The sequence below is a fragment of the Stomoxys calcitrans genome, chromosome 3 (assembly GCF_963082655.1).
Source record: "Stomoxys calcitrans chromosome 3, idStoCalc2.1, whole genome shotgun sequence".
Taxonomy (NCBI): domain Eukaryota; kingdom Metazoa; phylum Arthropoda; class Insecta; order Diptera; family Muscidae; genus Stomoxys; species Stomoxys calcitrans.
This window is the reverse complement of record NC_081554.1, coordinates 159666228-159803780: the sequence shown is the minus strand read 5'-3', so window position 1 is coordinate 159803780 and position 137553 is coordinate 159666228. Positions and strand designations below refer to the sequence as shown.

Below are 137553 nucleotides of genomic sequence, written 5' to 3'. Positions count from 1 at the left end.
TACTTTGTGATTTCAACCACACATATTTTTCTCTAAGTGTGCGTTCCAGTCGATTCTAAAACGTACATACCTATAGGTTGCCCAAAAAGTAATTACGGATTTTTCATATAGTCGACGTTGACAAATTTGTTCACAGCTTGTGACTCTGTAATTGCATTCTTTCTGTCAGTTATCAGCTGTTACTTTTAGCTTGCTTTAGAAAAAACGTGTAAAAAAGTATATTTGATTAAAGTTCATTCTAAGTTTTATTAAAAATGCACCTACTTTCTTTTCAAAAATCCGCAATTACTTTTTGGGCAACCCAATATAAAATTTTGCTCATATACCTTAAACGAACTTTTATCCAAGCAGGCAGTGGTTTCCCGAACAAGTGAGTGGCCTTCATGCTTGTTTACAACTTGTAAACAACAAATATCACAGCCAATGGCAATGATATACACAACAGCCAGACTCACCGACTTCACGCTGGCAGGCTGGTCACTGGCTGTTTTGGACTAGCGCTGCGGTGGTGAATTGGATGTATGTTGCAATGAGTATTAACATATAAAAGGAAAGCAAGGACTGGGGATCAGAAGTCAATCGTCGGAGTACAGGCAGACGTCGGGAAGCCTCCGCTTAACAGTGTACTTTCGTGGTCACTGCAATGTAGAAGCTTCGTAAGCCCGCATCGTTTGTGTCCCGTCAACAGTGTACTTTCGTGGTTACTGCACCGTAGAAGCTCCGTAAGCCCGCATCGTTTGTGTCCCGTCAACATTGTACTTTCGAGGTCACTGCATCATTGTTTCGCCGCTGTATATGCGCCAAACAGTGTACTTTCGTGGTCACTGCACCGTCAAAGCTTAGTTAATCCGCATCGTTTGTCTCCCGTCAACAGTGTACTTTCGAGGTCACTGCGCCATCATTCCGCCGGTGTGTCTTTGCGAAATAGTGTACTTTTGTGGTCACTGCATCGTAAAAGCTACGCTAACTTTTGCCGATTGTCAGCGTTAACAGTGTACTTTCGATGTCACTGCACCATAGTTCCGCCGTTGTGTCTCGCTAAACAGTGTATTTTCGTGGTCACTTCACCGGAATAGCTTCGTAAGATCCGCGTCGTTTGAACCCCGGTCAACAGTGTACATTCGTGGTCACTGCATCGTACAAGCTACGTAGAACCTTATTCTCGCCTATGTGCCATCGTAAATAGTAAACATAGTGCAGTATAACCCTCGCTGCGTATTTTACTGCGTACTTTCGAGGTCGCTGAACCGTACTATTGCCGATTTACCTTCGCAAACCAGTATACTTTCGTGGTCACTGCATCGCAAACCCCCGCCGAGATAACCCCAGCCCGGTATACTTATATCATCACCGCCTATTTCATCCCTTCCAGAACAGTGTACTTCTGTGGTCTCTGCACCGTAACAACCCGAGGCATATCCCGTGCGATCGCACTCTGACTCGACGACCTACGTAACCTGACATTGACTACCGGATGACCCCGACGTTCCCCGCAGCGCCACCGCCTCGCTGGGGAGTGCTGTTCCAGGCCTCCCCGCAGCCAAATACTTTTCGTTGAGCTCAGCCTAGTCTTATCTCTAGCACCCGTGTGTGAAGGTGGAAGTACCGTACGAGGTCTTCAACATCGTCAGCTGTCGCCGCCCGGCCATTAAGTATTCGCTTGTAGTCACTAATACCTACACTCAAATAAACAAGAAATAAACAAACTCCGTGTTCTCTACTCTAGTCTTGGCAGATATAAATTTCTATAGGGGAAACCTGTCATTACAACATTTCTGTGTGGAGGTGGCGATCCTCGTCAAGCTACTGTAGTTGAGCAAGCTCGTTCCGGTCTAATGGACCGATCGCCGCGGAAACACGGTAGCCATTGTTAATTTAAGGGCGCCAATAATTCGCCTTGTTATATCGAACATCCTAGGCATTCAGTACTTATGCAAGACCCGGTGCCACCCGGCCTCTCACTAAGACTTCGCTCGATACCGCTGATTGTTCGCGACTGTCAATGCAGCTACTCCCTATGAAGCACTCCACTATCCGCAATCTGTGGACGCGCCCGGTAGCTCACAGCTAAGCTTCTCGTGATAGCAATGAACATCACACTGATTGGACCTCAATGTTCCAGCCTGTGCGGTGCTCACAACTATCCCGTGCCGGGTCTGAGTCCTTGTCATCGAACTATATAACCCCCTAACCTCTTCCGTGCGGCAATATACGAAAAGTCGCTTCTCAACCCCAATATTGCCATGCCAGTGCCGGGAAATGTATCATTTTTTCAATTGAATTGCAACGGTCTCCGAGGCAAGATCGACGATATGGTGGATTTTATGAGTCGGAAGAACATATTGGTTGCAGCGATCCAGGAGACAAAGCTGACCAACACCTGTAACTTGCACAGTTGTCACGGATACTGCGCTACGTAAGGATCGCTTAAGAAATGGAGGTGGGGACTGGCCTTCGTTATACACCATTCTATAGACTCATCTTGCCTGCGCTAGTGACCCCTACATGAAGTTCATGGGGATATCAGTCAGGTCCTGTACCGCCGAGATAGAGCTATACAATCTGTACATACCCCCAGTTGATGGCTGTGTCCCAATTAATGGCCAGGCTTACAAGCCCGACATAAGTGGGCTACTATCTCGCCATAATCGTCTGGTTCTAGGAGATTTTAATGCGCATCACATTTCATGGCAGGCCAGGTAACGACCAGCGGGGCATAGCTTTGGCAGAGCAGATTGAAGGCTCCACGTTTTGCACGGTGAATGAGGATGCTCCCACTTGGATTACGAGGAGGTGCAGCAGCTCGTCAGAAATTTCCATTGCATCCCGTGATCTCCTGAGTGACGTATTCTGGCAAACCGTCATTTCTTTGGAATCAGACTAACTCCGCCCACCCGACTTCGGAGTGTCTGAGCCCAGGACGTTTATCTATCAGAAAAGGTCGATTAGGCTTGCTCCAGAGAGTACACTAAACGCCGCTTCAGTGAACTGAGACCCCCCTCGAATGTGCTAGTTGCCGAGAGGAAATTCCGAGACATCATTAACGCAGCAGCCCCTCGCATTATACCAGCTGGTCGAATACCTCAAGTGCAGTCCAATTTCCTGGCGCAGGCAGTGGTACTGACAGAGGAGCGTGATGGGATTCGTTGTATGTACCCCACTTACCCCAGAATCAGCAAGTTGAATCTGGAAATAAACATGTTAGAGAACCAAGCGATAAGGGGATTTGTGTCTAGCTGTGGTCTACTGTTAAGTCACTCTCGAACCTCGATAGACGGGATGACAGGGCCTCCGTCACTTTTGGCGAGGTAACGCCATTCGTCGTATCACAATTTACCGTGAGTGAAGTTGCAAATGTTATCCGTGGCGCCAAATCGTCCAAGGCGTTGGGCCCCGATGGAATCTCTACACTGATGTTGAAGAATCTAGATTTACCTAGAGTTGAATGCCTTTCTACTGTCCTCAACCTGTCTTTGAACTCTCTTATAGTTCCAGATATTTGAAAGATGGGCAGTATGATCCCGCTACTGAAGCCAGAAAATGACCTGAGTTTGGGGGAATCTTACGGACCAATTTCCCTTCTCTCATCAGTAGCCAAGACGCTTGAGGGACTAGTCCTTCCGAGCCTCGTAGGAGAATTTCCATTTGCCGAGCATCAACATGGATTTCGAAGACTGCACAGCACAACAACAGCTTTGTATGCCATCACTGCACACATTTGCCGTGGCTTCAATCAGCCCAGGTCATGTGATAGTACGGTCCTCGTGGAGCGGGACCTATTGATGGCATTCGACATGGTCCTCTACCTATTCCTAGATCTATTAGAATGCCGCCCTCCGAACTGCGACGGGCTGTCTCCTCAGTTCTCATGTGGGCCACCTCCATCAGGAGACAAAGATCCTACCAGTGTAGTTAAGTCTCTACATGCTGTCTAAGCAATATCTTTTGGGCTGTTATCGCAGAGATTGATGCCGACGTACAAGATGTATGTCCCGATTATAACCAGGATCCGCACGATACACATCACCTGTTCAACTGCCCAGCCAGACCCAGATCCCTGTGGACGCCCCTCACCTTAGTCGCAGAGTTCCTGGGTCTTGACACTCAACAGAATCAAGCAGAAGAAAGATAGAACACAACAAACTGCTACAACAACTATGGAACTCGTTACGTCAACGACCATATTAGGTGAGGAGCCTTCAAGGGCCATACATTGGTTGGTCGTACTTATATCGCACACACCGCGAAAACGGGCCCACGATGTAAATATGTGGTATACGTAAGACAAATTAAACGATTTTGACGAATTTTTTTCTCAATTTTGACTATTTTTTACGAAAATAACCTGGCAGATATCACTTATCCCCTAAGGGATGCTTATAATTCAAGCAGAAGTAGGACAAGGAAAAGACAAATAGATTGGGAATTCTCACTTCTTTTGAGATTCAAGCCCCCCGTTGTTAAAAGACCTGGTTTTGTAAGATTTCATGTGGGCCATTGATAGCAAGATACTCACCTATATTAAACAGTGACTCAAGTCAAATGGGTTGGAAATTCGCACTTCTTTTGAGATTCAAGCCCCCCGTTGTTAAAAGACCTGGTTCTGTAAGATTTCATGTGGGCCTATTGATAGCAAGATACTCACCTGTATTAAACAGTTACTCAAGTCAAATGGGTTGGGTATTGTCACTTCTTTTGAGATTCAAGCTCCCTGTTGTTAAAAGACCTGGTTGTGTAAGATTTCTTGTGGGCCTATTGAAAGCAAGATACTCACCTGTATTAAGCAGTGGCTCAAGTCACTGTTTTTGTAATTCTACACATTTCAAAATGGTGGTAGTGTCGTCGCCCCTTTACGACGTCTGCGGCGTACAGAAAACACCGAATCACATCATTTTTGAGTGCAATTTATTTTCATAGACAAGATCGTTTTTCCCCAAGGCACAAATTTGAGGCATTTTATTGCTCAGCATAGTTTTTATGCACTCTCCGAATTTATAAGAATCTCCAAAATCGACATTAAGCACAATCATCGATGGCTCAAAGTTTTTTCCTTCCCCGGGGTTAAGGAAATTAATTTAAAAACCCCAAAATGTTCCAATAGTCTTTTTTATTATTTTTTAAACCCTCCACCATAGGGTGGGGGTATACAAATTTCGTCATTCTGTTTGTAACTCCTCGAAATATTCATCTAAGACCCCATAAAGTATATATATTCTTGATCGTCATATATTCATGACATTATAAGTCGGTCTAGCCATGTCCGCCAGTCTGTCAGTCCGTCCGTCTGTCTGTCGAAATCATGCTAACTTTTGAAGAAGTAAGGCTAGACGCTTGAAATTTTGCACAAATACTTCTTATAAGTATAGGTCAATTGGTCGAAAATTTGCATGAAGTGTTGTGGTATGATTTCCAAAAACTGAGTAAAGTATAGTCTAAATCAGTCCATAACCTGATATAGCCGCCATATAAATCGATCCCCCGATTAGACTTCTTGAGCCTCTAGAGGGCGCAATTCTTGTCCAATATGGCTGAAATTTTGCATATGTCGTTTTGGTATGACTTTTTTGCGCCTTGATGTCGCTAAAAGTGCCATCTAGCGGACAATGACCGAACGTAGTCAGCTGCTTAGTCATGAACCACGACCCCTGTCTGAATGACAGTAGGACAGTTGGTTGTGTGTTGTCATTTGGCCATCAGAGGAAATTCTGGCTGGGAGGAGCGCCATGGTGGGAAAATGACAACGCAAGCCACTGGAACAGGAGGAAAAATCTTTCTTATCCAACAACAACAAAACGCATAGAAGAACGTTTAGAAAATAATCTTACCCATTGGTCAACAATTTTTTTTAATTGTTGATGCTTGCCGTTTGCTATTGGGTTGCCCATAAAGTAATTGCGGATTTTTTAAAAGAAAGTAAATGCATTTTTAATAAGACTTAGAATGAACTTTAATCAATTATACTTTTTTTACACTTTTTTTCTAAAGCAAGCTAAAAGTAACAGCTGATAACAGACAGAAGAAAGAATGCAATTACAGAGTCACAAGCTGTGAAAAAATTTGTCAACGCCGACTATATGAAAAATCCGCAATTACTTTTTGGGCAACCTAATAAATAGCAACATAGTATTCCAAGCTGTGGAATTGCAAATTATTCGACAGCAATGTGACTTATTGGTAATTGCTAGGGCAGGAAGGTAAACGAATTAACTGAACTGAAATTAAATTCCAGCCCTGAACATATAAGAAAGAAAAAAAACTTGAGTGGAAAGAATTAAACTTTATTAAATTTTAAAGAAAAATTATATGTACAATATAATACATAGAAGATATAACAAAAAAAAAGCAAAAATCAAAACCCATAAACACTTGCTACAATAAATGAACAAAATTGAATTAACAAATTTGAACAAACAAAATTGAATAAACAGAATTGAACCAACGACCCCGTCACTGTAGCTCTTCAGAAGACACTTGCAACCCGCAGTGTCCCAGGTGATTGTTTACGACCCAATACGTTACACAGGACACAAACTTTGGACGGACGGGCTATATATATATATATATAAATAAATATATATATATATATATATATATATATATATATATATATATATATATATATATATATATATATATATATATATATATATATACAGCGGTCAAAAAAAGTATTCATCATTCAATGTTTTTTTTTTAATAAGTCTACAAAAGACAATTGGAATAAAAACATATTAAACTAATGATGCAGTAGTGCTTGTGTGATATATATGTACACAATTTCATTGTTTTTAAAGAAAAAAATAGTATTTATTGGAACAAAAAGGGCCATTTTACAGCTGAACACAAAAAATTAAACAAAAAAAGTATTCATCATTGCAAAAAAACAAAAAAATTAATAACATAATTTAAAAAAATTAATACTTTGTTATTCGACCACCGCGTCTTATAACTTCTTTTAAACGGTTTGACATCGATTGGACTAATTTAGCGGTTATATTTTGGTCTATATTAGTCCATTCCTCCATTATCACCTGTTGCATTTGACTCTTGCTCGAAAAATTGCGCGTTCTCAATTTGCGTTCGAGATGTTCCCAAAGATGTTCAATTGGGTTCAAGTCGGGACTTTGAGGAGGAGTTTTAATGACTTTGCGGCAGTTATACAGCATCCACATCTTGGTATTTAAAGCAGAATGTTTGGGGTCATTATCTTGATAATATTGAAAGTTATTACCAAGCCCAAGTTTTACAGCACTATCTTTTAAATTCCTCTTTAAAATGTCAATGTAATACTTATGATCCATTACTCCATTAATAATTTCAAGATTTCCCGCTCCTGAAGCCGCCATACACCCCCAAACCATTAAACCACCTCCACCATGTTTTACAGTAGCAACTGTGTTTCGTTCTTCAAGCTCTGTATTTGGTTTTCTGTACACTATGACCTTTCCATCGCACCCAAAAAGATTAAACTTGCTCTCGTCTGCAAAAATGACTGTTTTCCAAAATGATTCGGGCTGTTTTACATACATTTTTGCGAAGTTTAGCCTTTCACTCGGTTTATTTTATTTATAAAGGGCTTCTTACGTGCAGTTCTTCCTCTGTAACTATGCCTTTTGAGTGTATTTCGAATTGTTTGTGTAGTAACTTCCTTCCCTAAATATTCCATAGTGTTTTTACGAAGAATGGTGGCATTTGTCTTCGGAGTTTTCTGAACTTGCCGCACTAGCCAACGCACATCTCCAACTGAAAGTGCTTTTGGTCGACCAGATCTTGGTTTATTGTCAACAGTTTTCGTTTCTGTCCACTTTTTGATGATGGATTGTATAGTAGATCGTGGTCTATTTAATATTTCACTGATAGTTTTTTGAGTTAAACCATTCCTGTGGTGTTTTATTATCAAAACTTTTACCTCATCAGAAACCTCGTTTTGCTTACGACCCATTTTGACAAAAACTATATTTTCAATGAAATTAAATATTTGCTGTCAAGGGCAAAGCCTCCTTTACTAAATAAAACAGAAAAGGGGGATTCCCAAATAATATTTGAATTTGACTTTGATGATAGCACATCAATGATGAATACTTTTTTTGTTCTGTTTTTGGTGTTATTATATAAAATTTCATTTTTTGCGCTAATTAAATTTATTTTTTGAATTTATTTTAAAACATATTACGAAAAATAAACTATTGCATAAAACTGCATTATTTGTTTACTTTAAATTTTCTTCAATTACCCAAAATAAGTGAATTTATTATCAATTTTGCTAATGATGAATACTTTTTTTGACCGCTGTATATATATATATATATATATATATATATATATATATATATATATATATATATATATATATATATATATATATATATATATATATATATATATATATATATATATATATATATATATATATATATATATATATATATATATATAAATATATCCGTCCAAAGTTTGTGTTTGTTTGGTCCGCTTTCAACTCTTTTACGGTCCTTGCCCTTCCCCAATAGAAAGAGCTCGATCTAGGCAGGTAGGAAAGTTTATTAGCGACACATACCTGTAACATTACGATCTTTGGACGGACATAGAAGGACAGACAGAAAGTAAGCGTCCAGGATGGACGAGACACCATTGGCGGTAAATTCCCTAGCAGAAGAGAAGCCTAGGTGCAATCAGCTTTACCCCACAGATGTACATGTTATTAAATGCATTTCGTTTTGTAACATTTTATTTAATTTTAAGTTTTTATTAGTAGTCAATGAATTTGTTTTTTTTTTATGAAGGGATTTAAAATTAGCTTTGAGAAACTCACTTTGTTTAACTGAATTTTTGATTTGTTTCCCATATTGATTAATGATTAATGAGTCCATCTTATAAGAAATAAATAAAAACTGTCTTGTTTATAACGTTTAATGAAGATGTTGTCTTTGATTAAGATCATGTAAATCTTGCAATAGAAGGGGATAAGATGAAGAGGTAGGTACGGGTTGCTATGGTGGAGCTCTCGTTCCAGAGGGAGGACTATTCCTCGCCATAACACCAGGCGATAAGGCATTCCAACAGGTAGGTGTGGTGCTTTCTCTTTTTTAGTAAGACATTAGAAATTTCGTTTCTTTTTCGGGCCTAACATGTGATACGCTTGCGCAAGTACCACCCCCATATGGCGAGCACATGCCAGTACAGCGACAAGTGGAAATCATTGGACCAGGACAGGACAACTTCCAACTGTTCCAAGTACGATCTAAATTGGTGTAAAACCTGATATAGCTTTCATATAAACCGATCTCTCAGTTTGACTTTTTGAGCCTCTGGAGGGCGGAATTATTACTCGATTTGCCTGAAATTTTGGAGGTGGTTTTTTCTTTGACTGGTATGTTTCTATTTGAAAAGGTCATTCAAAGAACTTGACAAATGCGATCCATGGTGGGGGTATATAAGATTCGGCCCGGCCGAACTTAGCCTGCTTTTACTTGTTTTCTTTAAAGTAAATATTACTTTTATTTTTGTTTGTAGATATTTCTACAATACTATGCAATAATAAATAGATTTCCATTTTGTTTTATTTTTATATGCATTTTTTTATTTAATATAATTAATATTCTGTTTTTTTTTTTTAATAAACTACATGTAAATGAACATAAGAATTAAGCCAAAAAAAATATACAATTTCTTTTCATAAATTCTAAATGTTAGATTTTCAAAATAGATTCTTGCAAGAGGTTATGCTTATTTCAAATGGTAAATATTTTCATTCTTTGAATAGATATATAATAAATACATTTAGTAAAATATATAAATATTTTTTCCTTTGATTTCGGGTTTCTTTATAATGAATTTACACAACAACATTTTCGTTCGTTCAATAATGATTTTGTTCTTTTTTTTTACAATTATTATTTCTTTTGATTTTTTTCTTATAAATATAATTATTTTAAGAGTAAAGATATTTTAAATATAAATATATAATTTGATTTGATCTGTTCTGGCATATGTATTATATGTTGTATTGTATGTTGCTTTTTTGTTTGTAAATAAATGAATCTATGTATATGTATGTATTTGAATTTGGCGCTTTCATGGATGTCTGTCTGTATGTTAATAAATGCTCTTGTACTATTCTTGTTCCTTTTCTACTCCTCAACTGCTAACGTACAAATTTAAAATGTGGTATGTATGTTATAAGTTCAAAGCTCGTGACGGATTGCTGTTTGTAACACCTTTAATAAGACTCCTTCAATGTAAACCAGAGAACTGCAATCGGTGTGTTTTTTAGTATCCGGTGTTACTCACAAAATGCCGGCGGGAGCTGATAGTAATCGTAAAGCACTATGCTGCCTTTTACTTAAATACAAATGCAACAACAGCACATACTACTAGAATTGGTTGCGATGATTTGCCGTCTTAAATCACACATCAACGCATGATCGCACTGTCCCATATATTGCTATAATCGGTAAAAATGTATTTTGGGGCTGAGCCGACCCCCTCTGATGCTAAGGACCAAAGTTACTCAGCTTTCACATACTTTTCATTCTTCATTCTACTTTTCATATTGCCCTAATCGGTAAAAATGGGATTAGACAAGTATTTTTGGGGGTGGGGCCACCCCCCTGATACTTGGAACCAAACTTTACTCGGCTTTCATATACTTTTCATTCGATACCCATATTGCCATAATCGGTAAAAATGTATTTTGGGGGGTGGGGCGACCCACCTGATATTAGGGGCCAACGTTGGATATCAACATCTTACTCTACTTTCACATCCCTTTCATTCGATACCCATATCGCCCTAATCGGAAAAAGTGTATTTTGGGGGGTATTTTTGGGAGGTGGGGCGACCCACCTGATACTAGGGGCCAAAGTTGGATATCAACATCTTACTTTACTTTCACATCCCTTTCATTCGATACCCATATCGTGCTAATCGGAAAAATGTATTTTGGGGGGTGAGCGACCCCCCTGACACTTGGAACCAAACTTTTGCTACACAATCTTACTCTACATTCACATACCTCTAATTCGTTACCCATATTGCCCTAAATCGGTAAAAATGGGATTAGGGGAGTATTTTTAGGAGTAGACGACCCCAAACTTTGGCACCCTTTATATCACCCTTACGCGCATGAGTATACACAAATTTGAGTGGGCGGATCGTGCTCAAATTCATGTGCAGAGATGGGTTTCTACCGGTTAAATACCCAACGCCAAATACCCAATACCCAACATCCGATTTGGATGTTCGGGAGTTCGGTATATCGAGAGATCATCTATATCCAAATATGGTCCGATCCGTACCATATTTGACAGGAATGGGTAAGGGTCTACCAGAACACAATGTGCCAAATTTAATCGAATTCTGGTAACAAATGGATCTTTTATGGCCTCAATACCCTATATCGGGTGGCCAGTCTATAGGGCAGCTATATCAAAATATAGTCCGATCTGAACCCCAGAAATGAATATGGGTCTACCAGAACTCACTGTGACAAAATTCATCGAAATCGGATGAAAAATTACTAATTTAATGCCTCTAGACTTTAAGTCTGGAGATCGGTCTATGTAGCGGCTAAACTAAAATCCGATTTTATGAGATCAGAATGTCAGGTTTATATACAAAGGTTTATATCAAAAATTTTTTTGAAAACTGTTTTTATACTCAAGATATCAGCAAAATTATAAATACCCAGCGTTTGGGTATAAATGGGTAAATACCCGGGTGTTTACACAATTTACCGGGTATATACCTACCGAAATTAGGGAAAAAACCTACCCAATGTTTTACAAGTCAAAACTGCGGTATGCCATTCCATTTGGAACACATTAAATTATACATTTTCAAAGCTGCAAAGTATTAGATCGCCGTTATTCATGTAGGATCTAGACATGTCCGTCAGTCTGTTTGTTGAAATCATTCTACAGCCCTAGATTCAAACATCGCTTATATCTTGATATAGCACCCTTTTTACCGATCTCCCAATAAGAAATCCTGAGTTCATAAAGTTGGGATTTACCACGATTTCAATGTACAACCGTGCCGAATTTGGATAAAGCGATCCCCCTGATTTAAGTGTTTAAATCCAGAAGTGCGCTTTTACTATTGATTTTCGACGAAAGTTAAGCCTTCTACTGACTTCGACTTTTCGTCCTAACAACTTTCAAAACGCATTATAAAAAAATGGTCACGAAGAAAATGCGAACACAATCTGTTAAGATATTCATATACAGGTAGTGGCAGTTGCCCAACAACAAAATATTGAGTGCACTATTTATCAAAATCAATGATTAGTGCAACTCTGATTTTGAGTAGGTTACTGGTTGTGTGGGTCAGTGTTTTTTGTCAACACGCATGAATTTTAGCTATGCAAATTCTAGACGTCACGATATGACTGCAATCTATGCAAAAGCTAGTCACTCAAAAATTGCAATGTCGATCTATGCAAATTCTGGAAGTCATGACATGATTGCAATACCCAATCTATTGGGTTGCCCAAAAAGTAATTGCGGATTTTTTTAAAAGAAAGTAAATGCATTTTTAATAAAGCTTAGAATGAACTTTAATCAAATATACTTTTTTACACTTTTTTCTAAAGCAAGCTAAAAGTAACAGCTGATAACTGACAGAAGAAAGAATGCAATTACAGAGTTACAAGCTGTGAAAAAATTTGTCAACGCCGACTATATGAAAAATCCGCAATTAGTTTTTGGGCAACCCAATAGATATATTCATTTACAGGTAGTGGCAGTTGCAATAGCGATCTTAGTATTGCGGACAGTATTAAGCAATTTTATTAAACAAAACGCTATGAATGATGAGATTTACTTAACAGATTTTATGGACACAACAACTATTTGCAATTCAATGAAATTTATCTAGACTTATACGCCAAAGTGGTTATTGCGAAAACAACGCTTTATAAATCCGACTTAAATAGTATTATAAACTCTTGCATCCATTTTTATACAGAATGCGCAAATCAGCGTTTTGATTTTAATAACATGTCGTTCAAATCTTTAAAACTGATTGATCCTTATGTTATATTTGATAAAAACTTATGTCGATATATTGAAAGAATTCCCACAATTTATAAGTCAAGACGAGAAACAATTAATAGATTCAGAGTTCTATCACTCTGAATTTCACACATTTTAAAGAAATGTTTAAAGATTGCGCAATGAATTTAAAAAGCTTTTGGAAGAAAATTTCATAAATTAAGCTTTTCCAACATTGTGTAAATTTGTCCAATCAACAATGATTCTTCCTCATTCCACAGTAAATGTAGAGCGAATTTTTAGTCAAGTAAATTTCAACAAAACAAAAATAAGATCGTCTCTGGACAACAGCTCTCTGGAAGGAATTCTTTATTCAAAAGATTTTTTAAAATATAATAGCTCTAATTATTTTGATGTATAAATAAGAACTGACTTGTTACAAATGAGCAAATCGGATATGTATTGAAATCAAACATATTTCAACATGTTTATGTTGATCTTCAGAAATATTGCTTGTTTTGCAATATGAATGAGTTTGAAATATAATCAAAAAAAAAGACTGATTTAAAATGTAAGAAAATTAGTCTTACGTTACCCCAAATGAAACTTAAAGTTATTTTTGTTATTGTTTTTCTTTTTATACTCAAGACAGTATAAATTTAAATGTTTTTTATAATATTGGTTGCCCAAAAAGTAATTGCGGATTTTTCTTATAGTCGGCGTTGACAAATTTTTTCAACGGGTTGTGACTCTGTAATTGCACTCTTTCTTCTGTCAGTTATCAGCTGTTACTTTTAGCTTGCTTTAGAAAAAAAGTGCGCGAAATTTTGTTTACATTTGTTTGTTTGGCGTCAATTTTAATATGGAGCCCACAAAGGAGCATTTTCGTCATATTTTACTTTATTATTTCCGTAAAGGAAAAAACGCGGAGCAGGTTGCTAAAAAGTTACGAGATGTGTATGGTGTCAAAATTGGTTTCGCAAATTCCGTTCTGGAGATTTTTCACTTAAAGATGAGCCACGTTCAGGTCGGCCAAATGAACTTGATGATGACCAAATCAAAGCATTAATCGAATTGGATCGTCATGTAACTGAGCGTGATATAGGAGAGAAGTTAAATATACCAAAATCAACCTTCATTATCACATAAAAAGTCTTGGACTGGTGAAAAAGCTTGATATTTGGGTACCACATGTATTGAAAGAAATTCATTTAACAAACCGAATCAACGCTTGTGATATGCACCTTAAACGCAATGAATTCGATCCGTTTTTTAAACGAATCATAACTGGAGATGAAAAATGGATTGTTTACAACAACTTTAGTCGAAAACGATCATGGTCCAAGCATGGTGAACCAGCTCAAACCACTTCAAAGGCTGATATCCACCAAAAGAAGGTTATGCTGTCTCTTTGGTGGGATTGGAAGGGTGTGGTATATTTTGAGCTGCTTCCAAGGAACCAAACGATTAATTCGTATGTTTACTGTCAACAATTGGACAAATTGAATATAGCCATCAAGGAGAAGCGACCAGAATTGGTCAATCGTTAAGGTGTCATATTCCACCAGGACAACGCTAGACCGCACACATTTTTTGGTCACTCGCCAAAAACTGAGTGAGCTTGGCTGGGAACTTTTGAAGCATCCACCATATAGCCCTGACCTTGCACCATCAGACTACCATTTATTTCGATATTTGCAGAACTCTTTAAATGGTAAAACTTTAGGCAATGATGAGGCTATAAAATCGCACTTGGTTCAGTTTTTTGCAGATAAAGGCCAGAAGTTCTATGAGCGTGGAATACTAAATTTGCCAGGAAGATGGCAAAAGGTTATCGAACAAAATGGAAATTATGTATTTGATTAAAGTTCATTCTAAGTTTTATTAAAAATGCATTTACTTTCTTTTAAAAAATCCCCAATAACTTTTTGTGCAACCATTCATTCACAACACCTTCTTTGTTCTATTGCTTAAACAAAAGACCCGATTTTTTGCAGATTTTTAAAAATGGGTTGCCGGAAATGCCGATTTTATTTTTCCGAAGTTCTGATTTTCTACCAAATTAATCTGGCAGCTCTGCAATTGCCGCTAGCTGTTTATGAATATATCTTGGTTGATACAAGCAGAGTATAGGTCTGTTCACGTACTTATCCTGTAACAATTTGCAGGGGAGTGTATGGCTTTTTACGGCTTCGTAAAACAGCTGTTAGACTCCACAAATTTCTGCAGGGAAACAGTAGAAAATTGTAAGCTCTCATTTACCAAACTCTCAAAATGTAGGTTGCTCTTATGCACTCTCCCTCTCTTTTCTGCTGGCAAATAAAGTACGCCAACGACTTCCAGTAACAATTTGTGCACATTTTTGAGTACACGAACACAGATTTTCAAATCGAAAAATTTGGCAAATATTTCAATATCAATATCAATTCAATACCAGACAAAGGAGGCTATTAAGAATTGACGGCGTCATATTGGTATTCTTGTCATCGCGCCTGAAGTGCTGTTGAGCTATGTACCTAAAATATTGGCGTCATTATAAATTATTTGGTAAACAATATGGGCTTATCGGCTCGAATATTTACTCAAAAGATAGAGCTAGTTGGATATGTATTTCCTTTCAACAGCTCTATAATTATTTCCAAGATGAATGCTGTCATAGACATAAACATTTTTTTTTTTTGAATAAAAAAATAAATAAAATCCTATGGCAGCCGGTTGTACATACCGGATTAGCCCGATGGAGTCTTTCATCGGCAAAGGCTGCCGCCCAGTGTACAACACCCTGCTCCAAAAAAAACTGTGCATCTTTGATTTTATGATAAAACCTCCCACTGCGAGTAGAATGGGGAATACAACAGCATCACAATCGAAAACACGATACTAAAGAACGAATTTTTCACTAAGGTCAAGAATTTCCGAGGCAATCTAAACAAAAAAATCTACAAAATTGGTTAAATTGTGACTAATCATCTTTTTTATTCATTCACAACACCTTCTTTGTCCATTCACAATTATCCTGTTGCTCAAATTTTCTCGTTTATTTCCATTCGTTGCATCTGGTAGTTTTGCAAAGAGTCGGACTGTATATGAGGTTTATGGGCTGGCGGCATCAACAAACCGTTTTTATACCCTACACCCACGTCATCAATATCGGTTCAGGTTTGGATATAGCTTCCATATATATTTATCGCCAGATTTGCATTTAAATGGCCATAGTAACTAAAGTTTTCAACCGATCTGCACAAAATTTTCCACGAGTTATTTTGTTACTGATCTTAACATACCTGCAAGATTTCATCAATATCGGTTCAGATTTGGATACAGCTTCCATATATATTTATCGCCCGATTTCCACTTAAATGGCCATAGTAACTAAAGTTTTCAATCGATCTGCACAAAATTTGGCACGGATTGTTTTGTTATTCATCTTAACATATCTACAAGATTTCATGAATATCGGTTCAGATTTGGATATAGCTCCCATATATATGTATCGCCCGATTTGCACTTAAATGGCCATAGTAATTAAAGTTTTCAGTCAATCTGCACACAATTTGGCACGGATTGTTTTGTTACTCATCTAAACATATATGCAAAATTGCATTATAATCGGTTAAGATTTTAATATATAGGTCCTCTTTATATTTTACCCGATTTACATTTATAAGGCCACAATAAATATCCAATAACCAATCTGCACATAATTTTGCACCGATTGTTTCGTTACTGATCCTAACATATCTGCAAGATTTCAACAAAATCAGTTCAGATTTGGATATGGCACCAGTGCAGATGTAGATATAGCTCTCCTTTGCATATATATATATATATATATATATATATATATAAAATATATATATATATATATATAATATATATATATATATATATATATATATATATATATATATATATATATATATATATATATATATATATATATATACATATATATATATATATATATATATATATATATATATATATATATATACATATATATATATCTATATATTATATATATTGCACGAGTTTATAATTGTAGGTAAGGTAGGTGTAGGGTATTCTATAGTCGGCTCTGCCCGACTTTAGCCTTTCCTTACTGGTTTTTAAACGAGTCCGGCCAGGGAGTTCCTTTGAATGATGTTTGCTATAGTGGTATAATCTTTTTATCGCTCGAATTGGAAGACATGGATCTATATATATTCACTTATAGGTAGTGGCAGTTGCCCAACAACAAAATATTGAGTGCTCTGATTTTGTGTATGTTACCAGTTCGCGACATTTTTCGTTGTTTGTGTGTGTTATGGTTCTTAATTATAATAGACACACACAGCCAAAAATCGTCGATAGGTAGTGCACTTCGCGAAAAAAAATTTTTCTCAGTTGTTTACGGTACACTACTTGGTAATTATGTCATGACATGGAAGTGGACGATATGTGGTTTTAACAGGACGGTGCCATTTGCCACACATCTAACAAAACAATGACTCTTCTTGCAACAAATTCTATGACTGCGTTATCTCATGTGATGGCGATGTCATTTGGCGCTCAAGATCATGTGATTTGACACCGATTGATTTCTTTCATTATTGGTGTTATTTAAAAAAAATATGTACCTCGATAAGCCAGCAAAAATTCAAGAGCTAAAGGATGACAGATTTTAGGACCAACTCTATAGGGTCTATAAACCAGTATGACAAACTGGTAATGACATACAAAGCTAATTCGGCAGTACGCCAAATGATGAGGAAGGAAAAAAGTGGAGAGGGACTCATAGTCAATCAACAAACACTTTTTCGTATAATAAGTATTTCATTATACTAAGTCTTGAGTGGTCAGCTTTGCCAGTCAGTGGTGAAAGACGTCTCGAAACTAATTGTACGAAATTGAAGAATGCGGTAATTCCAGGGGCTAAATTACCGCATATGTGAACGAGCAAAACCGTTCGAAATCTCTCTATTGTGAATTATACATTTCTTTACTCAAAACGAACTTTTGACATTTAGGAACGCAAATGTTTAAGATCATGATTAAAAAAACATTTTTTGCAATAAAATGTTTATAATAGTAGTATTATAACCATTAATACAAAATAAAATTTCATTCGATTCGAAAGCGCACTTGATCACGTATGCGGTAATTCGGCCCCAGGCTTATGGAAATATGCGTGAAGATAAATTCCGAATTTAACTAGCAGAGACACAAACCGCTTTTTTAATAGTGCGCGAGAGAAACGGAAGTATTAACAGAGATACACCGAGGGTTTAGCAGAGTTCTGTAAATACTTAACAGAACCAAAAAACAAGAAAATTTAATTTAAATTCTTAATTTTAATCAATTTTTGCAAATATTTGTAAGAAACAAAAAACCATACCGAAATTTGGAGTTTAATAACAATTCATTGAATCAAAACCGCCAAATGAAAAATCTATTACCGTGGTACTGAGAAAAATGACAAATTAATAAAAAAAAAATCTGGACAGGATTATGGCCAATGCTCCTGGAGGACATCTAAGAATTCTACAAGGTATTACCATACATCGTTGGAAAGGTCACGATGTGTGCTTTCCAAAACATTTTTATTCGGAAATCGAACAGATGGTTTTTTCAAATTGCTGTCTTTTTTAAAAAAATTCTCGAAAAAATACAGAAAGAATACTTAGGGCGAAATGCACAACCTCCAAGAAAAAAAAAGCGTGACCGGAATACATCTAGCCCAATCTGCCTCGACATATCCTGTATGTGGTTGATCTATAGGTGGTTGCCTGTATCGCAGTTTGAAGTCTTTAGTGGCAGAAAAATACCGAAGTATGAGCTTCCCTGCTTGTTCATGTTCTTTGTGGGGATCTTTATTTCTATGGGCCAATTTAGTGACAGAATGCAATATATCTGGTCGAGTACTTATGGCCAAATACGTCAATGTACATATAAGCGACTGGTACCGTTGATTATCAACATTTTCACATTCACACATTCACAGTGCAGTCCGATTCAAGTTTAAGCTCAATGATAAGGGGCCTCCTTTTTATAGCCGAGTCCGAACGGCGTGCCACAGTGCGACACCTCTTTGGAGAGAAGTTTTACATGGCATACTACCTCACAAATGTTGTCAGCATTAGGAGGGGAAAACCACTGCTGAAAAATTTTTTTCTTTTTTTTTTCATATCATATAATCGATACGCCTTGGCCGTTAAGGAATATCCCACAAATATATATTCCTTACCTTTTGCTGAAAAATTTTTCGTTTACTTCTTTTCTAGGGCTACGACTGGAGATCCAAAGATTCGAAAGTGTCCGACATAGGTTTCTTTCCACACCATACCTCATGTGGTGTTTTCTCCCCAATCGCCTTTGTAAGAGATCTGTTGCGTATATACACGGAAGTGTTCACAGCTTCCGCCTTAAGTGACACACTTACTTTTGAATGGACAATCATGCTGCGAGCCATTTCAACGATTGTCCTATTGGCACACTCTGCGACTCCATTCTGTTGTGGTGTATGGGGTACAGTGAGTTGGTGGTAAATTCCATTCTCTTCCAAAAGTTTATTGAATGTAGTGCTGATATACTCCTCTCCATTGTCACTTCGTAAGGCCCTGATTTTTTCTTCCAGCCTTGACATTTTTCGATGAAATCGTTCTTATTTTTTAATGAAATAAACGAAAATCATTCTCGAGTGGTCCTCAATAAAAGTTACAAAATAACGCGAGCCACCAATAGACGTCCTATTAATCGGCCCACACACATCTGTGTGAACTAAATCATGTAAGCCTTCGGATCTGGTCTGGCTTTGAGGAAAAGGCTGTGCTGTTCTCTTTGCCTTATTACAAGTAATACAGTTTATTTCTTTGGTAATTTTCCCCAAATGAAGACCCCCAACAGCATTCTTATTCGCCGGCTCCGTTAAGCTTTGAAAGTTGAGATACCTATTGTGCCACTGGAATGCCTTATCAATTGCCATTCTTATTAGTGTTTTCTGAAAAGATGAACAAATTCAAATGTTTCTTTGCTAGTAAGATGCACTGGCCTGCGGCATCCTTTATTTTTGCACATTCCGCATCAAAATGTACAGAACAGCCATTCTCTGTTGCTTTGCTCCAGCACATGTGCACAGTTGCGCCGCTGTCGACCCACCAAGCGTTTTTGTCGAAGCTGTTGCTGCAACTTGCAACTAGCATTGAGAAAGCATGCTGTTGTTCGCTCTTAACGGTTGATGGACATCTACATTCCTTAGCAAAATGCCCTGTCTTTCCACAGTTGAAGCATTTTCCCTTCTTTTTGTTAACGTTCTTGCTGTTGTTGTTGTCATGCTTACTCTTTTCGTAATTCTTTGTGCGTGCGACGAACGCTTGTCTCGTTGAAACGCAGGCCTCTTGATCATTTTGTTGATTTTTGCGGTCGCCCTCCTCCAGCAATTTTACCTTCAGCACTTCGAAAGATGGCAAAGAGTCTCTGGTCTCCATCGCAATCACAAAATTCTCATATTCTTTTGGAAAACTTGAAAGTAAAATTATAACCAGAAGCTCGTCGCCAAGCTGAATGCCAACCTCTGACAATTTGTCGATGATTTCCATGAATTCATTAATATACTGCGTCATAGAATTTTCAGACATCCGCAAATTGAGTAATTTGTTGTACAAGGTTAGGTTGAAAATAGGGTGCAGATATTAATCCGCCCCATGCCACTATGGACATACACCAAGCCAGTAATCGGCCTGTTGTCTAAAAACTATAAAGTAACTTCTAAAAAGAAAATTTTAAATTAAGAATCCCATGCTACTTATAAAATCCTTAATTGATTTCAATACCACTCCCTTACGCCGGTTCATGTCTGGTATTGTGTCTCCACCTAAATGCGTCTGTTAGACGCGAAAGCCGGGTAATGATATATGAAGGAAATGCTCCAACGTCTCATCATCTTCCCCACATGCCATCACTTGCCGCACCGATTTTACATAAGTGAACTCGTAGTCCTATGTCTCCCGTTATGATACCAATAGCTATAATAACCTCCTTCTTGCTTCCTTTCACGATCTGGATCCCCCCATAGGATTTTCGCCGCCCTACCAACCGCTTCGCTGTTCCTCAATGTTGCATGCGCATTCGTCGCCCACTCCCTTAACTCGGACTGCGTTGACCCGAAAGGCTTCGGGTTAACCAAGTTTATTGACGGAAGTCCTCTGGCATTCACCGCCACATCGTCTGCCCTTTCATTTCCCCTTATTCCGTTATGGCCCGCCACTCAAACGATGCGGATTTTCTCATCCTCAGAGAAGGCGTTAATCTCCTTCTTACACTTTAAGACTGTTTGTGACCTTACCGCCCTGGTTGTCATTGCCCTTATGGCAATTTTACTGTCGGTAAAGATATTCACACTCAACTTCCTCGCGTTAGCACCACACCACTTCATGCATTCCGCGATCTCCCGGATCTCCGCCTGCAGGACCGTATTATGGTCAGGCAGTCTAAAACAGATCTCAGTCCTTGGGTTCTCAATATAAACCCCCAGGCCCACTCTGTCCTCTAGCTTTGATCCATTCGTGTAACATGATCTTCCAGATTTCAATACTAGGGTTCCGTCGATCCAAAACTGTGCCGATGGCAGCAGTGCCTCGCACTCGACTTCAAGATTCATCTCAGGTATCCGATCGGAAACCTCTTCCCTTCCTTTCAGGTTTCCTATCGTCGCTTCGATTATACCGTGATGGTATGAGTTGCTCCCATCCTCAATCCATTCTCCCTTCGCCTTAAGTCTCATAGCCTCACACTTAATCTGTATGTCAAAGGTCGGATATCTAGCATAGTATCCAGTGCCCTAGTGGGGGTGGTTCTCATTGCTCCGCCTATGCCAAGAAAACATGTTCTCTGAACCTGTGGTATGGTCCTTATGTTGGACTTTTCTCCATAGTAGTCCACCAAACTACTGAGGCCAAAGTAAGTATTGGTCTAATCGCGCTCCCATAGAGCCAGTGGACTATCCTTGCATTCAGGCCCCATTTCGAGCCTACGGCCCGTCTACATAGTGGCCAACATCTGTGAGCCTTCTCAGTACGCTCCTGAATGTAACACTTCCAATTCAGTTTCTTGTCCAAGATCACACCTAAGTATTTGACCTTGTCAAATATCGAAATCGTCTTATTGAGGAAACGTGGTGCGTTAAATTTGCCCACCTTCGTCTTCCTCGTGAACAGGCATATTTCAGTCTTCTCTGGGTTAACATTGAGACCTCTGGGTCTAGCCCAGTCATATGCCATATGCAAGACCCTTTCGGCCCTTCTGCATAGCTCGTTCGGATCCTTACCCCTTAGAAGTATCATAACATCGTCGAAGACGGGTTCACATCCCTCCTCAGTCAGCATCCGTATTAGGTCATTTATGGTGGTCACCCATAGGAGTGGCGATAAAATGCCGCCCTGTGCCACTTTCTCCCTTATATTTATACCTTGGGACACACAATTTATCCGTCTGTTTCTTAGCATATGGTTTATCCAGTCTCTAAGGTCCGGGTCCAGCCGGTATTGGTCTAATGATTGGATCAGTGTGTCGGTATGCACATTGTTAAAAGCCCCCTTGATGTCAATGCATACCGCCAGTGTGTACGTTTTGGCATCGAAGGATTCTTCTATTTTATGCACAACCTCGTGCAGGGAAGTCTCCACCGACCTTCCCATGACATAGGCATGCTATTTGTATTGGAGCAGTAAAATAAAGTAAAGTATGTATGAATAAGAATATGTTGAAAAAGGAATAGAAGGACAACTATCTTATATATAAAAATGAATTTGTGTTTGTGTGTTCCTTATAGACTCAGAAACGGCTGAACATAATGACCCCGTGGTGAAAATAGGGTACTACATATTTTGATAACTGAAGGGGGGACGGACCCTTCCCCTTACCCCAATTTTCAGAAACGCAGGATCTCGGAGATAGGTGGTGCGATTTAATCGAAATTTTGTGTGCTCTCATAGAGTACCCTAAAAATAAAAATTTGGTATCCAAATTTCGGATGGGGTACCTATGGGGGGCCTGCCCCACCATAAAACCTACCAAACATATATTTAGACCAATCACGGCAATATGGGACTCAAATGAAAGGTATTTCGGATAAGAAAACGTATCTGATATCCAAATGTCGGACCTTGTGTTAGGGGGACCACCCCAACCCCCAAAACATCCCGAAATCGGACATATTTACCGACCATGGCAATATGGGACTCAAATGAAAGGTATTTGCGAGTAGAATACGAATCTGATATCCAAATGTGGAACCACGTTTCTGGGGTCCACCCCTTACCAAAAACACCCCCCAAACAGGACTTATTTACTGACCATGGCAATATGGGGCTTAAATAAAAGGTATTTAAGTATAGAATTCGAATCTGATATCCAAATATGGAACCAAGTATTTTAGGGGTCGTCTCTCCCCAAAAACATCCCCAAAGGTACAAATTTACGACCATAGCAATATGGGGCCCAAATGAAATATATTTGGGAGTAGAGCACGAATCTGATATCAATATTCGGGAAAAGTGTTTATGGGGCCACCCATCCCCACAACAACACCCAAATAGGAAATATTTGCTGACTATTGCAATATGAGGCTCAAATAAGAGGGTTTTTAGAGTAGAACACGGATCCGATATATATTTTCAAGGCCAACTCACTGAGTAGCCGCCCATCCCCCAAAACACCCTCAAACCGGTCATTTTTGCCGACTATGGAAATATGGGGCTCAAATTGAAGGTATTTGGGAGTAGACCACGTATCTGATATCAACATTAGGGACCCACTGTATAGGGGACGTTCCACCACCATAACAACCCCCAAATAGGACGCATTTGCTCACCAAGACAATTTGAGTCTTAAAAAGAGTGGAACTAAATATTTATAGTTTTTAGGACCAATACCCCAAACCGGACATATATGCTGACTTTTGGGGGGTAGAGCAAGAATTGATAGCCATTTTCGGAACCAATTTTCTGGGGGTCTACCCCTTTCCCAAAATACCCCACAAACAGCAATTTTTTACTAACCATCGCAATATGGGCCTCAAATAAAGGTATTTGGGAGTAGAATACGAATTTGATATGCAAATGTACGACCATGTATTTAGGGCATCACCTCTTCCCCAAAACACCCCCCAAAGGGAAAAATTTTTCGACCATGGCAATATGTGGCTCAAATGAAAGATATTTAAGATTAGAAAACGAATTTGATAACCTATTTTTGGGCGACGCCTCATCGTGTATACTCCCCTAAACCAATGGCAATATGGGGTTTAAATAAATGGTATTTGAAAGAAGACCACGATGCTGATATTATTTCAGGGCCAAATGCCTGGGGGACGACCTCATCCCCGAAAACAGCCCTAAATCAAATATCATGAGAATATCGGACTGAAATGAAGTATTTTAAGAATTTAAGTTTGGATGTAAGGTGTACACATCAAAACTAAAATTCGTAGACCAATAAAGATCATATGGGATGCAGATAAAGATTATATGGGATTCAGATAAAAAGCACATATATTGTTAAACTGTTAGTCAAGCGATATACTATATTCGTAGCATGGTATTTCACTAAAAGCTCTTTAATTGTCGAAAAGAAATATTCCAAGGAAATTTTTGTTCCAGCGGAGCGGGACCGGGTCAGCTAGTAAGCTATAAATACAAGAAGATAAATATGTTAGGGTTGCCATATATTCATAATGACACAATAGATTCGAAAGCGCACTCCATCACATATGCGGTAATTCGGCCCCAGGCTTTTGAAAATCGATTCCGAGTACGGCAAATGTACCTAACGGTCTGTAAGATCAAACTACGTAGGAAAGTGCATTAATTTTCATTCAAGGTGTTACAAACACTTACTGCAGTGTAGGGTCTAGACAAATAAAGGAAATGTAGAAGATTCTTTTGTCACACAGCTTACTTTGTCGTACTCGTAGTTTGTAAAGAAATTGAAAAACTTTTTTTGTACGTTATATTCCACCATTTTTTTTTTTGTTTTATTGAAAACGAGGTCACCTCGAGCTTATATTAATCAACAAAAAAGAAATCGAAAATCATACTTAAGTTAAATAATTCTTTTTTTTTTTCTTAAAAAAAATTTTTGTTGGACCGCTGAGGAGTATTAAAACTAATACGATGATGATAGTTGAGGAATTTGAAAAAACAAAATACATATTTTTTTTCTTTTTTTCTTAAAACTTGTTGTTGTTATGTCATGATGTATGAGGTCGGTCTACAACATAGGTTTTGGTTTGTTTTTGTTTTTTTTTTGTTTTTGTATATATGTATGTATGAATATGAAAAATGATGATAGATACCCATCTTATAGGGGGCAGGGGATGGAAGCGGATAGTCTTCTTAAATTTACACTTATCTTATAATTTATTTATATGTCGACATATGTATTCAAGCCTGATTCGAGTGGTTTTTGTTACTACTTTTCTTCTTCTTCTTCTTCTTATTTTCCTTATAAAAATAATTATCAAAATATAAATATTTTTATGTAAGAAAAGGTTTACTTTCGAGTTGCTAGTTTCAATTTTAGACTGGGGGGGAGGATTAATAAGAGCAAAATCTTTTGTTTAATCACGAAAAAGTAATCAATCGAAAAAATTATATAGTTGTACATTGGTAAGTAAGTCTTTTTAAAGTTTTCTTTGTTTTGTGTTTGTGAGAGTTCTTTTGTTTTTGTTTCTTAATTTTTAACTTTTGTATAGTTGTTCATGTTAAATTTTCTATAGTTTCAGCAGTATTCTCGTTTAGTGTAAATTTGGCGGAATTGTAGTTAATGTTTTTTTTGCTTTTTTTGTAAAACTTAGTACTAAATTTAAAAATAAAAAAAAGAACTACATATATTCTACATAATACCAAAATATATATATATATGAGCTATAAATACAAAAATTAAAAAAAAAATACATCATCATTAAAGAAGAGCTTAAGTAGTTCTTTTGTTTTTGATTTTTCTATATATAAATATTATATCTGATCTGAAGTGTCTGTCTGTCTGTCTGAGGAGAGGAGTCCTTTATGCCATAGAAGGAGTTTGGTCCGCCTGCAGACTTTGGGTATCTCGGGGGATGGGGCGACTTTTGAATATTCTTTTTTTAACATTCAAAACAACAAATAAACTGCACGTCTTCTCCTTTTTCTTCGTCCATATAAATATGTGTTTTGTGTGTTTGTGTGTGTATCTGTTGTGTCTGTGCTCGTAGTGTCTGGCATCTTGTTGTATTTTTACGGAAAATCATCAATTTGGCATATATACTTTTGAGTGAAAAAAAAAACAATAAATAAAAAAGATTAAACTAATTAACTACAATTCAAGGTATAGGAAAAGCAAAACAAATGACTTACCTGTTTTTGTAAATAAATTATTTTTATTGGCTTGGAGGCATGGGACACATAGGACAGGCAGCACCTTTAAAGAAATTCAAAAGAAAAATTCTAGTAAATGTAAAAAAGAAGCATTAATAAAATTATGAAGAACAAAAAACCAACAAACAAAAACAAGTGAAAAGGCATTAAGTTCGGCCGGGCCGAATTTTGTTTTTCAAATTTCAACAAAATCGAATAAAAAATAAAGTTTTATGGGCTTCAGACCCTTTTTCGGCAGATCCGTCTATATGGCAGCTATATCTTATTGTAATCCGACTTCAACCATATTAAGGTCGGTTATCAAGAGGCTCAAATAAACTCAATGTTTTAAATTTCAGCGAAATCGGGTGATAAATAAAGCGTTTATGGGCTTCAGACACTTAATCGGCATATCGGTCTATATGGCAGCTATATCTAAATAAAGTCCGACCTCAACCATATTTGGGTCCTGAGTTGGGAGGCCTTAAACTACGCACTGTTTCAAATTTCAGCGAAATCGATTAAAAAATAAAGCTTTTATGGGTTTCCGACCCGTTATAGGCAGATCGGTCTATATGACTGCTATATCTAAATATAGTCTGATCTGAATCATATTTGAGTCCTATATTGAAAGGCCTAAATTAACTTACTGTTTAAAATTTCAGCGAAATCGATAAAAAAATAAAGTTTTTATGGGCTTCAGATCCTTTATCGGCAGGTCGATGTATAAGGCAGCTATATCTAAATATGATCCGATTAAGCCCGTTCAAGTACTTAAACACCGTGCATCAAAAAGACGTATCTGTACCAAATTTCGGCTCAATATCTCAATTTTTGAAGGCTGTAGAGTGATTACAACAGACGGACGGACGACACACACAATTAAATTAAACAAGTAAAAGCCTGCTATGTTCGGGCGAGGCGAATCTTTTATATCTTGGACCATGGATCGCATTTATTAAGTTCTTTGCCCGGTATATTTTTATAGGCAAGAAAAGAATAATGGATTAGAATTGAAAGTCATAGAAGTCGTTGTGCCAAATTTCCGTCAAATCAGATAACAACTGCGCCCTCTAGGGGCTTAAGAAGCATAATCGAAAGAATGGTTTATATGGAAGCTATTGGGTTGCCCAAAAAGTAATTGCGGATTTTTCATATAGTCGGAGTTTACAAATTTTTTCACAGCTTGTGACTCTGTAATTGCATTCCTTCTTCTGTCAGTTATCAGCTGTTACTTTTAGCTTGCTTTAGAAAAAAAGTGTAAAAAAAGTATATTTGATTAAAGTACATTCTAAGTTTTATTAAAAATGCATTTACTTTCTTTAAAAAATCCGCAATTACTTTTTGGGCAACCCAATATATCGTGTTCTGCACCGATTCAGACAATAGATTGAAATCATTGTGCAAATTTTAACCAACTCAGATAAGAACTCTCTCTCTATAGCCTCAAGAAGTATAATCGGGAGATCGGTTTATATGGGAGCTACATCAGGTTAAAGATCGATTTGGACCATACACGATACAGTTGTTGGAAGTCAAACCAGAACACCACGTGTCCAATCGTATAAGAATAACAACTTCTAGTGACTCAAGATGATTATCGACCGATTGAAACTATACTTAGCACAGTTGTTGCAAGTCATCACAAAACACCACGTGTAAAATTTCAGTCAAATCGCATAGAAATTGCGCCCTCTAGAACCTCAAGAAGTCAAGATCCGAGATGGGCTTATATGGCAGCTATATCAAAACATGGACCGATATGGCCCATTAACAATCCCAATCAACCTACACTAATAGGAAATATTTTGTGCAAAATTTCCAAGGCCTAGCTTTACTCTTTCGAAAGTAAGCGTGTTTTCGACAGACATATTGACTACATTGATAAATCGACTTAGAATGTCGAGAAGATCAAGAACATAAAGGGTGATTTTTTAAGAGCTATATTAAAGTTTTCAAAGAAAAATAAACATAAAATTCTGAAAAATTTAGAAAATCTTTATTTGAATCGATAGTACGGTCCATATAATTTAATGTTTGAAGCTTATTTCATGCAAATGTCGATGGTGACTGCGCCTCAAATGGTCCACCGGCTTAGTCCAATTTTTGCATACTCTTTCCAACATTTCTTCTGGTATCTCAGGAATAAATGCTTTAATGTTGTCTTCTAATGCGTCAATTGAAACGGGCTTGTCTGTATAGACATGAGCTCTTACAACTTAAATTGGAAGATCAAGGCGGCGGTCCCGAACGTGAACCGAATTCGCCATTGTTACGCGTGCTGTGTGGCTTATGGCACCGTCTGGTTGAAACCACATGTCATGCAAGTCAAGCTCTTGCATTTTAGGCAAAAAAAAAGTTGGATATCATCTCACAGTAGCCCCCACCATTCACAGTTACGTTACGATTCACATCGTCTTTGAAAAATAAGCGCGTGACGAACTTTCTGAACAAATCACGCATTTCGATAATAAAATTCAATAATTTACTTCTCCCCCTTTCCCTTATTTTCAGAAAATCCACATGTCGGAGATGGGTAGTGCGATTAAGCGAAATTTTGTGTGCTCGGATGGTGTACCTAGGGGGGACGCCCCACCTCAAAACCTACCAAATATATATATATAGACCAAACACGATAATATGGGACTCAAATAAAAGGTATTTAAGAGTACAATGCGAATCTGATACCCAAATTTCGGACCAAGTGTTTGGGGGACCTCCCCAATCCCAAAATACGCCTAAATCAGACATATTTACCAACCATGACAATATGGGAATCAACTGAAAAGTATTTACGAGTAAAATACGAATCTGATATCAAGATGTGCGACCAAGTGTTGGGGGGGCCGCCCTCCCCCTTGCCCTTATTTTCAGAAAATCCAGATCTCTCAGATGGGTGGTGCGATTAAGCGAAATTTTGTGTGCTCTCTTATAGTTACCTAAAAACAAAAATTTGGTAACCAAATTTCGGATGGTGTACCTAGTGGGGACGCTCCACCTCAAAACCTACCAAATATATATATAGACCAATCACGACAATATGGGACTCTAATGAAAGGTATTTAAGAGTACAATACGAATCTGATACCCAAATTTGGGACCAAGTGTTGGGGGGACCTTCCCAATCCCAAAACACCCCCTAAATCAGACATATTTACCGACCATGACAATTTGGGACTCAACTAAAAAGTATTAACGAGTAAAATACGAATCTGACATCAAGGTGTGCGACCAAGTGTTGGGGGGGCCGCCCATCCCTAAAAACCCCCCCAAATAGGACTTATTTACTGACCATCGCAATATGGGACTCAAATAGAAGGTATTTGAGTGTGGAATACGAATATGATATCCAAATGTGGAACCAATTGTCTAGAAGACGTCCACCCCCATAATAACCCCCAAATAGGACGTATTTGCTCACCATAGCAATTTGGGTCTTAAAGAGAGAGGAGCTCTCCACAAAGCGAACATGTTTGCTGACTTTTGCAATAAGGGGTTTAAATGAAAGGTATTTGAGATTAGAAAACGAATTTGATATCCAACTTTGAGTACAATGGCAATTTGGGGTTCAAATAAATGATATTGAGAGTAGAGCACGATGCTGATTTATTTTCAGGGCTAATAAAAACCTCAAACCCACTCCCCAAAGCACACCTAAATCGGACATATTTACCGACCAGGTCATTGTGGGACTCAAATGAAAAGTATTGGGGAGTAGAGCACAAAATTGATACGCATTTTCGGGACAAATTTTCTGGGAGTCTACCCAAAAACATTCCACAAACAGCAATTATTTATTGATCATCGTAATATGGTGGTGCTTAAATAATGATATTTGGAAGTTGAATACGAATCTGATATCCAAATGTGAGACTATGTATTTGGGGCACCGCCCCTTCCCCAAAAGTACAAATTTACCGACCAAATGAAAGGTATTTGAGATTAAAAAACGGATATTATAACCCATATTGGGGAAGTAGATCACGAAATTCATACCCACTTTCGGGACCACTTTTCTGTGGGTCCACACCACCCCCTAAACCCACCAACTGCCATCCTGGGAGACTTCTTACTCCCATAATCCCCATGAGAATATCGGGCTCGAATAAAGTCTCTTAAGAATGGAGTACATCTAACATCCAAACTCAAATGACCCTAAACCCGTTGAGCGAATTCATAATTCAGTAAAGGGATTCAGAAAAAGGCATTTAAATTGGTTAACTGTTAGCCAAGCGATATACATACAAATACTATTTTCGTAGCATGATATTTCATTTAAAGATCTTTGATTGTCGAACATAAATATTTAAAGGATAATTTTGTTCCATATAAGTAAAAGAAGGCGCAGAGGAGCAGACTCGGTTCAGCTAGTAAAAAATATATAAAAAATTGTTGATAACTGTTTTCTTAAAAAAAATTATCATTTAAAAAAATGTGCTGAGGTGGTGCTTAGGTGATTAACTCAATCAATTCAATCTCCGAATATCCAATTTTTATTTAAAACAATATCACCTTAAATTTTTTTTCCTGAAAATTTATTTAAATTTATTGTGTTTTCTGCCATTGTAATTGTTTTGTGGAAATATTTTCCCACAAATTAAACGTTTTTGTTATCTATCATAGCTTTCTCTTGTTTATTTCCTGCCCATCATTAAAATCCGCACAACAACACTTACCATGCATATTGGAATGTCTATGATTATGATGGAGCATAGCTGCAGCTGTTGCATAAGGTGGTGGCATACTCTGTTGTAGCGCTGCTGCCACTGCCACCGCCGGTGACAATGGCCTATTCAAATGCTGCGGTGGCAATGGTGGTGCAGTATGTGGTGAAAGGTTACCGCTAACACCAACACAACCAGCACCACCACCGCCATTCGGGTACATGGGCATATTTTGGCCTCTCATTAAGTATGGAGGTGGTGTTGGGGTTAATGGCGGTGGTTGATGTTGTTGCTGCTGCAGTAGTTGTGTTGTAGGTGGTGGCGTTGGTGCATTCATAGTGGGTGTAGTCGGTGGTGGTGTCGGTTGTGGTGTCCCGGGTAATGGGTGTTGTTGCAGTGTATGGAGTTGTGGCGATAATGCACGCGTATTGCACTGAGAAGTATTTATGTTACGTGGTGTCGTCGTTGCTGTTGCTGTATTCGAAATCTGCTGCAACAGACGACAATCGGCCGCTGTGTAAACAGACGAAGAAGAGCTTGTGTCATGTTGAGCATAAGAACCATGCCCACTATCGTTTGAGGATACCGATCCTAGACATAAAATGGGGAGTTAGGACGAAATAGTCAAATAACATGTGAAATATTGGCAACTACGATTGTTGTTACGTTGTTAGCATTTTGCTAGCAATTATTTCTTACGCGTTTGGTTTAGTGTTTAGTAGAAGCTTACATGTATGTAGGTTTAAGAAAGTGTGCAAATGGGTGGAGTTTTGTTTTTGTAAGAGGAAATCTAGTGCAGTTACTCGTACTAATTTGGAGGGGAAAAAGATTTTTTGATAAATTAAAAAAAAATCTTACAAGGGCAAACTATCAGTTCCTTAGTTAAAAAAACGCTAAAGCAAAAACTCGCTTAAGCAAAACTTGGCTTAAGAAAAATTTCGCTTATGAAAGAAAAAATTTGTTACAGGAAAAATTCCTTTAAAATTACAGTTCCTTAGTTAAAAACGCTTTAGAAAAAATTCGCTTAGGCAAAAATTGGCTTAAGAAAAATTTCGCTTATAAGAGAAAAAAATCGCTCAAGGAAAAATTTGCCCAAGGAAAATTTACCTTAGTTAAAAAACGCTTTAGAAAATATTCGCTTAAGAAAAAATTGGCCTAACAAAAATTTCGCTTATGAAAGAAAAAAATCGCTTAAGGAAACATTTGCCCAAGGAAAATTTGCCTTAAAAAAAATTCGCTTTAGGAAAATTTTGTTTTTAGAAAAAAATATCTCAAGTGAAAAAACTATACCAAAAAAAATTTTTTAAGAACAAGTAAAAAGGCATTAAGTTCGGCTGGGCCGAACTTTGGATACCCACCACCTCGGGTATATATGTAGACCACCTCTCAAAATCCGGTGAAAAATGCATACCGTATGCCCCATAGCAGCTATATCCAAATATGTTCCGATTTGGACCAAATACTAATAAGTGCAAGTCATTTTTCAATTGTGTATAATACAATATTGGTCTTTTTAGTAGCTATATCTAAAAATAAACCGATCTCAACCATATACGACGCGGATATCGAAAAGCCTAACATAAGTCACCGTGTCAAATTTCAGTGAAATCGGATTATAAACGAGACTTTTATGCGGCCAAGAATTTAAATCGAGATATCGGTCTATATGGCGGCAATATCCAAATCTGGACCGATCTATGCCATATTGCAGAAGTATGTCGAGGGGCTTAACTTAATTTACTGTCTCAAATTTCGGCGACATCGGACAATAAATGCACCTTTTATGGGCCCAAAACCTAAAATCGAGAGATCGGTCTATATGGCAGGTATATCCAAATCTGGACCGATCTGTGCCATATTGCAGAAGTATGTCGAGGGGCTTAACTTAATTTACTGTCTCAAATTTCGGCGACATCGGACAATAAATGCACCTTTTATGGGCCCAAAACCTAAAATCGAGAGATCGGTCTATATGGCAGCTATATCCAAATCTGGACCGATCTGTGCCATATTGCAGAAGTATGTCGAGGGGCTTAACTTAACTTCCTGTCCCAAATTTCGGCGACATCGGACAATTAATGCGCCTTTTATGGGCCCAAAACCTAAAATCGAGAGATCGGTCTATATGGCAGCTATATTCAAATCTGGACCGATCTGGGACAAATTGAAGAAGGTTGTCGAGTGGCCTAACACAACTCACTGCCCCAAATTTCAGCAAAATCGGATAATAAATGCGCCTTTTATGGGCCAAAACCTTAAATCAGGAGATCGGTCTATATGGTAGCTATATTCAAATCTGGACCGATCTGGGCCAAATTCAAACAGGACGTCGAAGAGCCTAACACAACTCACTGTCTCAAATTTCAGTGACATCGTACAATAAATGCGCCTTTTATGTGCCTAAGACCCTAAATCGGCGGATCGGTCTATATGGCAGCTATATTCAAATCTGGACCGATCTGTGCCATATTGAAGCAGGATGTCAACTGGCTTAACACAGCTCACTGTCCCAAATTTCAGCAAAATCGGATAAAAATGTGGTTTTTATGGGCCTAAGACCCTAAATCGACGGATCGATCTATATGGGGGTATATCAAGATATAGTCTGATATAGCCCATCTTCAAACATAACCTGCTTATAGACAAAAAAAGAATCTGTGCAAAGTTTCAGCTCAATATCTCTATTTTTAAAGACTGTAGCGTGATTTCAACAGACAGACGGATATGGCTAGATCGTCTTAGATTTTTACGCTGATCAAGAACGGGGGGGTCGGAAATGGATATATCGATGAGTTGCAAACGGAATAACAAAATGAATATACCCCCATCCTTCAGTGGTGGGTATACAAATATTAGTTCGACGAGACGAACCGTGGATACATACTACTACTGATTCTGCTGAAAATTAACACTAACTGACTTAGATTAGTTGCATATTGTCTGGCAGAAGCCATATTGAATAGTTATGAAGAAATCTGTCTTCTAATCTATGTGGGTGAGAGATCAAAAGTTCCTGAATAAACCTCTTATCTATCATGGTAAGAGTTTAAAGTTTAGACCGACTATGAGGAGGATCTCTAATGCACAGGATGTACAGAACCAAGCTGCATGCGTACTGGTACCTTTACAAGGAGTCCCTAGCACAAGCTGCCGAATCAGTAAACACTTCCCTGCGCGAGCTCGTTGTTAGGGCAGGCACGCGCTGAAAACGAGGGAAGGCGAACTTCTGCAGAGTTTTTGTCATTGTTGCCACATTTGTATATGGAGGGGGCGATCCTCGTCAAGCTCCCACAGGTGAGCAAATTTGTACCGGTCCAAAGATTGGCTATTTTAAGGCGCCCATAACTCGCCTTGTCATATCGAGCATCAAGGTACTCAGTACGAGGGTTGCCTTTTATATGTCGGGATTGGACAACCCTCGTGTTGCTATCTGCCAACTGACAGCTCTATTGTAAAGCTTGAAAATTTTGATGTTATACGTACTCGGAACGTTTTGACATACGAGCGTTTTTTGTGTTGTTTACAGTAACTTAAAATATTCTGCAATAAAATCGTGAACATTTTCGTGCGATTATTTTTTACAACTTTCGGCGTGGATTATCTCAACAACAGTGCATCGATGAACTTAATTAAATTTTTGGAGATGAAGCTCATTCAAGGACCAGTGTTTATCGATGGTATGGTGAATTCAACCAAGGTGGTGTCGATTGGTCGAAATAAATGCTACAAAAATACGAAACAACTGTATTTTTAAGCACTTAGAACATCGATTTGATGAGTCATCTGTAGATATGGGTTTCTACCGGATAAATACGCAACGCTTGGGTATTTATTGGGTAAATACCCAACGCTTGGGTATTTATTGGGTAAATACCCAACGCTTGGGTACTTATTGGGTAAATACCCAATAAATACCTATTTTGGGTATTTATAATTTTGCAGATATCTTGGGTATAAAAACATTTTTCAAAAAATTTTTAATGATTTCATATTCTTTGTACATAAACCTGACTTTCTGATCTCATAAAGTCAGATTTTAGTTATATATAGCCGCTATATAGACCGATCTCCAGACTTAAAGTCTTGAGGAAATAAATTGGTCATTTTTCATCAGATTTCGATGAAATTTGGAACAGTGAGTTCTGGTAGACCCCTATTCATTTCTGTGAAGTGCGGTTCAGATTGGACTATATTTGGATATAGCTGCCCTTAGACTGACCACCCGATCTCCCGATATAGGATATTGAGGTCATAGAATATCCATTTATTACACGAATTCGATTAAATTTTGGTAGTGTGTTCTGGTAGACCCCTACCTATTCCTGTCAAATGTGGTCTAGATCGGACCTTATTTGGATATAGCTGTCATATAGGCCGATCTCCCGATATATAGTATTGAGCCCATAAAAGGAGCATTTTTCATCCGATTATGATGAAATTGAAATAGGATAAAAAATGCTACTTTTATAGGCTTATTACACAATATCGGGAGATCGGCTATATCAAAATATGGTCCGATCTGTACCCCATACAGGAATGGGTAGTGGTCTACCAGAACACACTGTGCCAAATTTCATAGAAGTCGGGTAATACATGGATCTTTTATGGCCTCATAGGGTATCGGGAGATCGGGTGGACGGTCTAAGGCAGCTATATCCAAATATAGCCCGATCTGAACCGCATTTCACAGAAATTAATAGGGGTCTACCAAGACTCACTGTGCCAAATTTCATCGAAAGCGGATGAAAAATGACCAATTTATTGCCTCAAGACTTTAAGTCTGGAGATCGGTCTATATAGCGTCTTTATATAAATAAAATCCGATTTTATGAGATCAAAAAGTTAGGTTTATATACAAAGAATACGAAATCATCAAAATTTTTTTGAAAAATGTTTTTATACCCAAGATGCTATGGGCACCACACAGATCGAACTTCATAGTCCCAGCCTGTGTGGTGCTCACAGCTATCCCGTGCAGGAAGTTGTTTCGGGCCTTCTCCCCAAAAAGAACTCCGTCTGTAACTCCTCTGCAGGAGTACTTTTGGGGAGAAGTCCCTGTTCCATACAGGTGGCACTCAGCCCTTATGTCATTCTGGAGTACTGTACAAATCGGAAATGGCAGACTGGAGGTAGCTCTCACTGGCGAGAAATTTTTCGGCCCGTAGCGCAGAGGTTAGCATGTCCGCCTATGACGCTGAACGCCTGGGTTCGAATCTTGACGAGACCATCAGAAAAAATTTCCAGCGTCTCATTTGTGCTTAGACGATGTCGCCCGGCCTCTCACTGAGACTCTCCGCTCGATACCGCTGATTGCAGCTACTCAGAATGGAGTATGGCACGTCCGTTCGTCAATCTGTGAAGTGTTTGGTACACTTAGAAAATTGAGACGATCAAGAATGTATATAACTTATAGGGTCGCAGGAATGACGAGATTTGTTTAACCCATTGCGTCTTGTTTTCATTCTATAATATTCTGAAAATACTAAAAACTAAGGAACTTTTTTTCTTAAACAGTAAACTAAAAAAAAATCCATTGCAGGATATTGTCCGGGTATAGACCATAGACCAATGCTTTCTATTCAAGGAATAGCACAGCAAAGAACTTTCAAAAGTAAGGCAAAATGATACAGAATGCCGTTCAAATGCTTTCAAGCAACGTCACACATTTTGCCTTACTTTTGAAAGTTCTTTGATGTGCTATTCTTTGAATAAAAAGTATTGAACAAAATGGTCTATAGCCGGACAATATTCTGCAAGGGAATCAAAATAAGATTTTAAGACCAAAAGGAAAGCACAAACAGACAAACAAATTATTACCAAGAAAATCCATATTGGCATATTTTTTATTCTCACAAAACTCATTTCCCCCTTCAAAAGACTGCAAGTATACAGCAAAGATACCCAAAGTGCATAAAATGTAAGTGGAAAAGTTTGTTATTTGAAAGTTAGAGTGTTAGAACCACACCATTAGAATAGAAGATATGCCATGTAAAAGATTTTTCGATGCAATAGTGCTTACTAAGCCAAAACACTGGTTTCAATTTCGCAAAAACATTTCTTTTATATCCATCAACCACAGCCATTCCAATATGCAATTTTTGTTTTACTACTAAAAAGTTTTATAAATAAATGAAAGCAATGCAAGGTGTAACATGAAAACAGATTAGTTGGCCTTAGAATTATTATGTTATTAAATGAAAAGAAAAAAACGTAATATGAAATCCAAAATTTTCCGCCAAAATTGTATGAATGGAAGTTTTCGAGTTAAAACTCTAACCCAATTACGCTCTTAACATATTTCCCCCACTTAGTTTGGTGGGAATATTGAAGCCAAAAAATATAATTTTTGTTGCCTGAGGCCAAAATGTTAAAAAAATCCCGCCATGTCGCGTAGTCCTTGAATTAGAGGTACACAGAATTAAAACAAAAACTTTGCTAAAAAAAGATCTAAAAAGGACAGCATACCGTGGCACAACTAAGAGTGGCAGTCCTTTACAGACTCACTTAGACAATTTTAAGTCCATTGTGATACTACAGTAGCCACAGACCAAGGCTTCTGTCGGGATTCGAACCCACGACCCCTGCACTGGTTGTTGTTGTAGCAGTTTATTAAGCCCATTGTGATACCACAGTAGCGACAGACCAAGGCTTCTGCCGGGAATCGAACCTACGATCCCTGCACTGGTAATCCAAGCACGCTACCAACTCGGCTACCGGGGCGCACTAATCTCTAAAGCAATACGTAATTCTTCCAGGGAAGCATTTACATATTCTAGTGGTGGTATAGTACTTCATTATTGACCTGGAAACCAAGGAACCCAGTTTTAGCTCAATGAGCTCCACATTTTAGGCGTCATTTTCTCCTTTTATGTTAGTTGACTACCTTACTGATATTGAAATTCAGTTCACTGACTCTAGTTTCAAAAACCTGACGATTAAGTCCCATCACTTTTGTCTATGCTCGGCTGTGCTGCTAGATCACACTTGAAATTTTCGATTAGTTGGCAGCCGCCTTGTTGTTGATGTCGCAAGTAAAAAAAGTTGAAAATTTGGGACAGATTCGAGAACAAATTTTATTTAATTGTATCTAGTTTAACTATTTAGATATAATTTGATGCAATTACATCGGCTAGCAAATATAATTGGGTTCTCGGGCTCTCAAAATTTTCTCTAAGCAAAACCAATATTTGAGGGGAGTGACTGTTGACTAGTGCGGCGCTTGTGGGGGAATTATGGGAAGACCGTGATATGGCGTGCTGCCAGGTAATGCCGTTAAACAGACGATACAAGGAAGATGTCTGAGGAAGTATTGCAACCACCTTAAATTCTGATAGGACCATCCATATTCACCATCAGCTATCCCCCTCTCTGATCTTTGCATAGAAAAGGAGTCCATAATTCTTGATGTTGAAGTTTCAGTGATTCTTCGGACTCATAAATTTAGGATTTCTTATACCGTGGTACAGCAATTCCCGATGAAATTGCACAGAAGTTTCATTTATGCTGGTCGATTATCTGTAAAGACAGAAACATTGCCTGGACGATGCAGTGAGAATAGCAGATGGACTTCTCCAATATATTACACCTCAGAATCTAAATCCCATGGCGGCCGGTTGTACGCACCGGATTGATCCGATGGAATCCTCGTTGTTGTTGTAGCAATGTGTTATACACTGAGGAGGCAGCCCTTGCCGATGAAGAACTCCATCGGGTCAATCCCGTACCTACAACCGGTTTGCCTTCATCGGCAATGGCCTTAGTGTACGTGTTTGTCCTGGGAGAGACACATGCCTTCTCCGCACGCTTCTGGTCCGTGCGGTGATTGAAAAGAATCCCGGACCCTGGCTCTGTTCGGTTTGCTAGAACCACCTCCATCATCGGTCGGTGAGGTGTAACCGGTGCATGGAGTGGGTACATTTCCGATTTTGCTCTGGCCTAACGTCACTACGGGAGTATGGACACACTGAATATGTTGCAAGGTGCTATTCGAACATAGACAGCAGTGGATCTCAAGCGTCGCCGTCGTCGTCTTCGTCCTCGGACTATGTGACATAAGTGGGCTACTATCTGTTCTAGGAGACTAACGCTCCTCACAATTCATGGCATTCTCCCCTAGTTAACGACCCGCGGGGCATAGTTTTGACAGAAAAGATTGAAAACTCCACGTTTTGCAAGGAATGAGGATGACCCCACTAGGATTACGAGGAGGTGTAGCATCTCGACAGACATTTCCATTGCATCCCCTGATCTGCTGAGTGAGGTATCCTGGCAAGCCTTCATTTCTTTGGGATCCATGCTGTATAAGCAATACCTTTTGCGCTGTTATCACAGAGACCATCCAAATCATCGTCCTGTGGATAGGTATTCACCGCCCAGAAGCCTTAAGGTAGATCTACATGATCTAGAGCGTGAGGTTCAGCGCTACAAGAGAGAACCTCTAGATCAAGCGGGTTTACACAACATTAGCTAGCGGGTGAATGTGGTCCTCGGAGAACGACCGCCTCCCACTGCACCTGAAGAAATTGACCTCCCACGGTAAACGAGAGTAGTTCTGGCTCAATTACGTTCCGGCAGATGCAGCCGCCTCAATACCTACAGAGCAAGGATTGATGCCAACGTGCAGGATGTGTGTCCCGATTGTGACTAGGGACCACATGATACATGTCACCTGTTTAAAAGCCCACCCAGACTCACTCGTCTCAGACCCAGATCCCTTTGGATGCACCCCACCAATCAAGCAGACGAAAAATAGAGCACAACACACTGCTACAATAACAACTACAACCTCAGAAACTTCAACACTGAAAGATAAAGCTAAAGGGAGTATCGCATGAAAGGCGAGGAAGTTTCTAATCGGTGCCAGACTACGGTTATTAAGAGCCGAGGATGTTGCCTCCCAGGTATAACTCGAGATATGGAAAACGGTGTGTTTGGTTTCTGTTCTCATGCCAGACAAATCTTCCCATTCCTGGTTTCCGCTCGCCAACTTAATTAAACGCAAATACTCATATAGGGGCATACCCAGCATATTGGTCAAATACGATTTCCATCGCAGATTCTTCTTAATGATCTACTCCTACACATAGTGAATTTTTCCCTATTTTCAGCAGATCACCAACACAAATGCCGTAAAATTTATAACACATAAGACAGTCTAAATGAAATACCAGGCCTCATGAAGGAGGCCTGCTTACGACTCAGCGATATCAATGAAACCATTCAAAGTATACCACCTTACTCATTAACTCCTTGAGTCCAATCTCCCAAACTTTGCAAAGAGGTGAATCGTCTGCGTTGGCGGGTCGAAGTCGAAGCCCCTTAGAGTTAAATAGGTTCCCCAGAGCGCCCACTTAAAATGTCTTGTGTAGAGCTCTAGTGGATGCACTCTACCCATTGCAAATAATGAGGGTAGTATAGTAGATAAGAAAATCGAAAAAACTAGAAAAAAATATGCCGTGCTAGAAAGGATCGACATGACGCATCGATCGAGATTAAACGACAACATTTTAGAGTGCGATGCAGTACCCTGCAGCACCCATCATTTATTTACAAGTTTAGCAGCCTGCTATATACCCAGATGTTAGCCCAGGGCAATTGTCAAAAAGTCCAAAATCCGGAGCATTTGTCAAAAGTCCAAATTTCCCACACATGATAGGAAAATTTCAATTCCTTTTTTGCAAAGCTTATAAGCTTTGAAATTTCCCAGCAAACTTATTGTCTAAAAATATTGACAACACTTAGAGACATAGAAAAACTGTTAATTCAATTCTAAAAGGAGCCAAATTTTGCTGTTATTATACATGATTAGGTTTTGTGATTAACGTAAAGACAAAAGCGTTTAAGATGCACAGCAAACATTTTTGATCGAACACATTTTAACAATCTTACCTATTGGTTTGATCATATCAGTCTTCTTATTACGTAGTCAAAATACAAAGAAAACAAGACAAGGACTAGAAATCAGCGGCTTTAGTTAGGAAGTCGGTACTATTTTATCCATTCAAATAAAGCTGTAATTCAAAATGATTTAATTTTCATTTCCTCTTGAGAATTGGAAAAACTAAAAAAAAATGAGGACTTAAAAAAAAGTGATGACTTATTAACAGTGTATAGCCTATTCTTATAATTTTAGATACAAGTCGGAAAATATCAACAAATAATGGACCTGCAGTTTGTCGATATTTGAAGCCCCACTGTCAACTTTAATCTTCATTTGCAAGAAAAAATTTTTGGCGGACACAATGGATATTTTTAAGAAATCGATGTCGAAATACTGGGCCTTCAAAGTCCAAGTACCTGAATGGACACAAGGGCAAACAAACTTAAGATTTACTAAATCTTTACTAAAAAAAACAATCCCATGGCAGTACGTACCGGATTAACCCGATGGAGTCCGTCCTTCATCGACAAGGACTGCCGCCTTAGTGTATAACACATTGCTACAATAACAACAACAACTAAAATATTGGCTAAGTAATGCTTGTCGAGAGTCTTGTGTCATGACATAAAACAAGATACGCGGATATTGAACCATTCCTTAATTTGATTGCTAATAGCGGTGAAGCAAGAGTAGACGATCTGCACCATATTCCTTTGGTATATTTCTAGGGAAACAAAATCCTGGTGATAGTATTACAAAGAAAAATAGATATAAGCTTGTAGACCTTAGGCCGTCTGTTATGGAGAATGTGAAGACATTCGACAATTTTATATTCTAACGTCTGCGTTGAGAAAGGCGGCCTGCGTCTCAGAGTATCGATGGCTTAGTGAAAAATCTTTGAAGATTATGGTGAATGGCATATTTTTTTATGATCTGCTGATTCGGGTTCTTTAAATGGCAGTAGATGAGTAAGTCGAAGACAACGGCGTGTAGAACTAATTAATTTGCAGCTATATAATAAAGCCTCATATTCCAGCTTCTTAAGGAAACTCAAGTAAACACTGTACTTATCAAGAATCCAATATTTATAAAAATGCAGGATTAAGAGGGCATACAAATATCCTTCGACAGAGGAAAAGGTAACAGTTTGACTCGACCAGAGAATTGTAGTTAGCAACATGACTTAGAATTGAATCAAGGTTGTCAGCAAAAAACAATTAAAAAAAAAAATTATAAAATAAAACAAAAAAACTAAAAACAAAAATCAAAAAATAAAAATATAAAACATAAAACACAAATAAAAATAAAAAAATCTAATATATAAAAAAATTAAAAAAAAATAACAATATAAAAAATAAAAACAATTAAAAAAATAAAAACAATTAAAAAAAAGTAAAAACAATTAAAGAAGTAGAAACGATAAAAAAATAACAAAAATTAAGGAATAAATTTTTTAACAAAACTAATATATATAAAAAAAATTTTAAATAGTAAAAATATGTTTGAAAAAAATTTTATATATATTAAAAACATTAAAAAGAAGAGAAAGTAGGAATAAAAAAATCAAGTTAAAAATAAAAAAAAAATAATAACTAAATACAAAAAATATTAAAATAATCTCAATTATAAAAAAGGCAAAAAATAAATATACAATAAATAAAAAGTAAAGAATAGAAAGAAAGAAGTGCGAAGTGCAAAAGTACTAAAAATAAATAAATAAAAATTAAAAATAAAAATAATAAAAAAATAATAAAAAAATAATAAGTAAAAAATTTTTATATAAATAAAAATTATATAAATATTGAAAATAAATAGAAAAAATTAAAAATAAAAAAAAAAAAAATTAAAAATAAAAAAAATTAAAAATAAAGAAAAAAAAATTGAAAATAAATAATAAAATAAAATAAAAAATTTGAAAAAAATACAAATTAAAAATAAAAAAAAAAATTAAAAATAAAAAAAAAATAAAAAATAATAAAAATAAAAAAAATTTAAATTAAAAAAATAAATAAAATTATAAAATTTGAAATAATTAAAATTTTAATAATTAATAGAAATAGAAAACAAAATTAAAAATAATAAAAAAATAAAAACTAAAAAAAAATAAAATTAAAAAAAAAAATAAAAATTAAAAAAATAATATGAATTAAAAAAAATAAAAATTTAAAAAAATAAAAATTAAAAATAAATAAAAATAAAAAATAAAAATTAAAAAAAAAATAAAAATTAAAAAAAAATTTAAATTAAAAAAAAAATAAAAATTAAAAAAAATAAAAATTAGAAAAAAATAAAAATTGAAAAAAATTATATAAATAATAAAATTAAAAAAAAATTTAAAAAAAAATTAAATAAAATAAATAATAAAATAAAAAAAAATAAAATAAATAATAAAATTAAAAAAAAATTAAATTAAAAAATTTTAAATTTGAAAAATTTAATAAAGAATAAAAAAATAAAAATTAAAAAAAATAAAAATTAAAAAAAAATAAAAAAAATAAAAACTAAATAAAAAAATAAAATTAAATAAAAAAAATAAAAATTAAAAAAAAGTAAAAATTAAAAAAATATATAAATCAAAAATAAAAACAAAAATTAAAAAAATACATAATAAAACTATATAAAAAAAATAATAAAACAAAAAAAAATAAAAATCCAAAAACAAAAAAAATAATATAAATAAAAACATTTTGTATAATAAGAACAAAAAAAAAACAAATTAAGAAATAAAAATAATGTTAAATAAAAAAACTTAAAAAAAGGCTTTTAATTTTGCTTTCTATTTTAAATATTGTGGGCAACCCAAGTAATTGCGGATTTTTCATATAGTCGGCGTTGACAATTTTTTTCACAGCTTGTGACTCTGTAATTGCATTCTTTCTTCTGTCAGTTATCAGCTGTTACTTTTAGCTTGCTTTAGAAAAAAAGTGTAAAAAAAGTATATTTGATTAAAATTCATTCTAAGTATTATTAAAAATGCATTTACTTTCTTTTAAAAAATCCGCAATTACTTTTTGGGCAACCCAATAGAAACAAAAACAAAATTTATAATGGTTTCGGATGGACGAATAAATCAAACATGTAAAAAAGAAATTAAAAAAAACTAAAAATTAAAAAAAAAAAATATTTAGAAAAACTATTTTAAAAAAACAAAAATAAAAAAAAAAACAAAAACATAAACATAAAAATAACTGAAAATTTACAAAAAAAAATTATAAAAATTTAAAAGAAAAGTTTCGTTAATTTATTTAGCATAAAGTTTTGCGATCATTTCGAGCATGACTCAATAAAGTTCAATGTGAACATCAACTCAGCAAACTGAGTTCAAAAAGAAAACAATTATTTATTCAAATCTTAGAATTTACCACGAAATACTTCAGAATGTTAATAAATACCTTAGCCCGCAGTTCCCAAGTTTTCTTTGAAAGCCTTCCACTAACCTAGCTGCTAGGCACTAATGAATTAGATATGGAATAGATTCTAACTAATTTATTAAGAAAATTCTATAATTAGTATGGAGGAATGAATAGCTGGAAAAGTAAAAAGCCCTCAAACATCAAATGCATACTACAATACTTTCTTTAAACTGGAAATCTACTTTACTAAAAAGCGGGAATAGAGAATTTTTCATTACTTACCAGAGGTTACTGACTTCCTTAAAGGAAGATCACGAAAAGTAGTTACACTACTACTTTCAGCATTCAAATCCACCGAAGGCAAGGGTGGTGGAGGTGCTGGAGTATCTGAATGGGAACGTTCATGTATCGAACGTACGGGGGGAGGTATCAAAGTGGCTGTAAGATATAAGACACAGAATAGGGTAAAGTTCTTTCAACATGTCATTTCTTTCAAATCTGCAATTTACTAACCTGGCATTGAATTGCTACTTCCTGAAACCAAACGTCGATGTGAGCAAGGACTTGGTGTGGGCGTGGAGGAGGAGGCCAAAGCCACTGGCACTCCCGCCGCATTGAAACCGTGTGCATGCAGATGCGGATTACTCAACAATGGTATATTACCGGGCAGCGTTGCTGGTGGCCTTGGAAAGGGTTGATGGGGCCGAATTTTTGTAGACTCCGATAGCGAAAGAATTTTTCGCACCGCTTGCGGTGAAGCTGTACCAAATTTTGGACAGTTGGGATTCATATTGCGTCTGTTGTCGCTGGTAGATGATGTGGAGGAGGTAGTTGAGAGTGTGGGCGAGGAGGGGTGACGTTTTCGCAGCGACAGCGACGAATTGGGTGCCGAGGAGGAATTGGAAGTATGGGAATAAATGCTTAATTGGTCTCCTCCCGTTCGTGAGGAGTTGCCACCATGTTGTGAGGAGGTGGAATTGGTCGATGTATGTGCTGGTTCACATTCCAGTGAGAATTTGTGAAGAATATCTTCATCATTGATAATTTTCAAATTGTTTAGGTACGCCTTAACTCTTCGTACCATTTGAGCCTCTTCGAACATTTTCTTGGGATTGGGAGCAGCTGTGGATTTCTTTCGTCGTTTAATGGTGGCATTACCGGCATTTGCTGCTATAAGGGTGGGCCCCTGATTGCTAGCTCCTCCCTGCGATGTAGACATTTGGTTAAGCGAAAACATGGCATTCGACGGCGACTGGCCCTTCAACTCCAATATAGCCAACAAATCATAGGGCGAGGAGCACATGTGCGACAGCAAACGCACTTCCTTGGCAATCATACGCAACTTTTCAAAATTGATGAGTTCCTCAATGCGGGTATCGTTGCCCAAGTGTATAAAGGTCAAATCTTTACGCACTATGGGATAGAACGGTATGATGGGATGTTGGTTAAGCAACTCCGAAGATACCAGTTGTCTATATTTGGACATGTTACGCGAAGGATCCATGAGATCTTGGAGATCGGAAAATAGCCTCTGATACTTTGAGGGTAATTTCTCCCAAGTTTGACGCAAGCGATAAACAGCTGCATGACCCAGACCAGAGATGATGGCAAACATTGAGTTGAAGTTTCGACATTCCTTGCAGTGGCGGGCAATTTTGATAAACTGCTTAACTATTTTCATACGCCTTACAATATTGTGCTCGCCACAAATTTCAGTAACCACCCAAAACATTTCCCTGTTGACCAATTCCGAAAATTTGCTCAACATTGGAACTCCATATTTGGTTTTCAAATTGAACAGGTCATCGACGTATTCGGTAGATTCAATTTGCCGAAAGATGGAAAAGTCTTGCAGCGTCAGTTGTATGGCCAATTCATAGGCATTGAGCTGTAGAAAATGTACATTGGATTCCCTTACCAATTCCAAGGCCAATTCATCAGGCACCAAGGTCTCCGAAATGCCATTGGTCTTCAAATAGTAACGTGAGGCGAATCCTATGCGTTCGGCCAAATTCTGCAATTGGTCGGGCAATCGCCTTTGCTTCACCATGCCCCCCTCACCCACACTGACCTCACACAAAGAGAAATTCGAACTGGGATCGTGAATACCGAATTCCTGCAGTGCCAACATAACCACCTCGTGGGCTGTAGTCTCCTTATTGATAAGCAAATATTTACAGGTTTGATCCGCTTTGAACACCTTTAGAACATGTTCGGGATAGTCGGGCACCAAACTGCCCGTGGTTGAAACCGCAGAGGGCCTATGCACAGAGGCCGATAGATAACTGGTGGGATTCAGCGTAGCCGATGTTGCTGAATTATCCTCATATTGCAATGATGTCAAGTCAGGATTCGACTGCGATTGGTATAGTCTTCCATTGGGTCCATTCGGACCTGCTGACGAAGCACTGCTTAGGGAACCGCTTTTATGTTTCTCGGAACAGGCAACATTTAGCAAAGCATCACTGGAGTCGTTGAGATTGGAAGCTTGAAGACCAGTGACATTCTTGTGCAGCAAATTCATTTTGGCCAAAGCCTTTTGTAGCCGTCTCTTGGGCGCCAAGGTCATAAAACCTCCGCCTTTGCTATCACCACCTCCTCCACCTTGCATGCCATTGGCATCTTTTTTCGCTGAGGCATTAACCGATTGCAGCAAATTGTTTACAAAATTAGAAGCCATGTTGCCGGCCGACTGAATTGGGGTGCCAGGACTGGGTAGACCGCGATCGGTTTGGTCTTCACCTCCGGAAGAGTGCAACAGCATATCAACTGAGCTGAGTCTCACTATGTGGGCCCGATTAGCGGCTGCGGCGGCCGCCGCTGCTGCTGCTGATAAGTCGTCAGTTGTGGAATCGGCTCTGCCATGCAGTTTAGCCACATCATTGGCACATATGCGACGGGGACTTCGCAGCGACTTTGAACCCGCCATATTGCCATTGGCAGCGTTCATGCCACCACTGGCGGTCAATTCCACAGCCTGCATCATTTCTTTGAAACCCAACAGATTGCTTTTGACCGTTATGCTGAGATGTGTGGAACCCATAAGGATCTCGAGAGCCCGTTTACTGGTGACATGCTCGAAGCTTTGACCGTTCACTTCGTGAATTTGATCGCCCCTCTTCAATCCGGACTCCTGAGCTTTTGAATCTCGCTCCACATGTGATATGTATATGCCGCAGCCGCCGGTGGCCACACACGCACCACGCATTTCATAGCCTCCAATGATATTGAAATTTAACGATTCGTCACGCGATGAACGCGTCAAGGTACACGAACGATTGCGAGCTTTGGCAGCACAGGCAATATGCAAGAGCCTTAGTTGGCTCAACAACTTCTTGCGCTCCAGACCGGCTTCAAATATTTCTAAAAACTCCATCATTTCATGGTCGGCTTCGAAATCAGTGAAATGATTGTTGACCCAAAGCAAAACGACGCGGGTCACACGATCTCTTATCTCCTGCGGCGTGGCATGACTGGCAAACTTTGGCACTGGCTCTACCCCATTGACATCGGCCTCAAACCAACTCAAAAGCTTTTGGGTAACTTCTTGTGAATTTTTAATAAATATCCTATGAGTCAAGAGGAAATCCTCCACATAGAAGGGATCGGTCATGGAATTTTCCTCGACCAGTTGCTGCAACAAACGTTCAGGTGTCCCTCGAATGACGACATGACCCCGTTTGGCATTGGCATTGTGATTGGCACTCTGTGTTGCCGCACTGCCGGTGGCATCATTGCTGCCAATCTGTCGAAGTTCTGTTACCATAACCACCCGACCATCCTCGTCCTCATGGCGTCTAGTGTTCTCCTCTCCCTGGTGTTGTATGCGATAGTAGTCGGTTTGAGTGATGCAAACAAATTGACAGTCATCACATTTGGTACGCATAACACCCTTGTGATACAATTTATCCATGGTGGGCAGTATGCCAAAGGAATCGCCCACCTGTAGCTCATCGCGTTCTCCATTGGCATGCTCGATTTCCACCACGCCATTAATGAGCACAGACCAAGAGTCCAATTCTTCGCCGTCGGACATGACCACAGTACCGGCCTTGTCCACCACTGCAAAGACCATAACCGAGCATAGAGCTCGTCTAACGGCCAATGTAATGTTGGTGAAAGCCTTAAGACCTTGAGTGAATTCGAGTAGAATTTCGACATCTTCTTCGGTGCGTTCAGAGGGATCCTTTTCCAAACAATCACGAACGGCATCGCGGACATTAAGGCTCTGCGGGAAGAAAAAAAAAGAGAAAAAATGTTCATTAGTCGGGCAAGGCAAGTGGAAAGAACTGAATGAGAAATGCATGAGGAAAGCAATCATGGTGGAGATAATACTGCTGCATAAAGGTAAATCGTTGACTACTCTTTACAAAAGCCTAGTCCAAGGATCACTAGAGTTGACATAACTTCGTTTTAAGGAGAGAAAACATAAGAAATGCAAAAATGTTACTTAACCCATTAACGACGAATGGGTTCAATCCCATGGCAGCCGGTTGTACGCACCGGATTGACCCGATGGAATCTTCATCGGCAAGGGCTGCCGCCTCAGTGTACGTGTTCGTCTTTTTTCGTCATGGGAGAGGCACATCCCGGAGTGCCTTCTCCGTATGCTTTTGGTCCGTGCCGGGATTGAAAAGAACCCCGGACCCTGGTTCTGTTCCGTTTGCCAGAACCGCCTTCATCATCGGTCAGTGTCGGTGAGGTGTAACAGGTGCTTGGAGTGGGTACATTTCCGTTCTTGCTCTGGCCTAACTTCGCTACGGGAGTATAGTCATACTGGCTATGTCGCTAAGTGCTGTGCGAACACAGCCAGCAGTGGGTCACAAGCGTCGCCGTCGTCGCCTTCGGCGTCCTCGTCGTCGGACTATGTGACCCCCCCGACCTCTCCCGTACGGCAATTTATGCAAAGACAGCACCCTAGCCCTACTATTGCCAGGCCAGTGTCAGGAAATGTATCGTTCCTGCAGTTAAACTGCAATGGACTGCGAGGCAAGATTGATGAGATTGTGGATTTTATGAGTCGGAAGAGCATATCGGTCGCAGCGATCCAGGAGACAAAGCTGACTAACACCTGCAGCTTGCACAGTTGTCACGGCTACAATGTGCTACGTAAGGATCGCTCAAGGAATGGAGGTGGGGGATTGGCCTTCGTTATACACCATTCCGTGCAGTATAGACCTATCTCGCCTGCGCTTGACGCTAGTGACCCATACATGGAATGTATGGGGGTAGCAGTCAAGTCTGGTACTGCCGAGATAGAGATATACAACGTGTATATACCGCCGGTTGGCAGCTGTGTCCCGATTAATGGCCAGGCCTACAGCCCCGACATAAGTGGGTTGCTATCTGGCCATAGTCGTCTGGTTCTGGGGGATTTCAATGCACATCACTCGTCATGGCATTCTCCCCTAGGCAACGACCAGCGTGGTATAGCTTTGGCAGAGCAGATAGATAGCTCCACGTTTTGCACGGTGAATGAGGATGCCCCCACTAGGATTACGAGGAGGTGCAGCAGCTCGCCAGACATCTCAATCGCATCCCCTGATCTCCTGAGTGACGTATCCTGGCAAGCCGTCATCTCTTTGGGGTCAGACCACCTCCCCATAATCCTCACCATCGACCGACCACCCGACTTCATAACCTCTGAGCGCCGAACGTTCATCAACTATAAGAAGGCCAATTGGACTGGCTTCAGAGAGTATACCAATCGCCGCTTCAATGAACTGCCACCCCCCTCTGATGTGCTTGTGGCCGAGAGGAAATTCCGAGACATCATCAACGCAGCAGCCGCTCGCTTTATACCAGCCGGTCGAATACCGCAAGTGCGACCCAATTTCCCGGCGCAAGCAGTGGTACTCGCAGACGAGCGTGATGGGATTCGTGCTATGGACCCCGCTAACCCCAGAATCAGCGAGCTGAATCTGGAAATAAACAGGGTAGTCAACGAACATAAGCGGAATTTGTGGCTGGAACACTTGGAGCAATGTAACTTAGGCACCGGTGCAGGCAAATTGTGGGCCACTGTTAAGTCTCTCTCGAACCCCGGTAGACGGGACGACAGGACCTCAGTCACTTTTGGCGAGTTAACCGTGACTGATCCGAAGAGATGCGCCAGGTTGTTCAACCGTCAATTTATCGTGCATCCCGAGAGAGACAGGGCAAGGAGGAGAGCCATTCGCCGTATTCGTGGTCTCCGAGCCGATGAACAGCCATCACAATTTACCGTGGGCGAAGTTACGAATGTCATCCGTGGCGCCAAATCTTCCAAGGCGTTGGGCCCCGACGGAATCTCTACATTGATGCTGAAGAATCTGGATTTACCTGGAGTTGAGTACCTTACCACTGTCCTTAACCTGTCATTGAACACTCTTATAGTTCCCGATGTCTGGAAAATGGGCAGAGTGATCCCGCTACTGAAGCCTGGTAAAGACCCGAGTTTGGGGGAGTCGTACAGACCGATCTCCCTTCTCTCACCAGTGGCTAAGACGCTTGAGGCATTACTCCTCCCGAGCCTCGTAGGAGAATTTCCATTCGCCGAGCATCAACACGGATTTCGGAGACTGCACAGCACAACAACAGCTTTGCATGCCATCACCACACACATTTGCCGTGGCTTCAATCAACCCAGGCCATGTGATAGGACGGTCCTCGTGGCATTGGACCTATCGAAGGCATTCGACACGGTCAGCCATGCCAAATTATTTGAGGACATCGCCAACACGTCCCTCCAGCCAGGCCTTAAACGTTGGGTCGCGAATTATCTGTGTGGCCGCCAGTCATTTGTGGAATTTAGGGATAAGAAGTCAAAACACCGTAGAGTGAAACAGGGAGTTCCCCAAAGGCGGGGTGATATCTCCGGCTCTGTTTAACCTCTACCTTTCCTCCATCCCACCTCCTCCAGACGGCATAGAGATCGTATCATATGCGGACGACTGTACGATCTTGGCATCAGGCCCCCCACCCATTGATGACATCTGCGATAGGTTGAACGTCTACCTCAACGAGCTTGCCTCATATTTCGCTGCAAGAAATCTGAAGATATCCGCCACCAAATCTTCAGCCACACTGTTCACTACAAATACGCGTGAGGTGAATTCTGAGCTGACTGTGATGGTCGATGGAGAATTGATTCCGACCATCAAGTGTCCCAAAATACTTGGCGTCACATTTGACAGCTCCTACACTTTCTCCCCACATGCCACAGCAATCTGCAATAAAGTCAAAAGTAGAAACAAGGTCCTCAAGTCACTCGCTGGCAGCACTTGGGGTGCAGACAAAGAAACCTTGTTGACCACGTACAAAGCAATTGGCCGGTATGTGGTAAGTTATGCAGCGCCAGTGTGGTCACGTCAGCTTTGTGACACGCAGTGGAATAATATTCAGATCTGTCAGAATGCCGCCCTCCGAACTGCGACGGGCTGCCTCCTTAGTTCTCATGTGGACCACCTCCACCAGGAGACAAAGATCCTACCAGTGCGAAGACATAACTACATGCTGTCTAAGCAATACCTTTTGGGCTGTTATCGCAGAAATCATCCAAATCATCATCTTGTGGATAGATACCCACCGCCCAGAAGCCTTAAGGTAGATCTACATGATCTAGAGCGTGAGGTCCAGCGCTACAAGAGAGAACCTCTAGATCAAGCGGCATATCAAGCGGGTCTGAACAACATTCATGCAGACACGGTAGCAGACTCGTTAACTGGCTACCGGGTGAATGTAGTCCTTGGAGTACGACCGCCACCCATTGCACCCGAAGAAATCGACCTCCCCCGGCAAACCAGAGTGATTCTGGCTCAATTACGTTCCGGCAGATGCAGCCGCCTCAATTCCCACAGAGCTAGGATTGATGCCGACGTGCAAGATGTATGTCCCGACTGTAACCGGGGACCGCACGATACACGTCACCTGTTTAACTGCCCGGCCAGACCCACTCGACTCAGACCCAGATCCCTGTGGACGCACCCCATCTTAGTCGCGGAGTTCCTGGGTCTTGACACTCAACAGAATCAAGCAGACGAAAGATAGTACACAATAAACTGCTACAACAACAACAACAACAACAACGACGAATGGGTAGAAAAAGACCCAAAAATAGAGCTGTCTTAGAAGAATTCCAGGTCGTGTTGGGAAAGAGATATCCTTATGAAAATTATAAATTCTTTAGATTTTGAGCCTACTACTTTTGACAGCAGGTGGAATTTTGTGTCAAAGTCATTAAAATCAACTTTTCTTTGATAAATGGTCATAAAATATTAAGAATTTTTGTTGCAAAAACATACTGGTCTAGGAAATAAAAAATATTTTCTTCTTTTAAATTTTTTCAAAACTTTTTTTTAATTTAGAGAAATATTTTTTTTTTAATTAAAAAAAAATATTTTTTTAATTAAAATTTTTTTTTTTTGAATTAAAAAAAAATATTTTTTTTTTGATTTAAAAATTTACTTTTTCATAATAAATGCTCTAAATAATGAATATATGAAATTTCATCAAAATCGGTCAAGGGAATCGAGGATCAGACATTAATGGGTTAACAAGAAACGATCATAATTTGGTACATGCAGTAACTTGGCTGAAGAAAACCAAAGCAGAAAGAAGGCAAACTGGTATAAAAACAAATTTCGTTACTGCTTGTACCGACTTTACTTCTGCAGCCATATTTAGGTCAACATAGCAGTAACCCAACTTGTCTTTTTGGTAGCTATATCCAAGTATAGACCGATCTAAACCATATTCGACACGGATATCGAAAAGCCTAATATAAGTCACTGTGTCAAATTTCAGCGATATTGGATTCTAAATGTGTCTTTAAATCGAGAGATCGATCTATATGGCAAGACTTTAAATCGAGAGATCAGATTTGGCAGCAATATCCAAATCTGAACTAATCTGGGCCAAATTGAAGAGGGATGTCGAAGCGCTTAACACAACTCACTGTTCCAAATTTCGGCGAAATCGGACAATAAATGCGACTTTTGTGGACCCAAGATATTAAATCGAGAGATCGGTCTTTATGGCAGCTATATCCAAATTTGGACCGATCTGGGCCAAATTGAATAAATATGTCGACGGTCTTAACACAACACACTGGCCCAAATTTCGGCGAAATCGGAAAATAAATGCGCCTTTTATGGGCCCAAAACCTTAAATTGAGAGATCGTCTATATGGCAGCTATATCCAAACCTGGACCGATCAGGTCCAAAATGAAGAAGGATGTCGATTAGCCTAACACAACTCACTGTCCCAAAGTTCTACAAAATCGGGCAATAAATGCGCCTTTTATGTGCCCAAGACCTTAAATCGGCGGATCGGTCTATCGGGGCCAAATTGAAAGGGGATGTCGAGTAGCCTAACACAACTCATTGTCCCAAAATTCAGTAAAATCGGATAATAAATGTGGTTTTTACTGTGGGACTAAGTTCTTAAATCGGAGGATCGGTCTATATGGGGGCTATATCAAGATATAGTCCGATATAGCCCATCTTCGAACCTGTCTATGGACAAAAAAAGAATCTGTGCAAAGTTTCAGCTCAATATTAGAGCCATCCTTCTGTGGAGGCTATAAAAACACATAAAATTCAGAAAAATGCATGAAATCCTTTTTTTTTGCAGATTATTTAATGCAAATGTTGAACGTGACTGCGCCTCAAATGGTCCATCCGCTTAGTCCAGTTTTGGCATACTCTTTCCAACATTTCGGCCGGTATTTTACGAATAAATGATTCAACGTTGTCTTCCAATGCGTCAATTAAAGCGTGATTGTCAATATAGACATGAGCTTTTGACATAGCTACTCAAAAATAGTCTAAAGGCGTTAAATTGCACCATATAGGCGGCCAATTCACCGGTCCCGAACGTGAAATAAATTGTTCGCCTCTCAATAAGTCCATAGTTACGCTTGCTGTGTGTCATGTGGAACCGTCTTGTTGAAATCATACGTCATGCAAGTCAAGCTCTTGCATTTTGGGGAAAACAAGTTGGATCATCTTTGAAGAAGCACGGTTCAATGATGCCACCATCCCATAAACCACACATAACTGTGACTTTTCTGGATGCATTGGTAGCTCTTGCAATGCTTCTGGCTGATCTTCACTCCAAAATCGACCATTCTGCTTATTAACGTACTCGTTGAGCCAAAAATGAGCTTCGTCGCTGAATGAAAGAAGCGCGCGATGATCTTTCTTAACAGAGTACGCATTTTGATAATAAAATTCAATAATTTGCCAGCGTTGTTCGTTTGTTAGACGATTCATGGTTAAATTATAGAGCAAACAGAAAATGTTTGGAAGTGAAACAAAACACGAAAAGTGGGTGAGTTGTTTAAATCAGTGGAGGAAGGAAAGCCAAAGCCTTTTCCATTTGCATCTCCGATCATTGAGCTCGTCTCGAAAGAGAAACAAACAAAAATTGCAAAATTTGATGATCTTCGCCCTAACAGGCAAAAATTTGAAAAATTAAAAAATAGCTAAAAAATCACCCTTTATGAGGCATCATTTGACGAATCATTTTTTGCGAAGGTAAGAACAAAACACGAAAGGCGCGATTCGGAATCATAAAAACCAGTATGAGATCAAGAGTCAAACAAATACCACGGCAACCGGAAACGAAGGGTTGCCGGCATATATATTTCCGCAGGAACTACTATGTTGTGGCGAATAAAACACAAAATCGTGCTTTTGTGCATTACCAACACACACCAAAAAAGTCTTCTATACCGCAGTTTTGAATGGAAAGCAAAATTAAATTTGACCCCTCGGGGCTAGACCACATTGATATTGTGGCTGTGTTTTAATGGTTTTGCGTTATAAGTTTCAATTTGAAATTTGCAACAAATGTTTACGTAAATTTACATTTAAGTGTTTATATAACAAATAAATGGTCCATATGTGTGTGCCGTGCCGTGTCGTACCGTTCATCCATTATATTGCCTTGTGTGACGATGTTTGCTGTGTAAATCTCCTCAATTATGTGGCAAAAATTTGTTTAAATTGCACCCAATATTAGCGACGACAGACAGATGAGCCCAGGGCTGGTTGGGTGGTTTCAGCAAACAAAAAACATCATGGATGGCATAATGAACAAATCAACGGTTTTTCTAAAAACAAACTAAAATCACAATAGCAAAAGCGATCAGCAGCGGTAGCAAAAAGTTGGCAGTAGTTGTAAAATATATAATACAAATAATAAGACAACCATCATATTAACGATGGTGTGTGATGTAGTGTTCCAGAGGCGGAATTGTGGTGGTCTTCCATAATGAGGCCTTTTAGAAAAAAATTGAAGTTTTCCTAATGGGTTTCCCTAAGGGGAAAACCTTATTCAGCCAGGCTGAATTAAGGTTTTTCTAAGGGGGAAAACCTTATTCAGCCAGGCTGAATTAAGGTCTTTCTAAGGGGGAAACCCTTATTCAGCCAGGCTGAATTAAGGTTTTTCTAAGGGGGAAAACCTAATTCAGCCAGGCTGAATTAAGGTTTTTCTAAGGGGGATAACCTTATTCAGCCAGGCTGAATTAATTGAAGGCTGAATAGAAGTTTTCCTAAGGGGAAAATCTTATTAAGCCAGGCTGAATTAAAGATTTCCTAAGGGGGAAACCTTATTCAGCCAGGCTGAATTAAAGTTTTCCTTAAAGAAAACCTTATTCTGCCAGGCTGAATTAAAGTTTTCCTGAAGGAGAACCTTATTCAGCCAGGCTGAATTAAAGTTTTCCTAAGGGGGAAAACCTTATTCAGCCAGGCTGAATTAAAGTTTTCCTAAGGGGGAAAACCTTATTCAGCCAGGCTGAATTAAAGTTTTCCTAAGGGGGAAAACCTTATTCAGCCAGGCTGAATTAAAGTTTTCCTAAGGGGGAAAACCTTATTCAGCCAGGCTGAATTAAAGATTTCCTAAGGGGGAAAACCTTATTCAGCCAGGCTGAATTAAAGTTTTCCTAAGGGGGAAAACCTTATTCAGCTAGGCTGAATTAAAGTTTTCCTAAGGGGGAAAACCTTATTCAGCCAGGCTGAATTAAAGTTTTCCTAAGGGGGAAAACCTTATTCAGCCAGGCTGAATTAAAGTTTTCCTAAGGGGGAAAACCTTATTCAGCCAGGCTGAATTAAAGTTTTCCTAAGGGGGAAAACCTTATTCAGCCAGGCTGAATTAAAGTTTTCCTAAGGGGGAAAACCTTATTCAGCCAGGCTGAATTAAAGTTTTCCTAAGGGGGAAAACCTTATTCAGCCAGGCTGAATTAAAGTTTTCCTAAGGGGGAAAACCTTATTCAGCCAGGCTGAATTAAAGTTTTCCTAAGGGGGAAAACCTTATTCAGCCAGGCTGAATTAAAGTTTTCCTAAGGGGGAAAACCTTATTCAGCCAGGCTGAATTAAAGTTTTCCTAAGGGGGAAAACCTTATTCAGCCAGGCTGAATTAAAGTTTTCCTAAGGGGGAAAACCTTATTCAGCCAGGCTGAATTAAAGTTTTCCTAAGGGGGAAAACCTTATTCAGCCAGGCTGAATTAAAGTTTTCCTAAGGGGGAAAACCTTATTCAGCCAGGCTGAATTAAAGTTTTCCTAAGGGGGAAAACCTTATTCAGCCAGGCTGAATTAAAGTTTTCCTAAGGGGGAAAACCTTATTCAGCCAGGCTGAATTAAAGTTTTCCTAAGGGGGAAAACCTTATTCAGCCAGGCTGAATTAAAGTTTTCCTAAGGGGGAAAACCTTATTCAGCCAGGCTGAATTAAAGTTTTCCTAAGGGGGAAAACCTTATTCAGCCAGGCTGAATTAAAGTTTTCCTAAGGGGGAAAACCTTATTCAGCCAGGCTGAATTAAAGTTTTCCTAAGGGGGAAAACCTTATTCAGCCAGGCTGAATTAAAGTTTTCCTAAGGGGGAAAACCTTATTCAGCCAGGCTGAATTAAAGTTTTCCTAAGGGGGAAAACCTTATTCAGCCAGGCTGAATTAAAGTTTTCCTAAGGGGGAAAACCTTATTCAGCCAGGCTGAATTAAAGTTTTCCTAAGGGGGAAAACCTTATTCAACCAGGCTGAATTAAAGTTTTCCTAAGGGGGAAAACCTTATTCAGCCAGGCTGAATTAAAGTTTTCCTAAGGGGGAAAACCTTATTCAGCCAGGCTGAATTAAAGTTTTTCTAAGGGGGAAAACCTTATTCAGCCAGGCTGAATTAAAGTTTTTCTAAGGGGGAAAACCTTATTCAGCCAGGCTGAATTAAAGTTTTTCTAAGGGGGAAAACCTTATTCAGCCAGGCTGAATTAAAGTTTTTCTAAGGGGGAAAACCTTATTCAGCCAGGCTGAATTAAAGTTTTCCTAAGGGGGAAAACCTTATTCAGCCAGGCTGAATAAAAGTTTTACTAAGGGGAAACCTTATTCAGCCAGGCAGAATTAAAGTTTTCCTAAGGGGGAAAACCTGGGCTCCTAGAGGTCGCAATTCCTATCCGATTTGTTGGACACTTTTTGCAGGTGGTGTTTTGGTATCACTTCCGACAACTAAGCTAAGTATGGTCTAAATCGGTTGATAATCTGATATAGCTGCCATATAAACCGACCTTGGGTCTTGACTTCTAGAGCTTCTAGAGGGCGAAATTCTTATCCGATTTGGCTGCATGAAGTGTTCTGGTATGACTCTCAATAACTGTGATAAGTAAGGTCTAAATTATTCCATAACCTGATATAGCCGCCATATTAATCGCCGCCATATTCTTGAGCCTCTAGAGGGCGGAATTCCTATCCGATTTGGCTGAAATTTTGAGTGACGTGTTTCGTTATGACTTCCAAAAACTGTGTTATGTATGGTTCAAATCGGTGCATAACCTGATATAGCTGCTATATAAATCGATCTCAGATCTTGACTTCTTGAGCTTCTAGAGGGCTCAATTCTTTTCCGATTTGGTCGAAATTTTGCATGAAGTGTTTTTTTTTCTTTACTTTCAACAACTGTGTCCAGTATGTTCTAAGTCTATGTCCTGATATAGCCGCCATATAAACCAATCTCCCGATTAGACTTCTTGGGCTCTTAGAGGGCGCAATTCTTATCCAATATGGTTGAAATTTTGTATATGTCGTTGAGACTTCCAACAATTTTTCCTAAGTATGGTATAAATCGGTATATAACCTGATATAGCTGCCATATAAATCTATCTCCCAGTTTGATTTTGAGCCTCTGGAGGGCGCAATTATTTTCGATTTGACTGAAATTTTGGAGGTAGTGTTTTTCTATGACTGGCGTTTTTTTATATGAAAAAGTCATTCAAAGAACTTGACAAACGCGATCCATGGTGGAGGGTATATAAGATTCGGCCCGGCCGAACTTAGCACGCTTTTACTTGTTTTTGACTCAATTTCCGCCACTGGAATGTTGTAAAAAACCATACACATAAGATTAACCTAAAGTGGGACAATGAACGTCAGAGAGCAAAGAAAAAAAGTTATAAGTAACAGTATTAACGTGGGTATGCAGCATTACGAATACAATAAAAACAAAACAAAACACTCACACAATAGCGATCATGTGAAATTTTACTCTGCTATCTATCTTGCAAGTTCTCCAGCCAACCATACTCAATGACTCTACTATGGCGATATTGTCGGCTAGCAAAATAATTTGACCGCCAGCTATTGTCCATTCATTGAAAATGGGGTTTTGTTCTGTGTACCCACATGACAGTGCAAGAATTTATTATTAAGTGCTGGCTGGGAAAATATAATTCAATTGTTTTTTTTTTATAAAAACCAAAGTAAGGGGGCTTATTAGGCTAGTCATTCTGTTTGAAACACCTAGTAATATTATTGTTTTTTTTCTTGAACATTACAACTTTGAATAGTTTTTAGTAAAAGAGTATTTCTGCTAATATTGGTTAAGAGTCAAATCAGTCACTGATTGCATATTTTTAAAGTATTCCCACGAATTTTCTTCAGCAATGATGACAGCGTATGTGTATGGCTTGGTTTAGGAAATATTGTGTAATCGTGTGCGTGGGTCTATCGCTGATCTTCTCCTGGACAGGTAAGGACCCTACTGGTTGCAGGTTTTGGTAGCTTTAGCCAAGGTTAATCCCAATTCAGATGTGTAGCTCGCAAACGAACTAGTTCAATTGAAAGGGTCACTTTAATTAACTATCTGATTTAGTTCGCATCAGTCACATCTCTTAGTTCCCCAGCTCAGTAAGATAATCCACTATGTTTGCCTACTGTATCAGTGAACTGAACGAACTAGTTCGATGAGTATACGTGCACTGGTAATGGACATATCTGCTCTAGGTTTTAGAGCTATATCCAAAAATTACAACCATTTAAGATAAGTATTGCTCGCAAATGAATTAGGCCAATTGAAAGGTTACTTATTAATTATCTGATTTAGTTCGCATCAGTCGCATATATTAGTTCCCAGCTCAGTAAGATCCTTTTACCTTAGACTTAATATGTCATTGTGTTATCCACTATCTATGTCCTTCTGTGTCAGTGAACTAAACGATCTACAATAGTTTGATGAGTAAACGTGCACTGGTAATGGGTATATCTGCTCCAGGTTTAAGAGCTATATCCAAGTATTACAACCATTTCAAATTAGTATTGCTCGCAAACGAACTAGTTCAATTGAACGGGTAAATTAAGTGAATAATATTATTTTCGCATCAGTCGGTTCTATAAGATCCCCAACTCAGTAAGATCATTTTACCTTAGACTTAATATGTCATCGTGTAATCCACTACCTTTGTCCTTCTGTATCAGTGAACTAAACGAACTAGTTTGATGAGTAAACGTGCACTGGTAATGGACATATCTGCTCCAGGTTTTAGAGCTATATCCAAGTATTACAACCATTGAATATAAGTACTGCTCGCAAAGGAACTAGTTCAATTGAAAGGGTTACTTAAGTGAATAATTTGATTTTTGCATCAGTCGGTTCTATTAATTCTTCAGCTCAGTAAGCTCAATTTAGCTTACACTTAATGTCGTCATGTTGTCCACTATGTTTGACCCTCTTTATTAATGAATTGAACGAACTACATACGTTTACCAATTGAATCTCTATGCACATGAAATAAAATCTAGGGATCGGCCTATATCTATATATAAAAGAGTTGCGTGACTGACTGATTTCTGACTGACCGACTGATCATTGCCCAGCCTAAATAGCTAAAGCCAGAATCGTGACATTTTGCATGAATGTTGGTCTTGACTCGTAGGCATGGGATAAGGCTGGATTTGCTGCTATTTGTATGTTTATGTACTAGGTGAGATAAGGTTAGGCTTAAGACGCAGTCTGCCATCAGACTCAAATGCAAATTTGCCCATTAACATTCCATTACGGAACTGGGGAAAACTTCTCACAAATCAATGAGTGCTGTCCGATTCAATTTTAAGCTCAATGATAAGGGATCTCAATTTTATAGCCTAGTCCGAACGGCGTGCTGCAGAGCGACACCTCTTTGGGGAGAAGTTTTTACATGGCAAAGAACCTCACAAATGTCGCCAGCATTAGGAGGCGATAACCACCGCCGACAAATTTTCTGATGTTCCTGACAGGATTGGAACTCAGGAGTTCAGGGTCATAGGCGGACAAGCTAACCTCTGCGCTACGGTGACCTCTATCAGATTAACTTAAACGTTTTCGTCCATTGTGATACCACAGGAACAGAAGAAGGAATGTGCCTTCTAGATTATACCTCTCAACCATCCAGATCGCTTTAAAAAGCCCAACAACTTGAGAATGTTCACATCCGCTAAATCAGACAGGTTTTAAAAGAAATGAGAACCCAAAGTGGAACTCCTTCCGACTGCTAGTGCGGGACGCACCCACATAAGGTGTTCTATAGTCTCTTCTTCTTCGATGTCCTCACAGCTTCTGCAAAAGACGCTGCTGGCAACCTTCAGTCTGTCAGCATGTTTTTCGATTAGACAGTGACCAATCATGACGGACACAATGACTGAGACGTCTGTTCTAGCCAATGACAGCAAAGCGGTAGACCTCTTCAAATCTATATAAGCCGACATAGTTGTGGAATGCTCACAGCCCCCTCCCTGTGACTATCTATCATTCGTTGTCCTTCGGGCCTGGTCCTGAAAACTTAGCTTACATGTCGCTAGAGGCATACCCACAGATTCCAGTTTCCCTGGAATGCGTAAGGTAGCTCCTAGTCTCGCAAGCTCATCCGCTTTACAATTCTCCGGTATATCTCTGTGACCCGGCACCCAAATCAAGTGAATTTTGAACTGTTCAGCCATCTCGTTGAGAGATCTGCGACAGTCGAGGGCGGTTTTTGAATTCAGAAGTACCTTCTCCAGGGATTTAATGGCTGCCTGGATCTCTGAGAAGATATTTATGCCAATCCTCGTTATGACATTATATCTTCGCCATTCCACCACTTCCTTAATTGCAAGGATTTCCGCTTGATATACACTGCAGTGGTAGGATAACCTTATCGATATGATCAGTTCTAGATCTTTAGAGTACACCCCAAAGCCCACCTGGTCGTTTAGTTTGGAACCATCCGTATAGAAGTCTATATAACTTCTATTGCCAGAGATATCGTAGTTCCAATCAATTCTATCAGGAATAGTGGTACAGTACTTTTTATGAAAAAAAAAAAACGGTTCAGGTACCTGGAACATAGGTTATTGTATAAAGGATAACACCCTCACGGCAGTGGTCGCAGCAATGTCCGCAGGCATTAGATGTAGCATTAAATTCAGTGCATCAGAAGGTGTCGTCCTCAGTGCGCCTGTGCACAAATAAGCCATCCAGTTAAGTATTGAACATTAGGTAGACTTTTGAAGCGCCGTCCACCAGACCACAAAACCATATAGCATTATAGGTCTGACACCTGCAGTATATACCCAATGCATGACAGGCGGTCTAAACCCTTAACATTTGCCAATGGGTCTTTTGCAGGTGTATAGGGCAAGAGTTGCCTTTTTTGCCCTTTCCAAAATGTTAAATTTGAACTTCAATTCCCAGTCCCGCAAAACACCCAGGTATTTTGGACTTTCTGTGAATAGAACATTCTCTCCTCCCAAAGAGACAGGTGCCACTGTAGGTAAGGAGATATAACCTGCTGAAAAGCAGCCCACTTTTCTGTTGCACGTAGAGCTTCCTGAAGCATATCTCTTAGAGTGCTTGTAAACTTTCACCTAACCGCAATTGCCATGTCATCAGCAGAAAAAGACATAAAAGTGGTCGCGTATCACTTTTATGCCTTTTTCTTCCAGAGACCATAATATATTGCTAATGGCTATATTTCAACGTAGAGGAGACAGAACACCTCCCTGAGGGGTTCCTCTGCTGACCCATCTGTTTGAGATCCACAGATCCCAAGTTTGTCGTAATCTTTTATTAAGTAAGTTATTTATAAACTTTCTTAAGGTAGAGTTGATGCCTAGAAACTCCAACTCATTCATGATTGATGTCGGTTTTACATTATTGAAAGCACCTTCAATGTCAAGAAATGTTATCATTGTATTTACAGCAAAAGGTACAAAAAAGTACCAAAAAGTTCGAAATGGTACATATTTGCCCAGCGTGAACGGAAAGGGATAGAATTATGTTCTTGGGCTCAAATTAAAGAGTGTCTCAAAAAAATAAGGTGTGGTAATAAAAAAATTTGGAAAATCATACCAGAAGTGGGAGAAATAGTACGTTTAGTACCGCAATTGGTAATATTTGGTACTTTCATTGTAAATTGAACTAGAAATGTAAATTTTGGAACTTAGGTACACTATAGCAACCATAAGAGCTTAAGGAAATTATCACATTATTAAAAAAAGTACCAAAAAGGTACGAAATGCGTAAACTTCGTACAGGGCGAATGGATAGAGGTAGAATTTTGGAATTTGACTTAAAAGACATGTGGAGCAAAAGTATGAGGGTGAAAAGAAAAAGTCGAAAAATAGTACTGGTAAGGGGAGAAAAGGTACGTTTAGCTAGAGGTCTGATATATGGCATATAGGTAAAACTCAGAAATATATGATGAGCGACTAAATGGCTTTTTCACAAATCGAGCGTTATGATACTATTTGGTACTTTCTTTACATATGGAGCTAGAGGTCCGAAATTTGGCAAGTAGGTACAACTAGGAAATATATAATGGGTGACTAAATGATCTATTCAAAATTCGTACATTTTAGTACAATTTGGTACTTGCTTTACAGATGGAGCTGGAGGATTAAAATTTGACATGTAGGTACAAGAAGGAAATATATAATGGGTGACTAAATGATCCATTCAAAATTCGTACATTTTGGTACCAAAATAGTACGAAATAGCTTTTTTTTTTCAAAATCTTACATTTAGGTTCTAAATCATACGAGATGATAATTTCTATATGAACTGATCTAAAGCGCTCAAAATTCATAATCTTATAAACTGAGTAACTAGCTAGTTTTTTGGAAGTCTCACACTAAAAATTTGTATCAAAAACGGGGGTAGCGAAGCAGCTCACCCGGATGCTAGAGTATGATATAATAAATGGTAGACATATCACATATGGACTTTTGAAAGGAAACCAATGAACAAATGGTTTGGTTTCCTTTTCTTTTTTCATGACTATTTTATTCGGCACTGATTTAAAAACTGCATTAGGAAAAGTTTACTTTATTATTATTATAAATTTTTTAATTTAAATCTCCAAAAATTCTTTGGATACTTCATTTAAAGTAGGCGGCATAATATTAAGCATTGAATATTTTTCTCTTTCTTCTTTAATATTTAACTGCATATCTTAGGCAAGCCGACAACATAAAAGCTGGTCGACAAGTATGTAGTTTTCTCTCAAAATACATTCAACATTTGGTCTTACATACCTACCTGCTCTAATATTCGTAACTAGTAGACGGACTCCTAACAAGTTTAAGAGCGTGGGTAGAATTTATTTGTCACCTTGACATAAACCATGGAGGGAGAGACACATCATTGATGCGAGTATGTCTTAAAGTTGTTTTGATTTTAAAAGTTTTAAAAGGAAATTTGTAATTAGTTTATGAAAGAGCAATTCAATTAAGGTGTTCAATATTAAGAAGATGGTATTAAGAGGCATCACGAAGTTGGTTGTTTTCAATTTGATAAGATTCAATAACATGGGGGGCCACCTTGGCGATGCTTCGATGCTTATAAAGGGTGATTTTTTAAGAGATGAAGGAATTTAAAAAAAACACATAAATACTGAAGATTATTTCATGTAAATGTTGACCGTGATTGCGCCTGGTCCATCCGCTTAGTTCAATTTTGGCCTATTCTTTTCAATATTTCGGCCGGTATCTTACGAATAAATGCTTCAATGCTGTCTTCCAATGCATCAATTAAATCGGGGTTTTCTGTATAGACATTAGCTCTAACATAGCCCCACAAAAAATAGTCTAAAGGCGTTAAATCGCACGATCTAGGCGTCCAATTGACCGGCCCCGAACGTGAAATAAAATGTTCATCGAACTCGCCTCTTAATAAGTCCATTGTTACACGTGCTGTGTGGCATGTGGCACCGTTTTGTGGAAACAATATGTCATGCAAATCAAGCTCTTCCATCTCACGACGGCGCTCACCACTCACAGTTACGATTCGTATCATCTTTAAAGAAGTACGGTCCAATGATGCCACCAGCCCATAAACCGCACCAAACTGTGACTTTTTCTGGATGCATTAGTAGCTCTAAAGTCTAAAGGCGTTACGTCACACGATCTAGGCGGCCAATTGGCCGGTCTCAAACATGAACAAAATGTTCATCGAACTCGCCTCTCAATAAGTCCATTGTTACGCGTGCTGTGTGGCATGTGACACCGTCTTGTTGAAACCACATGTCATGCAGGTCAAGCTCTTGCATTTTGGACAAAACAGAAGTGGAATATCATCTTACGGTAGCGCTCACCATTCACAGTTACGTTAGGATTCGCATCATCTTTAAAGAAGTACGGTCCAATGATGCCACCAGCCCATAAACCTCACTAAACTGTGACTTTTTCTGGATACATTGTTAGCTCTTGCCATGCTTCTGTCTGATCTTCACTCCAAAATAGACAATTCTGCCTATTTACGTACTCATTGAGCTAAAAATGAGCTTCGTCGCTGAATGGAAGAAGAGCGCGATGAATTTTCTTAACAGAGCATGCATTTTTTGATAATAAAATTCAATAATTTGCAAGCGTTGTCGGTTTGTAAGACGATTCATGGTTAAATTATAGGCCAAACTGAAGATGTTTGACAGTGAGACAAAACACGAAACGTGTGTGAGCTGTTTAAACCAGTGTTGCCAAAAAGATAATAGCTAAAAAATCACCCTTTATTAATTGACACGAGTACAAAGAGGGCAGGTCTAAGGAAACAACCCTTTATGACTAAGTTAGCAACATAGATGGACTCTGCCACTGCCAAGTGTATTAATAACTTTCTCTCGAAAAGATGCATTACGGCATACGGCTTGGTATATGTAGATCTTCACAGAATGCTCAGAAGAGGGACATTTCAAGGTGTTCTGTCTCTACTTCTTTGAAATTTACCCATTAAGAATATATGATTATCTTTAGAAAAAGTGGTCGCGACAACGTGGGTGTTGGGTCAGGGGAAATATTAACAGCTCTCTTAGAGACATGCTTCAATAAAGCGGTCGAATGTGGTCTAGGCGTAAATACGTTGTTGTCGTAGACACATTGGTATATGGAGGTAGCGATCCTCGTGAAGCTCTTTATGTCAGTAAGCTCGTTCCGGTCCATAGGAAATTTTTTCGCTTATTTATAGGTGCCAATAACTCGCTTTGATATATCGAGTATCGCAGGCACTTAGTATTTAAGCACGAGTTGGTGATGTACGGCCTCTTTCTGAGACTATCCACCCGATACCACTGATTATCCCCGACTGCAATCACAGTATGGAGCATTCCTCTATCCGCAACCTGTGGACGCGCCGGGTAGATCGAACGCGTAAAGCTAACCGCTTGAAATCTTGTGCCGATACTTAATATTGAGGTAGGTTGTTGTTTTGGCCACACTTTCATTTGGAGGTGGCGATCCTCGTCAAGCTCCTGTATGTGAGCAAGCTCGTTCCGGTCCAAGGGCCGATCGCTGCGGGAACAAGGTGGTCATTGGTTATTTAAAGTCGCCAATAACTCGCCTTGTAACTCAGTATCCCCAAGCCTGGAATAGCAAATGGGCCATATCGGTTCAGATTTAGATATAGCTCCCATATAAACGTTCTCCCGATTTGACTTCTTAAGCCCTTATAAGCCACAATTTTTGTCCGATTTTGCATGTAGACGACTTTCAACAACTGTGCCAAGTACAGGGCGAATCGGTCTATAACCTGATATAGCTACCATATAAACCGAACTACCGATTTGACTTTTTGAGTTCTTAAAGCCGCAATTTTTTCGATTTGGCTGAAATTTTGCATGTGATGTTCCGTTATGATTTGCAACAACTGTGCAAAGTACGTTTCGAAACGGTCTATAACCTGATGTAGCTCCCATATAAACCGATCTCCCGATTTGACTTCTAAACCGATCTCCCGATTTGACTTTTGTCCGATTTGGCTGAAATTTTGCACGCAATATTCTGTTATGATTTCCAACAACTGTGCCAAGCACGGTCTATAACCTGATATAGCTACCATATAAACCGATCTCCCGATTTGAATTTTTGAGCCCGTACAAGCCGCAATTTTTGTTTGATTTGGCTGAAATATTGCATGTTGTGTTCCGTTATGATTTGCAACACCTGTGCAAAGTACGTTTTGAATCGGTCTATACCCTGATGTAGCTCCCATATAAATCGATCTCCCGATTTGACTTCTAGAGCCCTCACAAGCCGCAATTTTTGGAATAAAACAATCTTCTGGAAGATTTTTACGTAATTGTTCTACCGCATGAGTCGCGAAACACTCTTCTGAGATATCACTGGACAATCCATTGCTTGTGCGAAAGTTTTAGTAACTCATTGCGATGATTCTCTTACAACTCATTCCGTTTAAGTCGTCCGTATGAGTCGCGAAACACTCTGCTGGGATATCATTGGACAATCCTTTGCGTTTGCGGAAGTTTTCGCGACGATTCTTTTACAACTCATTGCATTATAATTGCCACTATTTTCATACGTGGTGTGTTTAGGATTTGTATTGAATTATGTTGTTCAATGTTTTGTTTTGGGTGATCAACTCTCACACCACCACACAGAATTCTCACTTGGCCTATATGACGATTGGTACTTAGTATGACGAATATGACGAGTAAAATTATCATTTTTATACCTTCCACCATAGGATGGGGGTATACTAATTTCGTCATTCTGTTTGTAACACCTCGAAATGTGGGTCTAAGACCCCATAAAGTATATACATTATTGATCGTCATGCCATTTTAAGTCGGTCTAGCCGTCCGTCCGTCCGTCTGTCGAAAGCACGCTAACTTTCGAAGGAATAAAGCAAGGCGCTTTAAATTTGCAAATACTTTTTACTAGTGTAAGTCGGTTGGGATTGTAAATGGGCCAAATCGGTTCATGTTTTGATATATAAACTATATAAACCGATCTTGGGTCTTGACTTCTTGAGCCATCAGAGGGCTCAATTCTCGTCCAATTTGACTGAAATGTACGTGGTGTTTTGTTATTACTTCCAACAACTGTGATAAGTATGGTGCAAATCGGTTCATAACCTGATATAGCTGTCATATAAACCGATCTCGGGTCTTGACTTCTTCAGCTTTTAGAGGGCGCAATTCTTATCCGATATGGCTGTAATTTTGCACGTGGTCTTTTGATATCACTACTTACAACTGTGCTAAGTATGATTTAAATCGGTTCGTAACCTGGTATAGCTGCCATATAAAACGATTTTGGATCTTGATTTCTTGAGCCGCTGGGGGCGCAATTCTCATAAGATTTGGCTGACATTTTGCATGAGGTGTTTTGTTATGACTTCCAATGACTGGGCTATGTATGGTACATAACCTGATATAGCTGCCATATAAACCGATCTGGGATCTTGACTTCTTAAGCCTCTAGGGGGCGCAATTCTCATCTGAATTGGCAGAAATTTTATACAACGTCTTCTCCCATGACTTTCAACATACGTATCCAATATGATCCGAATAGATCTATAGCTTGATACAGCTCCCACATAAACCGATCTCCCGATGTTGCTTTTTGAGCCCCTACAAGGCGCAATTCTTTTCCGAATGAACTGAAATATTAAACAATGACTTGTTCAGCATTCATTTCATTTATGGTCCGAATCGGACTATAACTCGATATAGCTGCAATATCATAAAGTTCTTATTCATTATTCTTTGTTTGCCTCAAAAGAGATACCGCGCAAAGAACTCGACAAATGCGATCCACGGTGGAGGGAATATAGGATTCGCCCACACAAACACTTTTTGCAATCTTTTAAAACTGGCCCGAGCCCCAAAAACGGACTGCACATTCGTGTCCCTGGGGTCAAAATTAGGGGGTATGCAAAAAATTAGATTTTTTTGCGAACTACCCTGTAAAATACAGTTCAGCCCTATACACTAAAGGAGAAGACCAAAACACGGGATAGCAGGATGGGACGTTGAGGTCCCATCTGTGTGGTGTTGATCGCTGTCACGAGAAGTTTAGCTACGAGCTATCGGGCACCGATTTCCCGGAGAGGCCGGGCGGCACCAGCTCTTGCATAAATACTGACTGCCTATGATGCTCGATATGGCAAGGCGAGTTATTGGCGCCTTTAAATAATCAATGGCGATCGGTCTTTTAGACCGGAACGAGCTGGCTCACCTACAGGAGCGTGACTAAAAAACCAAACAACAATACTCAAAACTCCGATGGAAAAGTCATCGTGTAGAGAAACATCTCGAAACTGGGTATGAAAATTGGAGAGGTAGCGCAGAAGATTGAGGTGCTTGGTTCGGCTGGTGGGACAAATGTTCTGTCATTGCCAATTAAGGTAAGTAAATCTGTAAGCTGTCCATCTACCAACCAACAGATCAGAATACTGTTTTCACATGAATGCCCTTTTCTGGCTATATCGTACCAGCCTTAACTTATTGCAATCAATCATTCCACATCACTCTTGGCCCCTCGCCATTTACAACCAGCGAAAGAGAAGCTACCATATTAAATGTCTTAAGAAATGTAATTCGATACGTGTATGCACACATTTCTGTTTGCCATATAAGTTAACAAAAGCTGTGAAAATGTAGACGGTCTAAAGTTGCCACTACGACGACGATGACGGGCGACAAAAACCATAGCAGCGAAGGCGAAGACATTTGAATACTCAAATAGGGCTCAAGATTTACAACATGAAACCACGCTTTTCAAAGAAAGAAAAAAAAAAGTGAAATAAAAACAGCCACACACACACCAAACTAATTTAAATAAGTTTGACAAACAAAACAAACAACAGCAAAAATAGAAAGTTTAAATGTGGCAAAGCATATATAAAAATAGAAGACTAAAACAAAAAACAAAATGAAACAATTATGAAGAAAAAACTTTTCAAAAAGAAGTCAATCAGAGTAGAGTCGACATATTGGCTTGCCTTTACTACACACATAGGAATTAATTGCAAACTTTTGAACAAAATCGAAAAGATTTTTGCAAGTGAAATTTAAATATCATAAAACATTTTTTCCTACAAACATCCCATTAAGTAAAATCCATCGCGCAATGCTCAACATTGAGCAAGTTTCACTTAACTTAGAAACCTAAGGTCGATTATGGCTGTGCTGTTGTTCACCTAGCCTTTTGCGGTTCAGTCATTTCAAGCCATCTTACACCCATGCCGTCATGTAGGTTCTTTATCAATTCACTCTCACGCATACACATAGTAAATGCACACAAAGATTCTAGTGACTCGGAAGTCCGAGGTCCATTAGGCATGTCACCCATTCATTCCACTGTCAGTCATCCCAAAGAATGTCGACTTATCTTTAAGTACCTTAGATTCAGCTCAAAATAAAGGATATTAGTCAATTCTCATATAGCCACAGATTTTAAAGTCCTTAATAGAAAATCTTCTGTGTCTAGTGGTCCCTAAGCACCTTGACCCCGGGAAATCTATTGTAGATAAATTGTCATGTGCTCATTCAATAATTCTAGCCAACGCAGCCGTTGTATTTTGATGCGTGTAACTATGCTATCGTCGTCATACAGCTCGTGCTTCATACGTTGCCTATATTCTCCGTTAACGCAAATTGGTCCATATATTTTACGAAGAATCTTTCTCTCAAATACTCCAAGCACGCACCCAAGCCTCATCTGCTTTCACAAGTTCCCATGCTTCAGAACCATATAACAGCACGGGTAGTATCAGTGTCTTGTATTGGGTTGCCCAAAAAGTAATTGCGGATTTTTCATAGAGTCGGCGTTGACAAATTTTTTCACAGCTTGTGACTCTGTAATTGCATTCTTTCTTCTGTCAGTTATCAGCTGTTACTTTTAGCTTGCTTTAGAAAAAAAAGTGTAAAAAAAGTATATTTGATTAAAGATCATTCTAAGTTTTATTAAAAATGCATCTACTTTCTTTTAAAAAATCCGTAATTACATTTTGGGCAACCCAATATAATGTAATCCTCGTCTGTCGAGAGGTGGCCTTGTTTCTAAACTGCTTACTTAGTCGAAAGTAGCATCTATTTGCAAGTATTATTCTTCGCTTAATCTCAAAACTGGTGTCATTCGTTTCGGTTACGGCGTTGCCGAGGTAGATAAAGTTACTAACTGTCTCAAAGTCGTGATTCCCAACTTTCTCAATTTTCTTTATCTGCTCGGTTGTGCAAGGCTTTTTTGGAGTTGAAACCATCCATTTCGTCTTATCTCCATTTACTGCCAGACCCATTTTCACTGACTCTCGTTCGATTCTTTCAAAGGCTGCAGTTACTTTTTCCGGTGACCGACCTATGATATCGATGTTGTTTTTGTTGTAGCAGTGAGTTATACACTGAGGCGGCAGCCCTTGCCGATGACAACAACCGGCTGCCATAGGATTGATGATATCGATGTCGTCGGCATAGGCGAGTAGCATATGTTCTCTTGTGATTAGTGTGCCATATCTATTCTCGTATACATCTGCATTTCGTACTATCTTCTCCAGCAGGATATTAAAGAGATCACACGATAGGCTGTCTCCTTGTCTGAAACCTCGTTTGGTATTAAATGATTCGGAGAGATTCTTTCCTATTCTTACTGAGGAACACGTATCAGCAAGTGTCATCCTGCAGAGTCTTATTAATTTTGCAGGGATACCAAACTCAGACATGGCTTGAAATACCTTTGAACGTAAAGGAGTATCGAAGGCGGCTTGTAGTCAAAAAAGAGATGGTAGGTGTTGATTTGTCCTTCTCGGGTCTTTTCCAGGATTTGGCGCAGTGTGAAAATATGGTCTAGGGTGGGTATACCAGGGCCCAATCTCATTGACTTTAGGTTTTAATCTTTCACACAATACGCTCGAGAGTATCTTGTATGCGATGGGGAGGAGACTTATTCTTCTGCAATTGGCACATTCCGCCTTGTCTCCTTTCTTGTGTACGGGACATAGTATGCTGAGGTTCCAATCATCGGGTATGCGTTTTTCTAGCCAGATTGCGCACATAAGCTGATGCATACGCCTTGTCAGCGTGTCGCCTCCGGTCTTAAATAGTTCAGGGGTAACCCGTCGGCTCTTGCTGCCTTGTTGTTCTTTAGTCGGGTCACTGCTACTTGGACCTCATTCTGACTAGGAGGTAAACATTCTATACCATCATCAGTGATTGGTTCTGCGGTATCCTCTTCGCCACCAACATCTGACACTAGCAGTTGGGCAAAACGTTCTTTCCATATCCTCAGCATGTTATCTGTGTCAGTTACCAGTTTTCCTTCTTTGTCTCTGCAGGAGGATGTGCCTGCACCAAAGTCATCGGTTTGATGTTTAATTCTTTGGTAGAATTTCCGGACTTCATTCTGACTCCTGTACATCTCAATTCGCTTACACTCACGTCTTTTCATTTCCTTTCTCTTTCTGCGGAATAGACGTTTCTCCTCTCTCCTTTTCTCCCGATACCTCTCCTTCATCTGGTGCGTTGCTACTGACAGGGAAAAACCAAAAGCTCGTTGGAAAGATCATGTTGTGGGAGACACTTCGAAACTTGGTGTCAGAGATTTTAGAATGAGCGCAGAAGATCGAGGCGCTTGGAACGCTATTCTACGTTCGGCTAGTGGAACAAATATTCTGTCATAGCCAATTAAAGTAAGTAAAGTAAGCTCATTCAATAAAGTTGTAATACTTGCTCTCCCACACAGTAAATAATAACAAAATTATCAATCCAATGGCAGCCGGTTCTGTATACCGGATTAAACCGATGGAAATCTTCATCGACAAAGGGCTGCTGCCTCAGTGTACGTATTCTTACTTTTTTTCGTCATGGGAGACACATATCGGAGTGCCTTCCTCGCACGCTTCTGGTCCGTGTCGGGATTGAAGAGATTCTGGCCCTGTTCGGTTTGCCAGAACCACCTCCATCATTGGTCAGTGTCGGTGAGGTGTAAGCGGTGCATAGAGTGGGTGCATTTCCGATCTTGCTCTGACCTTATGCCACTACGGGAGCGTAGGCGCACTGAATATGTTGTTGTTGTTGTTGTAGCCACATTTTCATGTGGAGGTGGCGATCCTCATCCAGCTCCTGTAGATGAGCAAGCTCATTCCAGTCCAAAGGACCGATCGTCGCCATTAACTTGCTATTGAGCATCCTAGGCACTTAGTATTTGTGCAAGAGCCGGTGCCGCCCGACCTCTCATTGAAACTCTCCGCTCGATGCCGCTGATTGTCCGCGACTGCGGTTGCAGCTACTCCGTATGGAGCATTCCACTATCCGCAACCTGTGGACTCGCTCGGTAGTTCGCAGCTAAGCTTCTCGTGACAGCAATGAACACCACACAGATCGAACCACCATGTTCTGGCCTGGGTGGTGCTCACAGCTATCCCGTTGCAAGGTGTTGTACGAACATAGACAAGAGTGTGTCATAAGCGTCATCGCCTTCGACGTCCTCGTCGTAAAACTATGTGACTCCTCCCACCTCTACAGTGCGGCAATATAGGCACAACACATAAACCCCAATATTGCCGGGAAGTGTATTAATCTTGCAATTGATTTGCAACAGTCTCCAAGGCAAAATGGACGAGTTAGTAGATTTTATGAGTCGGAAAAACATTTTGGTTGCAGCGTTCAAAGAGACAAAGCTGACCAACACCTGCAGCCTGCACCTTTGTCACGGGTACAATCTGCTAGGCAAGGATATCTTAAGGAGTGTAGATGAGAAATTGACCTTTGTGATACAACATTCCGTGCAGTATAGACCCATATCGCCAGCGCCTGTAGCTTGTGACCTCTTAAAGGAATGCATGGGGATAGCAGTCTGGTCTGGTACTTCCGAAATAGAGCTAGACAAAGTGTATACCGCCGGTTGGTAGTTGTTTCCCAGATAATGGCCAAGTTTACAGTCCCGACTTTACCGACCCACTGTCTAGCCATAATAGCCTGGTTATTAGTGTTTAGTGTTTCCCAAACATCCCATTGCGGAACAAATTAGAGAGACTAAATTCTCACAATATCAATTAAGTGCTGCCCGTTTCAAATTTAAGCTCAATGATAAGGGGACCTCCTCGTTTATGCCGAGTCCGAACGGCGTGTCACTGAAAAGTGACACCTCTTGGTTGAGTAGTTGTACATGGCTGAAATACTCACAAATGTCGCCTGCATTTGGTGAGGGGATAACCACCGCTGAAAAATGTTTTAAGGTGTTCTCGCTGACAGGATTTGAACCCGGGTGATTGGGTAAGATAGGCGGGCATTATGCCCCACAGTGGCTCCCAATAGCCTGGTTATAGGGTACTTTAATGCCCATAACGTTTCATGGCATTCTCCTCTAGATAAGAACTGCGCCCTCTAGTTGCCCAAGAAGTCAATATTCAAGATCGGTTTATATGGCACCTATATCAGCCAAATCAATCATACTAAACACAGTTATTGAAAATCATATCGAAACACCTCACGCAAAGTTTCAGCGAAATTGGATAATAATTGCGCCCTCTACTGCCTCAAGAAGTCAAGATCCAAGATCGTTTTATATGGCAGCTATATCAAAACATGGACCGATATGGCCCATTTACCATCCCAACCGACCTACACTAATAAAAAAAGTATTTTTGGAAAATTTCATGAGCCTAGCTTTACTTTATGAATATTTCGAGGTGTTACAAACAGAATGACGAAATTAGTATACCCCCATCCTATGGTGAAGGGTATAAAAATATCACCCACAAAAAAGTGGTCGTTTTGGTTATGAGTTTAAGGTGTGGATTCAAAAGGAAGAGAGATAGACCCATTGATAAATATACCGATCGACTCAGAATCACATTCTGATTCGATTCGATATGGCCCATTTACCACCCCAACCGACCTACACTAATAAAAAGTATTTTTGGAAAATTTCAAGAGCCTAGCTTTACTTTATGGGGTCTTAGATGAATATTTCGAGGTGTTACAAACAGAATGACGAAATTAGTATACCCCCATCCATGGTGGAGGGTATAAAAATATCACCCACAAAAAAGTGGTCGTTTTGGTTATGATTTAAAGGTGTGGATTCAGAAGAAAGAGACATAGACCCATTGATAAATATACCGATCGACTCAGAATCACTTTCTGATTCGATTTAGATATGTCCGTCTGCCTGCCTGTCTGTCTGTCCGTCCGTCTGTATGTCCAAGTTAAATTGTGTACAAAGTGCAGGTCGCAGTTTTCATCCGATCGTCTCAAAATTTGGTACAGACATGTTTTTCGGCCTAGAGACGAAGCCTATTGAAATTGGAAAAAATCGGTTCAGATTTGGATATAGCTACCATACATATATTCGTCCGATTTGCAGTAATAATGCAATAAAATAGTCATTTGTTAACCGATTCTCTCGAAATTTAGCAGGAAGGATTTCCTCTTGACCCTCCACATTACTGGCGAATTTTATGGATATCGGTTCAGATTTAGATATAGCTATATATATGGCCCGATTTTCACTACTAGAGAAACTGCATGCGCATTTATCGACCAATCTTGCAAAAATTTTGAAATTGCGAATGGGATACTTATGAGGGCCGCCCCACTCCCAAAACCCACAAAATATATTTATAGACCAATCACGACAATATGGGACTCAAATGAAAGGTATTTGCGGGTAGAATACGAATCTGATACCCAAATGTGGGACCAAGTGTTTAAGGGGCCGCCCCTCGCCAAAAAAAATCCCCCAAAGAGGACAAACTTACGCCCATAGCAATATGGGGCTCAAATGAAAGGTCTTTGAGAGTAAAACACGGATCTGATATCAATATTCAGGAATATTTTTGTATGGGGCCACCTACCCCCATAACACCACCCATATAGGACGTATTTGCTGACAATTCCAATATGTAATACGAAGTATTTAAGAGTGGAACACGAACCTGATATATATGTTTAGGGCCAAATCACTGAACGGCCGCCCCATCCCCCAAAAAACCCCCCAAACAGGTCATGTTTGCCGACTATGAAAATATGGGGCTGAAATGAAAGGTATTTCGGAGTAGACCACGAATTTGATATTAACATTCGGGACCAACTGCCTAGGGGACATCCCACCCCCCTTACCAACCCTCACAATGCAAATTTGGGTCTTAAAGGGAGTGGATGCTTTCCTCAACGATTACCATAATATTTGAGAAGTTTGGTGGAAATCGGTTCAGATTTGGATATATTTTATATATAAAAATCAATTTTTGTTTGTTTGTAGATTTGTTTGTTTGAGTGTTCCTTATAGACTCAGAAACGGCTGAACAGATTTTCTCGAAATTTTTACAGATGGTGCATAATGACCCCGTGGTGAAAATAGAGTACTACATTTTTTCATATTTGAAGGGGGCGGACCCTCCCCCTTATCCTAATTTTCAGAAACGCCAGATCTCGGATATGGGTGGTGCGATTTAAGCGAAATTCTGTGTGATCTCATATTGTACCCTAAAAATAAAAATTTGGTATCCAAATTTTGGATGGGGTACCTAGGGGGGCCGCCCCACCCTAAAACCTACCAAACATATATTTAGACCAATCACGACAATATGGGACTCAAATGAAAGGTATTTAGGATAAGAAAACGTATCTGATATCCAATTGTCGGACCAGGTGCTAGAGGGACCACCCCAAGCCCCAAAACACCCCTAAATCGGACATATTTACCGACCATAGTAATATGGGACTCAAATGAAAGGTATTTACGAGTAGAAAACGAATCTGATATCCAAATGTGGGACAAAGTTTCTGGGGGTCCACCCCTTCCCCAAACATGACTCATTTACTGACTATGGTAATATGGGGCTTAAATAAAAGGTATTTGAGTGTGGAATTCGAATGTGATATCCAAATATGGGACCAAGTGGGGGTCCAAACTTCTGGGGGTCCACCCCTTCCCCAAACAGGACTTATTTACTGACTATGGTAATATGGGGCTTAAATAAAAGGTATTTGAGTGTGGAATTCGAATCTGATATCCAAATATGGGACTAAGCGTTTGTGCGGCCGCCTCTCCCCAAAAACATCCCCAACGGGGACAAATTTACGACCATAGCAATATAGGGCTCAAATGAAAGGTTTTTGGTAGTAAAGCACGAATCTGATATTAATATTTGGGAAAAGTGTTTATGGGGCCACCCCACCCCCTAACTAGGAACTAGGAAGTATTTGCTGACTATTGCAATATGAGGCTCAAAAAAGAGGGTTTTTAGAGTAGAACACGAATCCTATATATATTTTCAAGGCCAACTCACTGAGTGGCCGCCCATCCCTCAAAACACCCCCCAAGCCGGTTTTGGGAAATCCTTCCTTTGGCAGGAAGGATTTTCTTATGACTTTGAAAATTACTGGTGAAATTCATAGAAATCGGTTCAGATTTAGATATAGCTGTCATATATGTATAGCGCCCGATTTTCATTTCTAGAGCCACTACAAGCGCATTTATTGACCAATCTTGCCAAAACTTTGCACAACGTTTTCTTCGATAAGTACCACAATGGCTGAGAAGTTTGCTCCAAATCGGTTCAGATTTAGATATAGCTCCCATATATATGTTCTTACGATTTTGAGAAATATTGCAATAAAGTGCTCATTTGTTAACAGATTCTCTCGAAATTTGGCAGGAAGGATTTTCTTATGACTCCCGTTTTGTTTTATAACACATCACCACACTAAAAATTTTAACCACCACTGTGGTTTAGAGTGCAACAGAGATAAAAAAGAAAGCTTATATGACACTATGCAAGAGTTGTAATTATGTATATGTGTATGTATATATAAGTGAATAGTTTTTAATATTTTCAATACTTACGTCCATAGATTCAGCCAAATCTTCTTCATCGGAATCGACTGTAGACTCTACCAAACCGGAGAAGTCAATCTCCTCACCGTCCAGTGATGAACCGTAAACGGATGCCATGGTATCACTGCCACTGTATGCTGAACTTGTATCACTGGAATGTGAACCGCGATTGCATTTTTGATGCAGTTCTGGCCTAGAGGGTGGTTGATACTGCAACAACATGTACAAACCCATACATACGCACACACACACATACACAAACCATGAGATATTAAAACGCCCGTAGACACACACAAACATTTTTGTTGCCGCATCAAAAATTCAATGAAGAAAAAAAAAACGAAAAAAAAGGAAATTAAATTAATAAAAATTGTTTATGTATATATTGTTACTACATAAATGCAATAAAGCATGTGACTACATGTGTAATTTTGTTTTTTGTTTTCTTTTCGTTTTTTTTTTTTCATTTCCACAATGTACAAGAAGTGCTAGAGAAATGTGTGAAATGCCCTGCCGTATGAGGGCATGGGGGAAAACGAAAAAAAAAAAAACGATAGTTACACATCACATCGTGGTAGCCCATTGCAAAGACGAGTCGTAGCAGCTACCATACTTACATGTTGACGTATATGATGATATGGATCCATTAGTTGTGCAGAGGCAATGCTTTTTTACGAATCTCTGTACCAGTCGCTGGTATTCGTTTCAGATTTCCTCGAATGTTTCAAGAAAATTGGCTAAAATTCCTTTATGCGAATGCTGTAAATAGAAAAGAGTTCAAATGTTAGATAAATAATTATTTGAATAAAAATTTAATATATTGGGTTGCCCAAAAAGTAATTGCGGATTTTTTAAAAGAAAGTAAATGCATTTTTAATAAAACTTAGAATGAACTTTAATCAAATATACTTTTTTTACACATTTTTTCTAAAGCAAGCTAAAAGTAACAGCTGATAACTAACAGAAGAAAGAATGCAATTATAGAGTCACAAGCTGTGAAAAAATTTGTCAACGCCGACTATATGAAAAGTCCGCAATTACTTTTTGGGCAACCCAATACTAACATGAATTGATAAATGAATATATATTTGCCATGTATGGCTTTTCAATTATTTTCTCTTTACTAATTTCAAATGGTCACTATTGGTTAGGTTAGGTTGAAAAGTTAGGTGCAGATATTAATCCTATGCCACTATGGACATACACCTAAGCCAGTAATCGGCTTCTTGTGCGCTCTAAAAACTATAGAGTAACCTCTAACAAGTAAAAGCGTGCTAAGTTCGGCCGGGCCGAATCTTATATACCCTCCACCATGGATCGCATTTGTCGAGTTCTTTTCCCGGCATCTCTTCTTAGGCAAAAAAAAAAGGATATAAGAAAAGATTTGCTCTGCTATTAGAGCGATATCAAGATATGGTCCGGTTTGGACCACAATTAAATTATATGTTGGAGTTCTGTGTAAAATGTCAGCCAATTCGAATAAGAATTGCGCCCTTTGTGGGCTCAAGAAGTAAAATAGAGAGATCGATTTATATGGGAGCTGTATCGGGCTATAGACCGATTCAGACCATAATAAACACGTTTGTTGATGGTCATGAGAGGATCCGTCGTACAAAATTTCAGGCATATCGGTAATAATAATTGCGACTTCTAGGGGTCAAAAAGTCAAGATCCCAGATCGGTTTATATGGCAGCTATATCAGGTTATGAACCGATTTGAACCTTATTTGACACAGTTGTTGAAAGTAAAAATAAAATACGTCATGCAAAATTTCAGCCAAATCGGATAGGAATTGCGCCCTCTAGAAGCTCAAGAAGTCAAATCCCCAGATCTGTTTATATGACAGCTATATCAGGTTATGGACCGATTTTAACCATACTTGGCACAGTTGTTGGATATCATAACGAAATACTTGGTGCCAAAAATTCATTCCAATCGGATAAGAATTGCGCACTCTAGAGGCTCAAGAAGTCAAGACCCAAGATCGGTTTATATGGCAGCTATATCAGGTTATGGACCGATTTGAGCCATACTTGGCACAGTTGTTGAATATAATAACAAAACACGTCGTGCGAAATTCCATTTCAATCGGATAAGAATTGCGCACTCTAGAAGCTCAAGAAGTCAAGACCCAAGATCGGTTTATATGGCAGCTATATCAGGTTATAGACCGATTTGAACCATACTTGGCACAGTTGTTGGATATCATAAAAAAACACGTCGTGCAAAATTTCATTTCAATCGGATAAGAATTGCGCACTCTAGAGGCTCAAGAAGTCAAGACCCAAGATCGGTTTATATGGCAGCTATATCAGGTTATGGACCGATTTGAACCATACTTGGCACAGTTGTTGGATATCATAACAAAACACTTCGTGCGAAATTCCATTTCAATCGGGTAAGAATTGCGCCCTCTAGAGGCTCAAGAAATCAAGACCCAAGATCGGTTTATATGGCAGCTATATCAGGTTATGAACCGATTTGAACCATACTTGGCACAGTTGTTGGATATCATAAAAAAACACGCCGTACAAAATTTCATTCGAATCGGATAAGAATTGCGCACTCTAGAGGCTCAAGAAGTCAAGACCCAAGATCGGTTTATATGGCAGCTATATCAAAACATGGACCGATATGGCCCATTTACAATACCAACCGACCTACACTAATAAGAAGTATTTGTGCAAAATTTCAAGCGGCTAGCTTTACTCCTTCGGAAGTTAGCGTGCTTTCGACAGACAGACGGACGGACGGACGGACAGACGGACGGACATGGCTAGATCGACATAAAATGTCACGACGATCAAGAATATATATACTTTATGGGGTCTCAGACGAATATTTCGAGTAGTTACAAACAGAATGACGAAATTAGTATACCCCCCATCTTATGGTGGAGGGTATAAAAAGAAAATTTCAAGTTTGGAATTTCGTGCTACTTACAAAATCCTTAATTTTCCTTAATACCTCTCCCCTAAGTTGGTTCATGTCTGGTATTGTGTCTCCACCCAAGTGGCGGTGTCTGTTAGACGGGAAAGCCGGTCCATGACAAAGGAAATGTTCCAACGTCTCACCATCTTCCCCATATGTCATACACATGCGCCACACCGATTTTACATAAGTGAGCTCGTAGTCCTATGTGTCCAGTTGTGATACCAATAGCTATACTGACCTCCTTCTTACTTCCTTTCAGTAATAGCCTCGCCTTCTCACGATCTGGATCGCCCATAGGATTTTCGCCGTACTAGCGATCGCTTCGCTGTTCCACAATGTTGCATGCGCATTCGTCGCCCACTCCCTTAACTCGGACTGCGTAGACCCGAAATGCTTTGGGTTAACCAAGTTTATTGACGGCAGTCCTCTAACCTTTACCGCCAAATCGTCTGCCCTTTCCAAAACGATATGGATTTTGCCATACTCAGAGAAGGCATTAATTTCCTTCTTACACTCCAAGACTGTTCGTGACCTTACCGTCCTGGTTGTTATTGCCCTTATGGCAATTTTACTGTCCCTAAAGATGTTCATACTCGACGTCCTCGCGTTTACAACACATCGCCTCACGCATTCCGTGATCTCCCGGATCTCCGCCTGCAGGACAGTATTGTGGTCAGGCAGTCTAAAACAGATCTCAGTCCCTGGGTTCTCAATGTGGACCCCCAGGCCCACTCTGTCCTCTAGCTTTGATCCATCCGTGTAAGATGATCTTCCAGATGGCAATACTAGGGTTCCGTCAGTCCAAGACTATGTTGATGGCAGCAGTGCCTTGCAATCGACTTCAAAGTTCATCTCAGGTATCCGATTGGAAACCTCTTCCCTTTCTTCCAGGTTTTCTATCATTGCCTCGATTATACCGCGATGGTATGAGCTATTCCCATCCTCAATCCATTCTCTTATCGCCTTAAATCTCATAGCCGCAGTGGCTGTCTCACACTTAATCTGTATGTCAATGGGTCGGATATCTAGAATAGTCTCCAGTGCCCTAGTGGGCGTGGTCTTCATCGCTCCGTCTATGCCAAGACAACATGTTCTCTGAACCTGTAATATGGTCATTATGCTGGACTTTTTCTCCATAGCTGTCCACCAAACTACTGAGGCGTAACTAAGTATAATTCTAATAATCCTTATGTAGAGCCAGTGGACTATCCTCGGATTAAAGCCCCACTTCAAGCCTACTGTCCGTCAACATCTGTGAGCCTTCTCAGTACGTTCCTGAATGTGACACTTCCAATTCAACTTCTAGCTTAAGCGGGCCTAGACAACATGCATGCAGACACGGTAGCAGATGCGGTGAATAGCTAACGGGTGAATGTGGACCTTGGAGAACGACCATTGCATCTGAAGAAATTGACCTCGCCCGACAAACCAGAGTAGTTCTGGCTCAATTACGATCCGGCAGAAGCAGACGCCTCAATTCCTATAGAGCAAAGATTGATGCCAATGTGCAGGAAGTATGCGCCGATTGTGATCAGGGATCACACGTCACCTATTTGACTACTGTCCAGTAAGACCCACTCGTCTCAGACCCAGATCCCTCTGGACGCACCTTATCTTAGTCGCAGAGTTCCTGGATCAAGCAGGCGAAGTTAGAACACCACACACTGTTATAGCAACAGTAACAACAACAATCCCATGACAGCCAGTTGTACGTACCGGATGACCCGATGGCGCCCCTTATCGGCAAAGGCTGCCACCTCCTTGTATAACACACTGCTACAACAACAACAACAATACAAGATACTCAACCCTCTTCATCTACTACTCGTCACCAAAAACCCTTCAGAAATCCGCCTGACTTTGTAGTGATTGTGCACGATTGCTATCAACAGTTAAGTCTTTCTCAGCCCCAGTATTGGATAGGATGGAAGACTTTTTCTAAACAGACTCCCTTAGACAATTCCATTGTGATATCAAAATTGACATTGTGATACCACAATAGCGACAGACCAGCCCTCTGATAAGAATCGAATCGACGACATCCGCACGCTAACAACTCGGCTACTAGGACCATCTGTCCCAGTATAAGTGAAACCAAGGAGCTCACACAGGGTAGTGTTGACTTTTTCAGCAATCAACCCAATGCCTCTCCATCAGCCGCATCATTGCCCATTACCCCTCTTTGACCAAGGCCGCAGCAAAGCTTGATAGCCTGTCCCATGGCTTGAAGAAACTTTTTTTATCTCCAAGTAGACTCAACCTTATTCCGCTTGACTTTTTATGTATAAGGTGATAATCCGATCGAAGAGTTGCAACGAAATAGTCTCAAGTGCTTTCAGACCCGCAAAAAAAACTCCGCTTGAAAGACAATGCCCCCCTACAAAAGACTCCTGCGTCTGACGGGCACACGTCGCATCTCCATCTCCCCAGCAAGAATGCCCAAAGTTGAAGGAGCGCCATGTATCTGAATATCTCAGTCTTATGGCGATCTTCGTTTCCACACACCCAACGTACTGGTGCAAAGACCTAAGATAGAAAAATACATTCAATGCCTCTTTCGGTCAGCAAAGCCGCGGTAAAAATCCAGTGTACCGTCCCCCAAGCCCTCAATTTCTTTTCGGCATTCGACTTCGTAACATTCCAATTCAAGAAAAAGGGATGATCCTCAATCCACCATAGCGCCATGTATGAATTTCAGCTTCAAGTTATGAAAAACCCCTTCTATATCCAAGAAGCTCGCCAAACTGAAGTCGCTCATACACAAATTCCCTTAGAGGTATCCAACCAACATTAAATCCCTGGAGAATGTATTTCTGTACACAAAAACCATCCTCGATTGTCGCAAATCTCTTAACGAGATGGCTAAATAGTTCAAAATTTACCTGTTCTGGGTGCCGGGCCACAGAGATATTCTAGGGAATTGTAAAGCGGACGAGCTTGCGACTAAACTAGAAACTACCTTACACATTCCTGGGAAACTGGAATCTGTGGGTATGCCTCTAGCGACATGTAAGCAAATTTTTCAGGACCAGGCCCGAAGGACAACGAGTGATAGATGGTCACAAAGAGGGGGCTGTGAGCATTCCAAAACTATGTGTTGCTGTCATTGGCTATAAGAGACCTCTCAGTCATTGTGTCCGTCATGACAGGTCACTGTCTAATCGGAAAACATGCTGACAGGCTGAAGGTTGGCAGCAACGACTTTTGCAGAAGCTGTGAGTACATTGAATAAAATGAGACAATAGAGTATCTTCCGTGTGTGTGTCCCGCACTAGCAGTCAGAAGAAGTTCCACTTTAGGTCCCCATTTCTTTGAGAACCTGTCTGATTTAGCGGATGTGTCGCATGTTGTTGGGCTTTTAAAAGCGATCTGGATGGTCCAACGGAAGGAACTAGAAGGTATCTTCCTGCGTCTGATCCCGTGGTATCACAATGGACGAAAACGTCTAAGTGAGTATAATGGTAGACAGCACATTATGAAGACCGCTATCAACCGATTGACCCTTAATGTAAGCATGCTGATCGCCGTATACCAGTGAAGTATCGAGACTGTTCCCGTATGAGAGATGAGCCTGATTGGCCTGTAGTTTTTGGGCAGAAAGTGGCTCGGTTTCCTCGTCTTCGGGATGAAAACATCCTAACCTTCCGGTATGTAGACCAGCAAAACGTAGCTTCTAAATAGCATCACGTGATATTGTCGGGCGTGAGTAAAATTTTTAATAGCGTGCGTCCACATAAAAAACGCGTAGGTGAGCGTGCGAAAATAACATTTTGAGTGTGAGAGGAAAATCACTGTCGTGCAAATCTCTAATCACAAGAAGTCAAATGGCGAATGGTGCTGGGCTTTGCAACATAGCATGCAGTACGCAGAACGCCGTCCAGTCTCATTGACTTGTAGACTTCAAAGGGTATTTTGCCCTCAACCATGGACAGTGACCCGGTGGTGTGTTGTATCAGGCACACGTTGTTCCTGTAGTGGCCGCATATTTGCATGTTCAGTAAGCGATCCTCGTTAAGCTTCTATAGGTGAGTAAGTATTTAAAGGCACCAATAACTCACCTTGCCATATCGAGTATCATAAGTACTCAGTATTTAACCAAAAACTGGTTCCACGGGGCCTATTACTTTGACCCCACCCAATGCAGTTACTCCGCACATGCTATTGCAACTTGTGAGAAAGTCGTAATTAGAAAGTCACTTGCCGGCAGCACTTGGGGTGCCGACAAAGAAACCTTGTTGACTACATACAAAACAAGTGTAGACTCGGAAGTTGAGCAGCATGCAGTAGAATAATATACAGACATACCAAAATGCTGCTCTACGAACTCCGACATACTGTCTCCTCATTTCATGTGAGGCCATCTCAATCAGGAGACAGTGATTTTCGTCTTCCGTGCTTCGACAAATATTACCCGACCAATATGACCAACTTTTTTTCTTACTTATTTAATTTTTTTCATTAATCTCTTACTCTACTGGAAATTTAAACAAAAAATTGACAAAATATCCTAGACCTGTTGCCACAGGATATTTCAATTATGTTATTGTCCAATGTTAGCGTCTCCGATACATTTCAATTGGGGCCATGTATGCCAATACATTTTTTTTGCAACCAGACAGAAATGACAAATCACATTACAATATGTCCAACAGAACATTAACAAAAAAAAAAGAAGAAGACCGGAAATTAATGTCGGTATTTCCCGCCCGCTTTTAATAGATGCAGCAGCTAAAAATGCCATTAGCAACAAAAAAGAAACCTTCAAGAGATATTTTTTCTCACTACATACATCAAACAAGACATATAAATTTGTGTGTGTGTGTGTAGCTGCTTATTACAGTGGTGGAAATTGGTAAATAGGCTACAATAAGGCCCATTATACAATACTTATTCTATTCTTTAAAGTGGCTAACGTATTATAGACATGTAAGACATTTAGCATAGCAAAATTTCAGCAAAATCGTATAAGAGTGGGGCTCCTCAGCTGCTTACGAAGCCAAATCGCATGAAAGGAGTCACAGATTAGTTTTTTTTTTGCCATACTTACAATCCCAAACAATGTACACCAATAAAAATTATTGGAAATTTTTACCGTTTCTTACTTGTTAATGACACCCTATATATGTATACTAGTCAAAAACGGGCCCGTTCCGTTGCGCCTTCTTTAACTCTCTAATATCTTTTTAGGGTGGGGACACTTTGCCCAGAATGCGGATTCGTGCCATTATAGCCTATTACGCTAAATGCGGAACATCGGACAAAGCGGTGTTTATCCCCTCTTAATGTTGGGGACATTTGCCAGGTGGAATGCCATGCAGGGTCTTTTTAAAAATGTTCCCCAAAGAAGTGTCGCACTGCGGGACGCCGTTCGGACTTGGTTATAAAAAATGGTCTCTTATCATTGAGTTTAAACTTAAACCGCAAAGTACTCATTGATGTGTGAGAATTTGCACCTTCTCGTTTCCTGGTGGCAAAGTTTTCATTAGGGGAGGGATGGCACCTCAGACATTTCGACTCAAATATGGATATCAAACTCGTGCTGAGCTTTAGTTTGAGCCCCATATTGCCTGGATACTTGGACCCAAATTTTAATACCATATTCGTTTTCTGGTCTCCAATACCTTTCATTTAATACTCTAGGTTTCCTTCCAGACAGAGAAAATCGGTTCAGCCAAGTATCATATAGTAATAATGAGTCTAATGGCGATTTTGAGGAGTGGCGTGACCCCCCTTACCTTGGATCTGATTTTGTATGCCAGATTCGAAATCTACTCCCGAATACCTTTCATTTAAGCCCCATATTGAAATGAAAGTCCAATATGTCTGTTTGGGGGAGTTTTGGGTTGGGGCGGCCCGATGGGTACTTTGACTCAAATTTTAATACCATATTCGTATTCTAACCATTCATTTGATACCTTTATTGCGCCGATCGGTCCACTTTAAATTTTGGGTTGTGTTTTTGGCATAAGGGGGTGGGTCCGTCCCCCTTCCGATACCGAAAAATTATAAAGCCTATGTTTCCTTTCAGATCAACCTATACAATAAGCGAAAATTTAGAGAAAATAAATTCTGCCGTTTTTCTATACGGGACAAATAAACCGAGTCCCATATATTGGCTAATATGCCATTTTTTTCGTTTTTGTGGCGATGGGGTGACCCCCTATACTTGGGTTTGTATGCCAGATTCGTTATCTACTACCCATATTGTCCTTATCGGTCCACTTTTGATTTTGGGTGGGGTTTTTGGGGTAACGGTGGAGGGTCCGGCCCGTTCCGTTATCATTATAAAGCCTATTCCTACTTCCTGACCATTTTCGTAATCTACTCCCGAATACCTTTCATTTGAGTCCCATATTATCATGATCGTCAAATAAACCTATTTTAAGGGGTGAGGTGAGGCTGGTGAGGCTGGGGTGGCCCCCAGGTACTTGGATCCAACTTTAGCTATGAAATTCGTACTTTACTCTTAAATACCTTTCATTTAAATCCCATATTGTCCCGATCGGTCCACTATTATTTTTGGGTAGTACTTTTATGGTAAGGGGGAGGGTCCGCTGCCTCCCGATATTAAAAAAATTATATAGCCTTTGTTTACTTCCAGACCAACCTACACAATCTGTGAAAATTTCAAGGTAATCGGTTCAGCCGTTTTTGAGTCTATACGGAACAAACAAACAAACCGACAAACTAACAAATACAAATTGAATTTTATATGTAAGAAAGATGTACATGCGAAATAAATGATTCTTCTAAGGAGACTAGGCATAGTAGAGCATAATATGGCACTATCGATATTCATTTTTTTTTTATCGAATTTCGATTGATATTTTTCCGATGGATACTTCACAAAAGTTAAATTTTTTGCAAAACTAAGCAATCCGACACTGAATGTATCCATTAAGATACATCGCGTCTATAGAGGGCGCAATTTTCATTTGATTAGGCTAACATTTTGTACAATGATTTCTCTCATGACTTCCAACTGACTTTATTAACCTTGGTTTTATTTGGTCTGTGCATTGATATTGCTTCTATATAAATCGATCTCCTGATTTTTACTTCTCATTTCCGTTTGAAATGTAGGTGATGGAAAATTAACGATGGTATCTTAACTATCGATATTTATTAAAACTATCGAATGTTGCTATTATCGATAGTTTGCCAGCTCTTATGCATAGCATGTGCTTTCAATATAAGGCCCTACCGAAAGGCCTGACAAAATAAGATTTCACTTGCCTAAGTGCTACTTAATTCGTTTTCTCATTTTTCAGCACAGCTTGACAATTACAACACCCGTGAACAATTCTTAATTCTTGACAATAGCCATAAAAAAATTACTACTTAGCACACAATAAAATTGACATAGTACTACACTTACATATAGGACGAACAAATAAAATATTTGTATGGCACAAACAAGTAGTAGATATGTATGAACGTTAATGTATCTGAGCGAAGAGACCCCAATTAAATTTCTTTTTATTATTTCATTAATAAAAGAACAGACATTAAAAAGAACTATCCAATTAACAACATTATAAAGCACTATCCCAAATTTGATTCCACACATAGGAATTCTCAATAAAATTCCATTGCACTTTCGATGGAATGCAGTGAATCTGAGCCAAGTCGGTTGAGAAGGGCAATTGAAGGAAAATTATCAACAATAGAGTTTAGGGATTGGATTTACCACATTTTTCCCTTAAATATACAAACTAAAATCGGGGTTTATAGACGAATAATGATTTAAATTAGTGCAAGCCGTTTCCCTCACAGTTATCGTAGAACGCGTAGAACTTATTCCAACGTTTGGATCAAAATGTCGCTCTTTTCAGAGCCAAGTACATAAGCAGCATTCTTTACCAACTACTGAACTGGAGAAGGAACATCTAGAAAAATGGTTAGAAAGGGACTTAATATGACGTACTCCTGTCTCAACTCAATAGAAAGGAATTTGAGGCATAGATTAAAAACGCAGAGGTTTGCATGTTCACCTATGACGCTGAACGCCTGGATTCGAACCCTGGCGAAACCATCAGAAAAAATTTTCAACGGTGGTTTTCCCTTCTTATTGCTGGCAACATTTGTAAGGCACTATGCCATGTAAAACTTCTCTTCAAAGAGGTGTCGCACTGCGGCACGCCGTTCGGACTCGGCTATAAAAAGGAGGCCCCTTATCATTGAGCTTAAACTTCTTATTGCTGGCAACATTTGTAAGGCACTATGCCATGTAAAACTTCTCTTCAAAGAGGTGTCGCACTGCGGCACGCCGTTCGGACTCGGCTATAAAAAGGAAGCCCCTTATCATTGAGCTTAAACTTGAATCGGACTGCACTCATTGATATGTGTCAAGTTTGCCCTTGTTCCTTAGTAGAATGTTCATGGGCAAAATTTGCAATTTGCAATCTCCTCAGTAGTAAGTAAACCTTGTAGACGGAATTGAAGATTTGAGATTTTCAACTGTTAAATAAGATTTCTCTAATATATAACCCCCTAAATCAATAATCAATCATTCCCTTTGTGCCATTTCTATAAACATATAATAATATACTAGGTCTGTTCGCGTACTTTTCCAGTAAAAAATTGCCAGTTTAGATTTGCGGGAGAGTAAGAACAGTCTTTACTCTCTTTTGCTTTTTATTTGAACTAAACATCTGAATTTTATAAAATAGCTGTTCGACGCTGCAAATTTCTGCTGAAAAAAAAACTCCAGTAGAAATTTGCAAGCCCTCAATTACCAAACACTCAAAAATATGCTCGCTCTCACGCAACCTCCGGCTCTCTTCTGCTGGCAAATAATGTACGCGAACGACTTCCAGTAACAATTTGTACAAATTTGCACACATTTTTGAGTACGCGAACACACATACTGTTATATAGACCCAAGTAACAATTATTTCTCTAGAAAGTTAATTGAAAATTTTTGTCTATGGCTACTCAACACACGCCAAATCACCACGAATCCAAAAAGTAAACTCAGCTGCTTGATATAGCTATACACATACAAATTTAGCTCGGAAACTCTCAATAAAATGCATTACAAAATTTGTGGTCAAAATGCAAGCATTGCGTGACAGCTGTTAACATAATATGCATAGCCATGCGTACGAGTATATGATGGCCAGGCAGTAGAACATATCGATAACACCATTTAATTGTGGTGCATATAAATTTTACATTGTATACATGTGTATGTATGTACGTACATGAGCGTTCGGAAGTAGGTAGAAGTATGTAGAAATTAAAAACAATATGAGGGTTGGACGATAGGCACGCGCCCGAAGGTGGAGGAACTCATTTAAAAAGGTCTCTTGTTATTGTTTCATATAAATAGATTTGTTATGCACTCCCTTACTGTATGACGTGAATGCATGCGTGCGTATGTGTGAGTAAGTGAGCACAAGAATTGATAAATGAGCATGACTTTAGTATGTTTTTGTTTTATACCTTGCAATATTTTTAAGGGACATACGTAGAAGTAAAGAAAATTTAAATTGAAAATTCTTATGGTGTATTTTGATTGAAAGCCCATCTTCATAATGAAGTCTTTTGTATAAAAAAGGAAATACAAACAAGTAAAAGCGTGCTAAGTTCGGCCGGGCCGAATCTTATATACCCTCCACCATGGAGCACATTTGTCAGTTCTTTTCCCGGCATCTCTTCTTAGGCAAAAAATGATATAAAAAAAGAAAGAAAGAAAAATCTGCTATTAGAGCGATATCAAGATATGATCCGGTTTAACCACAATTAAATTATATGTTGGAGACCTGTGTAAAATGTCAGCCAATTCGAATAAGAATTGCGCCCTTTGGGGGCTCAAAAAGTAAAATAGAGAGATCGATTTATATGGGAGATGTATCGGGCTATAGACCGATTCAGACCATAAAAAACACGTATGTTGATGGTCATGAGGGGATCCGTCGTACAAAATTTCAGGCAAATCGGATAAGAATTGCGCTCCCTAGAGGCCCAAGAAGTCAAGACCCAAGATCGGTTTATATGGCAGCTACATCAGGTTATGGACCGATTTGACCCATATTTGGCACAGTTGTTGGATATCATAACAAAACACGTGGAGCAAAATTTCATTCTAATCGGATAAGAATTGCGCACTCTAGAGCCTCAAGAAGTCAAGACCCAAGATCGGTTTATATGACAGCTATACCAGGTAATGGCCCGAATTGAACCATACTTAACACAGTTGTTAGAAGTGATACTAAAACACTATGTGCAAAATTTCAGTCTAGTCGGATGAGAATTGCGCCCTCTAGAGGCTCAAGAAGTCAAGACCCAATATCGGTTTATATGGCAGCTATATCAGGTTATGAACCGATTTGAACCACACTTGGCACAGTTGTTGGATATCATAACAAAACACGTAGTGCAAAATTTCATTCAAATCGGATAAGAATTGCGCACTCTAGAAGCTCAAGAATTCAAGACCCAAGATCGGTTTATATGGCAGGTATATCAGGTTATGGACCGATGTGAACAATACTTGGCACAGTTGTTGGATATCATAACAAAACTCTTCGTGCAAAATTTCATCCCAATTGGGTAAGAATTGCGCCTTCTAGAGGCTCAAGAAATCAAGGCCCAAGATCGGTTTATATGACAGCTATATCAGGTTATGGACCGATTTGAACCATACTTGGCACAGTTGTTGGATATCCTAACAAAACACGTCATGCAAAATTTCATCCCAATCGGATAAGAATTGCGCACTCTAGAGGCTCAAGAAGTCAAGACCCAAGATCGGTTTATATGGCAGCTATATCAAAACATGGACCGATATGGCCCATTTACAATACCAACCGACCTACACTAATAAGAAGTATTTGTGCAAAATTTCAAGCGGCTAGCTTTACTCCTTCGGAAGTTAGCGTGCTTTCGACAGACAGACGGACGGACGGACAGACAGACGGACGGACATGGCTAGATCGACATAAAATTTCACGACGATCAAGAATATATATATGCTTTATAGGGTCTCAGACGAATATTTCGAGTAGTTACAATCAGAATGACGAAATTAGTATACCCCCCATCTTATGGTGGAGGGTATAAAAAGAAAGAAAGAAAATCTGCTATTAGAGCGATATCAAGATATGATCCGGTTTAACCACAATTAAATTATATGTTGGAGACCTGTGTAAAATGTCAGCCAATTCGAATAAGAATTGCGCCCTTTGGGGGCTCAAAAAGTAAAATAGAGAGATCGATTTATATGGGAGATGTATCGGGCTATAGACCGATTCAGACCATAAAAAACACGTATGTTGATGGTCATGAGGGGATCCGTCGTACAAAATTTCAGGCAAATCGGATAAGAATTGCGCTCCCTAGAGGCCCAAGAAGTCAAGACCCAAGATCGGTTTATATGGCAGCTACATCAGGTTATGGACCGATTTGACCCATATTTGGCACAGTTGTTGGATATCATAACAAAACACGTGGAGCAAAATTTCATTCTAATCGGATAAGAATTGCGCACTCTAGAGCCTCAAGAAGTCAAGACCCAAGATCGGTTTATATGACAGCTATACCAGGTAATGGCCCGAATTGAACCATACTTAACACAGTTGTTAGAAGTGATACTAAAACACTATGTGCAAAATTTCAGTCTAGTCGGATGAGAATTGCGCCCTCTAGAGGCTCAAGAAGTCAAGACCCAATATCGGTTGGTTGTTGGATATCCTAACAAAACACGTCATGCAAAATTTCATTCCAATCGGATAGGAATTGCACACTCTAGAGGCTCAAGAAGTCAAGACCCCAGATCGGTTTATATGGCAGCTATATCAGGTTACGAACGGATTTGAACCATACTTGGCACAGTTGTTGGATATCATAACAAAACACGTCGTGCAAAATTTCATCCCAATCGGATAAGAATTGCGCACTCTAGAGGCTCAAGAAGTCAAGACCCAAGATCGGTTTATATGGCAGCTATATCAAAACATGGACCGATATGGCCCATTTACAATACCAACCGACCTACACTAATAAGAAGTATTTGTGCAAAATTTCAAGCGGCTAGCTTTACTCCTTCGGAAGTTAGCGTGCTTTCGACAGACAGACGGACGGACGGACAGACGGACGGACATGGCTAGATCGACATAAAATTTCACGACGATCAAGAATATATATACTTTATAGGGTCTCAGACGAATATTTCGAGTAGTTACAATCAGAATGACGAAATTAGTATACCCCCCATCTTATGGTGGAGGGTATAAAAATATTATAATTTATAGTATAAAGAAAAACAATAAAAATTCGTGCATCATCTCGCCATGTCCCTCCGTCTGTATGTAAATCTCCTCACTCTTTTTTGTGGGTACGTACAAAGGTAAACAAAATTATTAAGTCGAAACTTGGTTTAGATCAGTTATTTGTTTATATACTGATTGAAGACAGCAACGAACGTCAAATTGCACTACGATATGACTCTCATTGTGACATAATTTCTTCAATTATCACCACATAATGTGCTAATGAAGTGCAAAACATTCGCATCTTGTGAGCCAATGGTTTGCTTCGTACAAATATATATACATACACATACATACTTATTAATTGTTGGATAATTTCTTTAGTGATAACATGTTCTTTGTTGTGCTTTGTTTGGAACAACTTTACGCTTGTAGTGCAAATAATTTGCAGCAAATTTAATTTGCACTTGGTTTAATTGTACTTTGATATCTATTGGAAATAGAGTGATGTAAGCTAAACTATTACCTGGGAGTCTCATTGGTAGGTTATAGTTGCAATCTGCAATTAGACTCACTTAATAAAACGTTTTATTCCACTAGGTAGATGCCTTCTACTTCTTACCGTTAGGTTAGGTTGAAAAGAGGGCTGAAAAGGGGGTAATGGGCTTGATGTGTGTTCTAAATACTAAAAAGTAACTTCGGAAAGATGTAAATCAGTAATTTCGTGCTACTAAAAAAATTCTTTACTGTTATACATTCCCCACCAAATTGCCTGTATCTGTTAGTTGCGAAAGCCGGGCAAAGTCTCAAGGCTCCAAAGTCTCATAAACTTCCTCGCATGCTATCACTCGCCGCTCCTTTTCTGCAAAAGGTTATTGAAACTTTTCACCGTTAAATCGTCTTAAACATTATGCGCGTTCTCAAAAATTTGTGCACATTTGCAAAAATTGTTACTGGAATTCGTTCGCGTACTTTATTTGCCAGCATAAGAGAGCGGGAGAGCGCGTGAGAGCTAGCACAATTTGGAGTGTTTGGTTATTGCAAAATGCAAATTTTGCCCATGAGGGGCAGGAACAGGAGCAAACTTCTCACAAACACCAATGAGTGCAGTCTGATTAAAGTTTGAGCTTAATGATAAGGGGCCACCTTTTTATAGCCGAGTCCGAACGGCGTGTCGCAGTGCGACACCTCTTTGAAGAGAAGTTTTACATGGCATAGTACCTCACAAATGTTGCCAGCATTAGGAGGGGAAAACCACCGCTGAAAATTTTTTCTGATGGTCTCGCCAGGATTCGAACCCAGCCGTTCAGCGTCATAGGCGGACGGACATGCTAAGCTCTGCGCGACGGTGGTTTGATAATTAAGAGCTTGCAAATTTCTACGGGAGGTTTTTTTCCAGCAGAAATTTGCAACATCAAACAGCTGTTTTATGAAATTCAGTTGTTTAGGTTAGGTTGAAAAGAGGGTGCAGATATTAATCTGACCCATGTCACTATAGATATATACCTAAGCCAGTAATCGGCTTCTTGTACGCTCTAAAAAGTAACCTCGAAAAAGAAAATTTTAAGTTAGGAGTTCCGTGCTACCTACTCCCTTAAGTTGGCTCATGTCTGGTATTGTGTCCCCACCAAAGTACCGGTGTCTTTTAGCCGCGAAAGCCGATCAATGAAATAGGAATTGCTCCAACGTTTAATGCTGTTAAATCATATAAAAAGCAAAAGAGTGTAAAGGCTGTTCTTACTCTCCTGCAAATTTTTATTTGAAAAGTACCCGAACAGACCTACTACAAAAAATATTTGAATTGAAAAAAATTTTCGTTCAAATTTGAATTTTTCGGAAACTATTCTAAATTATATTACCATTGTAACATCGCATACTAAAACTAAAAAAAAAAAAATAAATCAAATCAATTAGCCTCGTCTTTAAACGATCCGGATTTCCCTTTCGTCATGCTACCGATCGGTTAGACTGTTTCATAAAGCTACAATACATGCGCTTTAGTCGCCCAAATCCCTAGCTGGACTGCGTCACGCCAAATGTCTTCGTATTTAACAAGTTTGCTGATGGCAGTTCTTCAAAAGCAAATCTTCTCCTTTTTATAGTCGATCGCGTGCCGCAGCAAACTTCTCCCTCTTTTGGGAGACGTTTGTACATGGAAAAGTGCCACACAAATATCGCCAGCACAAGGAGGGGATAACCAACGATGAATTCGGAACGGAATAGGTATAAACATGACGCAGGCTGGAATTTTGAGCTCCAATCTGAGTGGTGTTCTTAGTTGACACGAGAAGCTTAGTTGGGAGCTACCGGGCGTGTCCACAGGTTGCGGATAGTGGAATGCTCCATACGGAGCAGCTGCAATGTTAGTCGCGGACAATCAGCGATATCGAATGCAGAGTCTCAGTGAAAGACCGGGTGGCTCCAGCTTTTGCTTAAAAACTAAAACTATGATGCTCGATACGACAAGGCGAAATATGTGCGCCTTTAAATAACCAATGGCCACTAAGCCGCGGCGGTCGGTCGTTTAGCGAGCATGCTCGACTTGACGTGGATCGCCACCTCCACATGCATATGTGGCTACAACAAGAACTCAACAGGCTCACCCGAAGAACACCACACAGATTGGAGCTCAAAGTACGTGCCTGGGTGATGGTCATATTTATCCCGTGCCCTGTCCATTGACCTAGTGTTGCACTTTTTCTCCATCGCCGCGCACCAAACTACAGAAGCACAGGTTTTGAGCCTACGACCATTTTCATATGTGCGCCACATCAGCACTGGGCTCAATCTAACATTCCCTGTTCTGTTTCCTATCCAAAATCACTTTGAGCTTGTCATAAATCAGACACATTCTGAGAAAACGTGGCGCGTCAAATTGACTGGATTAACCTTTAGACCCCTAAGTCTAGCCAAGTCTTATGTCATCTCCAAGAAGAATGATTCAAATTCCTTAGCAAGTCCGCCTATGACGCTGAACTCTTGGGTTCGAAACCTGGCGAGAACATCAGATAAAATTTTTCAGCGTTCGTTTTTCATATAAAAACTTCTCTCCCAGGTCATAATCGGTGCACACATCTTGCACATCATTCCTTGCTCTGTTGGAGTTGAGGTGGCTGCATCTGCCAGATCGTAATTAAGCCAGAGCTGGATTGCGGGGGAGGTAAATTTCTTCAGATGCGATGGGTGACGGTCGTTCTGCAAGTACAAAACTCACCCGGTAGCTTTTCACCGCATCTGCATGAATGTTGTCCAGACCCGCTATATCTAGAGATTCTGAAGATCCAACTTAAGGCTACTGGGCGGTGCATGCGATTACAGCCCAGAAGGTATTGACAGAATGTATTTATGTCTTCGCACGGGTGGGATCTTTGTTTTCGAATATTGGTGGTCCACGTGAGAACTAGTCATCTTATCAAGTCTCTAAGGACCCGGTAGTGGTGTAACGATTGGATCAGTGTGTCTGTCTTCAAATTTTTAAAAACCCTCATGAGCCATCAAAGGATTCTTCAATGTTGTGCACAAACTCGTGCAGGGCGGTCTCCAACGATCTCCATTTTACATAGGCATGCTGCTTGTATCTGAGCAATGCATTGGATGTCCTGCTCTTTATCATGGTAAAAAGGACATAAGGATTATAGGTCTATAGGCTCTTGGTCCTTGCCTGGCTTGCGCATAAACACCACCCTTGATGCCTGCCAGGCCTTCGGAGTATACGCAAGTCCCAGGCTCGCTGTGACTTGGAACCCCGAACCATTAGGTTCTGGTGACTTAAAAATTTAACGCACCACGTTTCCTCAATAAGACGATTTCGATATCTGACAAGGTCAAATACTTAGGTGTGATCTTGGACAGGAAACTGAATTGGAAGTGTCACATTCACGAGTGTACTGAGAAGGCTTACAGATGTTGGCCAGTATGTATAGACGGGCCGTAGGCTCGAAATGTTGCCTGAATCCTAGGATAGTCCACTGGCTCTACAGGAGCGTGATTAGATCAATACTTACTTACGCCTCTGTAGTTTGGTGGACTGCTTTGGAGAAAAAGTGGAACATAAGCACCATACAACAGTTTCAGAGAACATGTTGTCTTGGCATAGACGGAGCGATGATGACCACGTCCACTAGGGTTCTGGAGACTATTCTAGATATCCGACCTATTGACATATAGATTAAGTGTGAGGCAGCCACTGCGGCTATGAGATTTAAGGCGATGGGAGTATGGATTGAGGATGGGAGCAGGTCATACCATCGCGCTATAATCGAGGCGACGATAGGAAACATGGAAGGAAGGAAAGCGGTTTCCGATCGGATACATGAGATGAACCTTGAAGTGGAGTGCAAGGCACTGCTGCCATCGGCACAATCTTGGATTGACGGAACCCCTGTATTGCCAATGGAAGATAATGACAGAGTGGGCCTGGGGTTTTATATTGAGAACCCAGTGACTGAGATCTGTTTTAGACTGCCTGACCACAATACGGTCCTGCAGGCGGAGATTCGGGCGATCACGGAATGCGTGAAGTGGTGTGGTGCTAAAGCGAGGACGTCGATTGTGAACATTTTTACCGCCAGTAAAATTGTCATAAGGGCGATAGCAACCAGGATGGTAAGGCCACGAACAGTCTTGCATTGTAAGGAGATTAACGCCTTCTCTGAGGATGGCAAAATCCGCATCGTTTGGGTGCCGGGCTAAAACGGAGTAAGGGGAATTGAAAGGGCAGACGATTTGGCGGTAAAGGCCAGAGGACTGCCTTCAATAAACTTGGTTAACCCGAAGCCTTTCGGGTCGGCGCAGTCCGAGTTAAGGGAGTGGGCGACGAATGGACATGCAACATTATGGAACATGGAATCCCCCTATTGGGGGATTCAGATCGTGAGAAGACGAGACTATTACTGAAAGGAAGCAAGAAGGAGATCAGTATAGCTCAGAGTTTACTATTGACTATCAACGTGTGCGGTAGTTAATTAAACAGCTGATACAAAAAGGAAAATAAATAAAACAAACCAATTCGTTGGAATTTATTTCCATTAAAATGAACAATAAACGTAAACAATATTGGGGAAACAACCCACGATTCAAAGTTCCTAAGACTATGGATAGAAACTCTAATCGTTTCAGTTGTTTATCTGATCTCGACGAAAGTGACGACGACAGTTCCATAATGGATGCAAACCAAAACATTTCTATTGAAGATAAGATTCCACCAATTATTGTAGATAATTGCCATAGCTTCAGTTCAGTTATCAAACTTTTTGGTACCAAATGCAATTATAAGAGGATGTCAATTGGAACAAAACTTGTGCCGAGTACCCTAGCATATTATGATGAAATCATAAAATATCTGAAAGAAAAGAAAATGAAATTTTATACTCATCCAGTATTGGATAGAAAAGCTTTTAAACTGGCCTTATTTGGGCTTCCACAGCTGGAGACTGCTTTCATAATTGAAGAGTTCAACACGAAGTACAACATTCAACCAACGAAGGTTACAGAGGTTAAAACCGCTCGTTCCAACGTCGACGACGCATTATACATGCTTGAGTTTGATCGCACTAAAATCTCGAAGAGAGAAGTTCGTAAAATACGCTACGTTTGTGGAATCGTCGTTTACTGGCGAAACCCACAAAAAAGATCCAGGGGCCCCACACAATGCTCCAAATGTGCCATGTTTGGCCATGGTTCCTCAAACTGTTTTAGAGATAATGCGTGCTTGGGTTGTGGTGGGCCCCACGACTATTCAGTATGTCAATTACAAAAAGCCCCCAAGGATGATGCTGTTGTGTACAAATGTTTTAATTGTGCTAAGAGGAATTTAAAACATGTAAACCATCGTGCGGATGACCCACGTTGCCCTTCTCGAAAGGAGTATATGGAAATTCGACAAAAGGTAACTGCAAACCGAAAATATAACAAATTTATTCCGTCTCAAGACTTTAGCATGTCAAATGACGACTTTCCATCTACAAGTCGTCAAGCTGCGCAATTTCAAGTGCCTTCCTGGCCCAAGAATGACCACAACAGTAAAAATGTTCCATTATCGAACTCGAACAATAGAACTAATGACGATTTGTCAAACGATAAAATTATGGAAATATTTTTCGAAGCAATAGATGCATTGGAAAAATGCACAAATAAATTTGATAAAATGAGAGTACTAGGAAATATGCTTCGTCATGTCATATAATCCTAATATAATAAATCGATTAAATGTTATGCACTGGAACTCACAAGGCATAACGAATAGAAATTCTGTTATTGAATTGGAACACTTCTTGCACCAAAAGCAAATCCACATAGCCTTAATTAATGAGACTTTTTTAAAAGAGCATCATAAATTCAAAATAACCAACTATAAAATATACAGAGCCGACAGACCAACGCACGGTGGAGGCGTACTAATTGCAATTAAAAACAAAATACCACATCAAATATTGCCTCATATCCCAACATACGAATTGGAAAACATTTCGATACTAATTAACATTGACCATAGACCAATAAGATTAATTGCAGCTTATAGCCCGAAATATACAGCCAATTTTGCTCATGACATAGATAAAATGACGTCTATATCAGAAGATTATTTAATTTTTGGAGATTTAAACGCGCATCATAAAAGCTGGAATTGTTTCCACAACAATTCTGCCGGAAACTGTTTATTCAATAATCAACTTCAATCGAATTTTTACATCTATGCGCCTACAGAATTCACCAGATATCCACAGGGAACATTGGCGAAGCGCCCTTCAGTTGTTGACATTTTATTAACAAATTCCAGCATTAATATTTCACCGCTTGAGACACATCCAGGTGAGCTCCAATCGGATCATGTTCCCATCACATGCCAAATATACGGCCAAGTTTCTGAAAGACGAATTTTAGTACCACAACTAAAACTTGCTGACTGGAATGCCATACAAAACTGGGCTGAAAATAAAATACAAAGCCTTAGCATAGAGCCTTTAAATATCTCATTAACAAATATTGAAATTACCTTATCCCGAATAACGAAAATTGTCCAAGGCGCCGCAGAAAAGGTTCCAAAAGTCGAAAAACAAGCTTGGCAGCAACGATTGTCTCGATTAACTATATATTTAATCGGGCAAAGACGAAGATATACCAGAAAGTTACAAAGATCCAATAATGCTCAAGAAAGAATCTACCTTACATGTGTCTTGAAACAGCTGTCGAAACTGATCAGCTGGCACACTTGTCAAGACAGAAATAACAGCTGGAATAATTTTCTACAAGGGTTGCCACCTGGTAGGAAAAAGTTTTGGGCAATAACGAAGGCCATAAAAGGGAAAAAATGCTCAGTTGGAAATTTAAAATCAAACGGAACTGATGTCTTATGCAACACAGATAAAGCAAACCTTATAGCTGACTCGTTTGAAAATGCACATAAAACCACTTTGAGTTCACATTCCTCTGTTGAAGGTAAGGTTGAAAAACATATTCAATGGTTAAATTCACAACGAATTCCAAACACTGCAAATGAAGCACTTACGACTAGTAATGAAATCAAATTAATAGTTAGCCAATTAAAAAATAACAAAGCCGCTGGAGTCGATGGCATAAAAGCAATATTTTTGAAAAAAATGCCTGAAATATTTTTTCATAAACTGGCCATCATTTTCAACTGGTGTATTTTAAACGGTTATTTCCCAATGCAATTTAAAAAGGCGAAAATTGTTCCAGTCTTAAAGGCTGGCAAAGACGCAAAGCAAGCAGCTAGCTACAGACCAATCAGCATTTTATGTGGTCTAGATAAAGTATTTGAGAATGTTATACACTCCAGAATTGTAGAGTATTCGGAGAACAATCGTATTATTAATAAGGAGCAATTCGGATTTAGAAGAGATCATTCTACTATTCACCAACTTAAACGAGTTTTAAATTATATTAAAACTAACAAGGAAAATCGGAAATCAACGGGTGTTGTTTTTCTTGATATAGAAAAGGCATTTGATTCTATTTGGCATAATGGACTTATTTTTAAGATGAACCAGTTTGGATATCCTATTTATTTGCAAAAAATGATACAAAGTTTTCTATTGGGAAGATCATTTATTGTAACAGTAGGTGAAGGAATATCCACAGAACGTTCAATTCCAGCAGGTGTCCCCCAGGGCTCAATTCTCTCGCCCCACTTATACTCCATCTTTACTGCGGACTTTAGTATCCCAAGAAATCAAAAGGCAGCGTTTTATGCGGATGACTCTGCCCTAATCACTTCAGGAAAAGTTTCGAATGCTTTAGTCAAGAACATGAAAAAGGCAATAACTGTTTCTCAAAAATATTTTGACAGATGGAAAATCAAGATCAACTCCGCCAAAACAAAAGCAATAATTTTTCCTTATAACAAATCGCCAAAAAGAATTCCTAGTATTCAGTTGTCGGTGAATAATGAGATCATTCCCCTGGAGGATTCGGTGAAATATTTAGGCGTGTTATTCGACAAAAAACTCAACTTTAATGCCCACATATCTTATATTTCTGGGAAAGCTATAAGATGCGGACGAGCATTGTTTCCGCTGTTAAACAGAAAATCAAAACTAAATGTCAAAAATAAAACACTAATTTATAAAATGTGTATCCGGCCGATCATTACTTACGGTTGCCCAATTTGGTCAACACAGATGACACAAACGAATCTCAAAAAACTTCAAGTCATTCAAAACAAAAACCTAAAATGTATCTTAAATCTACCAAGAAGATTTCCAACGAATACATTACATTCAAGATTTAATTTTAAGTTGTTATCTGAAATATTTAATGAAATTTCACAAAGATTTGAAGATAGATGCAGATCTTCACATATCCATTTAATAAGACATTTGTACGGTTAACCATATTTACATCTTTTATAACAAAAAGATGATTAAAGTGGTTGACTGAAAATTTCTTTAAATTTTGTAGATTATCAAAGGTTTTGCCTATCTTTTTCCTTACATGGCTCTTTTACTAGGTATTTATTTTTCTATTATATTATAAGCCTTACTTGATGCAATACTATATGTAAAATCTCATAATATGTTATATTGAAAATCTTATATTTTAACTTTGTAACATGGATAGTGATAAATAAAAAAAAAAAAAAAAAAAAAAAAAAAAAGATCAGTATAGCTATTGGTATCATAACGGGATACATAGGACTACGAGTTCACTTATGTAAAATCGGTGCGGCATGTTATAGCATGTGGGGAAAATGATGAGACGTTGGAGCATTTCCTTTGTCATTGCCCGGCTTTCGCGTCCAACAGATTCCGGTACTTGGGTGGAGACACAATATCAGACATGAACCAACATAGGGGAGTTGTATTGAAAACAATTAAGGTTTTTGTAAGTAGCACGGAGTTTCTACCTTAAAATTTTCTTTTTAGAGGTTATTTTATAGTTTTTAGAGCGCACAACAAGCCGATTACTGGCTTAGGTGTATGTCCATAGTGGCATGGGCGGATTAATATCTGCACCCTCTTTTCAACCTAACCTAACCTAACCCTAATAATTTTGACAAAATTTGTTTTCATATTTGATTTGATGGGTATTATAAAAAAACATTCCTTTCTTTAAAAAACTACTTGTAATTAAACAAAAACCCCGTAAGAAAAGCCAAAAGTCGGACTACATAATCGCCTATACCTACCTACAATTATAAATTCGGGCAATAGATATATGTATATGGGAGCTACATACAAATCTAAACCGATTTTGATAAAATCTTGCAGCTAGGTTAAGATCAGTAACAAAACAATCCGTTTTAAATTTTGTTCAGATCGGTGAAAATTGTAGTTACTACAGCCATTAAAGTGCAAATCGGGCGATACATATATATGGGAGCTATATCTAAATCTGAACCGATTTCTCCTTGAGTCAAAAAAGTGACATGTGCAAAATTTCATGACAATTGGACAACAAATACGACCTGTACCTTGATTACAAGAATATATGGACTCACAGACGGACATGGCTAAATCGAATCAGAAAGTCATTCTGATCGGTTTATTTATCAATGGGTCTAGCTCTTCTCCTTCTTAGCGTTGCAAACAAAGGCAAAATAAATAATACCACGTACCATAGTGGTGGTGTAGAGTATAACAAGTTCGGCCGGGCCGAATCTTATATACCCTCCACCATGGATCGCTTTTGTCGAGTTCTTTTCCCGGCATCTCTTCTTAGACAAAAAGGATATAAGAAAAGATTTGCTCTGCTATTAGAGCGATATCAATATATGGTCCGGTTTGGACCACAATTAAATTATATGTTGGAGACCTGTGTAAAATGTCAGCCAATTCAAATAAGAATTGCGCCCTATGGGGGCTTAAGAAGTAAAATAAAGAGATCGATTTATATGGGAGCTGTATCGGGCTATAGACCGATTCAGACCATAACAAACACGTATGTTGATAGTCATGAGAGGATCCGTCGTACAAAATTTCAGGCAAATCGAATATTAATTGCGATCTCTAGAGGCTCAAGAAGTCAAGATCCCAGATCGGTTTATATGACAGCTATATCAGGTTATGAACCGATTTGAGCCATACTTGGCACAGTTGTTGGATATCATAACAAAATACTTTGTGCAAAAATTCTTTCAAATCGGATAAGAATTGCGCCCTCTAGAGGGTCAAGAAGTCAAGACCTCAGATCTGTTTATATGACAGCTATATCAGGTTATCGACCGATTTGAACCATACATGGCACAGTTGTTGGATATCATAACAAAACACGTCGTGCAAAATTTCATTCCAATCGGTTAAGAATTGCGCACTCTAGAGGTTCAAGAAGTCAAGACCCAAGATCGTTTTATATGGCAGCTATCAGGTTATGGACCGATTTGAATCGTATTTAGCACAGTAGTTGTACATTATTACAAAACACGTCGTGCAAAATTTCATTCAAATCGGATAGGAATTGCGCACTCTAGAGGCTCAAGAAGTCAAAACCCAAGATCGGTTTACATGGCAGCTATATCAGGTTATGGACCGATTTAAACCATACTTGGCACAGTTATTAGATATCATAACAAAATACTACGTACAAAATTTCAGTCAAATCGGATAAGAATTGCGCCCTCTAGAGGCTCAAGAAGTCAAGACCCCAGATCGGTTTATATGACAGTTAAATCAAAACATGGACCGATATGGCCTATTTACAATACCAACCGACCTACACTAATAAGAAGTATTTGTGCAAAATTTCAATCGGCTAGCTTTACTCCTTCGGAAGTTAGCGTGCTTTCGACAGACAGACGGACGGACGGACATGGCTAGATCGACATAAAATTTCACGACGATCAAGAATATATATACTTTATGGGGTCTCAGACGAATATTTCGAGTAGTTACAAACAGAATGACGAAATTAGTATTCCCCCCATCCTATGGTGGAGGGTATAAAAATCAGTTTCCGATATTTAAATATTTTTCCGTTTGTTGACTAATCGTTCTGATAATGCCTTAGGGGTGAGCAGTAGATCCAAAATAGCTTCAAAGCTATATGCATAAATTTTGAAAAATTGACTAGAAAATTAACTTATCTCCGTTTTTTTTTTTGTTTGTTATTAATTTCTTTTTAATGCTCAAGTGGCTCGCTCTGTGGCTCCACATAACATAAACAATCGATCGATTCGCAGCCATTGAACATTAATCAAGTATCTGAAGAGCAGGAGGGGAAAGGGAAATAAATGAAAAATGGAAGAAAACACTTCAATTATGTAAGTGGTGGCGGTGGTATATATTAATTAAGAAACATTTCGATATATTTTTTTGTTTAAAAATTATTTCGAAAATAAAAACAAACAATGAAAATGAAATACAAGAAGTGGCAACGAAACACTTTTTTTGTTGACCTACATACACAAGGAAAAATATTTAAAGCTGGCGGCTGGTATTTGGTTTTAGACAAACTAATGATCTATTTGACTATTTGCAACAATCTCTCAATAAGAATTTCAAAATATTTAATATTCTTGAGAGCTGTTTGGCAATGTCGTAGTTCTGATTTAGACAAACTAGAAAATGAGTTAAAAATAAATTTCGCAAAAAAGGGAATGAATAAAACAAAACAAAACATAAAAGTGACACACTTGTTTATAGGACAAATAACGCTAGGCAAGAAGAACAGGGCTTAATATTTCTTTCTTTTAGCCATTTATGCTTAACAATTAAGCAAGTGGTTTGTGGATCCACCATAACAAAGAGGGGCGATTTGGTTTTGCACATTATTCCCAGGGTGGAAAAAACAGGAGTAAAAGCTGCATCTCGAAAGCTTCATTTTGTAGGCGGAAGACATGTTAACCAACTTCCCTACTCCTTACTATTTTACAGGAGATGTCCAAAAAAGTAAGGCTTTCCATTCTCAAATCTCAAAGTTGGGCTTACAGAACGTATGCGGTAAGATATTTTGAAGGTGAAGAACAAAAATAAAGAGTCATGTTCTCCCAATTTTATTTGAGGGAGACAATTTTTTTTCTTATTTTTCACTTGACTGAATCTTCCGAAAATTTAATTCTAGAATGAGAATAGTTTTTTTTATATTTTATTTATCGTTAGGATTTGATCTACAGACCCTCTAGTTGATAAGCGGATGTGCTGTCTGCTGGATTATCTTACATCGATCCCGGTGTGGTGTTCTTTGAAGTCACGAAAAGCTTAGCTGCGAGCTACCGGGCGCGTCCACATGTGGCGGTAGTGGAATGCCTCATAGGGAGAAGATGCAACTTCAGTCGCCGACAATCAGCGGTATAGAGCGAAGAGTCTCAGTGAGAGGTCGGGTGGTACTTGCACAAATACTGGGTGCCTATGATGCTCGATATGACAAGGCGAGGTATTGGCGCCTTTAAGTAACCAATGGCCGCTTTGTTTCCGCGGCGATCGGTTCTTTGGACCGGAACGAGCTTGCTCACCTATAGGAGCTTGACCTCCACATGAAAATCTGGTTACAACAACAACATCGGTATTTGAAATCGGCTTGCTTTTTTGTATCTTCTTTTGTTTACTGTGCAAAGACATGATGAACTTGTAGCTAAGTATTGTCCTTATAGATGGTACTTTTGGACGATGAAAATTTGGAAAGTGAAAAAAAGAACAAGTAAAAGCGTGCTAAGCTCGGCCGAGCCGAATCTTATATAACCTCCACCATGGATCGCAATTGTAAGGTTGTTTGCCCGGTATCTCTTTAAAAGCAAACAAAGGATGATGAGTAAAGAGTCATAGAAAGTCTTTGTGCAAAATTTTAGCCAAACCGGTTAAGAATTACGCCCTCTAGAGGCGCAAAAAGTATAATCGGGAGATTGGTTTAGATGGAAATTTATCACGTTTCGGACCGATTCGGACCATAATTGGCATATCTGTTGTATATCATAAAAAAAGTCATATTACAAAATTTCAGTCAAATTCGAGGGAGGCTCAATATGGTCTCCCGATTATATTGAGCCTCCCTCCAACAATCGCAAGTTGTTGGGCTTTTTAAAGCGATCTTGATGGGTCTAAGTGGGTCTGATGGTAGACTACCACCCGAACCTAACCTATCCTACGCCCTCACATTTCGGACCGTACTTGGCACATCTGTTGTATGTCATAAAAAAAGTCATTTTACAAAATTTCACTCAAATTGGATGCAAGCACAATATAATCGGGAGATCGGTTTATATAGGAGGTTTATCTAAATATGAACCGATATGCCCCATTTACAATCCCAACCGAGTTACACTAATAGGAAGTATTTGTGCAAAATTTCAAGTGCCTAGTTTTACTTCTTTGAAAGTTAGAGTGCTTTCCACAGTCAGACATACTAACTTCGTCTTCTTATCTTCTTCTTCTTCTAATATTCTTCTTATCTAGTTTTTCTTATCTTCTTCTCCTCTTACTTCCATCTTTTTTGTGTCTTGTCTTCTATTACTTCTTTCTTTCTAAGTGTCGTTTCGCACTGTTTCTTCCCTTTTTTTTCTTTTTCAGCTTTCTTATTCTTCTTCACCTTCCTTCTTTTTTCCACCTTCCTTCCAACCGACCAACACTAATGGGAAGTATTTGTGCAAATTTTCAAGTGCTTAGTTTTACTCCTTTAAAAGTTAGCGTGCTTTCCACAGACAGACATCTTATCTTTGTTCTAATATTCTTCTTATCCACTTTTTTTCTTATTTACTTCTTCTCTTACTTCCTTCTTTCTTTGTGTCTCCTTTCTATTGGGTTACCCAAAAAGTAATTGCGGATTTTTTAAAAGAAAGTAAATGCATTTTTAATAAAACTTAGAATGAACTTTAATCAAATATACTTTTTTACACTTTTTTTCTAAAGCAAGCTAAAAGATACAGCTGATAACTGACAGAAGAAAGCATGCAATTACAGAGTCACAAGCTGTGAAAAAATTTGTCAACGCCGACTATATGAAAAATCCTCAATTACTTTTTGGACAACCCAATATTACTTCCTTCTTTCTTTAAGTCGTCTCGTCCTTTTTTCCTCTTCTTCTTCTCTTTCAGCTTTCATATTCTTCTTCACTTTCCTTCTTTTTCTTCACCTTTCTTCTTCTTATCTTCCTCTTCTTATTTACTTTTTCTTATCTTCGTCCCTATCATATTTTTATCTTCTTCCTTATCTCATTCTTATCTTCTTCCTTATCTTATTCTTATCTTGTTGTATTATTCTTCTATCTTCTTCCTCTACTTATTTTCTTCTTCTTCTCCTTCTTATCTTCTTCTTCTCCTTCTTATTTTTTTTTTATTCTCCTTCTTATCTTCTTCTCGTTCTCATTCTAATTTTCTTCTCCTTATCTTCTTCTTCTTCTCATTCTAATTTTCTTCTTCTCCATATCTTTTTCTAGTCTTCTTTTAATCTGTCTTTCTATTTTACTCCATTTGTCTCCTCTTTTTCTTATTTTTTTTTTCTTCTTTCTTCTACTTCATCCTTTCTTCTTATTTTTCGTTTCTACTTTTTTCTTCTTCTTTTTTTCTTTTTCTTTTTCTTCTTTTTTTTTCTTTTTCTTCTTCTTTTATTTTACACGGGCTCTTCTTCTTCCTTTCTTCTATTATCCATCTTTTTTCATCTTATGTTCTTCCCACCTTCGTCTTTTCTTTCTAAATTTTTTTAAATATATTTTCCCTTCTTCTTCTTCTCTTCTTCCTCTCTCCTTCATCTTCATCTACTCTCCTTCTTCTTCTTTTCTTTATTTCTTCTTCTTCTCTCTTTCTTCTCTTCTTTGTTTCTTCTTCTCTCTTTCTTCTCTTCTTTATTTCTTCTTCTTCTCTCTTTCTTCTCTTCTTTATTTCTTCTTCTTCTCTCTATCTTCCCTTCTTTATTTCTACTTCTTCTCTCTTTCTTCTCTTCTTTATTTCTTCTTCTTCTCTCTTTCTTCTTCTTCTATCTTTCTTCTCTTCTTCTATCTTTCTTCTCTTCTTTATTTCTTCTTCTCTTCTTTATTTCTTCTTCTTCTCTCTTTCTTCTCTTCTTTATTTCTCCTTTTTCTATTCTTCTCATCTACATTGCATTCTTGTTTTCTCCTTTTTCTCTTCTTCTCAACTTTTTTACATTCTAATTTCTCCTTCTCGTCTTCTCATGCTTCTCTCTTTTTTTGTTCCGTCTTCTTCTTTTTTTCATTCTCATTTTCTTTTCCTACTCACCTACTCCTACTCTGTCTCGTCTTCTCATTCTTCAGTCTTTCTTTGTGTCTCGTCTTCTATTACATCCATCTTTCTGTGTGGCGTCTTGTCCTCCTTCTTTTTTTCTTTTTCTTTTTCATCTTCCTTCTTTTTCTTCTTCTTTATCTTGCTCCTTCTTCTTCTTCATCTTACTTCATCTTCTTCATCTTCCTTCTTCTTCATTTTCCTTCTTCTTCTTCTTCCTTCTTCATCTTCCTTCTTCTTCATCTTCCTTCTTCATCTTCCTTCTTCTTCATCTTCCTTCTTCTTCATCTTCCTTCTTCTTCATCTTCCTTCTTCTTCATCTTCCTTCTTCTTCATCTTCCTTCTTCTTCATCTTCCTTCTTCTCCATCTTCCTTCTTCTTCATCTTCCTTCTTCTTCATCTTCCTTCTTCTTCATCTTCCTTCTTCTTCATCTTCCTTCTTCTTCATCTTCCTTCTTCTTCATCTTCCTTCTTCTTCATCTTCCTTCTTCTTCATCTTCCTTCTTCTTCATCTTCCTTCTTCTTCATCTTCCTTCTTCATATTCCTTTCTCTTATTCATCATCTTCCTTCTTCATATTCCTTTCTCTTATTCATCATCTTCCTTCTTCTTTTTCATCTTCCTTCTTCTTCTTCTTCATCTTACTTCATCTTCTGCATCTTCCTTCTTCTTCATCTTCCTTCTTCTTCTTCTCTTCACCTTCTCTTTTCCTCACCTTCTCTTCTTCTTCTCACGTTCTCATCTTTTCCTCACCTTCTCTTCATCTCCTCACCTTTTCTTCTTCTTCTCCACACCTTGGCCATAACGATCCAGCGGCGATCGGTCCTAGGATGACTACCTCCACATACAAATGTGGGTACAACAAGAACAAAGAGACCTCAATTCTGAAGGGATCTTAACCTTTTAAGTAATTGGTAAATTGAACTAATCATTGTTATTATCGGTTCGAAATTTTTACTATAACACATAAAAATTTAGAAAAAATTAATACTTGGGCATTGAAATACTATGCATTCACATGCCTTTTGTTGTTTGTTTACAATTTTGAAGCCATTGTTTGTAACGAATTTGTTTGTTTTCAACATTTTGCCTTTGTTTGTTGAATAGAGACTAAAACATAATCTCCTAATTCAAAAAGAATTAAAACACAAGCCAATAAATTAAACAAAAACCCCTTGGACCTTTGAAGCTTAAATTTTCAAATAAAAAGTGAGTTATTTTATGCGTAACCTCATATATATGCAAATTAGAGACATTTCCTGCTTCTGAAATTGTTGTTGACCTGGTAATGTGGATTATATAGAGTATTGCCACCATAAACCAAAACGACGAATATCGTTCATTTTTCAACAACCAAAACGACGAATATCGTTCATTTTTCAACAACGTTTGTATGGTGATGCCTTTTATGTGGATTCGCATAACCTTCTCGTATAGCTTGAGTTCTGCTAAAAAAACAAAAAGTAAAATCGATCTATAAATGTGAGTTTATACTCTTTGTGGTAAAGTGAGTGGTCATTTTCTGACATTATCACTTCATACAGAGGCATTCATTATCGATTCGATTTTATGACTGGCATTATTGTTATATGACGCTTTAGTGCAGAAAATAGGACACAATAATAATTGAATTTTTCATACTTATCAATGTACTTAGAATGAGTCAGCATTGAAATTTAAAGAAGAGTTTGGATGTACATTTCTAGTAAAATTTTGTGTTCTTGAAAAAGAAAGCCATCTTCTGCCAGAGCTCTAGGCTTAAATTAATTTGAAGATTGGTTTTAAGGGGATGTCATGACCAAAGTGGTCAGTTCAAAGGGCTTGTGCCATAGAAATGTGTAATACACAATATGGTATTATATTTGCAAAACTTAGAATAGTTTTAAGTTTAGGAGAACATGCTTAGGAAATGGCGCAATTTGAAACCCAATATAAAGGCCTGGCTCGAGGTCTTGATCTGGACGTACCAAAAAGACAGAAGGCAATCCTGTTTACATTTGTTGAGTCAAGCTGTATCTTTTTTGGTTTGCCACAGGACCTATGTCTGGACAGTCTCTTCTTCTTCGATGTCCTCACAGCTTCTGCAAAAATCGTTACTGGCAACCTTTAGTCTGTCAGCATGTTTTCCGATTAGACAGTGACCTGTCATGACAGACACAATGACTGAGATGTCTGTTCTAGCCAATGACAGCAAAGCAGTAGACCTCTTCAAGTCTAAATTAGGCCACATAGTTTTGGAATGCTCACACCCCCCTCTTTGTGACCATCTATTATTTGTTGTCCTTCGGGCCTGAACCTGAAAACTTAGCTTACATGTCGCTAGAGGCATACCCACAGATTCCAGTATCCCTGGAATGTGTAGAGTAGTCTCGCAAGCCCATTCGCTATACAATTCCCTGGGATATCTCTGTGGCCCGGCATCCAGAAAAGGTGAATTTTGTACTGTTCAGCCATCTCGTTGAGAGATCTGCGACAGTCGAGGGCGGTTTTTTTGTTCAGAAATACGTTCAACAGCGATTTAATGGCTGCCTGGCTGTCTGAGAAGATATTTATGCCAATCGTCGTAATGACGTAATTTGGCGTCATAGGCGGACATGCTAATGCTACGATGGCCTCCAAGGTAATTAAAGCCTGTTAGAGACCTCTAGAAAATGCCTGGAGGACGAGATGAATCTTAGGTTTTCTATGGTTCTGAGAAGAGATAGGATGGCAAGCTGTGTCAGATTTGAAAGCTTCATTTAAGCAGTTTACACTCGATTTGCTAGTCGATCTTGTTGCTGTATTCTTTTTTGCATGTATAACCCGTGTACTGTGGGTTGAAAGATGGCAAAGACCCTATGGCCAATGACATGGTTTATCCTGAGCCTGAGTAAGTATGACTTCGGATAGCTCATAGCAGTGGTTGTTGCTGTAGCCACAATTTGTGGTGATCCTTATCAAGCTCTTATAGGCTAGCAAGCTCGTTCCGGTCTATATGACCGATCGTCGAGAGAACAGGGAGGCCATTGATTATTTAAAAGCGCCGATAACGCGCCTTGCCGCCTAGGCACTCAGTATTTGTGTAAGAGCCGGTTGCAGCTACTCCGTATGAAGCATTCCACTATCCGTAACCTGTCGACGCGCCCAAAGGCTGATGAATGGTTTCCTATTATTCAACTTTAACATTCGAATGCGTTGTCTTATCACAGACAAGACCGTTGTGATATAATCAGTGATGAATATCACTTTAAATTTAAAATTGCCTCATGTTCTGCATTTGTGTTCTTTTTTAAATTTTTTTTCAAAATTTTTTCCCAGACTAAAACCCAAATTAGTTACGAAATTAATTTGATGATTCATAAGACCAAGTTGGTGTTGCTAAAGTTTTTTTTTTTTGTTATACAAGACTGTGTTTCTCCGTTATCTTGGTGGGAAAAATCAACATTAATTTATTTGAAATTTTGTTGTGTTTTGTACTTTTGGTTCAAGACCTAAAGACTTCTACTTAGCGAAACACCCACACACACACATACAGAAACACTCATAAGGCTCATAAACCAATTTCAGATCGCGCTTGTGGACAAGGTCCGATCAAATGTTATCTCCCTAGACATGATGGTTTTTTTTTTTGATGAATTCAATTTCGCCTTCGTTTGAAAAATTTTAAATGACATGAGATGTCCGCTTGTCTGTCAGTTGTTTTTAATTTTGCAAAATTTCGAATTGTTGTTTGGCTGTTGCTTTACTTGGTCTCCTAACATGGTTTGCTTTTTAATGGTTTTGAGACAAAATATCTTCATTTCAGTATTGACATGTAATTAGTGGTAATGTCTTGCATAACTATTGTCATAGGAAAATCAACGAAGGTGGGCGTTTTCTTGGACAGTATTTGAAAAGAAGTCATCATATTTTGAAGGCCAACTTGCAATTTCAAAAAGACCAAAAAGGCAATTTTTTAAGGGGAAATAATTTGAGGCTAGCCTCTTATAAAGGAGCATTGCCAATAAATGTAGGTTTTCTAATCTAAGGGGAAAGAGGACACTTTTTACCAACGAATATAAATAACATACTATGACACAAGCTTATGAAGGGAAGGCCTTTCAGGCGACCATTATCAACCAAAGTTATCATAAAGTGAATTGATAAGACCCATCCAGGTGTTACAGTTAGAGTGGAACTAGGTTAGGCAACCTTAGGCTGTAGGCGCCACAATTTGTGCGAATGGAAGCATTTGTATTTTTTTGCAAAATAAATATTTATTTAAAAAAAAACGCAAAAATCTCGGAATATTTCGTCATAGAGGGGGAAGTAAGCCGCCAGTGGGATATATTTGCATCTAGATAGTAAATAGAATATGCACACGAAATAAGTAAGGGGGGTTTCCACAAGATGTGTTATTTTGAATCACCTGGTATTTCGATAACTGTCACTTTTGAAGCTTTTAATCATGGAAATATAACGGGTATGAACTACGCCATTACTGAAAATGGATGCGGACTATGAGAACACTGCTAATGAACGGCTATATTGTGCCATGAAAGTTTATGCTACAAAAATAGTAAATATTGGGTTGCCCAAAAAGTAATTGCGGATTTTTTAAAAGAAAGTAAATGCATTTTTAATAAAGCTTAGAATGAACTTTAATCAAATATACTTTTTTTAACACTTTTTTTCTAAAGCAAGCTAAAAGTAACAGCTGATAACTGACAGAAGAAAGAATTGCAATTGCAGAGTCACAAGCTGTAAAAAAATTTGTCAACGCCGACTATATGAAAAATCCGCAATTACTTTTTGGGCATCCCAATATATCGCTTGACTAAGAGTAGAACAATATAAATGGCTTTATCTAATACCATATGATCTTTTTTGGTCTATGAATTCGCTCGGAGCGTTTAGGGTCATTAACGTTTGATTGTTAGATATACTCCATTCTTAAAAGTCTTTATTTCAGCCCGATATTGTTATGATGTCAGATTTAGGGGTTTTTTTCGGGGGTGAGGTGGTCCCCTAGACACTTGGCCCTGAAAAATATCAGCATCGTGCTCTTCTCTCAAATACCATTTATTTTACATACATGCACCCACATTTGCATATCAGATTCGTATTCCTTTATTTGAGTCACATATTGCGATGGTAAATAAATAATTACTGTTTGTTGGGTGTTTTGAGAAAGGGGTAGACCCCCAGAAAATTAGTCTCGAAAGTGGGTATCAATTTCACACTCTTCTTCCCAATACCTTTCATTTGAGCCCCACATTGACGTGGTCGCTAAATATGCCTGATTTAGGGTGTTTTGGGGAGTTGTGTTATCCCCCAAACACTAAGCCCAAAAGTCAACAAATATGTCTGGCTTCGACTCAATAGTCCGACTCCGGCTCACAAACTTGACTCCGGTCGACTCGGCAGCCCTGGCACGAGCAACAATTTTTTCTCGTGAGCATGCGTGGAAACATATCTCTAACGCAGAACCATTCCCTGTTGATGGTATGGTATGTTTACCTCCTAGTCAGAATGAGGCCCAGTAGCAGTAATTTGTCTGAAGAACAACAAGGCAGCAGGAGCCGATGGGTTGCCCGCTGACCTATTTAAGATCGGAGGCGACATGCGGATAAGGCCTACGCATCAGCTTGCCTGCGCGATTTGGCAAGAAGAACTCATACCCGATGATTGGAGCCTCAGCCTACTATGTCCCGTACACAAGAAAGAAGACAAGACGGAATGTGGTTAGGCCCTATCAAACCGGCTTTGACCTAGTAAATTCACCAGATGGGCCCTAAAAACTATCAATATCAAGCTCCATTCTCTTTAAGATCCAAATTGTCATGGTGAGCAAATACTTTCTATTTGGGGGTTGTTATGGAGGTGGAACGTCTCTTAAACAGTTGGTCCCAAATGTTGAAATCACATTCATGGTCTACTTCAAAATATTTTTTCATTTCAGCCCCATATTTCAATAGTCGGCAAACATGGTTTGTTGGGTATTTTGGGGGCTTTATCATCCCCCACTCATTGACTTGGCCCTAAAAATATAACTCAGATTCGTGTTATACTAAAAAATACCTCTTATTTAAGCACCATATTGCCGTGGTCAGCAAATATGTCCTACTTGGGTAGTGGGTTAGTAATGGGCTGGCCCCATAGACACTTTTCCCGAATATTTATATCAGATTCGTGCTTTACTCCCAAAGACCTTTCATTTGAGACCCATATTGCTATGGTCGTAAATTTGTCCTCTTGGGGGGTGTTGTTAGGGAGGGGCGGCCACACAAACACTTGGTCCCACATTTGAAATCAGATTCGTGTTCTTCTCTCAAGTACCCATATTGCCAGGGTCAGTAAATAAGTCCTGTTTGGGGGTGTTTTGGAGAAGGAATGGACCCCCAGAAAGTTGGTCCCACATTCGTATTCTACTCCCAAATACCTTACTATGGTGGGTAAATATGTGCGATTTAGGGGGTTTTCGGGGTTGGGGTGGTCTCCCAAACAATTTGTCCGACAATTGGATATTAGTTACCTAGTCTTATCTTAAATAACTTTCATTTAAGTCCCATTTTGTCGTGATTGGTCAATATATATATTTGGTAGGTTTTTGGGGTGGGGCGGCCTCATCTGAAATTTGGATATCAAATGTTTGTTTTTAGATTTCTATAAGAGAGGACACAAAATTTCGTTAAAATCGCACCACCCATCTCCAAAATCTGACATTTCTGAAAATTAGGTTAAGGGGGAGGGTCCGCCTCCCCTTCGGATATCAAAAAATTATGCATTACTCACATTCCTAGCTGGGGTACTATCCGCAACGGGTGCTATAGAACCACGACTAACCCGCCACATTCCGGAATTTGGTGGGTAAGCGCTCTCCACAAAATAAGTCTGACATGGATTAGAAACTAGCCTTCATAAGCTGTTGTTTGAGGCCGGTTTCACAGTTCATTTCCATGTTTGCATTTCCATTTCCATGTTTGCACAGTGGTCGACACAAAAATGATTTTTCGAATATTGTGGCTGGTTTTTCCAAGTTTTTGCTGGAATTTCCGTGCCCTGCCGTCAGCGGTGGTTATCCCCTCTCTAATGTAGGCTCTACCAACTGTTGTGTCTATGCGGCACGCCTTTTGAACTGGGCATAAAAAAGGAGGCCCCTTATCATTGAGCTTAAACTTTCATCGGACTGCACTTATTGATATAAGAAAATTATCCCGTGTTCCTTAATGGAATGTTCTGGGAAATTTAGTAGTATTTAGTAGATATGAACGCCTTACAGGAAGTGCGATAAACCGGGAATGGCGACACAACAATATCAAGCGATGATGAACTATACTATGCTGCCATAACATGAGGCATGAATTTGACTGAAGATTTTTGGTTAGTCGGAAAACTGAAACACCGCATAAAAGCCAAGTTTATCCAAAATTAGCCTTATATGCGTTCATGTCCCGACGGAAGACAAGGATGAGCTGACCAAGGATATTTTCTACGAGAGAATACGATTGTAGAGCCGCATATGATATTAAAATCGTTCTTGGAGATTTTAATGCGAAGATAGGGAAGGAAAGTATCTACGGGACAGCTGTGAGTCCCACGCAAGCTGGAACTTTCAGATCCGATCTGTGTTGTGTTAATCGCTACCACGGGAAGCTTAGCTGTGAGCTAGCGTATAGTAGAATGCTCCATACGGGGTAGCTGCAACTGCAGTCGCGGGCAATCAGCTGTATCGAGCGGATAGTCTCAGTTAGAGGCCGCAATCAGTAGCAACGGAAAGGTATGGAGAGAAAACGAGAGAGGAGAAACGTCTATCCCGCGGAAAGAAAAAGGAAAGTGAAAGATGTGAGTGTGAGTGTGAGCGAATTGAGATGTACTAGAATCAGAATTTATGCTGGAAATTTTACCAAAGCATCAAACATCAAACTGATGGGTTTGGTGCAGGCACATACGCCTGCAGAGACAAAGAAGGAAAATTTGTTAACTAATACATCTCAATTCGCTCACACTCACATGAGATGAAAAGAACAATTAAAAATTATTATTCGTTTCAAGGAAAGTATTTTGTCAACCGTGATTTGTGAGTGTCACGTGTCTCGTGAGTCGTGAGTGTATTAAGTCATGCGAGAGGGTGCGTTGGAAAACTTTTTGTCTCGTGAGCTTGCGTATAACTGAGTTGACATGAAAAATCTTCCGTTATCGTGCACGAGCATGTCTGAGTTTGGCATCCCAGCCGAATTAATAGGACTGCAGGATGCCACTTGCTGATACACGTTCCTCAGTAAGAATAGGAAAAAATCTCTCCGAATCATTCAATACTAAATAAGGGAGAAAAATTTTCGTGTGATCTTTAATATCCTGCTGGAGAAGATTATACGAGATGCAGATGTGAAAAGATATGGCACACTACTCATAAGTGAACACTTCCTATTGACGACGACATCAATATCATGGGTGGGTGTCCAGAAGTTGTTGTAGCAGTGTGTTGTACACTGAAGCGGCACCCATTGCCGATGAAGGACTCCATCGGGTCAATCCGGTACGTAAAACCGGCATGGGCCTAATTGAGCCGGAAATAGTAACTGCGGACTTTGAAAGAATCGGAAGTAGCAACTGCAGCCTTTGAAAGAATCGGAAGTAGCAACTGCAGCCTTTGAAAGTGAATCAGTGAAAATGGTTCTGGAGACAAGACAAAATGGATGGTATTAACTCCCAAAACGCCTTGTACAACCGCGCAGATAAAGAAAATGGAGAAAGTTGGCAACCACAACTTTGAGATAGTCAGCACCTTAATCTACCCCAGCACCGCTGTAGGCGAAACGAATATCACCAGTTTTCAAATAAAGCGAAGAATAATACTGGCATCAGATGCTACTTAGGATTAAAAAAGCCGTGTAGAAACAAGGCCACTTCTCGACAGACGAAGATTTCACTATACAAGACACTCATACTACCCGTGCTGTTATATGGTTCCGAGGCATGGGTACTTGCGGAAACAGACAAGACTTTGCTTGGATGGTTTGCGAATCGCTAATTTGCCATGAACATTTCATTAAGGAACGAGGGAAAACTTCTGACATACCACTGAGTACTGTCCGATTCAATAATAAGTGGCCTCATTTTTATAGCCGATTCCGAACGGCGTCTATTGTACGATACCTCTTTGGGGAGAAGTTTTCACATGTCATAGTAATTCACAAATGTCGCCAGCTTTAGGAGGAGATAACCATAGCTGAAAATTTTTTGATGTTCTAGCCAGAATCTGAACCCAGGCGTTCGGGTTCATAGGCGGGCATGCTTAACTCTGCGCTACGGTGACAGAGTGTTTGGGAGAAAGATTTTTCGTGTAATTTTTTGACCAGTTTGCATTGATGAAGAGTATTGGCGTCTTATGAACCACGAATTGCATGACGATATAAGCATAGTTAAACGTATCAAAATACCTCGCGTTGGCTAGGTTAGCATTCAGAATAAGTGAAGAAGCTACAACGAAGAAGTCATTTGAAGACCATCACTGTGGTACATGCAAACCGGGACGATCAAAAGTCCGACGGATTGCGGATGGTGATTTTGCACCTTGCGAGTTGTTCGGATGGGGCCACGTGAAAGAATTCTGGCGAGAACATCCGAAAAAATTTTTCACTGGTGGTTTTCTACTTCAAATGCTGGCAACATTTGTGGGATGCTATGCCATGAATAGAAGCCATGTAAAAACTTCTCTCCAAAGAGGTGACACACTGCTGCACGCCGTTCGGACTAGGTTATAAAAAGGTGGCCCCTTATCATTGAGTTTAAACTTAATAGGACAGCACTCATTGATATGTGAGAAGTTTGGCTCTGTTTCTTAATGGATAGTTGATGGGCAAATTTGTATTAGCAAAGTCACTTTGCGATTTGATTATGGAAAATTTCATAAAAAGGATATGGTCCTGCAAGCGAGGTCGTGGTGGCCATTTGTCTGATGTTCTTTATCACTATCAACGACATATCTTTCTCTTTATTATGAAAAAAACCATCCGATCATTCCAAAAAAAACACCCCTTATTGAAAAACCCTTTACAATGTTGTCCATAAAAATGCTTATATAGTATGTACGTTTTTCCCTGACTCTTTAGTTGTTTTTCTTAAAGTTTCACCTATCATGCATGCATAAAAAAACCACAAAGCTAGGCCTCATATCGAACTTTAATTCTTTACTTTATGTCGCTGACCATGAACTAGAATTGATTGCCCAATGCTAGACACAATTTTATCGCATACATATTATTATGACAATTACAAAATTATAGGCGTCAGTAGGCAGTAGCAGCGAATAAATAGCCATGGGGAAGTTCGTTAGCTCTGTTTATAAATTCTGTTATCTGAAAGTATAATCCATATATTGGTTTGTTTTAAAACCAAAAAGAACTGTTATTGCTGTTGTAGCCATATTTTCATGTGGAGGTAGCATTCCCAGGACAAGATCCTACAGGTGAGCAAGCTTGGTCCGGTCCATAGGACTCATCGATGCGGGAACATCATTATTGTTAAAGGCGTCAAAATATCGCCTTGTCATATCGAGCTTTAGAAACTCTCAGTATTTAAGCAAGAGCCGTTGCCGTCCGGGTTTTCTTTGAGACTCTTCGCTGGTAAACCGCTGATTGTCCGCGACTGTAATTGCAGCTACTCCGTACAGAGCATTCTACTATGCGCAATCTGTGGAAGCGTCCGATAAACTTCTCACACAGAGAAGCTCTTACAGGTGGGATCTTCGTCCAGTCAGCTACTTCAGACTTCTACAGTAGTCCATAATGACAAGAGGGAAAAGTAAGTGAAGGAAATCCAGTCACAAAAAGAGGTTTTCTAACCAAAATCTATGTCTTCTCTATTTCCAATCCAGACCTTGGCCAAATTGCAAACCGCGGTAGCGATCCTCGTCAAGCTCCTATAGTCGAATAAGGTCCATAGGACCGATCGCCGCGAAACATCATGGCCATTGTCTATTTAAAGGCGCCAAAAACTCGCCTTTGTCATAAGTAGGTGCCGCCCGGCCCTCTATGAAAAACGCTACACGAGGTCCAGGATCCTGTATTATTCACTGATTCCAAAGAATTCAAAAAAGACTCTTGCCCTAGTGCACTATTTCCAATTTAGACCCATTCGTGCATGTAAAGGCTTCGAAAAGACTGGGTAATTTGACTGCTTTAGAACGCGATTCATCAAGACAGCCGATCTCATGCAGAGCTGGTCAGTAGGATGCTATAATCTAGATTAGAAAGACTTGCCTGGAAAGATGATGAGAAAGGCCAATCCCATGGCAGCCGGTTGTACGTACCGGATTGACCCGATGGATTCCTTCATCGGCAAGGGCTGCCGTCTCAATGTACAACATACTGCTACAACAACAAAAAATTTGGAAAAATCGTACAGGAAGTGAGAGAAATAGTATTTTTAGTACCGCAATTGGTACTATTTGGTACTTTTTGGTAAATTTTAAATTATAGCTAGAGTTATGAATTTTAGAACTTAGGTACAGAGAGTGACTATAAGAGATTTTGGAAATTTGTACATTTAGGTACTGAAAAAAGTACCAAAAAGGTACGAAATGGGAGAATTTTGTACGGGGCGGATGAAAATGGGTAGAATATTGAAATTTTACCTGATTTTGGTGCCAAAGGATGAGTGTGAAAAGAAAAAAAGGAAAAATAGTACTGGGAGAAAACGTATGTTTAGTACCAAAATTGGTACCATTTGGTACTTTCTTTATTAATGGATCTACAGGTCTAAAATTTGATCTATTCAACATACGAAGATTTTGCTACCACTTGGTACATTCTTTATTAATGAAGCTACAGGTCTAAAATTTGGCACGTAGGTACACTAGGAAAAATATGATGGGTGACTAAATGATCTATTCAAAATTCGTACATTGTGGTACCATAAAGCGCAAAAGAATACGAAATAGCTTATCTTCGCCTACAGGAAAAGCTAGAATTAAGTGTAACAAATCGACAAATAGCAGACTTTACCAAAATACGACATGTTTGAGGAAACGTTATAATTAAAGCGCAACTTGTACCTTGAAAGTTTATATTAATATATTTTTATACCCTCCACCATAGGATGGGGGTATACTAATTTCGTCATTCTGTTTGCAACTCCTCAAAATCTTTGTCTAAGACCACATAAAGTGTATATATTCGTGAAGGTCATGACATTTTAAGTCGATCTAGGCATATCCATCCGTCTGTCCATCCGTCTGTCCGTCCGTCTATCCGTCCATCTGTCTAGTAAAGTAAAGAGTAAAGCTAGCCGCTTGACATTTTGCACAAATACTTTTTATTAGCGTAGTTCGGTTGGGACTGTAAATGTGTCAAATCGGTCCATGTTTTGATATAGCTGCCATATAAACCGATCTTGGGTCTTGACTTACTAAACCTCTAGAGGGCGCAATTTTCGTCCGATTTGACTAAAATTTTGAACCTGGATATTTGCTATCACTTCCAACGGTTGTGCTAAGTGTGGTTCAAATCGGTTAATAACCTGATATAGCTGCCATATAAACCGATCTGGGGTTTTGACTTCTTCAACTTTTAGGGAGCGCAATTCTTATCCGAACTGGCTGCAATTTTGCACGCAGTGTTTTGGTATCACTTCCAACAACTGTTCTAAGTATGATTCAAACAGGTTTATAACCTGGTACAGCTGTCATATAAACCGAACTTGGATCTTGTCTCCATGAACCGCGGAGGGCGCAATTTTCATTCGATTTGGCTGTAATTTTGCACGTAGTGTTTTGTTATGACTTCCAATAACTGTGCTAAATAAAAATCGGTACATAACCTGATACAGCTGCCATACAAACCAATCTGGGATCTTGACTTCTTGAGCCTCTAGAGCAATTCTTATCCGATTTGGCAGACATTTTGTACAACGGCTTCTCCCATAACCTTCAACCAACGTGTCCAATATTGTCTGAATCGATCGATAACTTGATACAGCTCCCTTATAATCCGATCCCCCGATTTTGCTTCTTGAGCCCCTACAAGGCGCAATTCTTATTTGAATCAACTGAAATATTACACAATGACTTCTACAATGTTCAGCATTCAATTCATTTATGGTCCGACTTGGACTATAACTTGATATAGCTCCAATAGCATAACAGTTGGTCTCGTCAACTTTGTGACACGCAGTGGAATAATATTCAGATCTGTCAGAATGTCGCCCTCCGAACTGCGATGGGCTGTCTCCTCAGTTCTCATGTGGACCACCTCCATCAGGAGACAAAGATCCTACCAGTGCGAAGACATAACTTCATGCTGTCTAAGCAATACCTTTTGGGCTGTTATCGCAGAAACCATCCAAATCATAATCTTGTGGATAGATACCCACCGTCCAGACGCCTTAAGGTAGATCTACACGATCTAGAGCGTGAGGTTCAGCGCTACAAGAGAGAACCTCTAGATCAAGCGGGTCTAGACAACATTCATGCAGAAACGGTAGCAGACGCGGTAATTGGCTACCGGGTGAATGTAGTCCTTGGAGAACGACCGCCACCCATTGCACCCGAAGAAATCGACCTCCCCCGGCAAACCAGAGTGGTTCTGGCTCAATTACGTTCCGGCAGATGCAGCCGCCTCAATTCCCACAGAGCTAGGATTGATGCCGGCGTGCAAGATGTATGTCCCGATTGTAACCAGGGACCGCACGATACACGTCACCTGTTTAACTGCCCGGCCAGACCCACTCGACTCAGACCCAGATCCCTGTGGACGCACCCCATCTTAGTCGCAGAGTTCCTGGGTCTTGACACTCAACAGAATCAAGCAGACGAAAGATAGAACACAATAATCTGCTACAAAACAACAGTTCTTATTGATTATTCTTTATTTGCCCAAAAAGTGATACCGCGCAAAGAACACGACAAATGCAATCCATGGTGGAGGGTATATAAGATTCGGCCCGGGCGAACTCAGCACTTTTTCACATTGATACTATCGGCAAAGTTCAAATTTTTGCAAAATTTAACAAATATTAGCATCCCGATACTGAATCTAACCTATAAGATACAATTCTACCTAAATTTTTATACAATGATTACTCTCATGACTTCCAACTGGCGTTATTAAATATGATTTTATTCGTTGTGTGCATTATTATTGCTTCTATATAGATCGATCTCCTGATTTGTACTTCTCATTTTCGTTTAAAATTTTGGAATACTAGATACTATCGATATTTATTATTAAAAATATCGAATGTTGCGATTATCGATATTTTGCCAGATTTGTGTGTCCCCAAGATTCGGCACGCTCGAACTTAGCACGCTTTTACTTGTTTGTTAATTTAAGTCGCTTTGAATCAAAATTTGTTTGCGGCTTATTATATTTGCATAGGAAAAGGCGTATTATCGCAATTTTTTGTTTTGCTCTTAAAACAGCAACAAATTCTGTACTCTAAACAGCCATAACATGCTAGCTTTGAACACGGCTTACTGACTCGATGATGGCGCAGCAGCCATTCTTTAAAACACTTCTAATTTCAAACATGTTAAATGGTCATGTTGATGGTATAAAATAAAACTTGTATTCGTGCAAAACAAATGGATAACAATTTAATTTTATATACATTTAACGTTCGCTGGAGAGGGATGAAATATATGACAATAGAGACGACGTGAAACGCTATAATTTTATTCATGATTTTCAAAAATTTGTACAAGTGATTGATGTATGGCAATTTGTTGGCACAAATGACTATACATACATATTCATATAGCAACAACGGAAACTGGTATTTTTGTCACTCTCTTAAATTATTCATACATACATACATAAATACTATATTTTTACGAATGATGCAAAATAAGCAAAAATTTGCAAGTAAAGGCTACAAATCGCAGGAAAGCTAGTTTGAGGCCACTGTGGCGCAGAGGTTAGCATGTCCAACTATGACGCCGAGCTCCTGGGTTCAAATACCGGCGTAAACATCAGAAACATTTTCAGCGGTGTTTATCCCTTACTAATGCTGGCTACATTTGTGAGGTATCCAGCCATGTTAAAACTTCTCTACTAAGTGGTGTTGCCGTGGTGTAGCACGCCTAGCAGATGCGGCATAAAAAAGGAGGCCCCTTATCATCGAGCTAAAAACTATAATAGGACTGCACTCATTGATATGAGAGAAGTGTCCCCTGTTCCTTAACGTAGGTTAGGTTAGGCCATCAGACTCACTTAGATGTTTTCGTCCATTGTGATACCACAGGAACATGGAAGATGTCTTCTATTTCCTACCGTTGAACCATCCAGATCGCTTTAGGAAGTCCAATAACTTGCAAATGTTCACATCTGTTAAATTAGACAGGTTCTAAATGAGAACCTAAAGTGGAACTGCTTCTGACCGCTAGTGCGGGACACACACAGAAGGTGTTCTATAGTCTCTTCTTCTTCGATGACCTCACAGCTTCTGCAAAAGTCGATGTTGGCAACCTTTAGTCTGTCAGCATGTTTTCCGATTAGACAGTGACCTGTCATGACGGACACATTGACTGAGACGTCTGTTCCAGCCAATTCAAGTCTAGATAAGACCACATAGTTTTGGAATGCTCACAGCCCCCTCCTTGTGACCATCTATCCTATGTTGTTCTTCGGACCAGGTCGTGAAAACTTAGCTTACATGTCGCTAGAGGCATATTGCTCGCTTTATACCTGCCGGTCGAATACCTATAGTGCGGCACAATTTCCGGACGCAGGCAGTGGTACTCGCAAACGAGCGTCATGAGATTCGTTGCACGGACATTACTAATCAGCATTTGTGGGTGGAACACTTGGAGTTACCTAACTTAGGTACCTATGTACGCAAGGAAGGAATGGTTGGACGTCAGTCACTTTTGATGTTACTGTGACTGATCCTAAGAGATGCGCCAGGTTGATTAACCATCAATTTATTGAGCATCTCGAAAGCGACAAGGCAAGAAGGACAGCCATTCATCGTATTCGAGGTCTCCGAGCCGATGAACAACCATCACAATTTACAGTGGACGAACTTACAAATGTCATCCGCGACGCCACGCACCCAAGGCTTTGGGCCCCGACGGAATCTCTAAACTGATGCTGAAGAATTAGGATCTACCTGGAGTTGAGTACTTTACAACTATCCTCAACCTGTCTTTGAACACTCTTATAGTACTCAATGGGCAGAATGATCCCGCTACTGAAGTCTCGAAAGCACCCGGCGGAGTCCTACTGACCTATCTTTCTTCTCTCACCAGTAGCCAAGACGCTTGAGGCACTACTCCTCCCAATCCTCTTTAGGAAATTTCCATTGACCGGACATCAGCATGGATTTAAAAGACTGCATAGCACGACAACTGCTTTGGATGGCATCACCGCACACATTGGCCGTTGCTTCAATCAGCCCAGGCAATGTGATAGGACGGTCCTCGTGGCACTGGACCTAGCGAAGGCATTCGACACGGTCAGCCCTGCCAAACTATTTGAGAACACCGCCAAAACATATCTCCAGCCAGACCTGAAACACTGCCTCGCGAATTATCTGTATGGCCGCCATTCATTTGTGTATTTAAAAATGGAAACACAGTAGAGTGAAACAGACAGTTCGCTAAGTTGGGGTAATATCTCCGGCACTGTTTAACCTCTATCCATTCTCCATCCCACTCCCTTCATGCGGCATAGAGATCGTATCATATGAGGACGATTGTACGATCATGGTATCAGGCGCTCCATCCATTGATGACATATGCGATAGGTTGAACGTCCTCAACCAACTTGCCTCTTATTTCGCTGCAAGAAATTTGAAGATATCTGCCACCAAATCTTCAGTCCCATTGTTCACTACAAATACGCGTGAGGTGAATAATGAGCTGAATGTGATGGTCGATGTTGAAATGTTTCTGACCATCAAGTGTCCTAAAATACTTGGAGTCTCAATTGTCAGCTCTTACACATTCTCCCCACATGTCATAGTAATTTGCGATAAAGTCAAAAGTAGAAACAAGGTCCTTAAGTCATTTGCCGGCAGCACTTGGGGTGCTGACAAAGAAACCTTGTTGACCTCGTACATGGCAAACGGCCAGTCTGTGATAAGTTATGCAGCGCCAGGTGGTCTCGTTAGCTCTGGAAAACGCAGTGGAATAATATTCAAATCTGTCAGAGTGCAGAACTTCGATGGGCTGTCTCCTCAGTTCTCATGTGAACCACCTCCATCAGGAGACAACGATCCTAATGCGAAGACTTATCTACTTGCTGTCTAAGCAATACTTTTTGGGCTGTTATCGCAGAGACCATTCAAATCATCATCTTGTGGATACGTATCCAACGCTTAGAAGCCTTAAGGTAGATCTACATGAACTAGAGCGTAAGGTTCATTGCCACAAGAGAGAACCTCTAGATCAGGGCATATCAAGCAGGGGTAGACACTATTCATGCAGACATGGTAGGAGATGCGGTAAATAGTTACCGGATGAATGTGGTTCTTGGAGAACGACCGCCTCCTATTGCATCTGAAGAAATCGACCTCCACCGACAAACCAGAGTAGATCTGTCTCAATTACGATGCGGCAGATGCAGCCGCCTCAACTCCTACAGAGCAAGGATTGATGCCGACGTGCAAGATGTATGTCCCGGTTGTGACCAGAGACCACATGACACACGTCACATGTTTAACTGACCAGCCAGACCCACTCGACTCAGACCCAGATCTCTCTGTACGCACCTCATCTTAGAAGCAGAGTCTGGATACTCAAAACAATTAAGCAGATGAAAAATAAAACAAAATACACTGATACAACAACAACAAACAACTTAGCCCACGAAATTAGTTGTAAATTCATGGTTATATCTATTCAACCCCATTAAAAAATGGTCCGCAATTCACGTATTCTACACGATTAGCATTGCTCATACTTCTACGACGTGACTTACTGGGTTTTATTCTCGATGAATATGACATCTAATATTTATTTGTTGATATAAATCAAGATTTCTATTAATATTAGATCAGTAATGACTGCTTGATGATAAGGTTGTCCAACTATAGCTTTGTTTAAAATCTCATTTCTTTCAATCCAAAAAAAAACTTAAATATTATTATGAAACCCATGAGGCTTAGAGGTTTGAGGTACTTGAAATTTGTATTGCTCTACAACAGTAGATGATGATGCACTTGGCACTTGAATCTTTAAGCGCAATCACTCATTTCGGCACAACACGACTTTTGTAAGCAACAACAAAAACCCAATTGCTGTCACAGCAGGAAGCCAGCCTGGATTTTATGTTTATGACATTTGAGAAAATGATGAGCACATCCTCTTTATGGATTTCCCTGAAACGTGACACTTACTTACTTCCTTAGGTGTTTATTTTAACAAATCTAAATTTAGTTGTTTCTATTTAGTCGGCCACTATTCCTTGTTTTCAATATATTGCACGTACAATAGAAATGTAAAAAAAAAAATCAAATGCTAGACAAAAATACAACGCTGTGGGTGATAGTTTTTCTTGAAGGCACGCAATCAAACGCACACGTATACACACATAGGCTCACACGCACAAATAGTATCTTTACTCAGGTATACAATTCCAGGTGTGGAATTAAAATCACCCAACAAAATTAAAGTATTCAATAAAAGAAACGCACTACTATAAACTTACTTTTAATATCTGCGTTATTTAATTTATTTCATTAGACTATGTTGCAATATGCAATGAAAGAGAGGGAGAGGGAGGGAAAGGGAGACCAGTATTATGACAGCTTCGGAGAGCAAAATAAGAACTTGTTGGTAATTTTCTCTTTCAAATTCTTTAATCAGGGTTGCCATTCAAACTTTTAAGTTTAATCTAAAATGTTCGAAGGAGAAGGAAATCGTTGAGACTTGGGGTGAAATTAAAAAAATAAATAAAAGAAAAACACAAGAATGATAATCAATAGAGACAAAAAAAACTAAGGAAGCAAAAAATATGCAATTTTATCGCAAACATAATGTACCTAAGCAATTTTTTCCTTCTAGGTACATATTTTCAAAATATTATGGCCTTAAAATTGCAAAAAGCTTCCCTTTACGAAACTAAGGCGATTCTTCTACCAATTGAGCAGCAGTTCGTCATTGAAAAGTTATACCTGATGGATGGTCTCATTAGGCGATATGTTAGTTAATAGTGTAGGGATTTAGCTGATTAACAACAGTGTATTTGTTCGCGGTTAAGCCTCAGACCTTACCTGTTGGGGTTTACAAGAAATTTAGCTCATTTTGCTCTTTATGTCAATCTCTCTTTCGATTCGGAATAGAAAATGATGCTCGGTATTTATCCTAGCTTTGAAGAGTCTATGAATTTTTCCCTAGCGAATAACACAAGCTCTTCTTTTCATGGGTTTATGCCTGAATCAAAAAAGAGATTTCTTTGGATTGGACTGAAGGTTAGTCTGTAATTAGACTCGGATATTTTTGATCTGTAAGAAGAGGCCTACTAATTCCTACCGTTAATTCATATGGATTGCTTAAAAAAACCTACAAGCTTGTGCATATATATGGGCCTCATCCTGAAAGCATACTCTCGGATACTCGCAAGCTCGTCAGCTGCAAATTTCCGTGGGATATCTCTGTGCGCAAGGCAATCAAATCAGTAGGTGAACTTTTACAGCGTCGTCCACCTGTACAAAAAAAAAACTTCATAGCATTTAAAGTCTGACACGCGGTTTTAACCTTCAACAAGGCCAAAACAGAATGAGCTTTTGTTTTGGGCGCCACGTTGCAAAAATGCATGGTACAATAAGGAGGTAAAGTTATTAGCACAACAACAAAAATCTACCCCCAACAAAACTACCTTGAGTGGCAAATACCGTAAATTTAAATGTCAAAGTGGTTTTGGAAATAAACGTTGTTGTGCAAATTATCTTTTTCAAATATGCTTTATATTGGTTTTTCTATTATTATAACACTGTTTTGTTGCTTATGTGTGCAATATCGGATCCAATAGAACATCTTTTTAAGATTTTAGAAAAAAATCACAGCTGTGTTTTCAAGATTTTGACATTTAGATTTACTCGAAAATCAAAACAGGAATAAAAAAAATTGCACTCAGCTGTTCGCATGACCTCTCCTTGAAATCGCTTGAAATCGAGCGTCATTTTGTGTTGCGACACTTGAAGTAGTATTTTTCGTCGTCAAAGTTGAAATTTGTTTAACTATTGCGAAATGCTTTTTTTTTTGTTTGCAGAGTTGAATTTTTCAACGCGACGCTCCTTAACGCGCTTAATTTGTATACGCCTTTAGGCTTTCAGTAAACGGAACTTTCATACCTCTTAAGAAGACAGGTTTGACCGTGGGTAACTTGTGTTCGCCCATACTTCCATGCCCCACGCAATTTTGAGCAGTCACATAAAATTTGCTAAACCACCTCCAACTGTCCTCGTAACTATAAAATTTTGCAGACATCCGCCTGCAAGGGCGAAGGCAAACACCTGGTTTTAAAATGTCCATTCAAGACTCTTAACAGCAGTCAGGAGTCATGGCACCTCAGCCCTGCATCCACAGCAACAAGCCAAGCAACATTTGGGTGGTTATCTAAGAATACATTTATTGTTCAAATTACTTCGCACAGGGGAGGGTTCAATAATTTGCGGACAAAATCAACACTCATCTGCGATTCATTCCTAGCTAGCTCATCAACTGTCTTATTTCATGACACCCCTTAAGAGGGCAGGCGACACCGGCTTATGCTTAAATACTGAGATCTCTTACTCTAGCTAACCACGCTACTCAATTGTGAAAATAGCCAGTCTCGATTACCTATGGCCCGACACCAGACCATTATGATCCGCTTAACTGTCCACGTATATCGTGATAGTCTGCCGTTTCTGCATGAAATCGTCTCCAGGACTTTAAGAATAGCGTCGTACCGTCCAGAAGACTATATGATTCCCTATTTCTAGGAGCTCAATGAAAAGTCCTTCCCGGCGCTTACCTTTAATTGGGACCCATACGTTTATACAGACGTTGCAGGTAAATGTGGCATGCCACCAAACCAGAACACCTCCAGGGACGGGATAACTAAGAACAGCACACAGTCATACATAATTATCACGAGCTCAGCTGAGAGTGCCCGGTAGCGGAGAGTGAGATGCTTCGTATAAGTAGCTGCAACTGCAGTCGCGGACAATGAGCAGTATCGAGTCGAGAGTCTCAGCGAAAGGCCGGGCGTCACCGGCTCTTGCTTAAATACGGAGTATCTATGATGCTTGATACGACAATGAGAGTTTTTTTTGCGACTTTATACAACCGGATACACAGAGGTGCGAATGGGCCGAATCACCGCCTTAAACATTCAATGCGTCTTCCTAGTCTTAGCTCCAACTCATACTTATTGAGTTGCGTTGCGAGTAATGAGCATTTCCTCTCAAGAATATACAATAAAAGTGCTTGGCCTCCGGAAAGAACCGAAGCTTTTTTATTCTTTCCAGGACTTATGCTCTCAAAACACCATGATTTCGCCTTTTGGTGGTGAATAGTACCAACTCATTCTTCTGGGTTTTAGGCCATGCCCATTTTCCTTCGTCCATCTAAACAGCTTTCTTAGGGTAAGAGAGACCTGCCCATACTCAATATATGGTTGCAAAGGTATTATCTAAGTATGACATTCTGCGAAAACCTCGGGACGTTACTTGAGATTAACCCCAACCCTCATACCATTTTTTTTTTTATCAAATTAGCAAAAAGAAACGTATTAACCATTCGAAAAAAATTGTCGCCCTCATTATAATACCTGAAAATATATTTCATTTGTGGCAACACTGTTTAAAACACTTGTTTGAGTTAAGATGATGCCTCCTCAAGGCATTTGGGTTGTTCTTTCGCTGTTGTTGTTATTGTTTTCGACTCTTCTTTCGGAGAGTGTTATCGATAACACCACATGACATGTCAGGTATGCAGCAACTGTAAACAAATCAGAATTTACCTTTGCCACCTCCTCATGGATGTAATGGAAGTACACCACGAATAAAAAAACCCAAGTAGGGTATAAAACTCGATAGACAACAACAAGAATAAAACTCTCATTAAATTTATACAAAAACAACGATACTGGCATGCAATTCCAATAGATTAAGAGAGGAAAAGCACAATTGTGGGATTTTTTAACTTTAAAAGTACAAAATCAACGACAGAAATTACGGTTAAACAATCGAATAAAAATCTGTGGGCGTTTGTGGTTACTTAAACACGTACATACATACATATGTATGTATATATGATTTCTGTGTAGAACATGTCAGTCTGTCCATATATGATTTACTGTTTTTTTTTATTCACAATCAAAAATAGTAACTTACTCGACACTGTTTTGTTTTTGGTTTGAACCACAGTCGGCCAACGGTAACGGCCACCAATTTAGGGCGTATGTGGGTGCTGTTAGTTTCCAAATGTTGTTTATTGTTATTTTGCAAATTCTTCTTTCGCTTCTAAATTGGCATTTGTCGATTAAATGTGTTTCTTTTTATTTGTTGCACTTTTTTTTGCTATTTTTCAGCTACGATCATGCACTGCTATTTTCTTATATTGTATGCACTCTTTGTAAACGTTATCTTGGTTTTCTCAAAACGAAAATTGCTTGCATATCAACGATTTTTTTCTTATTATTTTGCTATTTTATTTTATTTATTTCTTGCTTTATTATCGCTGTCTTGTGCTTTCTTTTGTGTGTATTTTTTTGTTTCATGTAAATTTTCCATTTTATTTTTCTAATTTTTTCATTGCATAGTAGGTAGTAGGCGATGAATTTCTCAACATTTTCTTTTTGGTTTGTGGTATGGCAGGCTTTGTTATGTTGAAGGGGTTTCTTTCTTTTTTGTTGTTGTTATTTGTATACTTGTTACATATTTCTTTTCTATTCACTAAACTTCACTCGCTCGTTCGCTCGCCCGCCGCCGCGTATTTTCGAAAACTAATCAAACCACTCGAGAAGAGTTGTTGTACCGTCGTTGTGCCTTGCTGCTGTTCAGCTCTTGTGTGCCTCATTAATTCACCACTTTAATCGTCTTCATACACACACGCACATATAGATTTAATACACCACGAAAAAACTCGCTGCATACTTCACTCACACACTCTCACTCACTCCCATATACAATGAAGTGAAGTATGTACAAAGAAAATTATGTTCATGCAACCAATAGAAAAATGCGTCGTCTTGCTAATCGTGAAAAGTTTCTATGCCGTTTTCTTCACAAATCCTTGTGCTTTCACTTGTATTTTATGTGATTGATTTGCACTGAACTTTACTACATTTATAAAGCGTAAATTTAATTAAATAAAATGCACTTAAAATACTTAAATTTGGATTTTGCGAAAGCAAGCAACACAAAAGTACTTTTACGCGTCGACGTTTCGTTTCTATTGTTCCGCAATTTTTTGGTTTCAGTAGTTAATCGAAATCGATACAAAAATCGATTTTAATGTAAATCGATAACAGCAGCGATAATGAAATCAAATATGTGTTTGGACTAGAATACCACATAATAAACATGTATAGTCACATTAAACCCGATACTCGGTTACTGGTGAGAGAAGGGAGATCGGTCTGTACGACTCCCTCTGACTTGGGTCCTTTCCAGGCTTCACTAGCGGGATCACTCTGCCCATCTTTCAAATATCGGATACTATAAGAGTGTTCACAGACAGGTTGAGGATAGTCTAAGGTACTCAACTTCGAGTATGTATATCCAGATTTTTCAACATCAGTGTAGAGATTCTGTCGGGGCCTAACGGCTTGGATGATTTGGCGACACTGTTGACATTCGTAACTTCGTTCACGGTAAGTTATGATGGCTGTCCATCGGCTCGGGGAAAAATGGCTCTCCCTTGGCCCTGTTGACGTTTGAACAACCTGGCGCATCTCTTCGGATCAGTCGCTGTTACGTCGCCAAAAGTGTCTGAGGGGGTTCGAGAGTGACTTAACAGTAGACCACAGCTTGCCTAAACCTGTACCTAAGTTACATTGCTTCAAGTGTTCCACCCACAAATTCCGCTTACTGCCAGTGTCGGTGGGCGTCCCGCTGTTCAGTCGGTGCCAGTGACCCCTGCTTCCATTCGCACTGGCATGTTCGTCGCCCCACACCCTATGATCTGGTGGTTGACTTCTCTGTCGGTTGCGAAACCGGTTGAAACGTTGGTTGTCATGGTTAAAGGGTAGGCGGTATCGACTTCAACGGAGATAGTAGTAGAAGGTGGCTGGGTTCATGGCGTGCGTCCGACTCTTATGGTATGACGGTGATCAACATTTCAACCAAGAGGGGCCGGGTTAAGGCAAATGCCAAGTTCATCAATGTCGGGATAGATGTTGCGGTATAGGATAAACTTGGATCGAAATGTACATCCAGTTATAACTCCGAATGCGTTAATGACAGAGTTTCTGAATTTAATATGAATGTGGTGATTAACCACACTTTTTCTTTTCCTATATGAAGTATATACACAGACATTGACAGTGAGTCTTTCCTTCGATTTGGTTTAGACTCAAGCGTCTGGACGTGAACGTGCTGAATTTGTGCAGAATGACGGTATGAAAAGATTTATTTTGCTAGCATCCGTAGATTCGGAGACCTATATTTGGTACACGGATACGCCGCAACCATATACTCGCGAGTCAACTTTTAAGATATTAGCAAAGGGTCTTGCCCTACATGGCAGTCCCAGAACCTATGTCAGTTTATCCCCGTTTTGGTGAGACTTTGGATTAATCGCAAAATCCCCAGATTACTATAATTCGTTCCCTTCGAAAAACGACTGTGTTTTCAGAGCTGTCATTTGCATTCGAAGATAAAATGTGATTAGCCTAGTCACCTTCTAATAGGCAGATGAGTGTTGGTTGCTTTCTGTTTTTAAAGCCACGGTGAGAATATTTTCAATTCGGTGCAAACGAATATTTCCATATACATACCACACAAAATTATGGCTATTCCATATTTGGGTGACATTAAAATCGCAAGTATGGCATATTGTGGACTTTATAAGCCTGTATTACCCATTTTGCGTAGTTCATTTTCATAATTCATCGTGAACAAAAAAAAGAATTTGTCGTGTTTCCTAATATTCAAACTAAGTCATTCAATATTTAAATGCAAAACGCAAATTTGCCAATGAAAATTTCATTAAGGAACAGGGGCAAACTTCTCACATATCAATGAGTGCAGTCAAAGTTTAAGCTCAATGATAAGGGGCCTCCTTTTTTATGGCGAGTCCGAACGGCATGCCGCTTGGTGACACCACTAGGTGGAAGTTTCTATATGAAAAATATCTCACAAATGTAGCTAGGATTACTAAGGGAAAAACCACCGCTGCAAATTTTTCCGATGTTCATGTCGGTGAGTGGAGAGGAGGTACTTTTATACGCTCCTCAAAAAAATATCTATCTCGGAATAGGTACCACCTATTAAACAGGAAAATTTATAGCCTTTCAATGATTGGATAATCTACTTGACGATTGACAATCTGCGCCTGTTTCCAGTGGTGCGGCAGAGGAGTAGCTTTAGACCAAAGACCTGACATGGGATCGTAGCATGTCCGCCCCTCCTGCAGGTGTGGGTGTGGTGGTACCTATAGTCGATAGTATTGCTTCAAGACCGCAACTAGTCGTCAGACTAATAAATGAGGAAGAGACGGATAACCCAGAGGTATGCGCAGTTTGTCTGCAGCCTTTAAATAAAGGTGATGTTTCCGATTCAGACTCGGAGAACTACAGTGTCAATGAGACAGTCATTGCAGCCGAATCGAGAGATGAGGAAGATGTCCGGGGCACGACGAAGTAAGCTGAAGAGTAAGTAACCAGAGGGTAATCAGGCAAACGCGGATGATCGTCGCAGGGATAAAACTGATATTCCAACCACTTCTATAGAAGCAGGTCTCCCGAAGAGTAGAACACTGGAAAATCGCTGAGAAAATTTGGCTTTTTGGCTCAGGCAAACCCACATTTATCAATAGCCGGGCTCACCTGCACCTTTGGAAAGAAAATCCACACGAGCGTTCCCGCCAACGGCAAAAAGCACCACCGTCAGCTTACCTCCGCCACTGGCTCTAACGTAAATGAGCAAGCTACCAACAACAACCAAACCGAGGAGGGAGCAATAGTCACGACAACCCCCTGGTAACTGAGAATGACGGCACCGATAAAGATTAGATTCAATTCATCGACGCGAAACTAAAAGAATTTAGGGACTTGTACGGCGTGTCAACAGCCGCGACTCATCGGGTTGCAATGAGCGAAGACAGACCCTTCAAGTTGCGTTATGCAGCAAGAAACCCAGCCATCATAGATACTAAGATAAGCGAGTTGCTGGCTAAGAAGTACAGTAGCCCTTAAAGCTCGTAGCCCTTAAAGCTCGCTAATCACATAAGCACAAAAAAAATGGTACCAAGAGTTTGTGTAAGGACTTCCGTCATCTTAACAGCAGGTTTGACCGAGACGCGTATTCCCTGCCCCGCATCTCCTCCATCTTGGATCGCCTACGCGAGGCCAAAAACGTAAGCAGCCTGGAACTAAAAGACGGGTACCGGAAAATTCTTATGGATGCAGAGAGTAAGGAATATATCTCCTTTTTCGTAGCGGGGAGGGGTCTATTGCAATGGCGAGCATACCTTTTGGACTGCATTCAGCATTGGCCATCTTTCAACGTGCACTGGGCAGAGTGATAGGAGCTGTAGTAGCATACGCTAGCCCCACATTGAATGGAGCCGAGAGAAATTACAGTGTGGGGCATTCGCAAGACGTGGTCATATCTCGAAGGTTACCGGCTTCATGTGATAACCGATTATCTGGCTCTAAAACGGTTAAACTCCATCGACAACCCCTCGGGTCGCCTTGCTAGCTCCAACAATATACCTATAGGTGGCTGACACCCAGTCACGTTAAAGAAGAGCATGGTTGTAGAGTCATGGAAAAAACCTTCCAAGAGTGTTAATGAGTTTTGACTAACATGGGGGAGGTTCGCAGAAATCACTCGAAGTTCCCCGATTACGCCAACGAGGAGGATAATACGCCATGTGTACCCACTTCACTCCGACTTCGTGTGCTAGATGAGAAACATAACCAACCTTCAACGGGCCACTTGGGATCCGGAAAACAATAAATCGAGTTTTCTCCAGTTACTTCTGGCCTACGATGGTCCGTGACGTGACCATGCTCTCACGAAAATGCGAATTACGCCAAGAATATAAGAATAGCCAACTGGCACCCGCTGGTGAAATGCTACAGTCCAACCCAGAGGAACCACACATGAAGCCAACCATCATATTGCTGGTATTTATAGATCCGTTTAAAAAATGAGTAGAACTGGCCGTACTCCGAAAAGCCTCCGCTGAAGGTTGTGAGAACAATTTGGCATGATTTGGAATCCCAAAGTGCTTATTATGGATAATGCCAATTCCGGATTTTTAGACAGGTATCTACAGGAAATCAGAGCTCGGAAACAATTCACCACAGAAAAATCCCACAGAGCGGGCGAATAGGACTATCAGACCATGATTGCCTAGATATCAAAGCTCGGCGTGCAACCTAGCACCACCGGATTATGGTCTTGGTTCAACAACACCCCCGAAGACTGCCGCCAGCTTTGTCGCCAAGCTGGCACCACCATGTCATAAACGCATTTCCAACTCCCACAGATATCCTTTCCCCAACACTGATAAAGATGGACGCCAATAGCTCGCTGTCCCAGCCGGTGCGTACGAAGGAATATAACATGGAGCGAGCGACGCAAAAAATAAAGCGGACAGCGGTTAAGGAGTGTTCCGTCGTTCTAGATTGGCTGGCGGTTAAAGCACTGAGGAGAGTTTTCCGCACAGAAATGCTACCTCCCGTGGCTATGGTTCGGCCGCAAATCGGAGCTTCGAACATCTCCTCTGTGGTCATCGAGCATTAAATTCCACTACGTGGCCGGAGAATGGCAGTCACTTCCGATTACTTGTATCTCTTCGGATAGCGATGAACCTGTCACGCCGCCACGGCGAAGACAAAAGGCTCAACCCATGCATACTACACCCTCGCCCACGTATTCTCCCGCCGATTCAAAGTCCCCCAAAAGGGGTGAAAAAATTACCAGTCCTCCTCGGCTCCTTTCCACGCTGCAGTCCCTCCCTACTATCGCCAAGATACGCCGAATCGTCGGGAACCGATGATGCAGGGCCAAGACAGAACACTCGCCAGATTCCAACTCTTGATGTCAGGTCACCACGAACTCTGGCCAATGTTGTGGCCATAACGCTAACCTCGTTCAATGCCCCAGCTCACGTGCCGAAAAGACTTACCCGATAAAGTGCGACGAGAATTACAGCCCTACATTGAACACTGCCTTGCCATCCACCGACCCCGCCAACAATACAAACATGTTGTAGAGAACAGGGTACGAAGATATCGGATCCTCATCATAATTCCACGTTAACCAAGTGCGTCCAAGGATGGGAAGCAGTGTAACAGCGAAAGTCGTTACTCTTCTTTTCCCCTTACCCAACTATTTTATGTTGTGTTGTCCCCTACTTTGAAGTAGTTTTGAAATACCTGAATTCACTTTAATTTTATACTGGATTTTTTTATGAATTACACATTGATTTGACATTCTACACATTCTATACTTGACAGCATAGACGACAGAAACAACAACACGGCAGACAACCACACACATTGCGGTTCTTACCAGCGACACTGGTGCAGGAGCCAATAGCGTTGAAGCAGCAAAACGATGCACCCACACGTATACATCAAAAGCAAGCCAGAGCCCATGTGGCGACCAATTCCTTGATAGGCAACCGAAGATGTAAAGAAACTTGAAATCGAAAAAATAAGAAATGCTATTTAATGAGGTGGTAGAATCTGAAACGGGGCCAGTCATCAAGAAGCCGTCCAACGAGTAAACCCCGTCCCCGTATCGAGACCAAGTCGCTGGTTTCAAATACTGAATCGGACTCCATCCCCGGAACCCACCACACCAGGGAACCGGAGTGCTGGGCGAAGACTCCTCGAGGTCTACAGAACCGACAGCGGAGCCCGAACCCCGTAGAGGCCGGAGTACCGATCCAGGTCTTCACCGGTTTCGTCCAGAGCGGATCTTCATCCCCAACCCAGGTCTTCTAACAGGCGCCCAGGAGCCCTGTTCTTACGTTCCGTAGGTCTTCCAACCCAGAAGCGCTAAATAAAAACCGCACGCCTAACATCACCAATCGTCTTTCTTTTCTCTTTGTTTCTGCAAATACAAATTTCTGTGGC

At 39.5% G+C, this 137553-nt stretch overlaps 1 protein-coding gene across 4 annotated transcripts; it reads right to left on the bottom strand.

The window, feature by feature from the left end:
- Positions 1 to 25260: 25260 nt before the first annotated feature.
- On the bottom strand, positions 25261 to 131692 carry LOC106093634 (rap guanine nucleotide exchange factor 2). Of its 4 annotated transcripts, XM_059364334.1 has the most exons (8): positions 130631 to 131692; positions 78196 to 78337; positions 77588 to 77788; positions 44773 to 48487; positions 44542 to 44697; positions 31039 to 31617; positions 26363 to 26426; positions 25261 to 26272 (listed from the first exon to the last, which is right to left on the bottom strand). In XM_059364334.1, exons 2-7 carry the CDS (start codon positions 78223 to 78225, stop codon positions 26386 to 26388), a joined length of 4722 nt encoding a protein of 1573 aa, XP_059220317.1. In that variant the 5' UTR covers positions 78226 to 78337; positions 130631 to 131692; the 3' UTR covers positions 25261 to 26272; positions 26363 to 26385. The 4 variants fall into 4 exon arrangements, with proteins under 4 accessions (XP_059220317.1, XP_059220318.1, XP_059220320.1 ...); XM_059364335.1 differs by lacking the exon at positions 31039 to 31617; XM_059364337.1 differs by lacking the exons at positions 25261 to 26272; positions 31039 to 31617 and having other exon boundaries at positions 26373 to 26452.
- Between the last annotated feature and the right edge of the window lie 5861 nt (positions 131693 to 137553).

What these genes read in the sequence shown, in the direction of transcription:
- LOC106093634 (XM_059364334.1), bottom strand. Translation starts at nt 78,225, where the DNA reads ATGGATCCATATCATCATATACGTCAACAT. An exon ending in ATTTGGCTGAATCTATGGAC is followed by an intron (nt 48,488 to 77,587) that starts GTAAGTATTGAA and finishes TTCTTCCCGCAG; the next exon opens with AGCCTTAATGTCCGCGATGC. An exon ending in TAGACATTCCAATATGCATG is followed by an intron (nt 26,427 to 31,038) that starts GTAAGTGTTGTT and finishes ATTTCTTTAAAG; the next exon opens with GTGCTGCCTGTCCTATGTGT.